Genomic DNA, 105,075 nt, shown 5'->3' with positions numbered 1-105,075 from the left:
TAGTTTAAAGGTCCTATATTACTCTATTTTCTGATCTATGTTATAATAGTGTTGTTTCCTCATCAAAAACATACTTGGCAGTAGGGCTGTGCATAAATATCGATATATAGTATCATTTAATGTGATGATACAGTATCGATATTGTGGGCTGTTGTATCGATATACCACCAAGAGTATTTTTTGTTATATTTTACAAATTATTTTGTTACAGTGCTACAGTTTTGCTGCTTGTTCAGAGAAAGGAAACTTGTTTATGCAGCACATTTGACATTTTCACAGTTTTGATGATTAAAATGTTTTTTTTTCATAATGAACTTTGCACAAGAAGCAGTTTAACAAAGACTTTTAATATCACAGTCATGATTTAGCCTTTATTTTTTATTGAAACGTATCGAATTGATTTGAAATATGTCATATTGAATCGAAAGTGCACTGTGTTTTGTTTCATTTACACATGTTTAACACACAATCCTTACCATATTTAGTTCTCTCAAAACATTCTGTTCCAATCTGTGATAATAGCTTACAGAAAGGGCTCCACAACTCCATACATCTTCACTAGAATGATTTGGATTTTCAGCCCTGAAATTTACAATCTTTACTCTCTACCCTCATTTTCAGCTTTGGAGATGTAGATAGCCTAACAATGCAGCATTACTCAAACATGTGTGAATGAAACACAGCTCCAGGGTTGTTTTTGAGGAGGTAACAACATTAAAACATGGCTTAAAACTCACAAGGTGTCATTTTTTGCTTAATATAGTACCTTTAATGCTAAAAGCCTAATATGCAGCACATCTTTAAACATAAATCAGGACATTTTTGACATGCGATGGATAGTAGACAATATAATCAGGCCCTATAGATTGAGAGTAAACAGGCTTCTCACAATGGCCGTGTTTGGGTAAATATTTCACATCAGATAACAGAGCCACATCCTGTCCATATAATCAACACTGCACCTGCAATAACACACTAACCCAACGCTCCAGCTCCAGACACTGTACTCAAATACACATACAGTATAACAGGGTTTAATATTATGTAAATGAGAGATAATAAACATATAATAGCAGTATTATTTATTGGTGTACATGTTTATATGTTTATAGATTTTTTTCTGTTTTTAGTCCGATGTGGTCTCAGAAGATCTCCGGCGATACTCTGGAATGTGATGCATGATCCAGCCAGCAGGGACCAGGATAGCCATGGAGAATACAAACAGGACAAAAGCGGTCTGCTGTAAAATAAAACCAAATATTGACATGGTAAGATTGCATTTCTATTATTTGTAGCCTTATTTCTGTCAAGAATTGTTGTTTTGTCCCAGCTATGGTATAAGGCAGGGTAAAACAGAGTAAAACTAGTAAAAACTGTACTTAGCTGTAAATTTTAGGTATCTGTAACCTACTTTACTTAAGTACATTTGGAACTGATACTTTTTACTTTTACTTCACTACATATGAAAGCACTGAGTATTTTGTTTGAGAGAATACCGAGCGTCCCCCTGGCTTGAAAGTCCCAGCTCGAACATCCCATTCTCTCAGCGGGAATGTCACCCCCCTCCCTCCGGGTGCCCCTTCTCTTTTTGCCATGAACATAATTTGTAAGCAGCGCAAAACAAGAAACTTAGTAAGCTACAGAATTTGTTAAAAAATCATTCAGACTTTCACTTTTAGGAAGGTCTTACCTATGTATTTAATTGAAATATGTAACATAAAATCCTGAAATAGTTGTGGCACTCAGAAGTGACTGAGTGATTAATGAAAATGACATAAAGTGTGTGCCTCACTTGTAAACTATTCCTGAGAAATAATTTGACACACTGTATTTACTCTATTTGTGTGTGTTTGAGACTTAATTAACTAACTTAATTTAATAAAGGGTACAATTCAGGGGGACTTTCCAGCCAAGGGGGACATTCCAGCTGGGTCCCGTTTGAGACCTGCGGAAAAATATCCAAATAAAGCAGCTAGAGAAAAAAAAAAAAAGATTCAGTTGTTTCCATTGAACAAAATTCAGCACAGATCTTTATCAAAATTAGTTCTCAAAATCTCGGGGCGAAATACTTTTACTTTTTACTCTTTAAGTACATTTTTAAATGGCTACATTAATAAATAGATATTTTATGTGATACTTTTACTTTTACTTGAGTATTTTTTTGCTTTGGTATCTGTACTTTTACTGAAGTAACAAAATTGCGTACTTCTTCCACCACTGCAGCTTTGACAGTTGGACTATTACCTGCAGATATGAACAGATATATTGACAGGTTCCAACTAATGAGTTTAAATGATATTGATATAAATCCGAACACCATTTTCTGTTATCAAATCAGCCAATCACAGCTTTCTCATCCTCTCAACCAGTCACCTCATTCCATTGCTTAAATCCTGCAGTTTTAGCAATATGCACTAGCCTTTCTTCACCTGCAGCAGAACCATCAGCCTCCCCAGCCTCTCCATCTTCTCATCTTCACTAGTACCAGTGCTCATATCTTTCCTAATATACTATTCACATATTCTTCACTGCTCTTTATCTTTTGAAGTCACTCATGGTTGAATTACATTGCCCTACTTGCTTTACGTAACTTTTCTGAATGAGGAAGTTGCACTTTCTTGTCTCTAAGAAAATTCTACAGCTTTCTCTGGAATGTTCCACAGTATAAACATACCTATCGCCATGGAAACAAGCAAGTAACACGGCCAGGGCAAGTGTTATTACAGCAGTCTGTAATTACTGGGTTTCATATGACATGACAACATTATATAGGCCAATAATATTTAATACAGATGGGTGAAGTTAAAATTAATATTGAAAGAATGCAGATTTTAGTTGTAAGACGGTGAGTTCTTGGATCTAGTCAATAATAGAAATGATCAGATTCAACATTTTTGCAGTCACCCATTGGATATTTCAAGTACAGTGTAATCAAAATGGAAATCTTCCTTTTGTCCCCATCGAATATGATCATGTGATTATCGTCACACTGTTAAAACCTGCTCAAAAATCACAGGGGTCAAAATCAAGGAGCTGCATTCTCTGTGGGAGGAGCAAGTACTGAGCAAAGTGAAGTGTCTCATGAGTCAATCCCTCCATCCTCTCGCTCTTGACTTTATCATGGATGCTTTCAGGGTGTTGGTTTTATGTTTTATGTATGAAAGACAAACCGCTTTTCAAATTCCTTCATGCGCTCTTCTAATTAAATTGCTTCATTCTGAGGGTAATGTTTTTTAAATGTTTTGCACTGCAATATGTTTATTATTCTATTGAGTTCCAGTTTCCCTTTGGGATCAATAAAGTTTTCTGAATCTGAATCTGAACAGTCTAAAATCTGAAAATTGATACTTTGCCATGACATCATGCTGGGGGTATTCTACATGTATCTCTATCAGAGGAACGTTCAGCAGTTACCATGTTGACGCAGCCCTCATTAGACATATTAGCAAACACAGAGGAATTAAGTTTGAAAAAGAGAAAGAACACAAAACAGATTTAAACAGCACATTTTCAGGAGCTTGTGATTAAAACGAGCATCCATAGTTCTGTTTAGGTGTTTGATTTTTAACAAAAAGGTGAGAGTGGCTGTGATTTTATGTGAGAGAGTGTGTAACATCCCTCAGTCCTCCAGGGAAAATCCATGGCAAAAGGAGAATTTCTATTTGTCAACTAGACTAAAGTTTATTTGGTCAAATATGTTTTGCAACTCATCCAAGCTGCTTCATCAGTTCTAGTCAAAATGCTGATGTTTTTTTTTTTTTTGTTTGTTTTTTTTTTTTGTTTGATTTAGGGTCAACTCCATCCTAAAACCTAAATCAAAACAAACAAGGAAAACAATAGGGATAGCCAGATCAGGTCCAGAGGTGTGAACGCTCCATTATGGCCCTGAATGATTCTGCTAATAAGACCCGACAGTGAGTGCAAGTTCAATAGGCCTAACTAACTAACAGAAACTGTAAACAAGTACGGTGTTAGTTTCAGAGTAGTTTCATTGTAGTTAGCTCCTCCTTTCAGACAGATATAAGGCAGTGTTCAACAGCATTTTGACCAGAACTGAAACAGCTTGGATTCTCCCTTAGAGATAGGGTGAGGAGCTCAGTCACACGGGAGGATCTCGGAGTCTGCTCTTCCACATTGAGAGGAGCCAGTTGAGATGGCTTGGGTATCTGTTCCTGATGCCTCCTGGGCACGTAACTCGGGAGGTGCTGCGGGCATGCTCCACCAGGAGAAGGCCCCGAGGAAGACCCAAGACACGCTGGAGGGACTATGTCTCTCGGCTGGCCTGGGAATGCCTCAGGGTCCCTCCGAAGGGACTGCAGGACGTGTCTGGGGTGAAGGAAGTGTGGGAGTCCCTGCTTAGACTGCTGCCCCCTCGACCCAACCCCAGATAAGCAGAAGAAAATGAATGGATGGAGGTCAGGTCCAGAGGTGTGAAAGCTCCATTATGGCCCTGAATGATTCTACTAATATAACCCCACACTCAGTGAAAGTTCAATAGGCCTAACTAACAGAAACTGTAAACAAGTATGTGTGTTAGTTTCAGAGTAGTTTGATTGTAGTTAGCTCCTTCCTTAAACCAAATATAAGACAGTGTTCAGCAGCATTTTGACCAGAACTGAAAAAGCAGCTTAGATGCTGTGAAACGTATGTGACCAAATAAACTTTTGTCCAGTTGACAAATTTCTCCTTTTGCCATTTATGTGAGAGAGACTTATTTAATCTCACCTGTTGTAATTCCAAACAAATCAGCTCTTTCTGGTCAGATTGTGTTAAAACAAAGCTCAGATTAAGTCTAACTTGAGTAATAGAGCTTTTAACAAACTAATGCTAGTACGAGGGAATGTTGATGACATCCTCCGCAATGTATCAATAGAATAACTGTTAGATAAAGACGTACTAATGCTATACCGTGTAACATTGAAGGCAAAAAATAGCATCTCCATCAGTCACGTAAATAGCGATATAATGACTTTGACATTTATAGTTTACAAAATAACATCTGTGATCTGTTTCCAGTAGTAACACATGGGATTAGCCCTCGGTGCCCATAAAACACTGTCCCAATCGCATCATTTTATCAAGTCCTCCTCTGGACCATTATATCTCCCTACCACCAGAGTCCCTGCCTCCCATTGCACTTTAGTATGTCTAACCTCCGCCTGTCTTTGTAAAAGGCCTCTGCTGTTCCCATAGGACAGATCAACAGTTTTAGTGGTATCAACACAAGCCGCAGAGCTCCCTCCCATCCCCTCATTCACTCTCTCTCACACACGCACACACGCACCCACACATAGTTGAAGCCAGGACGACTTATGGATAGAAAATGAATAAAACATGCTAGCCACTCTGCAGAATGCGGAAGACACTGTACGCTTGAGTTCCTTGTATTAGGGCCAATAAAGGGTTGATACTGATACTGGTTTAGCGTGATTTGGTGGTTATGTAAAAGTAGTGGTTAATTTAGAGGTGCACTGTGTAACTTTTGTGGTTGAGAGTCTCCGTGTTGATGTTATTGTTTTGAATGAAACAGAAAACATGCACCAAAGTTTTTGTAGAGATGAAAATGTAAGGAACAGTAAAATAAAAGTGAAAAAAAAAAAGCATAGTACACTCAGATGGCTAATGTCCAAAAGCTTTTTTTATTTTTAAATAACGGCAAAAAAAACTTTGTCAGATCATTTTTCTTGCTTTGGACCACAGTATACCAATTAAGGGTGCGCAAAAATATCAATATCGATATATCGTATCGTTTAATGTGATGATACAGTATCAATATCGTGAACTGCTGTATCAATATATCGCCAAGAGTATTTTTTGGTACATTTTGTTTTGTATATTTTGTCACATTTGACATTTTCATTTGATTAAAATGTGTGTTTCATGTTAACTTCTTATAAGACGTTTAGTATCACAGCAATGATTTAGCCTTTATTTTTTATTGAACCGTATCAAATCGATTTGAAATATATCATATCGAATTGAAAGTCCACTGTATCGAGATATGTATCGTATGGCCGCCTATGTTTCGAGGTATGTATGTATCAAATCGACAACTTCTTAATGACTCTCAGCCCTAATACCGATGTTATTGTTTTGTCCAGAATGTTTCACAGTATGGTATTTAAGGTCCTATATTAAGCAAAACTGACTCTTGTGAGCTGATGTTAGAATGCTGAAACATACCTGGAGTTTTGTTTTATTTTATTCACACATGTTTAAGTAATCCTGCATCTCCAAAGCTCAAAATGCTCTGTTCTAAACTTGTGATGCCATGAGTCTTAGAGTTTAAAAACACATCCAGTATTACCACATGACATCACAATGTGGTACACAGCGTTTTCTGAAGAACTGAGGAAACAACTATACTATAACATCAATCAGAAAATAGCGTAATATGGGCTCTTTAAACATTCATTTCATTCTATGTTTTTGTAGCTCAGCAATTCATTGGAAAACATGCATGCATTTTTACTGTGTGCAGCCTCAACCCTCCACAGATCTGACCTGTAACTTGGCTTGGAAGGAGTCAACTGCTTGTTTCCGTGGAGATAGACAAGTTTACTATATTGCAGAACATTCTAGTCAAAGCAATACATGGTACAACTTTAATTATTGGATTTGGTGTAAATAATATCTTACTCGAGTCGAAGTGGAAGTACTTCTCAAAACTGTTAGAAGAAAGTGTGAACAGTTAAATTTATTTCTGTAGCGAGGAGAATCTTGAGGGTGTGACAAGTGACAACGCGCAAACTTTACAGAGGAAGTTTAATGTAATGTCACTTAGAACCACTGACCCATTCACACATTCATACACCAGTGGGTCGAGGCAAGTTCAGTGTCTTGCCCAAGGACACAACAATAAACATCTGCAGGAGCTATAATTGAACTACTAACTTCTACATTTGGTTAGTTGTGATCTGTAGGTGACGTTTAAGTGCAGATTTTGTTAAGTTACAGTTCCGATGTGGTGAGAGAACACATCTTATAGAAATTGGTTTACATACTGACTATTGTGTCCTTGGGCAAGACGCTTTTGATAATTGTTACACACAAAATGACACAGGCTATGCATTATAATCCAGTTCATTGGCAAATTAAGCTGCATTCACACTTGCACACATTAAAATTGGGAGTAAACCCACTGGACTAGACCAGGACTAAACCAGGACTAGATCAGAATTGAACCAAGTCTACATCAGGACTAAACAAAACAAGGATCGTACCAGGACCACACTTTATGCAGCTTTAGTTGGATTTGTCTTATCTGCTTAAGCACTTTAGTTGTGATCTACTTCTCATTTCCTCTTAATTAGTCTCTTGTCTTGACAGAAAACATTAGAGTCATACCCCTGCTCCGATCTTGTCCTGAGGGGCTCTGCTGTAGATGGTTCTCTGGTTGCACAGTAAAGATCTCATGGCGGGTTTCCTTAGGATAGAGAGCATCTTCAGCCTTTAGTTGTCAGCGGCCGGTCTGTTGAGGTGGAAGGAAATGTTCTGGACATCCTGCAGTGGGACATGCATTTGTTTTATCTCAGTCCCATCTCTGTCCCGGGGAGGAGTCAGAACACTTATGTAAACAAGTTCTCATCAAAAATCTCTAACTTGGTTTATGCATGGGATCACATAAAAGAGCCCAAATGGATTTAGCCACTCCTGTAGACTGTATATGGTGACTACTAATTTTCTAAGATAAGCTTTAAAGGTGCTTTGTGTAACTTTTTTCTGTTTTTTCTCCATGGAGATGTTATAATTTGTTTTGGATGTTTCACAGTGTGGTATTAAACCTGTCTATCTTCATCCAGGCCAAGTTGCATAATGCACCTTTAAATAAAATAGCTCCAGCATTTTACAAGGTTGTGTGGCACCAGGCTAATTCCAAATAGGGACTGAAATTAGGCTGTGGCATTGCTCTGCCCGCTGCCCGGACTCAATAATATTGTGTAGTATGGCACCATCTGCTGGTACATATAAGAACTGACCTTCATGAATTGCCACTTGGTTGAGTTTCATTTTTTCCATTCACTTTCACTACACTAGGCCTACTTTGTCATAATATGTTGAATGTATAGTAAAGTACAAAGTAAAGTACATAAGGCGTAAATGAAAAAAAATTAAAGGGCACATATTGATGATGTTTTCTGATCTTATAATGTCTCCTCATCAAAAACATACCTACCTAGAGTGTTGTTTCAGTCACGCATATTAAACACACAAATCCTGTGTATTTAGGTTGAGTTCTTTTTCTTCTCAAATTGAAAACACTGTCTGCTGTCATGTGGTAATGCAGAAAGTGCTCCACTGTGTTTTTAAACTCCACACACCTTCACTTGAATCATTTGGATTATGTCAACCCCTGGAATCTACTTGAAACTTGAAAACTATTGCCTCAGGACATCACAAGGTGGAACAGAGAATTTTGAGGTTGGGAAATGTAGACAGCGCAAAAATGCAGGTACTCCAGGTGTATTTTTGAAGAGGTAACAACATTGTCACATGACATAATGCTCACAAGAGTCAATTTTGCATAACATAGAATCTTTAATGCTAAAAAATATATATAAATACAGTCTTCAAAATCACAAACACTAGACTAAAGATGGTTAAACTTATACTTATATTGGCCTAGATTTGAACAAACCATTGTAAAATCTCCAATATTTTTCGGTCATACTATTAATTGTGGTTTAACATTTAGTCTAAACGAATAAAATTGCCAATACTCTGTTCTCGCAAAGTCTTCATTTGAGTTCATTAGCCCATGCACATTAATGTTAGTACTTGTCTCTTTGTGCAGGCCATTGACTATGCAGAAAGACTAGAGCAGTTCACAAATCTCCACTGTCTACAATATGCCAATAGAGGTCGCTAGTAAACGCTTTATTGCTCAACTTTTGCTTTGGTCCTGATGGCCTCATCAAAAGATCCGAGCTCCGTCAAGCGCACGGACGCAAAGGAAATAATGCTTTTGCTTTCGAAATAAAATGTCTGTTTTCCAAATTACAGTGGATATTAGATGTATTTGGGCTACATTTATTACATTTCTGTATCACCCAAACATTCCATGATAATTACCAAACTAATAAATAATAAAGCAAGTCATGGTCAGGCTGATGAATACCAAGAAATTTAAGACAAGGAATAAATAAGCCAAAATTTTAAAAGGTTATTAACTCTAACACTTATAAAACTTGATCTGGGGTCTTGTGGTTGCATGATTATGTCTGCTGTTTCGTATTTAATTACATTTTTGGTTGCCTGTAAAAATCAAGGCTTTAATTGTGAAAGGTCCAAACCGGATGCGCGTGTGCTACTTTGTTAGCGCTGGGATAGGCCAAAACAACCACCCAACAAGGCGTTGTGCTACTATGGGGAAATACCGAGCACAAACCAGCAGAAAACGGTCTTGTTTTAGTTTGGGCTCGATGTAAATGAGACAAGTTCCCTTCAAAGTGGCGTGAACTCTGACCGATGGCACGTTGAGGATTAAATGTGGACATTGACGTCGAGCCGTGCGTAATGAGGAGAGTTGGAAAAAGAAGGTGTTGAGCTGCATTTTTTCTCTCTACCAGGGACAACTTGGGTCGGAGTATTGGCAAAGTGCGGGCTGATCCGTGGAGAAATCCTGCCCATGGAGCTCTCCTCTGTCTGGTAAATGTTTGAGCAAGCTCTTTTCAACAGTTGCATCGCGGTTTACTACGGTTCTTTTCCCAGGCGTAAAGTCAAACCAAGCGGCAGAGCGCAGATAGCTTCTTACCCTAGCCTCTTTGGGTATGCTACTAATTACTGGGCTGCGCTGACTAGGTTTCCCCTCGCTAGGTTTCGCCAATTCTGTAATCCGAAGTTCATATTTCACGCCATCAATACCATTTTTCTGTCTTCAGATCACTTTAAACTGAAGCATGTTATTTGGCCAGTGGTACCCCCATTACGCGCAACAATAGCCCCGTTTTAACCTTATGCTAACAAAGCATTTCTTCTTGCGCCAATGAAATGTAATATTCTGAAATAGCCTGCATTATTCATTTGAAGGACAACACGTATTTTTGTCTGTAATAACACATTTTTTATTAACTTCGTCTGCTGTCCTACATGTTGCTGTTGCATTTGCTTCTGTCAAAGAGATGGGTTGTGTCTTGGCACTGGTGTCAATCTAACCCGTTATCTGGCATTTAACTAGCAGGTTTGTTTTTTTTAATCGTTTTTATTAGCCATAAATTATAGCTGGCAAATTAGATAAGTGTAGTTTTTGCTGTAAATTTGCGCAATTTGCTCTACCCATTTCCATATTTGGCATAACAACTTCCAGACTCAATTATAAACTTGCATTTATAAATTATAATGTAACTTGTTTGTATTGGCAAGCACAATTTTCGCCATGTTTGCATTTTGCTTAAACTCTTTTATAGCCCAAACTAGACTAAACACTCAGATCTCAATGCAAACTGTAGTAATCCATTAATAATCCTACTTGCACCTTAAATGTGTGTTTATTCTGTATCTTTTGTTTTGGACTGTTTTAACATATCTCGTTTTACAAGGTTAAGTACATATGTCAGTGCTCCAGGGGCCAGTCAATGACATGTAATTATTTGACTTCAGAAATCTACTCCGAGTGACTTGAAAAGTGCCATGCTTGTAAGTACTTGCCACAGAGTAAAGTGAATGAGGTGGACTTTAGCCTGAAAATGTGTTTACTCTTGCCTGTTTAAATGGAGAAGGGAGCAAGGAGCCCTGACAGGACCTAAAATAAGCATAGGGGTATTGTGTCCTCAGCAGCCACTCAGTCTGCAGCGATTGACTGATGGAGCACGTTTGGATTGTCAGTCTGTTTTTCACTGAAGAGGCAAATTGTGGTCTCCAAGTATACCCACGTTGGATTGCATGATTTTGAGGCAGTATTCAGGTTTTTCAGTCTTGCGTGCTTTGCAGAATCATAACTCGCTGATAATCTCTTCTAAATATGTAGGTCTATAGACTGGCAATAATATCTATATTACTTACCGTGCATGATATGGCAGTTTTTGTTACTTTATTTTTAGGAAATGCATTGAGAAATTTGCAATTGAGCAATGGGATAGCAAAGTTAGAAAACATTTTTAGTTAAACCTATAGTTCTACCCTCAGTGATACATTTTTCATACGTTTTTTTTTCTTAAACCACAATATGTATCAGGCCAGGTTTGTGGCGATGCAAGCCCAGTTACATTTAGGACTAGGCCTGGCTGTCACGATAATTACTAAATTGATTTATTGTTGTGTGTATATGATAAGATGAACAATACTTTTCTTTTTCAGGCTCAGTAAATATTGCATGTACCTTTTCTTTGTACAAACAGGGATTGTTTTTGTAATATTATGCTTTTTTGTAACATTTGAGCTGTATTTTGTAAAAAACTAAGCATCTTAAAAGTGTTTAATTGTGCTAGTATCTATGTATTACTGTTTTTTACAACAAGGTTCACTTCGAAATCCGGTTGCTTAAGGGTTATGTCAGTGATTTTAAGCAATTTCAGTATCATTTATTGTGACATTTTTCTGTAGAAATATATCGTACTTCAAAATTTGTTACTGTGACAAGCCCAGTAAGGACTCATGTTTTTCTATGTTTGAGAAAAAGGAAAAAATACATGCTTTTAGTCTATTTTGGGGCTAAAAAGTTACATACTGTGGCGTTAAAGAAAAGCACAGATGGGCCATTCTTTTCATGTATTTATCTTTTGCAGTATGGCGTCAAAAGTGGTCATCAATATTTTTACCTTTTTGTCCATAGCCCGCTGCACGGCTCTGCACATGTAGCACATCTTTTCACCGAGGAGCCAAATGGGGTCATAAAGTGCAATAAACCCACGTCGACTCGTCATATTTCACAGGCAATAATCATGTCTCTCGTTCCTGCTTGCAGTGCAAAAGATCTCCCAACTTGCTGACTGTCTCTACCAAATGCCAGATACTCCGGCCCACCTTCAGTTCCGATCGTTGGTTGACACAAGGCTAACCCAGACCACCATGACTCATCTGCGCGGCCACCATTGTTTCCCCTGGCTGTCATTTTTCCAGCCAATTCTGATTCCTGTAGCTTCCTCCCTGTAGCTCTCCACTGGCACCGGGTCTAATCATTTGGACAGGGCTGATTGACTGTTTAGACTAATTGTTGTTCAAATGCAGCGCAGAGGTAAGCTCGCAGTCTGTTTTGATTCTAAATATCAGTATTGTCGTTTTGAACCAAATGTGTTACTGGAAAGGATGGAAATATTGAGCAGCTGTTCAATGCTGGTGCTGCCTGTTCATTTTGCTGTTCCATGTGCTGTGTAGAGTTGATTCCTTTTTGTAGAGCAGTGAGTATTTTGAATGCCATTTGAATTTAAAAGTCCTATATTACGCAAATATGACTCATGTGAACTTTAAGCTATGTTAGAATGTTGTTGCCTCCTTAAAAACAAATCTGAAGTTGTGTTTTTTCCATTCACACATGTTTGAGTAATCCTTTATTTTAGGTTTGTTTACATCTCCAAAGCTCAAAATGCTTTGTTACACCTTGAGATGCCACGAAGCTGTAGTTTTCAAGTTAACCACTACCTTTTAACCTTTTATTTAGTAGAGATTGGCAATTCCAGGGCTGAAATTATCCAGAAGATTCTAGTGAAGGTGTATGTTCAAAAACACAGTGGAGCATTCGTCTATTACCACATGACATCAGAAAGTTGAGCAGACTAAAGGGTTTTCTGTTTAAGAGAAGAGCACAGACTAAACATGCAAGGTTTGTGTGTTAAACATGTGTGAATGAAACAAAACACCACTCTGAGAATGTTTTTGATAAGGAAACAACATTATAACAGATCAGAAAATGGTGTCATGTAGACCCTTTAATACAGAGCCATTGTGACCGTTTATCCCTGTGGCATTTACAATAGCAGAGATTGAGATAGTGTGTCGTTGCACCTCATATAGTTCTATAAGTTGTCACAATGGAGATTTTAAAATGCTAAATACTAAACTTGGCGTTTATTCAAAAGCATTCTTATGCTTTAGTCAAATAAATACGTTTACCAATAGTGGCCCACAGCAGCATATTGGCCTGTTCTGTGGGTTTTTTATTCTTTTTTATATTGATTCAGCCAGTGCAGCTCTATATAAGTTTTGCACACTTGCAGCTATAGCAGATTTGGCCTCTAAACATTCAATTTATGACTTATGATCCAGCTCTCAGTCGCCCATTTAGAAATCTAGTTTATTATAATATTTCTGCCTCATGGCTTCTGCTCCCGATGTTCGGCTGTGCAAAAACTCCAGCCCCAAGAATCCACTGAAAATCCAAGGATCAGATGATGATGCTGATTTGCTTTTAATAGCTTTTGCCATAGTCCTTAATTTATGCCTACAAGTTATTACAGAATCGTTTGTTAGTCACAGTAATTAGTGTGCTGTTTAGAGTTGGCGCTCCACAGCTGAGTATATCAGTAAAACCATTGTATCATAACATTGAAGTGTTCATTTCCCACAATGGAGTTTTAAGGACCCAAATAGCCTTGATAGTAATAAAAAAACAAACACAGCTAAAATCATAAATAAACTTGTGAAGTTAAGGGAAGTACCTGCTGGTAAATGCAGGTTCCTGTTTGTGACTGTGAAATTTGGTTGAGTGCAGTAACATTTCGAAAACAACGTATATTCTATAGGCGGTAACATGGGCAATTATGTGATGAAATTGCAATGTTTTGTTGCCACACCCGAACTGACTGTCACATGGGATCGGCCAGTTTCACAAAAATGTACCATATATATATATTGAAAAATTCTCCATATAACAAAAATGTGCTAAAACATCCCATTAGGTGTCTTTTTGGGTGAGGTTTGCACAAAAATGGCTTGTAAAAAGACACAAAAAAGTCCAGAAGTGCTGAATTATCACTTTATATCCTTTGGAATAGCTACTGTTTTTGAAAGTTTTTGATACTCTTATTTCTTCAAAGTAACTATTTGGATATTCACTTGAAGTTGATGAAATTAGGGCTGCAAGATATGGCTGTTAAAAACTGTGATATCAATATTGCAGTATTTTAATATACTTTTTCAGGTATAAAAAAACAAACAAAAAACCAGAACAAACATGCTTTAATTTACAAGTGAATCCCTGTCAAAATAAAATAAAAATATAACAGAGGCAAAACCAAGACTAAACCCAGGCTAATTTTGGACGTAATAAGGGAAATCCGCTTTATTTAAGATCCTTTTTGTCAGATTCAGAATAGGGATGTAACAATAACCAAAATATCGTGATATCGTTTCATCAAAGTTCACAATATATTGAATTACAAATGTCTTTGCTTAAATTAAGAGTTATGGTGCAACAATAGCTAAAAAAAGCTATGATCCTTTGCTCCATTTCAGTGCAGACTACATGAAGAAATAACAGTTCTAAGCACTTTTAAGTCTTAGTTCTTTGGATTAAATCTTGTCAAGCATTTTAAGAGGAAAAAGTAGCATATTAGCCTCCTCAAAATATCACAATAAATATAATGTGAGATGTACATCGTGAAAATATCGTACCGAGAGATTTAGATATTGTTACATCCCTAATTATGAGCTTCCCCACAATATCGCAATAAATATCGTACCCTGAGACTTGGATATCGTTACACCCCTAATGGAGAACCTTGGTGGTGTTGCCATATCGATTATTGCGTCAATCACTATCACAGTATTGATACTTTTACGATGCATGGTGCAGCCCTAGACCAAAAAATACCCACCTCTCTCTGTTGTTACTATTACTGCATTGTAGTGCTTTGTTGTTGTATCAGGAAAGACGTGTGTTGGTGTTGAAGTGTCTCTATGTATAAACTACTATCTCTCTCTTGTCCCTTTAATGTGAGTGGAGAGCTGGCCCTGTCCTGTCATTAGCACCTGGCCGCGTGCCGGTGTCAGCAGCCCCTGTCAGGTGTGGAGCTCTGGAGCGGGGCCTGCATTCAGATGAGCCCCTGTCTGCTGCATGGAGGGGGCACTCTGTTTGCCATATGGTCCAGGCATTCGCACATAATCCCCGGGTCAAGAAGTGCTAATGTGCAGACTGCCAACATGCACTTTATTAGGTCTTCATATCAGGGATGAGACAGGGAGGTTACTGCACATGCTGCTTTATTGGTCGTAAAAATAAAAAAAAAAGAACTGGAGAGCGTAGTGTTTTGAAATGTACGCTCTAGCTAAGCCTAAGAATGAATCTTAAAGTATATATATTTTTTTTTTCTTCCAAAGCTGGTCATGTGATATTAAGAACGGTGATCTGCACAGTATGAATGAATTAAAAAGTAAGGCAACAATAACTTAAATATCGTGATATCGTATCATCCAAGTTCTCATAGTAATATCGTGGGCCATCACAATATATTGAATTACAAGTCTCTTTGCTTAAATTAAGAGTTATGGTGCAGCAATAGGTAAAAAAGACAGAGGGAACTACATAGACCATGATCCTTTGCTCCATTTCAGTGCAGACTACAAGAAGAAAAAAAACAGTTCTAAGCACTTTTAAGTCTTGTCAAGGCATTTTAAGAGGAAAAAGTAGCGTATTAACAGATTTAGCTGTTTAGCCTCCACAAAATATCACAATAAATATCATACCGTGAAATGTATATCGTGAAAATATTGTACCAAGAGATTTGGATATTGCTACATCCCTGATTATGAGCCTCCCCACGATATCATGAACTTTCACATGCTATCGCAATAAATATCGTACCGTGAGGTTCATACCGTGACGATATCATATCATGAGACTTGGAGATCGTTACACCCCTATAAAAAAGATTTCTCAGTGCTTTTTTTTTTATGACTGAACAAGTTGCGAAAAATATAGAATTGCTTTTTTCTGGACAAGCTTTCTGATTTAGATTTAGATTTGAACGTTTATATTTTTATAGGATTCTGTTCAAAGTTCTCATTTTAAATGCATCCAAGAAATTATGCAAATGGACTTTTGAACTGACAAACTATTACAAGAATCACATTTTAGAACGTGTTTGTACTTATCTTAACTGCGGTGTTAGCAGTTTGTATGCACTATGGAGAATTTTGTTGTTTGTGGAGGTAATTATTAGAGATGGACTGATACGGGGTATTTATGTACTCGATGCCAATACATTTTTACAATCCGGAGAGGCTGATCGTTGATAAGCTCTGCCGATATTTAGCGCAGATATAGGGCAGATTTTCATTATGATTTCCACAAATATACAAGTGTCATTTATTACAAACTTATTCACAACCCTTTTCACTACAAACTGAATAAAAGAGCAGTGTAGTCACATTTCGTGCAGTGCTCTATTTGATTAAAGTGTTCGCATAAAGTTTAATACATGTTTTTTTAAATAGCTGATTGGCCCAAAACTAAATATCTGCCTCTGGTGGAGATTTAAGGCCGATAGCCGATGAGCTAAAAAGTGCAAGTATCAGCTATCTCAAAAATTATGGTTCTTCAAAAATTGCTGCCTTTGTGATTTGCTAATTGCCTCCATTCAAATTATGATTTCGATTTGATTTCAGGTTGCAGCCCGACTTTTTCATTCGTGCTGTCAGAAAATGTGATAAATGTAAAAAGAAAAAAAAGAAAAACAAGTCTTTTTAACAATTAACAATTTGCTTATTAAGTTGCTTATTTGTTGGTCAGTGTGCCTGTGTTCAGAAGATTGTATTTTTGAACATCCAGTGCTTGAAAGAAATCAATTTTGTGTCACTAAGGAGCCTTCAACGGATCCTTTAGTGGGGGTATTTGAGGATAAAACATTTACCTATGCCCCTAAACGTAAACCGAGGATTTTGAACATCGCAAGATAAGGCCAGTGACTAACCTTTTCCCCTGCATCTCGTGAAGGCTCTGTTCTTGCCTTGATGAGAAAACCCCTCTAAATGATTAAGTGCCCTGGCTGTCACCTGAATAAATAATTCAACGTCATGTTCCTTTTGGCAAATATTTTTTCCCTCCTTTTTTGTGGCCATGTTTTGCGGTTTTAACACAAACCTTTTATCTCCGCGACCCTTCGACGAGTGGCTCATTTGAATGAAGCCATCAAGATAAGTGCGGTAAGGTGAGCCGTTTAAAAGAGCTGTGTGTTTGGGTGAAGGGGGTGAAGGGTGGGGGCTGGGAGAGCGCGCTGTCACCTCTCATTAGGAAAGCACAGTCCAGCCCCCCCTCCTCTCCTTGCTCTCCGTGCATGCCTGCGGAGCCCGGAAATGCTAAAAGAAATGCTGTCGTCCTCGCCAGTGTTTGGGGATGTGTCTGATCCAGCCGAGTGAGTCAGGTCTTTTTGGGAAACGCGGGCCCCCAAATGATGCTTTTAGGATTATCCACAGCTGCTCAAGTTTCATTTCACTGTGGCGGTGGTGGTGGTGGGATTGCCGTGCTAGCTGGTGGTACTGTCTGTTCAGCATAGCAAGTTTTTTACCACTAATTGAGAAGGCTAGTCTGAAAATCCCCAACTCGTCTAAAAATAAGATGAATAAAAAGAATAAAAATTGGTATTACGTAAGTTTTATTCGGTAGTTAAAGTGGAACTAAACACTAAATGAACTTTATTTGCTGAAATGGCAGTGTAATAGTGTTGTGTATTGCAGTACAAAGTAGGTGAATTTGCAGCTTTCTAGTCAAAAAAGTTTGTGCTGACTGTAGACTGTATAAAGAAGTGGACTAATGGTGTTGGGCTCCAGTCAAATGAAACTCACAATACTAACGATTGTAGGTGCAAATTTGTTGCCAAGCTCCATATTAGGAATTGGAATTGATTTATGGACAAAATAGCTAAATAAAAACACAAGGATCATGTAGAGCGTGTTAATATGAACATTTTAAGACCAAAATAACAAGGCTCAAAGCAGCAGTTACATTGGAAAAGGAGTGACAATGTTTCAAAGTGAGGTTGGTTGGAGCCAGAGTCGTTTGAGCCAGTATCACCCCCATAAACACTTGTTATTTAGAACGTGGCGGCTTGCAGGTTAGCTATGTCCATTTATATACAATCTATGGTACCGACTCTATAGTGGCATCTGCGATTTCAAGTACTACATGACATCACATAACTCGCGTGATTATAACCAGGTGTTTCTGAAATGTGGCTGTTCAGACTGCAGGCTGAAGTGACCCAAATCAGATTTTTTTTTTTTGCCCCTCAGCGACCTGTATCTAATCTTTTAATGACAGTCTGAATGACAAAGATCAGATTTTTTCAAATGCAACCCAGAACACTTGGATATGTGCTCCTAAAACCGATACATATCTGATTTTTTTTTTTTTTTACATGTGACTTCAGTCTGGACGGCCAGGTCACATTTATCCCACCTACACGTCAGGCTCGGAGTCTAGTCAATGGAGGGAAAGCGGGATTAGCGAGTTAATTAGTATTTGGGGGGATCGCTGTATTCAGGCCAAACTGAAGGGGTCTTATCGGAACCAGGCGATTTTTGAAATGATTGCCAAAGAAATGTCCGTGCGTGGCTACAGGCGGTCCTGGCTCCAATATCAATGAAAAATAAAAAGCCTGTGAGCCAAATACAAGGAGGATAAAGACTCGCTGTGGACGTGTAACCTGTCCATTTTACAAAGAACTGGACCGTATTTTGGGAGACAAGCCCAGTGTTTAGACGACTTCTGTAAACACAGAGCACGCTAGCTGTGTGTGACATCGCCGTGTCCTCCAATGTGCATGCGGGACACTTTTGGGGCGTTTAAAGTTCACACTGGAGATCACATACAAGTCACATTTAATTGGAAATGTGAACGACCTCGCTCAAAAATAGAATTTCACAAAAAAATCAGAATTGAGCATTAAGTCCTGCAGTCTGAACGTAGCCTAAGACCAGTCACAAAGTTCCTTATATGTCCAGACCCTGCCCCTCCTTCCCCTCGCCCTCCCTTTAGTCCTCCAAGTACTCCCCAAGTTAGCAGTTTTATTTGTTGTGGGAGGAGTTTAGGTGTTGCATCCAAATTTAATGCATGGATTATCCTATATGAACCATAGCTACATAAGGATGAACTAGACATTTAGACTTTGACGAGGTGTATTGATCAACAAGGGAAATTAATTGGACATAGTAGCTCAAAAATTACAAAATGAGACTTCTTATTAATAACAAAATGCTAATAGAATAGTAATGAAACCCTGTGGAAGCTGTCTGACATTTAATTACGCAGATCATGTCAATGGGAAAGTTTAATGAGTGTGAAACTATCTCATTTAGGCTGGCAGAAATACAGAGTAAGACAAAAAATGGAAAAATTGAGGGTCAAATAAGGGTACACGTATACACATTTGTACAGGCAAGCCAGAATAGAAACGATGGGTAACGCTGCATGGTATTAACAGCTTCTAATTCAATTAATTTGATTGACAAGCTATGAAGAATAATCACTTAGTTGAAGGGTGAAGGGTCTACTCCATTTTAAAGGAATACACTAGGCCTGTCACGATAATTGCTGTATTGGCTTATTGTTTAAAATATGAAAGTTGGACCAATATTTTTGAGGGATCACTATATTGTGTACATTTTGACTGCACTACTGGGACATTTTTTCTTATTTTTTGGCTATACGGTAAGATTTAAGCCGTAAAAGGTTGAATAAATAACTTCTATGACTCATTACACATTTCATTTTTACAATATTTCACATTTAGAGTAGTTTTTGTGGTTTAAATCTGCTCCTGGGTTATTGTAAACATAAATTAGTTTAAAATATCATCATACTTACTTCAGCAACATATTGAACTTCAACATTTGTTATCGTGACAGTCCTAGAATGTACAATTTTAATGTTTTTATGACAACAACTTACAAGGCAAAATGCTGACTACACCAAAAGATTTCTTGATGCCATCAGCAAAAAGAAAAACTGTTTACAGCACTATTGCCACATCTATTCACTGTAGTTATGTTATAGGTTTTGTTGCTACTAAAAATACAACAGTATCGCATATCAAAACGCATTGCTCAATACTTGGGTTATGTTTTCTTCCAACTCTACTTTGCTCTACTGCTGGGACCGACCCCGCCACCCTCTTTTTGTAAACACCATCTCAGGGGCTTCTTCCGCCTCTCCTCCATATTCAAAACCCAACTTCTAATTTCATTGCAGCGCATTGGAACCCTGTGAAGACGTGGCTCGTTCAAAGGCGTCTAATGAAATAAAGATCACCCCGGCGTTCCCATTGCAAACGGGAGCTGTGTGTTGTGACTTCTGGGTGAGGCTGCGGTTCTCCGCTCAAACCCAGGGGATGCTGTGCAGTTGTCAGACTCTCCGGGGGCAAGCACAATGATTTATTATACAGCACGGTAGGCAAGGAGAAGGAGCCGGCTGAGATTAAACAGGCCTCCATCAGACCCATTTTCACGTCTCTTTTTCTAGCATTGTAGCGGATGTTTGTAGCTGCTGTTGGTTTGGTTGTTGGTCACGTGGTGTAATATAATTGGTGGATTTTGAGCTTCCACAAAAGGTCACTGTAGGTCATGGAGTATGTTTTGGATCATTGTGAATTAAAGGGACCGTACCTGTTTTTTTTTTTTTTTTTCATGTGATATAATAAAATTAGTTTCTCATCAGTACTAGGTTTGTCAGAAGTGTCGAAAATCGGACACTAATGGGTATTGGAATTCAAACTAGACAATCATTTTAACAAGTATCAGTACTAAAATGAACCTTTTCTGAATAGCTTTAGAATGATCTTGAGCTGTATCAGAACAAGTATAAGACTACATAGACTATGCCCATGGGTCACTATCGTGGACAGCTGAACATGGTTTAATGTTGAAAATAAAAATTTTTTTATTAACATTGTGGTATTGGAAACAGTGTTGAGTATCAAGTCAAGTGTATTCATTTAGCCTGATTCATCAACCAGTTACACCTCACAGCATTAGGATTCGTTCGCTTGACGGTAGGCGGGTACTTTTTTAATTTAACCAATCGCTCCTATTTGGTCATGACGTATGTAATGCACCGGAACACTCAGTGGTGTCCAAGTAATTGCCAGCACAGCTGCAAACAAAGCAGAGAATGAACATCCTCGATCTCGGGAATTGTTGCCAACACAGAATGTATGGCTTTGTCTACATCCATCTCAACCGCTTTGTTTACTGTTGTGCTGTTCCATAAAATGAACCCAGACAGGATCTTGAGTTTGACCTCATGGATTCACAGCTCTTCACTGATTGGCCGGTGCACGGTCTACAGCTTCTGGGGTTCTTGCAAACAGTCTGGTGTATTCCTATTCCTGACCTAGTCACTGGAGACAAATAAAATTGAATGGAGCCACTAGGTGGTGCCAGCCTGGCTAGTATCCCTTCGTATCAAGTTTGAAAATTTAGGATTGCGACCACACTACCAAGTCAATGAACCAGGAAGTACCATTATTCCGATAATTATTGTTTGCAGTAGTGTGTTTGCAGTTTGCTTTGCTCCCTGAGAATTGTGAATCGCGCTTATAAACTCATTATGGTGAATAATTTTGGAGCAAGGAATGACTGAAGAGAGTAAGAGATAAAGTTGGACCTGTGCAAACTATATCTGTAAATGACAATGGACAAATTTCTCTTTGGCGACAAAATAAACATACACCTTACCTTACCTTAACTTACTAAGTAGTAGTAATTGCAGCTACAATTATATTTACAATTACAATGTTCTGCTGGGTGTAATAATGGCGAGGGATTATAGAGTAATTTAAATAATGGCTATGTTGTTTTCAGAGGCCATTGTGTTTAGATTTTTATTACATTTATCCCTGCAGCCCTACTTTCACCTAAAATTTGCGATTGCGAGATAAGGCCAAGTGATATAGAAGCCCACATGTTCCAGAATTGGCTTATTGTGACATGGGGAATATGGGAGCAGCAGAGCACCCAAAGGAAACCCACCCATATCCAGGAAGAACATGCAAACACACCACCACACCACATATCCTGATCCGGGAATCAAACCTTGCACCTTCTCGCTGTGGGGCGCTGAAACTGCTAACCCCGGCTGTCCTACTGTCTCGTCTGTTTTTCTACTGTGGTCAATACTGAGCAGATACATAAAAAAGTAATTGTTTTCCTGGAAATCCTGTCAGGACTGCATGAAAAATAGACCACAAAAGCCACTCGGAGCCCCGCTGTTATTGCTGGCCAGAACCGGCTGGGGGGGGGGGATGAGATTGTCGACGCTGGTTCTTTCCCGACACCTAATTCAACATTTCGTTTTAATCTTTGTCTAAGCCACCATGCAAACTCAATTATTTACGATCTTGTTCGGCGGTGTCAGATTCAAGCCATTTAATATGTCACACACCTTGCGTCGCCTAGATCAGAATTATGCTTTCAAAATGGCCGCATGTTGTGCCATTATAGCTGTCCTACTTTAATTTCACCTGCGCCCCAGAAAAAGACAGGCTATACGGTTGTCTTTTGTCACAGTAATGCCCTCTACTGTGTCACGTAAGATTCATTACAGAAACATAACATTGAAATCAATAACGTGGTGAAAGGTACCGCTGACATGTACGAGCTGGAGTTAGATTATCTTTTAATAAAACTGGAATACAATAGAAAGTGTAGGGTTGAAACTAGTTGACGGATACATTTATTAGCTGGGCCAAAGAATGAAATAAGAATGTTATGTTGCTTGGTTGGATTGTAAGTATTTTAGTTCTTTAAATTTAGTTGTATTTCATTCGTTCATTCGTTTTTCAAAATAAAAGAAAAGAAAATGAAAAAACAACTTTTTTTTTTTTTTTATTTGTCTCTAAAACCAAAACGTAAAAAACAGATTTTTTTTTTTTTTTTTCAGTTTTCAATTTTGTGTTTAAATGAATAATGGAAAAATCGGATAACAGCTGTTTTCTGTTTCCATGACTTAAACTGCGATGAGACCGGGGACCGAGACCGGGGACCGAGACCGGGGACCGAGACCGGGGACCGAGACCGGGGACCGAGACCGGGACCGAGACCGGGGACCGAGACCGGGGACCGAGACCGGGTTCTGTCCTGGTTTAGACCTGGTTCAGTCCATATGTGGTGCAAAAGTCCGGCATCTCTCTTTAAGTCATGGAAACGGGAAACGGTTGTTATCCGATTTTTCCATTTTTCATTTAAACACAAAATTGAAAACTGGTTTGGAGACAAATAATGAAGAAAATAGTTGTTTTTTCGTTTTGTTATTGTTGGTTTTATTTTGAAAAATGTATGAACGAATGATGTATGGATTAAATTAGTTTAATGTATATGCAAAATTCCCAGCACTTCTTGTATATTCGCATATTTTATCCACAATTTTGAATGACTTTGGGTGATTTCTTTATTAGAACCTAGTGTTGTCATGATACTGAAATTTCAAACTCCATTTCGATACTAAGGAACAGACTTACCAATACCACAATAATAATAAAAACACACTTTCATTAGACGATAGAATGTGATTTTTAACATTAAATCATAGTACTTTCTTTTATATTTCCACGTGGCCTTATATCTGTCGTCCAGGTAGGGGTCAGTGAGCGTTTAATAGTCTGTGTGCTCGGATACTTGTCCTGATACAGCTCAAGATCATTCCAAAGCTAGTCAAGAAAGCTTAATTTCTGTCCTTTTGAATGTTTGACTCTTTTTAGTATCAATACCTGCCCAAATTAGTATAATTTAGCATCTTATTTTTAATACTTTTGACAACTCTGTGGAGTGCTATTTAAGACATGATTTAGCCCTAATTGAAGCATATTATAGTCCAAATATTTATAGACCTGGTTTATATCTGGTTGTACTCAGAAAGCCAAATTTTTCTGTGTTACTTGGCGTGAAAAGTTTGAGAACCACTCACCTAGATCAAATTAAATCGTGATTATTATTTGAAAATGGCAACAGAATTTTTCCATATTTAACATAAAATGGCCTCAAAGGTTTTCAGCCACAACTCTGACTGTGAAATGATTAGAAATAAGGAAAGTGGGTCATATTTGGTCATATTTTGGATTAAACTAGGGACATGTGATGAGGTAAGACTAGTTCCATTGACTATCTGGGAGAAAGCCAGTGTACATCTGCCTTAGATTTGCTGTCCCCTGCCAGTGGGTGTTTCCTGAGGGCCAAGCAGAGGAAATCTGTGCTAACCTCGGCCACAGTCCACACACTTGAAGATTACAGATACAAGACTAAACATGCATTCTTCAGATGGAGACAGTCACTCTAAACAAAGTCCATTTTGTCTCCTAGATACATTTATCCACAAATTGATTTGACTTTTTAACTAAAATGTGTAGTTTAGTTTGCTGTTACACGTGACAGGGTGGTCGGGTGATTGAGGTTTTTTTTCTTTCTTCCTTTTCACAGATGGTCTTAGTCATTTATTAACCTCATTAACTGTCTAAGCTCATCAAAAAGTCATCGCAGTGACATGGTACTTAGCCCACAAGTATTTATTTTCCCATTTGTTTCAGTAATCTCTTTTGAGTTGCTTTCATTCATGCATTTTTTATTCGGTGAGGTAATCTTGGTTCACATTCACTAGGCTTCTTTTGGTAATTCATTTCAGCTGCTGTCGTTGCTATAAAGTTTTATTGTGTTAAAAACCTATGATTTGGCTTGTCATGTCTGCGATGGCCTTCTCTTCAGAGGATTCAAATAGAAGTGAAGTATGCTTCTCTTGCTTTTGCTTTTTTAATTAAATAAAGCACAAAGGGTTGTACTATCCTGCCAAAATGGTAATTAATATTATCTTTTGTTGCAATATGTTATATAGCAAAAGAAATGATTGTGACAGGCCTAATTAAAAATACATTTCCAGGAAATTGGTTCAGGTTTTTTCCCCCAGGGTATTTAGGTCAGTTTAGTAATAACTATGTTTTGTTATAACTTTCGGTTTCCGCTGTTTTCCGTTATAGTATTGTTATGAATATCAGAAGTAGGCCTGTCACATTTTGATGTACGATATATTGGTGGATAAAGTATAGACTATAAATGATTGAATTGTATGTCAAAAATATTCTGTATGTCAAGTATTGTTGATGAACATGAGTGGCAATAAATTAATGAAACACGTAATGAGTCATAGAAGTTATTTTTTCGACCCGCTATAGCTCAAATCTTCAGAAAAGTACCACAAAAAATAAAAAAGATAAATACTCACCCCCGAAAATAACAGTTCTATGTATCTATCATGTATTGAATGCTAAATCAATATAGTATTTTTCATGCCAGACCTGGAAAAGCTGCTTCGGTGCACTTCTAACAATAACACCCTTTCAAAGCATTTCAAAAGTGAAGCCTAAAATGTCCCCCTTTTAACCGAGCCTCCTTTGATGTTGTTGTTTTAGGGCCGTCAAGCTGCGCCCGGGCCCCTGAGCGCTGGCGTTTGACCCGCGGAAAGGAGACCTGTGTCGGAGCAGAATGATTGGGCCAGAGGGTCGACCCCCGTACAGCACATGAAGAGCAGAGAGGATGGGTGCCAATGGGTCCAGCTACCCACACTCCTGCTCCCCGCGCATAGGAGGGAGTTCACAGCCACAGCAGACCTTTATAGGCGAGTATCTGTATTACTCCAAATATTTTAATCTAGTTTCATTTCATTTTCCAGTTTCATAGGGGTTTCTGCTTGCAGTGTCATTATAATTTGAGAAATCACTGGTTTAATATTTATTTATACTATTCCTGTCTATTGGGGGGAACAAAGTTACTAACTAGCCAAAGATTACTTGATGTATGTTGTATACATATTAGTACACAACTTGTTATTTTACTCCAGAAAGCCTAGTATGATTTATCACCATAATAAGCCATACAAAGAAATAACATTAGAGGACTTAGTACTTGCTGGGAAAAGTGGACGCTTACATATTAGTTGTATACATTTTATATTTCACAAATATGAAACTTCTCATAAACTCTGCCGCCAAGCGACCTCTCCCCTGCTTGGGCCGACCTGTGCTACAAATCCGTAGTGTTAGATGAGATGAGTATGTGGGTCATGCTGATGGATGCCACAGAAGTGCAGGCTCAGAGAGAGGACCTCCTTGGCAAAGCGTACTCTGACGTCTGAGCCCCCTGTCTCCTGCCAAACACAAGTGTTCGCTGTAATTGACTGCATCCAAGGAAGTGCGTGGGCCCAGGTTCACACAAAGACAACGTCCTCTGGCTAAGAGGCTAATTGGGTTTTAGACTGCCTTGTACCGAGCTTTTGGCTCAAATATAAAAGATATGAAAGGATTGTGTCTGCTTTGAATTTTCCATTGAACTTCCTCCAAAGACTTTTGGAGCTGGGTTTAGGGTTTTGTTCTTGTCCTGAAAGAGCAGGTCACAGAGCTGCAGCCATAACACTGTTCATCTGATTGTAAATGTAGCAGAGAAGATGTTGTATCAGACTAAGGTTAAATTGGTGTGATGTGTGTTTCAGGCACGTCGTCGTACTCCCAGCAGGGCTATGGCTGGGAGTCAAAGCTGTACAGCCTGGAGCACGGCCATGAGCGGCCTGCCGACAGGAAGAAGAAGAGTCTGGGGCTGGCCACGCTCAAGCGCAGGTTCATCAAGCGCAGGAAGTCCAGCCGCTCGGCCGACCACGCTCGCCAGATGAGAGAGCTGCTGTCGGGGTGGGATGTCCGGGACACTAATGCCCTGGTGGAGGAGTACGAGGGCACTGCTGCCCTCAAGGAGCTTAGCTTCCAGGCCAGTCTGGCCCGCGCTGATGCCCCCAACCTACAGAGGGACCTGGCAGCTCTGTACCAGCACAAGTACTGCACAGACGTGGACCTCATCTTTCACGGAACGTGCTTCCCCGCACACAGGGCCATCCTGGCAGTGCGCTGCCCCTTCTTTAAGAGTCTGCTGACATCAGCCCCAGGCTATGGAGCTGAGGTGCTCATGGACGTAGACACAGCGGGCATAGATGTGCCCATGTTCTCAGCTCTGCTGCAGTACCTGTACACGGGGGAGTTTGGGGTGGGGGCAGCAGAGGACAGCCGTCTGCAGAACGTGGATGTCCTGGTGCAGCTCAGTGAAGAGTTTGGGACTCCTAACTCCCTGGAGGCTGACATGAAGGGCTTGTTCGACCACATGTGCTACTATGACGCTCTGCTCAGCTTCTCCTCAGACTCTGAGATGGTGGAGGGCTGTGGGGAGAGAGGAGCCATAGCGTGCCCCTCCACAGCAGGGTCAGTTGGGCCTGTGGCCCCAGGAACCCCAGAGGAGGACTTGAGGGCCCATAAGGCCATCCTCTCTGCACGCTCCCCTTTCTTCAGAAACCTTTTACAGAGGCGTATCCGCACAGGGGAGGAAATGACTGAGCGCACACTGCACACACCCACTCGCATCGTCCTGGATGAATCCATCATCCCGCGGAAGTACGTGCAGGTCATCCTGCACTGCATGTACACTGATGTGGTGGAGCTGGGGCTGGTGCTGAGGGGGAGCCCGTCCACAGGGAGTCTGGGGGAGGTACAGGCCTTGGTGTCAGGAGGCCGCGGGGCCAGCACCCGCACGGAGGAGGCCATGGAGCTCTACCACATCGCTCTGTTCCTGGAGTTCAGCATGTTGGCTCAAGGTAAGCTTCACTCAGCACTATGCACTGATACACACACCTTTCTCGCACTTGTGTGTGTGAGAGGGAGAGAGAGAGAAAGACAGAGAAAGAGAGAGAGAGAGAGAGAGAAAGACAGAGAAAGAGAGAGAGAGAGAGAAAGAAAGAAAGAAAGAGAGAGAGAGAGAGAGAGATACAACAAATGCCTTTTCTGACATTGTCTCAGTTTGTCGCCCTTGAGAGATAAAATAATATAATTATTGTGAGGCAGTTGAAACATTAGCAGTGTTTACTGGCTGTAATGGAGCCAGTCATAGACTTTCTGAATCCAATAGCAGATGTGACTTTCTTTTCTGACACAAGAATCGCTGCTGTTTTAGATTTTCACATAATGCTGTAAACTGAGCCCTGCATTTGAACTTGATCGTTTTGACCTTAACTGTGTGTGACAGTCGGCTTTTACAGCTGCAGAACACTGTAGCCACAACATTTATAAAAGATGAAGATTATGGGATTAGTGAGAAATTAGTCCTCACATTAACTTGTGCTGGCAGTGGCATGCGTTACACTAAATCTGAATGGCTTTCAGAGTTTATGTGCTAATGGATTTCATTCTATTTATACAGCAGCAGTCAAGTCGGGTGACAATGTGAGACTATTACATTCACATTCTACTCTCACTATGTTGTTTGAAGATTTGCGGTATTTTAAGGTCTACTGCTTTATGCTTTGCCTGGAATGTTCCATGCTATGACTTTAAACATCCATCTTGCATTTATTCATTCATTATTTCCTTCTGTGAATGGGGGTCCTCTCCACAGATCTAAACTGTAATGCAGCGTAAAACTGTAACCTGCTTGTTACCTTCGTGATAGGTTTAATCTATTCTGTGGAACATTCTAGAGTTGGACGATATCCATTTTTTAATATCGTCATACCTCCCTGTTTTATACTGCGATAGACTGTATAATTGCCTGTCCATCTAATTAAGGCAAACCTGCATTAAATTTAGATTTTTACTTAAATAGCACATAGACAGTGTGTAAAATAGAACAAAGGGAAAAGCAGTGTATTTTCAACTATCAGCCTCTAATGATAGTGAATACACATGTATTCATTAAATTAAATGCAGCTTGGGGCTGTGACTGGCCTATGACTGAATACATTGAATGGCACTACAACAGAGAAATTGTGGTAATGTTTTTTCAATGACCTGCTGTTGACGCAAGTGCAAGTGTCTCGTGTGGACGTACAGTAAACTGAGTGAAGGAAACCTTCTCTGTATTTTGGAGGTTTATGAAGTTTGTTCACTCACCTTTGTGTCCTGACCAATCGACACCACTTCTGTCCTTCACAAACATATAGAAAATAATATCCAAACAGTACATTCAAAGAGATTAGGTATCCATCACGCACAAGTTCATAAAGTCAGATTCTATCCACATCCTTATTGAGTCCAGCTCCATGCGGTCCACATCACTCCATACGTCCTGCACAGTGCTCCGAGTCCTCGTGTTAAACAGTGATCATCTTCTTTCTTATAAACAAAGCTGTTTGAGCCCCAACAGTTGTTTTGAGAGGCAGAAGGAGCCGTCCGTATGACTGGTGTGATGAGTTTAGGCATGAGATGTAACTTTTCTGCATGTTTTTAGATTTTGTGGACCAGGCTAATTGTTTATCCTAACGAAAGGAAAACAATTTAAACAGAAAAATAACGGTTTATTACCTGTCAAATGGCAGAGAATATGTATTTAATGGAATAAATTATTGGCTGGAGTGTGAAATATAAACTTTAGAGATTCCAGAGGAGATTTTTTTGTTTTACGAACGATATTGAAGGTCAGACTCTCTAGAAATGTTATGCAGTGCACCTTTAAGTTAAAATGGGATTGAACATATGGCAATAAGTTTCATAGTTTCTGCCCAACCATAAGTCATGTTGGGTACAGTTGAACCACAAGCCTTTGTCTAAAGCCTGTTATTTGTGGTGCGCAGCAGGAGTGGAGCTGACACCAGTCTGATACGGGCCGTGTGCAGTGAAACCAGGCTGCACCCTGAGGCTCTGGTATCACTGTCCGGGTCAGTGTGGCAGCTTAAGCACAGAGCAGGCAAATGGTGTCATCCCCACACGCCATCACCACCTCCTCCTCTTCCCCTCCCCCTCCAAGACCCTACACCGCCCGGGTATTTTTATCCTCCTCCTGGCTCTGTGCTGCACGCCTTTTAATCAGCTCACTAAGGAATGTAGTCGTATTCTGACCTGCTGCTGTGGCGTTGGTAAACTACCGTCTCCTATCAGTGTTTAAAGGTTAGAATGACTCCTCTAAACCACATGCCAGATTTCAGCCCTGAATAGCAGTTGTTTCATAATTCACCTCCATAAATGCTCAGAATGGGCACGAAACTGATATTTTATTATTAGACCAGGTTTTTATTATATGTAATAATCTTCACCCCATCAAACTGTGCTCGTGCTCTCTGCCTTTACAGAATTACAGCTGACTTAGGATCCATTCACCAGATGTTGCTTTCTAAAATGGAAGCTGACAATATAAAGTGTTGAGCAGACACAGCGTAGGGTGGGTAAGCTCTGAAAAATATATTCTGTGACTATCCTTATAATGCTGATGACATGTGAGATTTTTTTTTGCAATCCATCAGAAATGTGCATGTCTGGCAAATCCAGAATCATATCTCTGTGTTTTTCTTAAAGATTGATATCAGTCTAGTCCCCACGCCCTCTGTTACGCATCAAGCCCGACTAAACATGATCGTGCAATCAGATTTTTCACCCACTTTTTTCCAGTCACTCATGTCAAACAAAGAAGCTCATTGGTCACCTATGATTTACAAATAAAATCAAACTTCTTCGCTTATTGATTTAGCAGAAATCCGCCATGTGTTTCAGCCTCCTGTGATGTTTTTTTTTTTTTTCGACGGACCCATGCGTGTCCGTGATTGGTTAATCCACACCCGTTTTAAAACGGGGGAGATTCACTGTGACCAGACTTACATCTTCGTAGCGTGTGTATTCTGGAAGAGATCCAAACCAGTCTGCATGAATTATTCTGAATGGATGACATGTTAACTGCTTCTATAAAGTACGTTTTACATTCATTACTGTTCTAACATCTCTCTCCATAAAACGATTTATCATAACCGGTTCTATCATTTTCCTTATATGTCAGCTTGTCAGGTTAGAGAAGTGTTGACGATATATATCCCACACCCATCATTAGGGATGTAACAATAACCAAAATATCATGGTTTCGTATCATCAAAAGTCTTTCAATAATATCGTGTGCGGTCACAATATATTGAATTACAAGTTTCTCTACTTAAATTCTTAGTTTTTTAGCTATTGCTGAACCATAACAGAGGGAACTACATAGACCATGATCCTTTGCTCCATTTCAGTTAAGACAACATGAATAAATAACAGTTCTAAGCACTTTTAAATCTTAGTTCTTTGGATTAAGTCTCGTCAAGGCATTTTAAGAGGAAAAGCATATTCAGTTTTGTTAGTCTTCACAAAATATCGCAATAAATATCGTACCGTGAGATGAATATCGTGAAAATATCGTAGCACGTTGATTTGGGCATCAATAAGAAGTTGATATGATACATACATACCTCAATACATAGGCCACGATACGATACATATTTCGATATAGTACACTTTCGATTCAATACAATATATATCTAATATATCTAATATGGTTCAATAAAAATAAATTGCTAAATCATGGCTGTGATACTAAAAGACTTTATTAAACCACTTCTAGTTAGTATGAAAAACACCCATTTTACATAATTAAAACAGTGAAAATGTCAAATGTGTTGCATAAATGAGTTTCCTTCCTCTAAACAAGCAACTAAATTGTAGTGCTTTAAAAAAAAGAAAAGCTAAATATACCAAAAAATACTCATCACCATATTAGACGATTTGATATATAAATATTTCGATACTTTTGCACACCCCTAGTAGCGAGGGATTTGGATATCGCTACAACCGTCCCCATCAAGTAGAACTGTCTTTTCTATTTTTATATATATATATTTTTTATAGCTAAATCCGACAAAGTTAAAAGTATAGTATTGTGTATATAGCAGAGCAGTGCTGACAGTAATAGCTGGCCGCTCTCTGCTGTGTCAGGAGTCAGGACTGTGGTGTTCTCTTGGTGGGACCCCTCTCATCTGTCAGACTGGCTCACTTTCCCTGTGTGTTCTTGTAGCTCTGCCGATGCCCTCTGGCTCTGTGCACTTTTAGCTTAGGGGAGATTTGTCAAGCCGCTAGACAGGAACATCGAGCTGTCATCTTTTCCCATTAAACGTCAAGACGTGTCTGCCGTTATTACCTCATCCCACTCCTATGGCAACCAGTATTAAAAGCCCTATTCATTTTTCAAATATGCTGCGCAATGGACAGGCTGGATTATTGGGCTACTCCTGTTCTGTGTACAAGCTAGTCAAGAAATAAAAATGAGTAGCGCTGGTTAATCAATTCAGAATTTGGAACTGACAAAAGGTTGCAATTATTCAGGTAATTAAACATTCTCTAGACAGATCTTTAGTCTGACTCTGCATCGAACTGGCTTGTTTTTTGGTTGTTTGGTTGGGGTCACTGAAGAAAGAACATGACATGATACTAAAACATGATACTAATTTGTGTACTATCTAGAGATGTAACAGTAACCGAAATATTGTGATAACGTATCGTCAAAGTTCTCACAATAATATCGCGCACCATCACAATATATCGAATTACAAGTCTCTTTGCTTAATTTAAGAGCTATGGTGCAGCAATAGCTAAAAAAAAAAAAGACAGAGGGAACTACATAGACCATGATCCTTTGCTCCATTTCAGTGTAAACTACGCGAAGAAATAACAATTCTAAGCACTTTCAAGTCTTAGTTCTTTGGATTAAGTCTTGTCAAGGCATTTTAAGTGGAAAAAGTAGCATACTGACACAAAATATCGCAATAAATATCGTACCGTGAGATGTATGTCGTGAAAATATCGTACCGAGAGATTTGGATATTGTTACATCCCTAATCGATATCGCAATAAATATTGTACCGTGAGGTTCATACTGTGTCGATATCGTATCATGAGACTTGGATATTGTTACATCCCTAGTACTATCTAGTACTGATGCTGGAAAAAACATTACAAACAGGACCAAACTGAACATATACATTTAACATACTTAAATCTTTTAGATTGGTCTGTAACAATAGAGAAGTACTTAGAAACGGTGTAATTTATATGTACAAAAAAACTGACCAGTCACTCCCAAAGCTCCACCAACTCACTCCATGCCTCCTCCTTTCTACAGTAGATATAAATTCTCATATTTCCAATAAAATATTTGGTTGACCAGACGTCCCTATCTACCTGGGACAGTCCCAGTTTTGAGCCGTGTCCCCTGTCCCAGCAGATTTATCCAAAACTAGTGATTTTCCTGTCTTATACAAGAAATATCCCAGGTGTCCCTATTTTTGACCAATTTGATACCTGCCAACAGTAAACACAGGCATAAATTGTAATTTGTTTAGCTAAAATACAAAAAATTTGCTTAAAAACGACCAAAACACAAAGAAAATATGACTAATCATTCACATGTTAGTCATGAATGGTCTCAATTTTCCTTAATTACGCACTCCTTTCACAATTTTATTATGACCAACCTCCAAAAATCCAGAGTTGTCCCAGTTTATTATTTTGAAATTCTGGTCACCCTACCATTGACTAATTACCAAATCAAATTGTACCTGATCTTTACAGTCTGAAGTCAGTTATGCTTCACTGACCTTACAGATAAGATAAATATAAAATCCTGAATTTCTCCTTGGGGATAAATAAAGTATTTATCTGTCTATCTATCTTATGCTTCCGAGAATTCTTATTATTCACCACGATGAGTTTTCACTTTCACTTTGAGATAGCAGAGCAGAGTTTTGCTATCAGTGTAAGGCTATGTTTATATGATGACAGTCTGAACAGAAGACGCATAAGTGGCGTTGCGTCTTCACTTGTTATTCTACGTTCAGATGAGCGTTTTTGGGAGGAAATCTGCACGTATACGGTGACACAAAAGTGTGTGGAATTCTATTGGGTATGCATGCCAGGCGGCTCGGTGGTGATGTTTGTGACGTAAACTCATACATGACGTGAGTAGATCTGTCCAGAGTTTTGCGTCTTGGGCAGTGCAGATGGAAACGCTACGGCAGAGCGTATTCAACTTTTCCACTCTGGAGGGTGGGTTCAGATTTTTGCATTTTTAAGCCCCAAAAACGGCATTACCGTCTAAACGAAAGGCACTTCTGATAAAATATTTTGTTGATTTTACGGTTCGATTTTCAGACAATAAAATGGTTTATAATGCAGACAGAGCAGATTTATGTTGACCAGAAGAGCTGCTTATACAATCTGTCTGTACTGAGGTGAGACAATTTTTGCTGAAATACATAAAAATAAAAACCAGGGACAGGTCATTATAAGCAAGATAATGACCGAATGCTTGCTCCAGCCCTAATTTACAGCACCGTTTTTGTGAGACTTACAATATTGAAACATTTTACTGTGAAGGCTGACTCAAGCTATGAGCAAAGTCCATGTATAGTCTGCATTTTTACACCGACTGGCATTTGAAAGTACGTTATCTGAAACCTTGAGTCTTCTGTAGACACGATAGACATCCCAACACTTGTGTGCATTTAAAGTGACTACAGAGCCGCCTCACTAAACAAACCGCCGCGCTGAATTCAAATGTCATCTCAGTTAGCATCTCGCCTGGACGCTTCTGTCAGAGCAGTTCATATTCCTGTCACTCTCTCACCAGCCGCACCGAGACACGCCGTGGTGTTAGATATGAGGCAGATTCTAATCTTCTGCTCATACTGAAGGCACTGTGTTTAAGCGGAGTTATGGCTCCGTGTACTGTTTGTTCTTTTGAATTTCAATCAAGAACGAAAAACAATAAAATGGAAAAACAGTTTGTTATTTCATTATTCTGTTTTAGTGTCAAACAAAAAACAGATTTTGACCTTTATTTCCAATATTTAATTTAAAGTTTATTTCAAATAACACCAATCAAAAAACAGTCATCGTGCCAATTTCAGTTTTGATATTTTATTCTTTGTGGTTTTTATGCCCCAGAAGTTCTGCTGCTATGCTGCATCAGTCTGTGTCAGTGGATGTTATAGGCCACCATGGCTGCCATCAAGATTCATGCTAAATACATCAAAGAGTTGTTTGGAGCAGGCGAGACACATGGGGAAATTTCCGCCACGCTGAAGCAAAATGGAATTAAGATGTGCTCAGAAATGAGTATTCCAAGATTTTGTGACAAACACAAAGTAAGACACAAAAGATTGGTTACCGATGCAGAATTGGAAAGAGCTGTAATGGGTTCATTTTGTGGACAAACATTTCCTCTTCTTTTATAGCGACATGTTTATTTTTGCATCTTAGACAGTAATTGTTGAACTCCATGACGAGAAACGGGTAGCAGCGATAAACTCTCCTTTGTTCAATTGACACTGAATTCACACATGAAGCGCTATGCAGCAGAACTTCTGGGGCAAATAAACCAAAGAGAATAAAATGTCAAAACTGAAATAGGCACAATTTTTTGATTGGTTTTGTTTGAAATAAACTTTACATTAAATATTGGATATAAAGGTCAAAACTCAGTTTTTTTGTTTGACACTAAAACAGAATAATGAAATAACAAACTGTTTTTCCATTTGATTGTTTTTGTTCTTAATTGAAATTCAAAAGAACAATTGGCACACGGTCCGTTGTGACATGTTACACTCCTGAAACTATTGATACTTTGCAGCTGATGTCGTCAACATTCTCTGTGATTGTGAAGCTAACTGAAAGCACTACTCCAAGCTTTGTTTTGAACACAATCTGACCAGAATGAGCTGATTCGGTTGGAACTACAGGTGAGATGATTTGTTTGTCACACGTAAAATTAAATTACTGTCACAAGCCAGCCAGCAGTTTTTCAGTCAGTCACTTTGTTGAAAATCAAACTCCTAAACAGGACCATGAATGCTTGTATTGTGTTTAAATGTGTATTTTATCATCAGTTTTCAGACTATATTGAAACATTTTTGGCAGTTTTTGCTAATTTGTGCATTATATCACCCTGGTAATTGTTGAATACCCCCAACATGACGTCACTGTTTTGTTATCGTGTGAATGACTGAGAGATGGACCATCGGAGAGCCATTGGAATCCAAATTGAAGTTGGGTTTTTGTTGTAACTGGCACTGGGTCTGTCATAATCACTATATCAACTTATCTTTCAGTATTTGACAGACAGAACAATGGTTTTGGGCTCAGTATTATCATGTGTGTGTTTTCTTTGCTCTTGTGGGGAACTTTTTCAAATTTTTGTGTTGTACGATAATATTTGCACTGTAGTTATGGAAATTTTATGACTTCTATGACTCTGTTTTGACGCCAACTATCTGTCAGCTGTGTTTTATTGTGCTATTTATTTATATTTTATAACAATATTGTACCTTTGGAATACTTTTATTTTCTTTTAGTGGTTTTTGGCATAAAGTAGTGTTAATATTTTTATAATTTATTGGTGTTTTGCAGTGACATCACGTTGGAGGTATACTGTTTACATTAGCAAACCCTGCCGAATGTATTTTAATTTTTTTTTAATTGTCTGAAAATGCAAGAAAAAAGTAATTTGACAAAGCAGAGATGGTAACAAACAGAGCAGTGCCTACAGTTAAAATCTGACATTAGCTGCAAAGTATCAGTTGTGTTATTTTCTCTCACAATGCATCGTACTGCAAAATGTTTCACAATTTTTATCTTTGATTCTATTTATTCACATCCTGTGCTTTCACAGTCTTAAAGTAGGTCTTACATCTAGGGATGTGCAGAAATATTGAAATATTGCTTTATCGTATCGCTTAATGTGATGATACAGTATCAATATCATGGGCTGCTGTATCGATATGTATCACCAAGAGTATTTTTTGATATGTTTTACTCAATTATTTTGTTACAGCGCTAGTTTTGTTGCTTGTTTAGAGGAAGGAAACTTGTTTATGCGACATATTTGGCATTTTCGCTGTTTTGATGATTAAAATGGGTGTTTTTAATATTCACCTTGCACAAGAAGTGGCTTAACAAAGACATATAGTATCACAGCCATGATTTAGCCATTATTTTTATTGGACTGTATTGAATCGATTTGAAATATATCGTATCAAATCGAAAGTGCACTGTATCGAGGTTTGTATCGTATCGGCAACTTCTTAATTATACCCAACCGTACTTACGTCAACAGTTTGTATAAAAATGTTGTGTAGTTACCAAACAGTCCGTATTGTAAACTGTAAAATAGACTAAACTAACTAAAAGCAGTGCAGGCATCTTGCTATTAAAAATTCTCAAGATACTTTTCTGTGTTCCTGGTTCAATATTGTCCTTGACTGTTGGGCGTCCAGTTTCCCATGGATTTTTAAAGCTGGGTGTGAGCAGAGGAAATTCATTTTATAGCCCTGAAGGAAACAAGGCCGCTTAGACACACCATTCCAATATCCTTAATAATTGAATTTTGATTAATTTTGGGGGAAGGCCATTATGTACCAAGGACGCTTAGACGTGTGATGCAATATTAATAATCTTCTTAATTATTAGAATAAGTGTATTGCATAAAAATGTGGCATGTTGTGGTTTTAAGAATTAATAGTCAAAGTGTGCTTGTTTTAATGAAAAGTAACATTGTGAGTTCTCTTGAGGAATATCGACAGTTGATAGTGCACCACACTGGGGGGTTAACGCATCTATGTCTTTGGCAGAATGTTCAGCCGTTACCATTAGGGCTGGATATTAGGGATATAACAATAACCGAAATATGGTGATATCGTATCGTCAAAGTTCTCACAATAATATCGTGGACCATCACAATATATTGAATTACAAGTCTCTTTGCTTAAATTAAGAGTTATGGTGCAGCAATAGCGAAAAAAAGACAGAGGGAACTACATAGACCATGATCCTTTGCCCCATTTCAGTGCAGACTACAAGAAGAAATAACAATTCTAAGCACTTTTAAGTCTTAGTTCTTTTAGATTAAGTCTTGTCAAGGAATTTTAAGAGGAAAAAGTAACATATTAACACTTTGAGCTGTTTAGCCTCCACATAATATCGCAATAAATATCGTACTGTGAGGTGAATATCGTGAAAATATCGTACCGAGAGATTTGGATATTGTTACATCCCTAATCGTGAGCCTCCCCACCATATCGTGAGCTTTCCCACGATATTGCAATAAATACCGTACCGTGAGGTTCATACCGTGACAATATCGTATCGTGAAACTTGTGATATCCCTACTGAATATCATTAAGAAGTTACCGATACGATACATACCTCGATACATAGGCCACGATACAATACATGTCTCGAAACAGTGCACTTTCGGTTTGATACGATATATTTCAGATCGATTTGATTGTGATATGAGTTGTTGTTCTTGTGCGAAGTTCATATGAAACACACCCATTTTACTCATCAAAACTGTGAAAATGTGAAATGTGTCGCATAAATGAGTTTCCTTTCTCTAAACAAGCAACAAAACTGTAGAACTGTAACAAAATAATTTAGTAAAATATACCAAAAAATACTCTTATTACAAATTATGTTAGTGGAAGACCTGTATTTTAAGTTCAAGTTGAGAATTACTTGCCAAAATTTATGTTAAAGTTTAGCATTTACCTGAACTTTAGATTATTTGACATTCAAGGAATTAATTACAAAAAAACCTACGTAAATCTTGAGGTTTTTATTTCAGATACTTAACTCAAGACCTATAGCTCAACCAATATTATAACTTGTTGTTGTATTTAACTTTTTTTGGTTAAACAAAATATAAATAGTATAATATAACAATTCTATACTAATATAAATAAAATAAATAAAATACTATAATTAGGTATAAGAAATGACTAAAGGGAAAGAGCCGGAATCAATTTCATTCTGTGTTGCTGCACCACAGATTGATCTATGTATGGGAAACACTGACATCGATACAGCAGCCCACAATATCGATACTCTATCATCACATTAAACAATACGATATGTCGATATTTCAATATTTTTGCACACCCCTAGTTACCCTGGTGAGTCACAAAACTCACACATTAGTAAATACTGCCGAATACATTTTAAGATCTAAGTTTGAAAACTCAAGATAAAATACAAAATGGATTCAAACACATTTTCAGGAGCCTTTGATCAATACGAGCATCCACGCTCCTGTTTAGGTGTTTGATTTTCAACACAAAAGGTGAGAGTGACGAACTGAAACTCTTGTGTAATATCCGCTTGTGTAATGTTATTTGAAAGGGACTTGCTTAACTTCACAGAATCATCTCATCCGTCATAGTTCCAGCTAATTCAGTTCTTTCTGGTCAGATTGTGTTAAATTAAAGCTCATATTAAGGTCCAATTTGAGTAACTTGAGCTTCAGACAGAGCAGTGCCTCTTGTTAGTGTCAAACCACCAGGGAATGTCGATGACGTCTTCTGCAAAGTGTCAATTACACTATTGACATATCATAATATCGGTATCGCTATAACCAACGCGAATCCAAATATAACATGAGATTATGCTGCCCTAGTTCTCTCTGTATCCACGGTGTAGGTGTGTTTTTGTTTTTGTTAATTCTCCAAGCTGGTGGGCTGTTTTGCATAATTAAAAAGTATAGTTTAGAATGTTGAGCGTAGTTTTTTACCAAATGGCTTAAGTGCGGGTTTCTGTCAGGTTCCCTCGAGGCCTGTGAATGGATCGTGGAGAGTGTGTTTGCGTGTCTGTTTACTTCTCACGGTTACGAGGAGGCAGCTTGCGACTCAAACACACAGAGCTATCAAAGGCATTTCTGTGGGCTGCCGTGTTACAAAGTGAGACCACTGCCTGCTGCTCTGGTATGTGCCGCCGCTGCTGCTGTAGGAGACGCACTGAGGACCGGACAGCAGGATGTGGGGCGAGTACCAGAAGGGCCCCCCGCACAGCTAACACGGGGATAGATTCCGCAACGTGAGAAGAGGTTGAGAATGTATATATATATAAACACGTTATCACCTATTAATCACATAAGCGTATTGATATTTTGCAACTCATGTCATCAAACATTCCCTGGGGTGACTCTAATCCTGCGTTTTATTGAATGTCAGTAGTCGATAAATCCGAGTGAGTTCTCCTGACATCCGTTGTAAATGCGTTCCGATGCAACAGTCGTGGGAAATTTTATGTAATGTCAGGTAGGGGTGTGCAAAAATATCGAAATATCAGTATATTGTATCGTTTAATGTGATAATACAGTATCGATATATCGTCAAGAGTATTTTTTGGTATATTTTATGAAATTATTTTGTTACAGTGCTACAGTTTTGTTGCTTGTTTAGAGGAAGGAAACTAGTTCATGCAACACATTTGACATTTTCACTGTTTTGATGATTAAAATGGTGTGTTTCATATGAACTTTGCACAAGAAGTGGTTTAACAAAGACTTTTAGTATCAGAGCCATGATTTAGCCAATATTTTTAATTGAACTGTATCTAATCAATTTGAAATATATCATATTGAAGAGTTTTCAAGAGTTTTCAAATAATCTTAAAACATATCATGCCATGTTGTTGACTAATGCGTGCGTTGTGTCACTACGGTAACTGCTGAACATTCCCCCATAGATATACATGCAGCCACTCCCAGCACGATGATATTACTGGGTTTCAGATGACACTGGAACATTCTATAGGTCAATAATATTTAATTACGATGCGAGCAACTAAAATAAATATTGTTAAAATGCTGATTTGTTTTGTGATACAATGACTTAGACTTTGGACTTAAACTTTAGACTTAGACTTTGGACTTAGATTTAGACTTTGGACTTAGATTTAGACTTTGGACTTAGATTTAGACTTTGGACTTAGATTTAGACTTTGGACTTAGACTTTGGACTTAGACTTTGGACTTAGACTTGGACTTAGATTTAGACTCTGGGACTTAGACTTTGGACTTAGACTTTGGACTTAGACTTATTTGGACACAGTAGCTCACACATCACAAAATAATATAATAAGAAAGAATAAAAAATATAAATGGTAATAATAAATTTTAACTAAGTAGCAAAAAAGACAGCAAGAGGCAGGTGTCAAAAAAGACAAAATTATGTAAATGTAAATATACAAGTCAAAATAAAATGGAAAGATAAGTAATGAAATATAAAATCACAGCTTTATACAAGAGGTCATAGGAACACTGTGCAACAAATATGATTATTGACGGGACATAGTTTTCCATTACATAAGGGTGAGTTGTTGTGAGCTCTTGGGACTAGAAATTTCCAGGTTCAACATTTGCGCATGTACTTTTTGAATATCCCATGACAAAGCACAATGTTATCAATGGGGAAATCTCCTCTTGCCCCCATCTGGGAGAATGACGTCACTGAAAATCTCCTAGTTGATGGTTTTCATATTGCCCTATTCATTACATTGTTCTTTGCCATTCACACCTCATTGGATTTTCAGTTAGCAGAGCAGCTTTTAAATACTAAACTTGGCTTCTTTCGTCAGTATTCTCTGGTGTGATGTGTTTACCACTGTCCCAGCAGCAGCTTATCAGGTTGTTCCCACGGCTCTTTTGTTTACTTATTTTATACTGCTTTTGCAATTGTTTGGCGTAGGCACAGCGGTCAGAAGCTCAGACTTTTTGGCATTCTAATCAGTATTGCATGTAGTATTTTCACGTTCGATATCGAGCTCTAGTAGAAATGATTAGAAATTCAAAACTAAATATTTTTTCTATGTTTCAAAATATCAAAAGTCCTCAAAATGTCTGTGTTTTGTCAAGCAGCCATGGGTTTGACAGTTGTTTTCCAAATGGTAAATCAGGTACATCAGTGTTACAAATGCTGATGTTGCTAGTATAATTCTCCCCTCTTACCTCGATTACTGCCCAAAATGGATCAGCCCTGTGTCCTCTGATGATTTTTTTTTTTTTTTTTATGAACTGAAATATTAGGACAGTGTGACTTTACTCATTTCCCATAGACAAATAGTATTATATTAAAGTGATGTAACTTTTTGGAAGTGGAAGGTCGAACGCATAATTCCGTGGAAATAGAAAGTTAAAACCATACTTTGGAACATTCTCATTGAAGACAGAAATTTTATGTCCCTATTTCTATTTGTGTCTATGGAACTGAACTTAAAACTAAATTGACTAAATAAAAACTAACTGTAGAAATAAGACCTATATTACAATATATCTGTATAGCAATTTTGTCTGACGCAGTAATCATAATTGCAAGAAAACCATTTTACAGAAGTGTACTGTTTTTGGAAAGTAAAAAGGCAGAACATTCATGATTTTCCTTATTAGGGTCTACATTGGATGTGGGTTGGTCTATTAGGTTTTAATTTTGACCAAATTGCCTAGTAAATAAAGGCGTGTGCATTTTTTTGTTTTAAATTAACTTTACTTATTGTGCCAGAAAGTAAATTAAAATATCACAGTACAAAAGTTACTGATTGTCAACCTTGTCATTCCATGAAAATAGAAATTTAAAACCATACTTTGGAACATTCTCATTAATTTTATGCTATATTGTGGAATATTACAGCCTTAGCAAAAACATTTCCATGGAAACAAGCAAGCCAGCAAGAGTTTGTGGAGATCCACTTAGCCTTAAGACACATTTTGTCTTTCGTTTCATATGTACAAATCCATAATGAATAAAAAACATGCTTGTATTTTATTATATTTTCTTGGCAAAAGAAAGTGACTTCTGCAGTTGTACTTGATGAGAACCATACAAGTCTAATGTCAGTTGTCATTGTGGTATTGTGCGTCAGCATTTTATCTTCATTCCTGTGGTGTGTTCAGGCTGTGAGGACATCATCGTGGAGAGCCTGTCCCTGGATTCCCTGGTGCCCATCCTGAAGTGGAGCTCGCAGCCTTATGGGTCCAAGTGGGTCCACAGACAGGCCATGCACTTCCTCTGTGAAGAGTTCAGCCAGGTCGTCTCTTCAGATGTCCTCTACGAGCTGGGCAAGGAGCACCTTCTCTCCGCCATCCAGTCTGACTACCTGCAGGTAAGGGACTACACAGACATGAAATATACACTGTCAGAAGTTTGGACACGTTTACTACTTTAGCAACATGTATGGAATTACATGGCAAAGAACAAAAGTTAAGTATCAACATATAGATCTGCTTTTTGTTATGTTTTACCACAATATATATCTGTTCATTCATAGTTTTTGACAGTTTTTGTGAGAAAATACAATGTACCATTTTTTTTGTTTTTGAAATGTTTTAAATGTAATATTGTTTTGTTTTGATTGGCAGGCAAGTGAGCAGGACATTCTGAAGTATGTGGTGAAATGGGGCGAGCAGCAGCTTATAAAGAGGATGGCAGACAGGGGTAAGATAGTACACTGTGTAATTACCCTCACAGCAGCAGTCCCCTAATGTCTTCAAAGAGACTACCCACTTACCCGGAGTCCAAATATGAAGAGTGTGAACCAAAGAGCTCAACTTTTCGCTACAGAAGAGTTCCTAAACTTTCTCGCTATTGTAACTTTGCCTAAGCACCCAGTCCCTTCTACAGTCTAGACTTAAACTTCCTCCGTAACTTTGAACAATGTTTTACTGCACAAAAAGTGTATCCTTTTTTTCTTTAGAGAGGTTTTTCAGACGTTAATACGTCTATTAATCTGTACCATTTTAATGTAGACCTAAGAAAAAAACTGCACCCACTGATTTAGTGTGAAACCATGTGTGTCCCCTGATAAAATGGTCCCTATTTTTGTGGTTTGTGTCTATGGAACTGAACATTTCTCTAACGTCATTAACTATCTTGGCATTTTGGAAGATTTTAACCTGCTAAAGGAGGTTGAACAATGTTTTTAAAATGCTTGACTGCACAAAAATACCACTTTTCCTCTAGAGATGCTTTTCAGAGATAAATAATTAAAAAATCTCTTACCATTTCAGTGTGGACCTAAAAAAAATTATTCTGTGTAAAAAACAAAACAAAACACACGGATATTATTTAATGCATGTCCCCTGATAGGTTTGTATTTCAGAAGAACATGAGTCCCTATTTCTATTTGTGTCTCTGGAAATGAACTAAAACTATAACTGAAACTAAACTGACTAAATAAAAACTAGTTGTAGAAATAAGAACTGCACAATCTATCACAAAAATACCTGAATCGCAATATTGGCTGCAGTAATTATTATCGCAAGAAAACCATTTTACAGAAGTGTTGTTTTTGGAAAATAAAAAGGCAGATCATTCATAATTTTCCTTATTAGAGTCTATTTTCGATGTGGGTTCATTTTGGTTTTGTCTGTTAGGTTTTAATTTTGACCGAAGTTGACTAGTGAATAAAGGAATGTGCATCTTTTTGTTTTAAATTAACTAACAAAAAGTAAATGAAAATATTGCAGTACAAAAGTTATTGAATGTCATCCTTGTCTCACGTCATGTATAGATTTCTCTCAACTGTATTCAAATGCAGTTGAATATAGTTGAGTGTAGTGATCCAGTGAGCTGTACTATTGACTGTGTGTGTCTCTCCAGAGCCCAATCTGCTGAGTGGCACGGCTCACAGCGTGAACAAGCGGGGCGTGAAGAGGAGGGACCTGGACGTGGAGGAACTCCGTGAGATCCTGTCCCCCCTCCTGCCTTTCATCCGGACGGAGCACATCCTGCCCCCAAACAGCGACGTGCTCTCAGACGCGGTCAGTATCTATCGACCGCCTTCTCTCGGCCACTACCAGCTGATTAAAGTCTATCGGAGTCTTTGTGAGCGTCATAAATGGTGTATTGATCCGCATTCTTCATTCTGTTCACAGCTCAAGCGTGGTCTGATAAGCACCCCTCCCCTGGACATGCTGCCCACGGCCGAAGGGGGGAAAGCCAATGCCTGGTTGAGACAGAAGAACGCTGGTATCTATGTGCGGCCGCGCCTCTTCTCTCCCTATGTGGAAGAGGCAAAGGTAACATCCACTGACAACTGATCTGTGCCCTCTAAAAATGAAAAGCTAAGTGGTTTATGGTTTTTCTGTGGTTATAGTAAGTAAGAAATTCAAATCGAAGTATTGAATGGGGAAAAGGTCCTCGCTGGGTCCTCACTAAGTCCTGCAAATCAGGAAGGAATTGTTTGTCTGAAACCAATGAACAGGTTGTATTCACTTAACATCACAGCTGTTTAGAAGCCATACAGTATAAAACTTAGGGCGTGTTTACACAAGAACAACAAAATATTTTATCAGAAGTGCCTTTCATTTAGACCAGGGGTGGGCAAACTATCATTTCAATTGAAAGACAGATATTTTGTTGTAATGCTTTGTAATGATTTTCAATTATGGGATATTTCAGTAACATGGGGATATGTTTTCTACCTATCCCGTGTTATTTTTTTCTCTTATGAGGTGGATTACCAAAAACTCCATCTGCTCCTGGTCCCTTCCATCAAATTTTTGAACATTTTGTGGCCCACGAGTCAAAAAGTTTGCCCACCCCAGGTTTAGACGGTGACAGCGTTTTTGAAGCTTTAAAAATGCAAAAATCTGAAACCACCCTCCAGAGCTGAAAAGTTGAATACGCTCTGCCTTAGCATTTCCATCTACACTGCCCAAGACGCAAAACTCGGGTCAGATCTGCTCACGTCACGTATGCCTTTACATCACATACATCACCAACTAGTGTCACCACTGAGCCGCCTAGCATGCATACTCAGTCGAATTCCACACACTTTCGCGTCACTGTATGCACGCAGATTTCCTCCCAAAAACACTCATCTAAACGCGGAATAAAAAGTGAAGACGCAACGGAACTTTTGCACCTTCTGTTCAGACCGTCATCATATAAAAGTAGCCTGAGCTGGAGGCATAAACTGTATACATAAATGGACATAACTAACCTGCTAGCCATCGTGTTTCAAATAGGATGTGAGCATGGGCGCACTTCTAGCTCCATCGACTTTGGCTCCAATTCACTTTGTACTGAAAAAACAACTTGCCCTATTTCCGTAACTGCTGCTGTCAGGCTTGTCATTTCGGTCTTAAAATGTTTGTATTAACCTGCTCTACATGATCTGCGCGTTTTATTTGACTATTTAGTTTGAAATCAACTCCTATTCCTAATACAGAACTCAGATTGTAGATGGTTTATGGTTAATATCTCTAGAAACTGAAAGCATTTTGTCACAATTGCGTCACAAATTAGTGCCCTTATTCCACTCAAAGACATGATTGTTGTCAGTTGAAAGGGCCTTAAGTTTGGATATTTCTTTCAAAAACAGTGAATCTCACATAGAGAGGCTCCTGTCCTCCATCTGAAATTATGACATCAAATACTAGAACGTGATCGAAACCTTTTGCTTTCATCGAAGTGCCTCCGAAAAGCGCAGCCTAACCATTAATAGAATGTATTAATAGCTCCTTCTATCATCTTTGCCCCGAAATTCATTTTTTGTCAATTTTCACGCTCCCTCCAACAACTTATAGAGCTTCCCAGTTCATGAATATTAATGAACATACCAGCATACCCCACAGTGCCGTTATTAGATGAATTGTCAATCAAGCAGAACTAATTTGCCGAGCCTCCAGTTGTCCTTGGGTTCCTCCTTGGACTCTGGGACAGTTGTGAGGTCTCGTCTTTGGGCCTGTTTGCAGACCGTTCTGGACGAGATGATGGTGGAGCAGACTGACCTGGTGCGCTTGAGGCTGGTGCGCATGTCCAACGTCCCCGACACCCTCTACATGGTCAACAACGCCGTCCCCCAGTGCTGCCACATGATCAACCACCAGCAAATGACTAGCAACACAGCCTCCGCTCCCTCTGTCGTAGCGAATGAAATCCCAGGTAAGTTTCAGCTGATTTTGGTTGAATGTGCACTAAATGATTGTTCAGGTGTATTGATGGTCTCCTGTGGTTGTTGCAGTGCCTCAGCTGTCTGTGGTGAAGGAGATGATCCGCCGGCTGCAGGAGCTGAGACACACTGAGCAGGTGCAGAGAGCCTACGCCCTCAACTGTGGAGAGGGGGCCACTGTGAGCTACGAGCTTCAGCTGCGTGTGCTCCGAGAGTTTGGGCTGGCCGACGGAGCCACGGAGCTACTGCAGGTAAGACCACAACACAAGAGGATCACGCCATAAAAAATGTATCAGTAGGTCTGTTTTGTTTAGCAATGCAGTGTTCAAATTCAAACTAATATTTGTTTGCTATTTCAGAATCCGTACAAGTTCTTTCCTGATGAGCGATTTGGAGATGAGAGTCCCATTTTGGCCTTGCGGCAGGTAGGTCGCTGTCGTGTGAACAGTAGCCCGGCAATGGACAGCATGTTCGCTGACATGGAAGGAGTTGGAGGCTTCCACCCTCCGCTGCCTCCTCCACCTCCCCCCTACCATCCCCCTGCCACCCCCAGCCATGCCCAGATGAAAGGGGCCTGGCGACCCCGGGTGCCCATGCCCACCCCTACTCGCTCTTTCTCCTACCCCTGTAATCGCACCCTCATTCAGAGACATGTGTCCTCCAAACATGGCAGCTCCGAATACTCATCAGTGCCCAGGCCCCAGCCCCCAGACTGCACCAACCCACAGGCCATGGGGCGCGCTCTGCTGGACCAGCAGGTGGTGAGTGATCTGTTTACAAACCAAATGTGCCTTGTGTCTACAGCTCATGAAACCATATTTTGTGTGTTCTGACTGCAGATGAATGTGGAGCCGGTCATGAGGGAGTTCATGCCTGATATTGCCCTCGGAGTGTCTGTGCTGTCTCTGAGGGAGCAGCACATGGACATGGACAGAGAGGGGCCTCACAGTCCTATGGGCCCCTCAGGCCTGCACCTGCCTCACGGCCCCTGCCCTTCGGCTCGCCTCAGCCACAGCCACGGCCCTGGACACGGACACTCCTGTAAAAGACACGCCCCTGAGCCCAAGTTGGAAGCTCAGGCGGAGTTTCCTGACTTGTATGACTTCTCCTGTCGACCCGCCACCCCCACCTCTGCTCACCCCCGGCCCTCTTTTCCAGGGCCCGATCTCTACAGCCACAGCTGCACCTCTGGCTCTTATCAGCCCTCTTACATCTGTGACTCTCAGGGCCACTCCCACTCCCAGGGGCGGAGCGCTCCCGACCCGCTGCGGTTAGATGTCCTCGGGATGACCTCACAGAGACATGAGCCTGTCCTCTCCAGCCCTTCTGGGGCCCAGGCTAGAATGGGACATGTCCCAAGGGGAAGATCAAATGAAACTGACTTGACTCACGGCTTAGGTCATCTGCGCTCCCCTAGTGGAACTGTGGACAATTATGAGGACAGGCACACAGGAGCCAGAGAGCCAGCAGAGGAGATGATTCTGGGGGCCGAACAGTCGGGCCCCTCCCCTGTCCCACAGTCCCACAGGAACAGTGTGACCGAGGACCGCCGCTCTCCCAACAAGCCTGAATACCCTTATAAGAAATCAGCACTTTAACCCCAAGAGGAGCCGGGGTTGAGTTTGGAAAAGGGAAACCTAACGCTGTCTGTCCCGGTGGATGGCAAAGCACTAAATGTGTGTGAATGTGTGTTTGAGAGGAGCAGGGGAAGGGGGATGATAGTAGCTATTTATAGTTTGTCCTTTTGTCCTACCTCTGTCACACTGTGCTATCCATCACACACTCACTATAGAGAGAACGCTGCAGGTTAACAGTCAATGCTTCACATTGATCTCCAAAGCTCCTTGGTCTGCTGTTTGGAGACTCAGTGTAAAGCATGAAGGGGTCAGGGAGCAGAGCTCCACAAGACCTGCCTGATGCGTCACAACACTACAAGAGTTCAGTACAAATGGAATACTCCTCAGAATGCTGAGATGGCAGGATCTGTATCTGTTTACACTAGCGAACAATGGCACATGCTTTGAGACTTACAGTAGAGTAGAATATGGCTGTGATTCGCTCCCTTCATGTATAACATTTCCATTTTCTTCCCGTAGCACTCCTCTAGCTGCCCACCTGACTTAGTTCACCGCTTTGGGAGCTAGCTATGCAGTGTTGATGTGTAACAATCCGGATCCTGGCTGCACAAGGAATTGGAACTGACAGGAAGTAGGTCATCATAGCTCGTCATTGTGGGTTAATTGTGTCGGATTTGAACCGTCACAGCCGCTACGTGTCCAAATGAGACACGTTTCTGTTGCAGATTGAAGCTGATGGAGAAGAGCGGGTTGATTATAGCGGACAGTACAGGGCTTTATTGCAGATGATGTATGGTTTTTAAAATGGCTGCCTGTTTATTTTAGCATCAAAGCAGGTCTGTGAGGATATGTAGATGTTAGACAATCTCAGTACTGTACCCACCCATTTTAGCCAGGTCTGTTCGGACATATCAGAGCCCAGTGTACCGGGGTGTGCGATCGTAAGTTAAGTGTGCAAATCCTCCTTTTTATTTCAGCAGCGTTAAATATCGCAATCTAAAGCCTTAACTGGTACTTCAAATATCAGTTCTAGCAACCTTTATTCAGCTAAGTATGATGTCATTACTATCACTACAGTATAATCACTTTGACTGTTCTGATCACTATGGAGACACACACTGCAGTTTGGGCTTGTTGATACTGTTGATTATAAAGCTGCAGCAGGAGTAGCCCCCCCCCACACATACACACATGACACAACACACAGAGTTCACACAGAGCTCGTCACGTCCAGTAGCTGAGCACTTCACTCAAAAGCATTGCACTGTGGAGCCACACATGTAGTTGAAGGGAAAAAAAGAAACATTTGAACAAAAAGGAAGTGAAATTAGAGAATAGTCCAAATGCTGGCTCCTGTCTAATGAATTTGTATATAATGAGTAGAGTCCCTGAGTTGAATGGCTTGTGTCACATTTTAGTGGATGTTGAAGGTTTGTACTTTTACTGTAGTGGACAACACTGTGTACTTGTCTCGTCATGAACTCACCAAGAATGTGTGGTTTACAATGTAAAGATTATGTCCAAGAAGCTATTTTGTTCTTAAGCGTTCTGCATTTAAGGCAGTTCAATATCGTAAGTGGGGTAACTTTGTAAACATGTTTTTGTTCCTTTACTTTAAAGGGTCCATATTAGGCTATTTTCTGATCTTTTATAATGTTGTTTCCTTACAAAAAACATGTCTGCAGTTGTGTTTTGTTTCATTCACACGTGTTTAAAAATATTTAGGCTGACTTCTTCTTTTAAACTGAAAACACACTGATCCACCTTGTTATGTCATGTGGTAATACAGGAAGTAATCCAGTGTGTTTTTCCAACTCTTACACCTTTGCTAGAATCATTTTGATGATTTCAGCCCTGGAATTGCCAATCTCAAGTAAACAGCTGTTTACATAAACTACCACTACGTGACATCACAAAGTGGGACAAAGCATTTTGAGCTTTGGCAATGTAAACAGACTAATAATAATGGATTACTCAAACGTGTGAATGAGACAAAACACAATTCCAGGTCTGTTTTTGATGAGGTAACATAATGTGACTTAAATCTCACAAGAATCCATTTTGTGTAATATAGGACCTTTAAAAGTAGCAGGACTGTGTAGAGGATCTGCAGATCTAGCCTTTTGCTTTAAAGATCGCCAAGCAGAAAAATTATTTTCCATCTTGCTTCATGAGGAAAAAATGCAAAGGTTCAGATTCCTCCTCATGTTCATGTTGGTAAGTTTTATTTTCCAGGACAATGTTCCACTGAAAAGTTTTGTTTTGCTCTTTTGCTGTTAGAGAAGTCAGTGCCTTCCCTGCCTGCAGCTGGGCTTTTTTGGAGAAGTGACTTAACTGTCTATGCAAGCTCTTTTCTACCAGCTAACCAGCCTGCATCACTTTGAACTCTCATGTAGCTTGTTTGTGTACATAGTGTTATTTAGCACCTTTTCGATTTCAAATGTGGGATAATTGCTTGTGTTGAATTCTAAAACATGTTTGTAGACTGATATTAAGTTCCATTTAGTTTCACTGAATCTATTTTTCTACTGTCACCTCGAGGGGTGCATAACAGTGGTCAACTCGGCATCATAAAATAAACTGGTTTGATATGATGTAATCCTTGTGGCTTTTCACTGTCTTTACACACTTTTTAAAAATGGTTTTAATGGTTTCTCAGTTCACAGTTCACAGTATTGTACATTGCACAGAAAATCAAAATTGCCTACAGGGTGAATTAAACCTCAGGGTTTCCTTTAGTTGCATTCAGGACCCCAAGGACAAATGCCATCACACAACAGTTGTAAAATCATGATGTTAATATTTTTTCGCAAGTTTTTTGACTAATTCTAAATACATTCCTGCTCTAATTAAAAAAAAACAAAAACACAACATGTCTTTAGGGTCTTAAGTGTGACAAAAAAAATGCAATATAATTTTTTTTTGGAATTAAGAACTTACAACTTTGCACAAACTTTGGTGTCTTAAACGAACCGAATTGAAATGGTGAACAGATGAAGTTGCAAAAAATGGCTAAATGGACAAAAACATCTAAAGGGAAGCCTGACGGTTAAGGCATTATGTTACAGCTTTTATAATGAAAAGCTGTACTTGACGATGCTACAGTTCTTGCATTTTACATTCAAATGTTTCAACAAACTTTTATTGAACATTCAGGGAGCACCATATGAGCCCAGCATATGATGTAGCAGCTTTATTCTTCTTCATTGTTGGTTCGGCGGCGCTTGTACCTCTCCTTTATTTCTTCAAAGCACTGTCGGACTGCCTCTCCTGTGACTTCCTGTAAAACCACGCATGGGAAGTTTTTAGGGTTTAGTTGAAAGTAAAAAAAAAAAAACACGAAACAGAATGTTAGACAGCTACACTTTTTTTTTTTTCCCTCACCTTTCCCTCTTTGGCGCACTGCTCCTCCAAGGCAGCGATCCTCGTAGTCATCTCCTGGACACCTAATTGGAAAAAAAAAAGGCTTATTATTATTTCGTAACAATGGACAATATTAAGCGATTACAGCAGATTCTCGTCTGTGGCTTGCTTCACTGACTTCGTAGCACAATTAATTGATACTTTGGAGTGACATCTGACTGAGGGGGGACAGTATGAATGTCCATGGAGGAATGTTCTGCAGTTACCATAGTGACAATGCACAAATCAGCACACTGTCTTTTTAGATTGTCTGAAAACGCAAGGAAAAAAACTAAACAAAATGGATTTAAACCAGGGGCGTCCTACCAGTAGCTCGCCAAGGGATTTCTGCAATATACATACTGGGCTGAATAACTAAAATTTGATTGATTAAATTCCTATTTCCTTTGTAAATGTATAGTTTTTATGCCTAATTTTGTACACTGATAACTGGATAATGGGTTACGTTTTATAGGCACCTAACTCTTGTCTCATCTTCGGCGTACCATGGCTCTTAATATTTACAAAATTTCTGGCGACCCCAAAAATTAGTAGCTCTCTGGCATTTTCTTTTTTACAAAAAGTAGCTCACAGAAGGAAAAAGGTTGGAGACCCCTGATTTAAACCGATTAATGCAAGCGTTTATCCAAATCAGCTCACCTGTTGTAGTTCCGGCTAAACCTGTTCTTTATGGTCAGATTAACTAATTTGAGTAACAGAGCTGACAGAACAGTGCCTCTAGTTAGCTTTGCCCCCATCCCTCCCAGAAAATTATATCAGCTGCATAGTATTAATATTAAAGAAAGAACTCACAATTTGAATGGTTGCAATGAATAAACTTCAATTAATATATGATAATTGTTCTAAAAAGCAAGGGATTAGTAGATTAAAAATTGTGAGAAGACTAACATGTGAACTAATCTAAAGGTCGACTATGTAACTTTTGGAGTGAATGGCCTGCCACCGTTTTGTCACCGCGGAGCTGCTATTGCTTGGTTTGAAATGTTCCACACTATAGCTTGACATATCTGGAATTAATTAAATTACAGGTGTTTTTATGGCTCATAAATACTTTGCATGCATTCTTTCTGTGAGTGGGGTTGCACTTCCGCAGAGCTGATCTGTAACTTGGGCTGGTGAAGACTCTTGCTTGTCTCTGTGAAGAAAGATCAGTTAACATCAATAACTTCTCTATTGATAATGGGACAAGCAGGTGGCAGACCCCAGAAAAGTCACGCAGTTACTAGGAATGTAACGATATCCAAATCTCACGTTATGATATTTATTGCAATATTTTGAAGAAATAATTGTAGATGGGACACTTTTATGCTTTTAAAATACCTTGACAAGATTTTGGTGTGAATTATTACCGTCATAATCCCAAGAATTCAAGTCAAAAACATATTTCTTCACGCTGTCTGCACTGAAATGAATCAATGGATATGTAGTTCCCGATGTTTATAAGCTGTTGCTTCTATAAAACCATGCATTTAAGCAAAGGAACTTGTGATTCGATATATTGTGAGAGTCCACGATATTATTGTTAGACTTTTGACAATAAGATATCACGATATTTCGGTTATTGTTACATCCCTAGCAGTTACGCTTTAATGCTCATGGGCAGGTTTAAAATGTTTACAATGAACTGAATCTTTGAATACATTTATTTCCAAAACCGTGTAGCCCTACAATCTAATCTACAATCTAAAAATAAGAACTGCATTAACAAGTCACAATGAACCGAAGAGAGTAACATTTTCCTCATTCCACTCACCATAGATGAGCTCCAGCTGTACTGCGCGGTCCATTGAAACGGTGAGGGCTAGAAGGGGGTTTTGTCCGAACGGCTCCTTCAGGCCTTTGTTCTCGTAGGCCAACATTGTGTCCGACGGGTCCATGAGAAATTGTACCTGCGCAGACACATAGGCCCTCTGCCCCGACACAGTAGTCAAACGGTTAAAAACGTTACGACACTATGTTTTTGTCAATATTGCACTTTATCTCAAAGTATTTGTATCATTTGCGGATTATTTGGACAACAATAATCAGGGAAATTTGCAATCCATTGGAAATGTGCTGAAATTATTTGGGTTGAGGTTCAAAATATCCCATAATTTAGCAGCTTTGCACTTGGAGATGTTTTTGTTTAAGTATCACAGTCTGAACACATTTGTCAGTGTATTTTTGAGAATAAAGAACAGCCTTAATGAAAAATAAATGTCATAATAATAATAATAATAATATCCTATGGAATATTCCAGGCAAAGCGTTGAGCAACACAACATCTCCATGGAGACAAGCAGGTCCCCCAACACTAGAAAAGTTACATAGTTCATCTTTAATGTACTTTAATTTTTCAGAACCACAACCCTTTTAAGTGGCAGCCCCATTATTAACAACCGTAGGGATTCGTGACCCACAAACACTAAAGTAGGCTACCTGCGACGTGATAAAATAGCTTTATGTCTAATGTTTGATTTTATTTTCAGGTCATAGCCTACAATATTAATTCACTTAATGCCTAACAAATAGGAATCTACATTTACGACTACATTTGAAGGGTGTCTTGCCTTCTTTACGACCGATGTACACATTTAAAAATTTTCCCCTAATCATCTGAGGGGAAATCTTGAAATCGTTTCACAATCCAAGGTTGAGAACCACTTGTAGAGTCACGTAGTTAGGCCTGACAGTTACCTTAAAGAGTTATCGTTATTATGAGACAGATTTAACCATCTTTTTTGGAAATCGATAATTATTGTGGGTGAGTTTTGTTTATACTGTGTTATTTTTCTGTACTACAATTCCAGCTGTAGAGAGTTGGATAAATTCTATGACTCATTGTGACTCATTATTGATTAAAAACTGCTCACTAAGTGTTTCATTCTGCGGTTCGTGTTTTAACCATATTGTGCATTTAGAAAGTTATTGGGTCAGTGTCCATTTTTATCGTTTTATCCTCTATATTTTCTTCATCACTATATCATACTTCAAAATGGGTAACTGTGACAGACCTACATGTAGTAGACAATGAGTTGCCCACTTTTACTGTAGTGTTTCACAAATGGGAAATCATTTTGAGCACTACCTTGCAGCTGGTACAGGTGCAGAGGTGCCTGCGCCAGTCATGAGGCCAGAACACTGCTCCCTCCCTGGGTCTCTGCGCCGCCTGCGACGAGAGAGCCGCCAGGGCCTCCAGCAACTTCAGTCTGCAGCCCACTGTATTAACTGGCTCCTGAACCAAGCTACCGGACGTCTCCTCCTCGCGTTTCCGTTTGCAGGATGAACTCTTATTTTCTGCTACCTAAAAATCAAAAGAAAGGTGAGGTCTGGGAGTTATGACACAGAGTCTGGGCCTGTGGATCTGGTGACACGCTGGTGATGAGAGGAGACAGTTTACAGGACGCTGCCCAGTGGAGCCAGGCCAGAGCTGTCCACAGAGCAGGAGGAGCAGTGACGCATGGCTTATTTGTCCTGTAATTACCCCGAGGAGAGGAGTAGGCTGGTCTCTGAGTGTAACCCACCCATTACCCTACAGCTCCATCTAGTGGTGGAAAAGAAGTATTATCCAAACTGTTATCGCCACTAAATGGACTCATAGTTCTACAAAATATACTTTGTTCTGGTTGTCATTATTATGTCTTCATTGATACTTTGCAGTGGCATCATGCTGGGGGTGTTCTGCAAGTATGTCTATGGCAAAATGTTCAGCGGTTACCAGTAGCAAACAACCCAAAGTTTGAAAGCTCAAGGAAAAATCAAAATGGACTTAAACAACACATTTTCAGGAGCCTGTGATCAAAAAGAGACACTCCTGTTTAGGTGTTTGATTTTCAGTAACAAAGGTGAGAGGTGAGAGTGAAAGCTGTTGACTAATGCCAGCTAACTCGTGACTAATTTTATGAGCGACGTATTTGTTTAGCCGTACCTGTTGTAATTCTAACTTAGATTGGACAGATTGTGCTAAAACATAGTTAAGATTAAAGACTAATTTAAGTTTCAACAGAGCCAGAGCAGTGCCTCCAGTGTGTTAGCTGCATTTGACCCCATTGTAGGTGACCCAGCAGGGTTGTTTTGACAAACTACAGTACAGCACTTAGGTACCATTCTCTACATCAGGGGTCTCCAACCTTTTTCCTCTGGGGGAGCTACCTTCAATGAAACGAAAATGCCAGAGAGCTACTTATTTTAGCAGTTGCAAGAAATTGAAAATGTAAAAGAGCTATGGCAAGCTTTAGAGGGGGCACAGTGAGATGCCTATTAAACAAACTATTCATTTATTAGAGCACAAGTTAGGAATCAAAATGACACATTTACAGTGGAAATAAATACGATTTTAATTAAGTACATTGCATGTAACTCAGAAATCCTTTAGTGAGCTACTTGGAAGGTTAGTGGAGAGCTACCGGTTGGAGACGCCTGCTCTACATGTTTGGGGAAACAGGAATACTGTGAGAAAACCTGCCAAGAAAGGCTATATTGTTAGAGAATGCAATCACCTAATACACCTTTCAAACATTTAACTTTTTATCTGGAATCTTTTTATCTCCCTTAGTCAATTACTGTTCTCAAAAACAATTCTCATATTTTATCACCAGAGAAGCATAAAGCCATTAATTGTACCTTTTGTGTTGCGTTTGTCTCGCTGGGAGAAGGATTTTCAATTACACTTTGGCTTGGCTCTGGAGCTTCTTTCTTGTCGTCCTCTCTGTCCACCTCTTCCTCTCCATTATCAGAACTGATGTCAACCACAGGAGGCACTGAAAGGAAGGGACATTGGAACTAAGCCACCAGTCTACAATTTCCTCTTTTTTTTTTAAGTATCAATACATCTCACATTAAAAAGGGATTGCAGTGGTTTAAACAAGATACACTTGAAACACAGAAAAAGAGGTGGTATTACACTTCTATGGGGCATATTTTCACCATGTTACCTTTTATTTTTGTTATATACTGTATTTTTTGCACAAATACAAAAAAATCTGTACAATTTACAAAATACGTATTGTAATAATAAATGATAACATACAATTTAGTAGTCTCTGACATAAAACAGTGTGTGAAAAGGACATACCGGCGTAGTGTGCAGCATAAGTCCATAAGAAAGGAGCTTTGTTCATGCAACCCTCACAGACCATATCCTGTAAATCCTCGGGTTCCAACACAGTGCCACCTAAATGCTGTTAAAGACAATACATTTTACATTTTTGGGATTACTTTTACTAGTTTGTCTCGATCCTAAAATTCTCAATTTCGATACTATGGAATTGACTCAATACTACAGTTACAACATCATAATGAAGATATAACATGCAATTTTTTGTGACAGAATGTAATTTTCATAGACAAAATAATAGCAGTTTCTTTATCTTAACCATGAGATCTGATACTAGTTCTGATGAAGATCAAAATAACATTAAAACTGGAAAATCAATTCGTGTCTACATTTCAGTACTTTTGACCACCCTACACTTGACTATCCACCTTCAAAGAGAAGAAGGTGACACCACTAGGCCAAATTACAGCTCAGATCTGTGGAGAAGAGACCTCACTTGCAGAGAGAATGCATGTTTTTCAAGGTATTTTTGAGCAATACAAATACCTGTCATAGACGCATTTAATCTATAATGTTCCAAGTATATCAGTATACCAAACAAGTAGGTGGCATACCCTTTGCAATAAAAGTTACCAAGATTAAGGGTGTGCAAAAATATTGAATGATCACTATATTGTATCGTTTAATGTGGTGATACAGTGTCAGTATCGTGGGCTTCTGTATCGCTATATCACCAAGAGTATTTCTAGGTATATTTCACTAAATTATTTTGCTACAGTGCTACAGTTTTGTTGCTTGTTCAGAGGAAGGAAACTGATTTAGGCAGCAGATTTGACATTTTCACAGTTTTGATGATTAAAATGGCATTCATATTCATTTTGCACAAGAAGTGGTTTAACAAAGACTTTTAGTGTCACAGTCCTGATTGAGCAATTGTGCAAGTGTCAAATCGAATTGAAATATCATATTGAATCATATCGAATGATACCCAGCCCTACTCAAGAATTATTCTAACACTTTTGAGGAAAGGTTCACTTCTGTCCTGTGAATGTGACTTTTTTAGTACCTGCTCAAAGAGAGTATCTAGTTTCGATTCTATTAACAAACTTTCAAGACTTATGACACCCTACTCTCTGGTGACCAAAGCTCTATAAAAACTGTGTTACCGATATGCTTGTGTATTTTCTGCCAAATTGCTAATGAATCAAACTCATCTTTTAAATGTCCTTACCCTAGAGTGATACCAGTCCTCACAGATGACGCACTGAATCATCTCGTCACTATCCTGCAGTAAAAAACAAGGAAGTTAGATGATAATTAAAATGCCAAATTGTATCAAACCAGTGGATCAGGAAACATACCTGGCCATCTGGGTCTGGGTACGGTCTGTCACACGTGCAATAACTGCCATGGTAGTTGTGATTGTATTGATTTTTCACATTCTCTGCATCTTTGGTCTGTTGGTTAAAAACAACAACTACATTAAAGGTCCTGTATTACACAAAATTGACTCTTGTGAGCTTTAAGTCATGTCAGTATGCTGTTAGTTCACCAAAAATATCCTCGGGGTTGTGCTGTATTTCAATTACTATGTGGACACTATAAAGCTGTCCACATCTTCTAACCTCAAAATGCTCTGTTCCACCTTGTGATGTCATGTAGTGTTAGTTTTCAAGCTAATTTCATCTTTTGTTCAGTAGAGATTTGCAGTCCAAGACTGAAATTATCCAAATGATTCTATTGAAGGTGTGTGGATCCTAAATAGGGATGCACTGATACTGATACTGTTATCGGTGCTGATCCAGGAGAAAAATGTAGTATAGTAGTCGACAGAGGCGGGACCAAGTCGTTGTTCTGCAAGTAAGTCTCAAGTCTTTGACCTCAAGTCCGAATCAAGTCCCAAGTCAAATACACGCAAGTCCAAGTCGAGTCTCGAGTCACTGGTCCATAAATCCAAGTCAAGTCATCTGATTTAAAAGTAATCTAAAGTAAGTAAAAGTAAAATTAATCTGTGCTGAAATGGAAAGATCATGTTCTATGTAGTTCCCTCTGTTTTACTGTATTGTTCTGTATATTACTGTAGTACATTTGAGGATACCACAGTATCACAGTACTTCAGTTACATCCAAAGTAACTGTAAGCACCATTTTATAAGGTTTATTTGCATAAATAATTAACAATTCCTAATAATTCATTTATGTGTTTGATTTAAAAGAAAGAAAATTGATACATGATTTGAACATTTGGGGCGCACTAGTGCCTATCTGTATTCTCATGTAATTACATGTGAAGAAATGCTGTCCTTGTTAACAGTAAAGAAAAGAGATGGCTGGAGCAACAAGGTCGTTTTACTGTGCTACAACGACATCAAGTTGCAATCGCGTAAGACAGCCTCATTAGTCATCTTTCTTTGTAAAGAAGTTAAGTTAGTAACAAGGAGAAAACAAATCAAAGATTAGCCTCTACAGTAACAAAGTTTATAGTTTTTAGATTATAGTTTTTGGCAGAAGCATCAAGTCTTCTCAAGTCAAGGGCCTCAAGTCCGATTCAAGTATCAAGTCACTGACCTTCACGTCCAAGTCGAGTCCCAAGTTAGTTTATTTTATCAAGTCAAGTCTCAAGTCCTAAAAACAGTGACTCAAGTTTGACTCGAGTCCAAGTCACGACTTGCAAGTCCCCAGCTCTGGTTGACTTCGTTGGGCTCTTGACTGACTGATGTAGGCCCAGGATTTCTCGTGGTTTGAACTTTAATTCATACAAAGCTGTTCAGTAGTTACTTCCAAGATACATAACAGCTACATAACACAATCAGATACATTTTGTAATAAGTTAACTGTATTTTGAAAGAAAAAAAATGCCATTTTCAGTGCCTACACTGGTATCAGTTAATATCGGACATTGGCAGATACTTAAAGTCATAGTATCGATATCGGTATCAGAACTGAAAAACCTGTGTCGGTGCATCTCCAGTTCTAAAAATTTAGCCTTAATATGCAGGGTTTACGTGTTAAACATGTGTGAATCAAACAACATTATAATAGATCAGGAAATGACAAATGTTTAATTTAATAGAATGAGGAACATCAAAAAAACTCACCGGAATCAACTGGCACTTAAATTCCCCAAACTTGCTATTCCCACAATCACAGCGAAAGTTCCTGTTTGCAAATAGAAAGTAAGCATCTCATACATAACTACACACGCCCTTTTCATTTTCAGTTTAGCTCCAGGTTCAGCTCACCTCTTAGTGAACAATTCAACAATGTCGTGGTCATCGTGGCACTTGTTGACACAGGCCAGGCAAACCCCAGCTGGCTTATCGGGATTAGAAGTGCAAGTCATACATGCAAACACTGCCTGCCGCTTCACGTAGCCCTGCCAAAACAGCAAGATATACGGGGCTTGTTATTTGGGATGTCTGGCCTCCCATTGATCATCACTGTGTTTTATTGCATTAGAAAGAATGAATGAAAACATGCATAGTAGGGGTGGAACGATATCCAAATCTCTCTGTACGGTATTTTCATGATATGCATCTCATGGTACAATATTTATTTCCTCTTAAAATGCCTTGACAAGACTTTGATTCTGTCATAGTCCAAATAATTAAGATTTAATAGTGCCAAATAACAGTTATTTTTCATGTAGTCTGCACTGAAACAGAGCAAAGGATCATGGTCTGTGTAGTTCCCTCTGTTTTTTAGCTCATGCTGCACCTTTACAATGAATGGGGTCTACTCACACTTACGTCACAAAACCAGAAGACGTTTGGAAACATGCGGGTGACGACTTCCTTTGGGCTTTGTAGGCATTAGTAACAGACATCTGACAAAATGTGAAGACAAAAACTGAGAAAATGGCCAGGTTTCTTCATCTAGATGTCATTGTAGTCTTTATTTTTTCCTTTTATGAACTGCCTCTTAATTGGTGCATTATAATTTGTCTAACTTAATAAAAAATATATATGTCATTATATCATTTCGCTATTGTTAAAGAGTTTTCCAAATGCTGTATATCGCTTCTTTGTCTTATTATTATTATCAAATGGTATTTCTCACGGGAAAACCAGTTCCTCATTATCTGTTATCTTCCTCAAGGACAGTCCTCCCTATATCCACCTTGATACAAACCACTCAGCAGCTGGCAGGCACACACACACACACGCACAAGCACACGCACACGCACTCTTCTTTGTAGTACTTTTCTAAATGTAACCGCCCATTTATTCTTGTAACCTGTGTGATACATAAAATGCATGATGTTGGACAGTGGCTGTTCAGCAGTTAAGAGAGCTGTAGCAGCGCCACTGTCCCTCGCCGTGAGTAAAAACCCTGAATTCTGCCTTCTGAGTTTCTTTGTGTTAATATCTCTGCTATTTTCTGACAGTTATGTTCAGCAGATCAACAGTTATAACCAGCTGCCTGTAAGTGAAATCGACAATGCGATTTGAGTCCCGTCCCCATGGAAAGCTTTGGCAGGTTGTGAAGACGCTGCTGCTGAATCCATGGTTTCATCACATGATCAGTACTTGGACCGTATATATAAATATTCTTTATACAGTCTGTGGTCCGGTATCGGTAACTCCAACAGAAGTCGTCATCTGCATGTTTCCAAACATCTTCCATAAAGCGTGAATAGAGCTTATTAAGAGACTTGTAATTCGATATATTGTAATGGCCTACGATATTATTGAAGCTTTTGACGATACGATATCACGATATTTCGGTTATTGTTACATCCCTAATGCATAGTAGGGCTGTATGAATCGAAAATTAGTTAGTGCAATAACCAAATTGCAAAGACTGTCATTTAGAAAATACTGTAGTGTGAAAGCTCAAGGAAAATACAAAATGAATTTAAACACATTCTCTGAAGCCTGTGATCAAAACGAAGCACACCTGTGACCAACTCCTTGATGAAAACCTGCAAAGTAAAGCCATCGTAAAGCTGTACAAATAATTACAGTCAAATTAAAACTGAGTTATGTAATTTAGAAAATAGATTGACGTCAATAAGACATAAAAAATCTCGCTTTACCTGTAAGTTTACACCTCTCTACAAGCATGTTCTGAAATTCATATGGTTATTTGATTAGGTAATCAGCTCAAATTTCAGTCGACTCCCAAATGTTAATGCTCTTGGACTTAATGGTGCTCTCAGAATCCTAAAATAAATATCTGTTATATATTCTTTTAATCTTCTACAGATTATCATACATTTCAACATAATGTCTACTGGATAAAAGTCAAAGAAGGATGGAATAATTTTAGGATTGCAACTGTAAATAAATGTCTTTGTTTTTGTTTTTTGTTGTTGTTTTTTTAACAAAGACTCATTAAATGGCACATCTGTTTTTGCAAATCTTTTCCAAAATCTACAGCTCTTAAATTTTAGATGTAACATTTAACATTGCTACATCCATTCTCAGTAAAACAGCAGTGCACTGTTGAAGTGGGACCAGAGAGCTAGTTAAACAATGGTCAGACGAGCACGGATGCTTCAGGACACCCCTGCAGCAGCACTTACCTGTGGATAGGAGCAGTTTTCTGAGTCGCTGCCAGCTAAAATACAAAGCGCCTGCTCCAAAAAGGCTTCGTCTACCACCTCCAACTCGTGTCCGTTTTGGTTTGCGTTATTTTCTGCCATGATCTAATCGGGAAAAGCTACAGGCAACAAAAGATGTGCAGAGATCCGAGGAGGGCAGAGGTATTCACTGTAGTAAATAATTCCGGGCGGGAGTTTGGGTGCGCACCACGTGGGGAGGAAGTGACGTCAGAGGTCCAGGGAGCCAATCAGCGCCCGCTCCTGGTTTAGGCAAAACAAAAGGGCGGAAAGAACTCATTAGCATATTAGAAAATGGCCAAAGGAATAATGGCTGTATTAAAATAACTAAATAAATAAAATGAAATAATAATAAAATAATAAATACATAAAACAAAATAAATAATAGATAATAAGAAAATTTTAAAATGAATAAATAAAATAAATAAATAAAATAATGGGACATCGAGAGTAGAGGTCGTTGGTACAATAAAATTCAGAAAAAAGTGGGATCAGTGAGGTCTACATTGGGAAACAGGAAAAAAAAATCAGGATTAAATTATACACTACATAAAATAGAAAACCATACTAGCGGGCATTGTGACAACTGTGGAAAACGAGAAAGAGTATAGCATGTATTTATGGATTGTAGCAAATATACAAAGATAAGAAATCAAGATTAAGAACCTTAAAATGAAACTTGACTTAACAGAATTACTGCAGCAGCTAAGGAAGTAGTTTCGAAGTTTTATTTAAGTTTGTATATTATGTCTTGCCAAATTTTACATCCACAAATGTAAAATTCAGAAATGTCCCCCTAACTTTGCTTGTTTTAAAAACTAACTCAGATTATATATAAAAGCTCTGAAACATATGAATGGACCTAAACCTCAAAAAGTGTATTCCTACATGTGTGAAATACCCCTGGACTTTATGAACTCAGGCTGAATGAGCTCTACTTCCCTTGCCATTATCCTTTTCCATTCCTAAATACACTTTTTTTTTTGTATTGTATTGTATTGTTATATATATATATATATATATATATATATATATATATATATATATATATATATATATATATATATATATATATATATATATATAAATTAAGTTTGTCAGGAATTTGATTAACAGGATTTTATTTATTATTTTGCTTTAGTTATTATTTGCTCACTGTTGTTGTTATTTATTTATTCATTCATTTTATTTTATGTATTTATTTTTTTGTTGTTACGCTCCTTATCAGTATCAACAAAACTCCAGACAGTAGAAGAAGAAGAATTTGCATATTAGCCACATTAGCTCAACATAAAAAGGACTAGTATGAAGATATATTAAAACACAAAACCATGAAATATTTTTACAACTACATTAACATCTTATTTATGACTACAAACACATTTTTCTTACCTCTTCTGTAGGCCAGGCAGGAAGGCAGCCCCTCAGTAGTCTGTTGCTATGTTGACATTATGTGTAAAATGTGTTTTTGTCATGGAAACTGAAAATAATTCTCAACATTCTGTGAAAAGCTGGAGAGACAGGAAAGCTGAAACTGAAGCCCATCCACACATACTTTCCATATATTTGCCTGGTATTTGCAGGGAAATCAGTTCTGGCTTTGTTAACACATGGTAGATCAGGGTGAATGTGTGAATGGGGCTTAAAGGATCAGAGACACTACTTAACGTGCATGACTAGGGTGACCAGACGTCCCTATTTACTTGGGACAGTCCCAGTTTTGAGCCCTGTGTCCCCTGTTCCAGCAGATTTATCCAAAACCAATGATATGTCCCAGTTTTATGTAAGAAATGTCCCAGGTGTCCCTATTTTTAACCAATATGATCTAAACCAGGACTAAAACATGACAATCATAACTTATGACTAATCTGATCCATACCAACAGTAAAGATGAGCATAAATTGCCATTTGTTTAGCCAAAATACAGAAAACCATGTTTGCAAATGACCAAAAAGCAAAAAAACAAAAACAAAATTGCAGATACAGAAGTCCCTCAGATTATGAAATGAGAATGCACAATCTTACAGGCTCTTTTTCACAATTTTATTTATACCAAACATCCACACTCATGTGTGTCCCAGTTTAGAATTGCATGACAGGAAAATCAGAGAGTTAAAATGGATGTAAACCCAGGGACTACAATTGAGACGCAGTGAATCGAATCTCAAAGATCCCCAAAACACATCTGGCTGTGGTTGTGACCCCTAACTCTCAAAAGGACACTTTGAGGAAAAAAGCAAATCACATGCAAAATAAACAATTTTAGGCCTAAATCTGTGAAGTTTGAAGATTTGTGAGGGCATCGGAGAGATTGAGAACACAGAATGAGAGGATGTATAGCAAAGTGTACATTTATTTCCTGTAAGAAAGGAAGTATTAAAAATTCACAGTATGTGCAAAAGCAACGAAGATGTCCGCAACAGAATGGAATGCTTAATTAACTCGTTAACCAACAAGATGGCACCTCTTTAATACAGTTTTCATTCAATGTTTTAATCAGAATTCTAAAGGCAATCACGGCACAGCATTAAAATAGATATGTATTTTATAGCACTAAAAGACTTGAGGAGTGTTCAACAAAATCACTAAAATCCTAATGTGAAACAAATACTCAAGCGTTTCCCAATAAAACCTGTCGAAAGTAAACAATGCCCATTTACAACAAACATAACATGGTAACAGACTAGAGTGGAGAAATTTCAGAATCATTCATGATCACAGATAACTGACTTTGCTTATGACCTAATGTACTGAAGGAATAAAGTGCTGCTCAGCATGTTGTAACAAGATGTGGGCTCACTTGTAGAAATGTAGATTACTGGTCCTTAATGCTAAGAACAGGGTCCACCAGCTTGTTATGGACGTGCATCAGACCTTAAAGAAAAAAGCAATAAGATTAAGTAAGAGCAATGGAAAACTGAAACATATTTCATTGTTAAAAAAGTGAAAGACACCGTGCTAGACATTGTGTAATTAAGTAAACTGCTATTTTTAATTATTAATTCTGTATTTTGTGTATGTGTAGATCTAGATTTTGAAAGAACCTGTAGTACCTTTAAAGTATTTGACAGTTTTAACTCGTAGCTCCAGGGTGGCATCCTCATCACAGACAAAGATGGTGCGGGGGTGCTGTTGGAAAGCTGACACCGTCCACATGTGATTGACCCCTTCTTCAATGGCTTTATACAGAGCAAAGGCTTTGTGTGCTCCTGTAATCAGAATCATCACCTGAACAGACAACAGTACAAACAGTATTAACACCTCACATAGTAGTACAAGTGGGATGAATACAGTGGTGGATGAAGTACTCAATTTTGGTACTCAAGTAAAAATATAGATAAAGGGTCAAAAAAAGATTTTAAAAAAACTAAGCAGCTAGTTAATAATTCAACTACGATCCCCAAACATTTCATATTTTACTTTAAAACTAATGCAGATTCATAGATAAACGCTTTATGGTGCATTTTTTTGTATGCACATTTGCATTATTATTTGTCTAAAATGTGATTTTGTTGACTTTTGTTGCAGCATTTGTCTAATCACCTGTTCCAAGTGTGTGGTTTTGGATGGTCAGGCAACTGTAGCATGGCAAGTAGAACGTTTGGTAGTGTCAATGTTATGAAATATAAATTAAAATACCATATTGTATTCCACACAACTTGGATATTGCAACACTCTTATTTACTTACTTTCACTTTTATAATAAGGTCATGTTTTTTTTTCTACTTGCCTCTTTAGCATCCATGACAGTTCCAACACCCACAGTCAGAGCCATGGTAGGAACCTTGGAGAGGTCATGGCCGAAGAACCGTGCGTTTGCAACAATAGTATCCTTAGCAAGCGTCTTCACTCGAGTTCTGGACACTAGACTGGACCCTGGCTCATTGAATGCTATGTGACCATCAGGACCAATACCTTGAGGAAGAAAATCAAAACATGACTGAACTGTTCTGGTAGAAAAGATTATATGGTATAGAAAATGTGTACATGATAATATTACCTCCGACAAATAACTCAATACCACCAGCCTCAGCAATCTTCTTCTCAAAAGCTTGACATTCAGTATCTAAGTCGTCCACGTTCCCATCCAGAATGTGGGCGTTGGCAGGATCAATGTCAATATGCTTGAAGAAGTTGTTCCACATGTAAGAATGGTAGCTCTCTGGGTGTGCACGAGGTAGACCTGCAGAGAAAATAAGAATGTTACACTTTTTTTTAAAGACGGAGGCAACATCCAGTATTCCTGATGACTACAAAAGGAAAATCCAATACACTACCGGTTAAAAGTTTTAGAACACCACACTTTTTATAGTTTACTGTTTCCTGTAAACCAAAACATATTCTAAACTTTTGATTCATGAAAGTGTCCACCTTTGGCAGATATAACAGCTGAACACACTCGTAGCTCGTTCTTTTTACAATAGAAATCAAATATTCTTCAGAAAGTTCTCCCCAAGTCTGTTGCAGAAGTTCCCATAAATGTGTGGCACTTGTAGGTTTCTTGGCTGTCCAGTTCAGCCCAAACCAGCTCGATGAGGTTGAAGTCTGGAGACTGTGCTGGACACTCCATGTTTTCAAGTTTACCATCTTGTTCTTTTTTCCTGAGGTAGTTTTGTCAGAGCTTGGACTTGTGTTTTGTTATCTTTTATCTTTTTTAACCTCTTGCTGTTCAGTTCTTACCTTTGTACTATTTCAAGCTCTTCAATGGACTTGCATGTCTTGAATAACAATAAATAACTGGAAAAATTAGGGTGTTCTAAAACTTTTGACAAGTAGTGTATATTGAACTTCAACAAAGTATTATTCTGCTATGTTTTTGTAAGGACATCTCAAAATATGCACGCACACGACATTTCCCAAGACTACATCTAACATTACAACTACAATTATAAATTTTTTGCATTACAATTACTGTGAGAAGAAACATCACAATTACACAATTATTCATATTTACTGACACTGTGACCAAACAACAGTGATCTTAAATTTTGTCTCAATTTGCATAATATCAGACTGTCTAATAAATCACAATTCCTTATGTACGTGACCAGTTTTATGAAATTATAACATTAACATTACCATCTGAATGATAAAGTAAACAACCAGATAGATTAAATGACTTTTTTTTTTTAAAGATCTTACCATTATATTGAGACCTGAACAATAATGGATTAACAAAATAATCGTAACTATCTGCAACCCAGTAATATATTTTTGCAAGCCTGTCATTATGCATAGAGCTGATCAACACAAAAAAATAGGAACCACTAGAATAAAACTACTTACACAACCCAAAAATAATCCACAGATAGATGTATTGGATCACTGTATTGACTTATTGAGATACAAAGGTGAAAACAGCAGCTGCATTGGCTAACGAGTTATTGACTTACCTACATATTCATCCATGTTGAAGGTTTTCACATACTTAAATGAAATATCGCCATTTTTGTAGTATTCGATAAGCTTCTTGTAACAGCCAAATGGAGTGCTTCCTACAAGTGTGCAATCAGAGAAAGGAGAAAATAAAAGTTCAGTTTACTGAGAATGGATGTGGTGTGACTGACAGCTGTACAAACCTGTGGGTAATCCTAAAGTGAAGTATTTGTCAGCAGAAGGTTGAAACTGGATGATTCTGTTGCGGATATACTTAGCAGCCCACTCACTAGCCAGGTCATAGTCGTCCAAAATAACAAGTCTCATGGCTACCTGTACCAAAGAAGTAATACAGAATAATTCCAACGCAGTGGCAGAAATAATTTATGGTGCCAAACGATTGCTTTTTACAACTATCTAAGACATAAAGCATTAGAGTAAAGATTTCAGGTAAGCTCTGCAGAATAAAAAACAAAGTCGTCTGTGTCCGGTAATTTAAAGCGGTTATATTTTTTACATGATTAACTTTGGTATTACGCAGTACTTACCTAGTTTCGTGCGCGATTATTGTTGAAAGTTTGGCACTGCACAAACACCGCTGTCATGTGATTTTCGTCTGTTGACTTGCCTTTACGCACGGTTTTACGCATGCGCTTATACCGACACACATTGGACTGGAGGGGAACTGGAGATTATAAAGAAAATATTGAAGACATACGCAATGTTTTAATCAATCAGAGAAGTTTTTTATCTTTATAATATATTCACAATGCGCCACTAAATATTCCTCTATGAAATTGTAAATTAATCACCATTACGTACGAAAGGAACGTGATGCACGCTCCAGACCAGGAGGTGGCGGTAGTGCTTTAAAACCGATGGTGGCCAAACGCAGATTGTAAACAGTGAGCAGAAGAAGACAGTCAACTAGAAAGAAAAGCACGTTTTTATTCGACGGAATTTGTGCAACAAAGTAAGTTTAAAAATAATAAAAAACCGTGTGCAATAATTATCTTTTTGTATTTAGAGCGATTAGGTTAAGTTATGCCATGAACAGCAAGCACTTAAAGATCCACATCTTATTTAATCATGGGCAATGGTGTTCAAGTCTCTATTGTCCAAGTGATGTTATCCCAGTAACGTAATTTTGAAATGCTATAAATGAAATGTTGAACTTTGGATTGCTTTAATTTACAGATAAGAACATCAGATCACCAAATCGATCGTTCTGGAGAGAGAAGTTGGACCTTGTCTGTTTCTCCACGTGTGCAGAAGAGGGCGAGGTATAGTGTGTTTTTTTTTTTTTTAAGTCAGTCTATCTGGCTCTATTTTCTGAGATTCACGCAACTAACGTGAGTCTGTGATGAAAATTAGCCAAATCTGAGAGCTTGAGGTCAATCTTGAGCCAGTGATTATGCATGAGAAGCCTGATGATGTGATTGTGTGTGATTGTGTGTGACTGTGTGTGACTGTCTGATTGTGTATCACAACTGAGCTGTGATGTGAACCTCCTAAACCTGACGTGCCCTCAAGAAGAGCATTCATGAAGGTTTCTACACTTGAACTGAGCTCAGAACACATGCCTGGTTTTCACAGTGGTTTAATGTAAAGTCTATTATTGTGTTTTGTTTTGTTTTGTTCCAGGCTTAATCACTGACTCCATCTGAGCTCCGGCTGCAGGGCTAATCACTCTTCTTTGTATATGTTAAATGGTGAACTTTTAATATTGGATCACTGACAAACCAGACAATAAACACTGTTTCATAATTTTTGTGTGACTGAATTTGTTGTGGTTTTAGTGGCTCAAATCTCATGACTCTAAATTTTTCAATGCAAGTTTTATTAAGTTATTTATATTCACTCAACAGTCACCCGAGTGAAAAGTAGCTAATTATTTATACTGCTATCACTGTAATTGAGCAGATTTTTTGAGTAGTTTTAAAATCAGTACTTATAATCATGCAATCAGTAGTTGCATAGTATTCAGTATTCATGATTTTAAGTCCCAATTGCCTCAATCCATGACTGTCTCACACATCTGTTTTTCTAAACCAACAAACACACCATAACAGCATTGCATTTCTTGCTCTGATGGGGGTTCAAAGACTATGCAGATTGAATGTATGTAGTTGTTTCAAACCACAGCTTTAAACTATTCAACTTGTATAAAATACTGATCTAAAATGCAGATAAAATTTGCAGTACTTTCCCCCCCCCCACTACTGACAGTCCCCATGGCCAGTCCAAAAAATATTTAAGACTGGCCTCTTAAGTTTAAACATGAGTTTTTCTTCAGATGCATATCATGAAAGTGCAGCCTTCATTCAGCTTTAAAAACAATTGATCTATTGCAAACTTAAGAGCAATCTGAGTTACTCTGATGCTGATATGCACACCCCTGCTTCAGTTTCCTGTATAAAAGCTGTTATAAGCTTTGCTAGTGGGAAAAAAAAAACACATTTGAAGACTATAGCTCTCACAAACCTTTCAGCACATCGATAAACAAGTTCAATTTAAATATCTTTCAAATTAGCCAATTACCTTTGAAATTAGGTTCCCCAGTCATTAACATTAACACATATCAAAAATATTTCTAGATTTCTTTGACTCTAATTAATGAAAAAAAGAAAATGATACAGATGTAAGACTGCTTAGATAATTTATTTAACAAACTGCTTAAAGATGAGGTCAACAGTTTAGTGTAAGTACTGAACAAATGTAACATCGGAATTGTTTTGTGCGGATGGTAACATGAGGAATAAAAGTCCACGATCAAAGGAGTTTTGTAAAGAGGGACGTGGCTTGAGTGGTCCCAGGAACAGCGCGGTCTGAATGCACCAACATGGTTTTGGCTCAGAAAAAGTCCATTCTACTCTTTCTTCTTGTAGTCCTCCAAGTGGGCCAGAATCCACCCAGATGGTCCCAGGATGGCCAAGCTGAACAACCCAAGGCTCACGGAGGTTTCCTGGAGATAGAATAAAACACAATTTAAAAAGATGTAACCAAGTGACAAGAAGGGCATGTAGCAAGAAGCACAAGAAAACAAAAATTACAAATACTGTCTAATATAAGGCTAGTAAAATAAAAGGTATGGTAAACAGCAGACAGCAGCAGGATTCTACCACGATCTTAAGATCTGATATGGGGGCAGAGACTTTAGCAGTTTTCTATAAATTTTGTTAAAGTTTATTTGATCTACTTGAGTTTGTGTATAGTTGAATTATGTCACTTACAGTCTATATTTAATTATTTTTGACCAATGTAGTTGCTTTCATAAGTTTATGATAATATAAGGTGCAAAAATAGTCAAATTTTGTAATGTTATTATAGTCCAGATTATTTATAGACTATGTGGGAGCCTTTTAGGCAATGAGGGCCACCATAATCTCCTGTATTAAATGGAAACACTGAAATGGACTATTAAGCACATTATCACATATTTATTTAGGTAACTTAGGCGGATTCATTTTCATTAAGCATAGGGGATAAGTCTCCGACAGAGCTACATTTTAGGGTGACCAGATTTTCAAAATAAAAAACTGGGACATCTCTGGTTTGGGTTGGATTGGTTAGAACAGACATGTCAAACTCAGACCCGGGGGCCAAATTTGGCCCACGATATAATTATATTTGGCCCACAAGATCATATCAAATATGTTTTAGAGCTGGCCTGTCGGCTACAGATAGACTATAGAGACATTATTTATTTAAAATGTTGTTATTATTTTATATTATATTTGTACTGAATTCAATGTTTAAGCAAAACTATCATTAAACATTTATTTTAATAAGAAAAGGTTTAACATTACATATCTTGAAAGAAGAGAAAACATGCAGATATTGTTGAAATTTTTGAATAAGTATTTAGTTTGGTCCACGACTTACTCCCAGTTTTTAATTTTGGCCCTCTGTGAATTTGAGTTTGACAGCCCTGGGTTAGAATAAACTTATGAAACAAGGAAAAGGAAAATAGTTCTGCACTCAGCACTAATGTGAGTCAGTATAGTCACATTTCCTTTGTGTTTTGGTCATTTTTAAGCAGCTTTTCTGTATTTTTACCTAAACAAGTGACGAATGTTTGCTTCTCTTTACTATTGGCAGGGATCAGATTGGTCAAAAACAGGGACACCTGGGACATTTCTTGTACAAAACTGCGACAAATCTGCTAGGATAGGGGACACAGGGTTCAAAACAGGGACTGTCCCGGGGAAATGGGAACGCGAAGTTACTCTCCTACAGCTATTTGACCGTCTATGGGAATGCTACTTTGCTAACAGTGAAGCAGCACATGCGTGACAGTTTATAATAAAACCTGACGGATTAAAAAAATTGTCATATATTATTTAAGATTTAGGAATAACCTCTTTAAAATGTGTAAGTCAGTATTTGTCCGATGTTTTGACAGAACTCCCAACTTGACCTCCTCGCCCAAGGACAGCTAAGCGCTAACTAGCAGCTAACATTAGCCTCCGAGTTGCGCTGATCGTGATAAAACGAAAATAGTCTCACCACCGCGCCAATCTTGGCCTGGGCCGGTCTGTGGCCCAGGTTCGCCGTCTGTGTGCGGACCACCGGGGCCACACGGCGGGTCAGGACCCTCAAAATCCCAGGCATGTTGAGTTTGTGTTGGCTCGGGTTTAGCTCACGATCCGATGCGCTCTGAAGAATGAAGGAGAAATGTGAGATCTATTTGTCATAGCGGCAGAGGAGCGCCACCTGCTGGTCAGGGGCAGAACAGCTAAATGTCAACGCTAAACTTAGACTAAACTTTATTGATCCACAAGGGAAATTATTTGGACACAGTTGCTCACACATCAAAATATAATATAACAACTAAGAGTGTAAAAATAACCAAAATATCGTGATATCGTAATATCAAAAGTCTCTCAGTATCGTGGGCCATCACAGTATATCGAATCACAAGCTTAAATTCATTGTTGAGCTGCTTCAAAATGACAAAAACACAAAGAAATTGTGACTGACTCAAATTAGTGCTCAGTAGAGAACAACTTTCCTTTTCCTCGTTTCACAATTTTATTATAACCAAACCAACTGCTTAAAAAAAAACCAAAAAAACAGACCATGATTCTCTGCTCCTTTTTGGTGCAGAACAGCGGAGGAGGGGGGAGAACAGGGGAGGAGGGGGGAGTCGTATCTTTCCTCTCGCTCCTCAGATCAGAATGAGCGGAAAAGTTCCGTGGCCCAAATCAAACTCTGCGAATCCGCGCTGTGGCTCCTCTCTCGTTTAGTCAGATCATTAAAAAAAAAAAAGTCCTTCTCAGAGTCACCGCAAGCGCACAAAGTGCAGCTTAAACTTCAGGCCTGATTTAGCTTTGGTCAGATGGTTGGTCAGTTGAACTATTGGTCAGTTATCGTGCCCTGCTGCCACTCTCTCAGGTGCTCAGGGTGACAGGGTTCTACTGGATTTCAGTGGGGCTCATACCACTGTCTGGTGTCTACATGTTTTTCTGATGAATCTCAGTAGTTACCTTTAAGGAACCTTTCATTTGATTTTGTTCAGATGTCAATGCCTTGCTCACTCTTCAGTTATTTATCATAGGTTAGTAGGCCTACAGATTTTTGTAACCTGTGCTTACAGTTGAAAAAATTTACTACAATCAATTTATTTCACTTTTTCGCTGTAGGTGCTGGTTTTTAGGCAGTGACAATTCTATTCTACTGAAACAGAACATAACATAAGGCTAAGTGTTTATTTGTTGATGTTGGAAAACTTGTGATTTTAAAGCAGTCTAAGGACAATACTATTCTAATTTCAGTGTCATAGTTTTATTCACCTCTTGTTCCCCTACAGACTCAGCCTCTGCCTTCTAACAGTGCACACAAAACACTAAAAATTCTACGTTTATGATCAAGGCAAGGCAAGTTTATTTGTATAGCACAATTCGTACACAAAGTAATTCAAAGTGCTTTACAGAATAAGAAATACATTAAAATCATAATAAAAACTAATCAAAGCATAAATAATCATAAAGATTAAAATGAAAAAAGAGAGACACAAATTGGAGAGAAGAGTGCGGAATGCAAACCTTTCAGTTATATGCACAGTCAAACAGAAATGTTTTGAGCCTGGATTTAAACAGCGTCACAGAAGAGTCTGTCTCACATGTTCAGGAAGACTGTTCCAGGTTTTAGCTGCATGAACCTGAAACTCTGACTCCCTTGTTTAATCCTGACTCTGGGCACCAGCAGGAGGCCGGTCCCTGAGGTCCTCAGAGTGCGAGATGGTTCATATGGCATTAACATGTCACAGATGTACTTTGGTGCTCAGCCATAGAGAGACTTGTCAATAATAAATACATTCGAACATTCTTAATTATGCAATATCAGATCTCATTGGCAAACCCCATTGATTATAGCAGCAGTTCCACGTGAGGGCTAATCCTTTGTAGCCCCATGTAGTCTAATGCAACAGGCAACAAGGGAGCAGTCAGTCAGAGGTATGTAATAATCTGCTTGTTACTCTAATGCCTCAGCTTTTCCCCACAATACTTTTAGAAGAAACACCAGCAACTACTCATTTCTATTCCAGGGATTTTGATTTCTATTATTTTTAAGGGTGACTTCTTTTGATTTTGGACTTGAAGAGATGGGGCTGGACTTTGCTCTCAATATTTCTGATGAAGCTGTGCCTTATGGAGGAAAAAGTGCCTTTACCCAACTGGAGCATAACATAGTGGCTGCATATCTCATCACAGCAGGTAACGCCAATACTGGATGTGTTAAATGTTTGTAATTTTTCACAACAAAAAGTCAGTTTTTCTACAAGCACTACACTTTTAGTACTGTTTATGAAGCAAAATATATCTCAACACTAATAATTTACTTTGACTTAAAATCAAAAGATATCACTGTATAATAGCAAACTTGTCTTTTTTGATCTTGAAAAGACCCCAGCTCAGAACCTTGAACTAGTTTGTTTAAGAGCTGAACAAATAGTTGTAGATACTAGTTGTTTGAAGCCTTGATAATGTAATACTCATGTACATAATTATTCTACAAAAACATTCTAATACATTTAATCACTTATTTTGTTGATGCACCTACTTAATTTTCTATTTTTGCCAACTATTCTAGTACCAACTAACTCTTCAGTATTATTAAATGGGTTTATGTTTTTGTTTATGTCCACTGATACTGGGAAAGGATTATTCAGGTCATATTTATACTACACAATCTTATAGCAGCTCAAACTCTTTCTGGTTATTTAAAGACAGATTTTCCATGGTTTTGTCCTCCTTTCGGTTAGTCCTTATCCATGGTTTACTCAGCTAGACAAGTGGTTCTTATCCTTTTTTGTCTTGAGTATCCCCCAAGCGAAGTGTGGTCTCACACTCTGAGTGTCTCCTATTAGTGGTACTGGTGTTTTTGTAGTAATTATGCATTTGTTTATTCGTACATTTTCTTGCTTTAATAAAATGTGTGCCCACAATTATCCTACAAAAATATACTACAAGGAATATTTCACATTCAAATACCTTTCAATTAGCCAGGCTGGCGCCACCTTGTGCCTCCACTCAATTTCATTTCCTTCCAGCGACTAGGTCAGGAATTGAAATACACTAGACGGTTTGCAAGAACCCCAGAAGTGCAAGTCCTGGCACCAGCCAATCAGTGAAGAGCCATACATTCTGTGTTGTCAATGATTCCTGAGATTGAGGATTTAAAGCTGGAATAAAGAGAATGTTTGGTGAATTTTATCAAGGGGAAAGACGTTATTGCACTTTTTCCTACAGGATTTAGGATAATATACCATGTTATCCCATACATTATACGTTATACATACATCACAAACAAATAGCAGCGATTGGTTAAATGAAAAAAAGAACCCGCCGACCGTCGAGTGAACAAATCCTAACGATGCGAGGTCAGACGGTTTCTACGAAGTGAAACCGGCTGATGAATCAGTATCAGTTTAAGTACACACTGGCTTCTCTAGACCATGTTTAGCCTTAAGTTAGCTTTGATATAGTGTATAGTCTTCATTATAAAGCATCTATCTGTTCGCGCCATGTACTTAATACCAATGTAGCTAATTTGCCCTTATTATAATACTTTAATGTAATTAGTGAAAGTGAAACTGAAAGTGTCTGTACGTCATATGAAGTTCTAAAACATCTCAAACCAATTTATTCTCCATAAACTCTTGTATTTTATTTTATTTTTTGTTTTTCCAGGAGTGATCAGCTTGTCCAGTAACATCGTAGTCTTGATGATGTTTGTGAAGTTCAAGGAGCTCCGCACGGCCACCAACATCATCATCATAAACCTGGCCTTCACAGACATCGGGGTGGCGGGGATCGGCTACCCCATGTCCGCGGCCTCTGACCTCCATGGCAGCTGGAAGTTTGGGTACACGGGTTGCCAGGTTGGTCAAATGTCAGAGCTTTTATCATCACATACAGTCCATAACCCCATTTCAAATAGAGCTGCTAAACTGGGCAGAACCTGGAGGCGTGAAGGGAAGCGAGAGAGAAGAGGGGCGGGGTCTGGAACAGTGCGGTTCAGTTCTGTGTGATGTTACGTAGCACTGGAATTTGCAGTGGGCTTTAAAAGCAGCACATCAGCTCAGCTTTTAACATGTTTTTGCATACCAGTAGAGCTGAAAATACCTAGTTTGCGCTAAAATTGGTCAAAAATTATTAAAAATAAAACACTAAAGGTGGATTTAGTGTTTAGTTCCACTTTTTTCAGTGTTTTATTTTTGCTTTTTAGTTTGGAATATGCAATACACAAAAAACAAATGAAAAAAAAAAAAGAAAAAGAAAAGGGAGGATAATTCATTCAAGATTTCTGTAGTCCAATAGTTCAAACCGGGATGTAACGATATCCAAATCTCTCGGTACGATATTATCACGATATGCTTCTCATGGTATTGCATTTTTTATTTTTTTATTTTTTTGGAGAGGCTGATATAATTGTAAATAGGATGCTTTTTTGCTTTTAAAATACCCTGACAAGCTTTTGGTGTGAATTATTTCTGTTATAATCCCAAAAATTCAAGTAAAAAGAATACAACTTGATGTTGTCTGTAGTTCCCGATGTTTATAAGCTGTTACTACTTGTAATTCAATATATTGTGACACCTCACGGTATTATTGTGAGACTTTTGACTATACGATATCACGATATTTCAGTTATTGTTACATCCCTAGTTCAAACAGATACACAGAGGTCATTTCTGAGTATCATTGTATTCTGGGTAGGCGGGAATCAGACTTCCATGTGACTGCAAAGCATTTTCTTACCACTGCCAATGATATTTCCAAAACATTTATTTGGTGTTTGTTTAATGGTTCAGATTTCTCAAAAAGAAGGCAAAATTTGGTATCCAGAGGTATCGAAATTTGTGCGATTGTGGATTAGGCTTGGCAAAAGCCTAACCAGAAACCTTTTACTTTCACACATGACCAGATACAATGGAAGAAAGAGCCCAATTTGTGAAAATACATGGAAACACTGATCACAAAAATCTGTTTTATGAATTTTCTCTGGAGTTAGATATAACTGATGAAGGAAATGACTGCGTATAAGTCTATATCGAGCATTGATGGTGTGTTTAGTTCCACTTTAATCTCTTCCTATCATTGCAGTTATTTGCATGTGTGTGTTTTTTCAGAGGTAATTGATTTTAGATTTTTCTCTCCTTTATTTTCCATGTACACGTTTTGGTATTTCTGTATTGCAGGCCTATTACTGCAGACTATTGGACAGTATTTAATAACTATTTGTTGTAGGCATATAGAATTACTGTAAATTCCTAAAAAATATTCGCCATAGGGTGCATAAAAAACAAGTACAAAAGAGTTAAAGTTCCACTGTAACTTTTTTGTTGGGTGTACAATATCTGCATGTTTCTATGGATATGTCATTGCTCTGCCTGGAATGTTCCACAGTATGACATTAAACAGCTCTATCTTACATTTATTCAATTACAGGTGGTTTTATAACTCAAAAATGCCTAGAAAAACAGACAGACAGATCTGATTTGTAACTTGATCTTAATGAAGATAGAAAGGTATAATGCCATACTTTGGAACATTCCAGGCAGAGCAATGACATATCCACAGCGAGGAGCATTTGTTGACTCCTCCACCAGAAAAGTTACACAATGCACCTTTAAATATGCATCACTACCTGCCTGATCTAAGTTTATCAGTGAGATTAGCCTATTCATTGCATATTATTTTGTTTTGCCTGCTCCTCTGGTGGAATCGCAAATGTGACGTAATTTCATCAAGTGACTGCATTCCTTTTAGTCCACAATGAGACTTTACATCCTGCTCCTTTAAAGTCTTATGTCATTTCCACATGCTAAACAAACACACCAGCACATGGGCAAGAGGCTAAAGCTGGCCGTGAGCTGCAGCGTGTGCCCATGTGTGGACTCTGCGGCAGATTATTTGGTTCAGTTTAGTCTTTCAGAACAATGCAACGCCACGTGAGCACAAATCCACACAGGCTGTTTCGTAGATGCATACTTTTAAAATGAAGCATATTTGGGCCTTTTAATAGTGCTTTCTGGGGCCCAAATTTGAGAGATTCCTTATTTTCCAGCCATGTTTCTGCCACACTCACTCACACGAGGTTAGAATCTATCACTATTTGATTTCTCTCATTTGTGTTTTATTGATCTGAGGGCAAAGAGCAGTCAAAGGTCACATTCTCACAATAATGAATACAACTATTAATTTATGATAGTCCAATACTTTCTTTAAAAAAGCTCGAATTTCCCTGTGCTCTCAGTTTAAAAATGTATTACAATCACAACTGAACTTGTATTGCCAATGTTTAACCTGCAGATAAAGAACACATACAAATTCTCAGTTTATGGACATGCCTCATGTGAAAGCTCAGAACCTCCAGAATTCCCTCACTAAGCTGTAGAGGCCGCACTAGCACTGATTCATAACTGGCTATAGGTGCTGGGGTTTAGGTAGTGACCATTCAGATCAGAGAGAGGCATTTTAGGTTTTAATCGATTGGATTTCAACATAGAATTGTGTAAGGATAATTCTGCATTCTGATTGGATAATAATCTTGAAAAACAAAATAAATAACTTAGTCATCATGTCCAATATTTTGCACTTTTGTACTTCAGTGGTCATTCAATTTTCAATGATCCTTTAGTGCCTAATGCTGCAACTGTACTATGTAAAATGAGTCAGTTAACTTCATCGTAAACATTGTCATTTGTCAATTAGACTTTTTATTTGTCTCCGTCCAGATCTACGCAGCCCTGAACATCTTCTTTGGCATGGCGAGCATCGGCCTACTCACTGTGGTGGCCATTGACCGATACTTAACTATCTGCAGACCACATATAGGTATGGCCACACAATAATGTTATCAAGTACATATTGTGCCAGCCATTCTGTGTTATGTTTATGTTATTTCCCAGGTCAGAAAATGACCATGCGCTCGTATAACCTCCTGATCGCGGCTGCCTGGCTGAACGCAGTGTTCTGGTCGTCCATGCCTATCGTGGGCTGGGCTGGCTACGCTCCTGACCCCACCGGAGCTACATGCACCATCAACTGGAGAAACAATGATGCGTAAGTCTCCAGTCAGGAAGGAGGAGCACTTTTAAAAATGTTTAAACATGTTGTCAATTTGCATATTTTCTTTCACATTTTGTCACATATAGACAGAAATATTGTTTAAAGTGAGACTAAACACCTAAACTCCCACAACCACATTTCAAATAGAGCTGCTAAACTGGGCACTACCTGGAGAACTAAAGAAAAGAGTAGAAGGGTAGTAGTAGTAGTAGTAGGGAAGAAGAGGGGCGGGGTCTGGACATATATCCACACTTCAAACTCTGCCACTGTAATCAGAGGCTGTAATCCGAGCAGTCCTGTGTGATGTCACGTAGTACTTGAAATTCCAGTGGCCCGCAAATTAACCTAGTTTACAGTGAAATTGCCAAAGAATGACAGGGAACAGTTGACAATGACATGAAAATGCCACAGTTTAGTAGGACGTTTATTTAGTGTTTAGTTCCACTTAAATGTGTAAGTTATGCCATTATTTTCAGTCTCAACTCATTTCCCAAGAAGTTAAATTGCTCTTACTTTGAGCATCTATTTGTTATGCTGCTACTTTAACCTTCAACTTAAAATTATCCACTCCCTCATGTTGCCAGCAGAGGGTGCCAGATATTTAACCCACACTTTCAAAAGTAAAGTAAGCGATGTGAAATGCATGCCATGGATCCAGAAATATTACAGGAGTGACTGTACTTGTTTTCATAGCTCTTTCATCTCCTACACCATGGCAGTGATTGCGGTGAACTTTGTGGTGCCTCTTTCGGTCATGTTTTACTGCTACTACAATGTGTCTGTGACTGTCAAGAGGTACAAGGCTACAAACAGCCTGGACAGCGTCAATGTGGACTGGTCTGATCAGATGGATGTCACTAAGGTAGATCAAGATCAACATATAATATATCGCCTCATGTAGAAAGCATGTCCGGTCTTCACTCCTCTCCTGCAGATGTCCATAGTGATGATCATCATGTTCCTGGTGGCCTGGTCTCCTTACTCTATGGTGTGTCTGTGGGCTTCCTTTGGTGACCCTAAAACCATCCCAGCTCCCATGGCCATCATCGCTCCCCTGTTCGCCAAGTCCTCGACCTTCTACAACCCCTGTATCTATGTCATTGCCAACAAAAAGTGAGCTGGATTGGCGTGTGTTGCTGTTTAAATATTAGCCTTATGGTTAAATAATGGATTGTTTGTGCTCTTTCTGCAGGTTCAGACGAGCTATCATAGGGATGCTTCGGTGCCAGACCCGACAGAGAGTGACCATAAACACTCAGGTTCCCATGGCGATTTCCCAACAGCCGCTGACCCAGTAAACCCGTTGGGTGAATGAGTAGAGAAAGATTTGTAGAGTAGTAGATAGTAGAAGTGCATTATCTCCTTCTGACTTTATTTGAACAGTTCCTGTACTTGTCAGTGTACTTCTTATACTGTATGTGCTGTGGAATTTACTGTGTAAATCCCCGTGGCTGTGCCATGTGTTCAAGCACATAACATATATGATAAGATGCAGTACTTGTACTAGTGTGGGAATAAAATGTGAAAACACTTGTGTCATATTTGCAGCAGGGAGGATGCTTTACACAATCATTCTCTAGTCCATTAGTTCAGACAGATACACAGAGGTCACTTGAAGTGTCATTCACGTAATCCAAGTAAGGCTGCCATATTCTAACAAAGATGTCTCACAGCCTTTCTGAGTCTGTAAGTGATCTTTTCCAAAGGCTCACAGCTGTTCATTTCTGAGTATCCTCATATTATGCGTAGGGGGAAATCAGACTTCCATGTGACTGCAAAGCATTTTCTTGCCACTGCCAGTGATATTTCTAAAACTTTTATTTGGTGTTTATTTAATGGTTCTGTTTTCTCAAAATTTCCAAGTGGGCAAAATTTAGGATTCAGAGGTATCGAAATTTGTGTGGTTGTGGATAAGGCTTGGCAAAAATCCAACCAGAAACCTTTTACTTTCACACATGTCCAGGTGCAATGGAAGAAAGAGCCCAAATCTACAGAACATCGGAATCATAGATCAGAAAAATCTGGTTTTGTTTTATTTTTTCTGGAGTTAGATATAACTGATGAAGGAAATTATAGTGTGTAAGTCTGTATCGAGCATTGATGGTGTGTTTAGTTTTACTTTAATCTCTTCTTATCATTGCAGTTATTTTCATGTTGTGTGTATTTTTATTTGTAGCTCCAGCCCCAACATACACAAGACACAAGCCTGGGATTACAGTAATGTCATCATTTTAATTGTGTACTACACACAGTGGTCATCCGACATCAACTGTCTTTTGTATCATAATTCACAGAAAACAAAAAGTGCAACTTTTCACATAAATTACTTTACATTTAATATACATTACATTAAAAAGTGCCAAATAATGATTAAATCTTTCAGTCCTCAAATGTCATACAAAAAATAAAATAGACTTATATTTAATCTGATACATAATTTACTCATAACAATACAGAATCACAAGTACAACATAATATACAATACAAAGTAAATAAAATGGTGCAGATTATGAGTCCAGTGCCAGTTCAGTAAGTTGGGCCTATGCCGTGTTGTGACTATACCACATTGTTGTCCAGCCATAGTTTGATCTCGTCCTGGTTACGGCGCAGCCACTCGATGTTGTTCCGGACCGTCTCTAGGGCCTGTTTTCTGGGCATCTCCCCTGCCCCTGCGTTTGGTGTCATCTTGAAAAAGTGTTCCATCTGCAATACACAAAAACAATACAATATTTATTTGACTGGGAGCAGAGCACATGACTGTAATGCAGCCAAAACATTCTGAGTCTGACCTTCCACAGCTGCAAGTCTGTGTTGTACGAGGTGCTGATGTAGCCCAGGAGACGGCCCAAGTTCCTGTCATTGATGGTGTAACTGGGAGAAACAACAGTGTTTATATTATAAGTACAAATGCATCCAGACATAGCAAAGTTTAATTTCTTTGTGGTACATTTCCATATGTAAAAATACATGAACCTTGTCTACAGGAAATATTTTGTTACAGAAAAAATATTCCAGCCACAGGGTTTGTGTGTTTTTTGGAAAAGAATTTGCAACTTCTGGCAAGTGCATGTTGTGTTTCTCATTCCTTTTCGGCTTATTTTTAATGGAGCATGGGTTGCTATTTTTGGTATTTTTCTCTAAAGTGTGTAAGTGTGTAAAGTGTACTTTTTTGAATATCTGGCAACCCTGCTCTACAATTAACATGTTAGCAGTTAACACAGTGTTTCCCAAACTTTTTTCTAGGGACGCATATTTTAAAAGACCCAAGTCAATAGACACTATTCATAAATCACTAAATAAAGGTGGATTGACCATTAATGATCATGTCTCTCTGAACAATTAGTATTACTCAAGTTTTAAACAATGAAAAACAGTCACTGAACCAGCAATAAAAGGATCAATAAGTCGCCTATTTGGACATTAAATTTAGCCCATTTCTTTTTTCTTTTCAAAATTCAATTGAAGCAGCAATATTGGAACAAAATAGTCAATAAAATAATTCCAAAAAGATTAGAAATGACACAAAACATGTCTTAACATTTCAACATTTTTAATAAGATAGGTGGGCCTGTCTGCATTTTTGTAGCGCATTCAGAACAGGTGCAGCTTTCAGTCTGTTTCTGTGCTTTGTCTTCATTTTTGTAAGCACAGAAAATCCCAATTCACACATGTATGTAGTAGTGAAAGTAATACACATAGAAATACTGGCCCTACTTAGGACTGGATATTCACTTGCTCTCTCATGTGTCAGAAATGTAAATCGCAGACCTACATGCAGATTGTGACGAAGCGACCCTAAAAAAAAAATCTCTTGCGACCCAGTCTTAGGGAAACAATGAGTTAGTGTGAGTGTGCAGACTGACCGGTCGACCAGGTAGTCCCAGTTGAGAGTGGTCCAGTCCCAGGCCATGCTCTGTCCCAGGGGGTTGTAGGACACGTAGCGCACCAAAGTGAACAGGTCCTGACTGCGCACCACGCTCTCGTCTTTAGAGGCCTCCAGCAGCCTGCAATGCAAACGAAGAACACACTGTCATTCTGTTATCCTGTTATGTCTTCAAAGTGAATCGTGTAAAATTTTAAGTTGCATTGAGTAACTTCTGGTGGAGGTTCCATCAGATGCTTTTCTCCCTGGAGATGTTATTGCTTTATCTGGAATGTTTCACAGTATGGCCAAACCAGACCAGACCAAGTTACAGGTCAGATCTGTGGAGAGGCGACCTCACTCACAGTCAGAATTGTATTTTTGAACTATAAAACCATCTGTAATTTAATAAATGTAAGGTAGAGCTGATTAATGCCATACTGTGGAACATTCCAACCAGAGCAGTGACTTTTCCATAGAAACAAGCAGGTGACATAGTTACACAGCGCACCTTTAAATGTCTTAAGCTCCATGACAATAATTGAAAGGTTTTAAGTAAGGATGGACAACAAACTGGTGTGAATATTAGGGATGTAACAATAACTGAAATATCGTGATATCGTATCGTCAAAGTTCTCACAATAATATCGTGGACCATCACAATATATTGAATTACAACCTCCACAAAATATCGCAATAAATATCATTCCGTGAGATGTATATCATGAAAAAATCGTACAGAGAGATTAGGATATTGTTACATCCCTAATCATGAGCCTCCCTCCCCATATTGTGAACTTTCACAAGATATTGCAATGAATATCGTACCATCAGCTTCATACCGTGATATTGTATCGTGAGACTTGGATATCATTACACCCTTAGTGAATATAGATATTAAAGTTCGATGTGCAGCTTTGATTAATTTATCAGTATAAAAAATGCAGGGGAGGAACTTAATAAATGTAATTTCGTAGATTTTTGGGGTGATTGTAGTTTTTTGAGTAGATTTTTAAATATGTATTAGTCTTGTAATCAAGTATAATTCTAGCCATGTAATTGTAATTAGTTATATTTTAAATCATAGAGGTTACTGAGTACTGTGTAGTACCGAGTCTCACTTGCTCAAGAGACAGCTGGCTCCTTTCTATACCTATACCCTTCTATTTTACACTTTTTGATTGATCAAATTTAGTTTTAACTTGTGATCTAAAATGTTAAAATGCTAAAATTGCTTTAACTATTATCTAGTGCTCTAAGAAGTATTTTTCATGCATACTTTTAACTTACCTAAGTACAATTTTGGCAGCAGTACTTGTGTTTGTAGTTGAGTACATCATTAGCCATGTAACTACACTTTTACTTGAGTACACATTTTTTACTCTATTCTTTCTACTGAAAAATTTTACTAATACCACCAATATTTTCAAAGCTGCTTTAGCGTGTCACTCCCAGTTCATCCTCAGTGCAGCAGATGTGTCTTTAAAACTCATAAATTACAATGAAAAACATGTGTGTACATAATCATCAGAAGAAATACAACAAATTACATGATGACAGATTTTAAAATATGAACATCACTATGAGCAAATACCTGTTACTGACCACACAAGACAGACAAATACTGTATATCAGGAGGTCAGGCTTACATTACCTGTAGAGAAGATTGACATCCTCCACAGAGGCCAGTCCATACAGAAGTTTGTCTTTCTCCTGGGCCAGTGTGGAGGTGGTGTATCTCTGGAACATTGTCTCCCACTTTGCAGCAGTCCCAGATCTCTTCATGCCGTAACGATAGACGAGCAGCCGGAGGTTCACAGCCACGCTACTGCAAGGCAAATGTAAATCAAAATGTTAGGTTTTACGTCTGAATTTCCTTCAGGATCAACAATCTATTAATCAATCTATCAAACTTAAGAAAATTAAGACTTAACTGAGACTAAACTGGACCAAACCAGTGATTTTAAACTGTGATAAGCTTGTGTATTACTTGTACTTCCTCTGCAGTTCAAATATTTGTTGAATTTAGAGTCTATTTATCCATATATCTTTTGTGTCCCTCTTTGGGTTTACATGGAAATTGTATAATCCTACTTTAGAACAGTCCTGCTTAGACCAGAAATAGGTCAAATAGGTCAAATATTTTCATAGGTGGTACTTGGTGTGAAGAATTAAACAAGCACTGGACTAGGCTATGACTAAACCAGAACTGGAAAAGAACCAAACCAAGTCTACACCAAGCTAGGCCAGGACTAAAACCAGGACAAGTGTGACGACAGCCTTACAGAGTAGATTTAGTTTAAAGTAAATGGTGGTTTGATAAGCAGTTCCTCACATGTCTGTGTGGTATTTGACTATAAATCTTCAAGAGACCATAACTTGGGTCTCAGTTACTACTAAGAAATATAATTATTATGATACATTATGATTAGAGTCATCGCAACTTTTAATTTTTTGGACTATAACTCACACTTTTTCATAGTTTGGGTGGACTTGCAACCTATACTCCAGTGTGACTTATATGTTAAAATGTTCACAGTGACAGCCATGAGAGGCTCTAGGCTTGTGTGCTCCTGTACCACTGTCACTTCACACTCTACTGCGCATGTCGGCTGCAGAAGAAAGAGAAAGAGCCACGGTCCTGTCTGGTATCATGTCAGTCGATCGCACCATTACTTCTGTAACACTGACAATTTAGAATTGAAACAAACATAAAGACAATTGTAACCATCCTGTCAGGATTCAGAAAGGCTGGAATAATTCTATCTAGAGCTGATGCCGAGTTTGATGACAGCTACGCAGAAGTTTACCTCTGGAGGTCACGGAGTTGCTCAGAAGTGACACAGCGGATGAAGAATTCAATGGATTTAGTGATTTGGAGTGAGATGGAGAGTTTGGTAAACTTGTTCTGTTCTGTTGATTATGCTATAGTTATCTGAAGAACTGTTCATATGTGACGTTAACAGTCTGAAATCTCGGTTCCTGGTCTCTGATTTTATAAAATAAATTTCCCCCAAAAAGTGCGACTTATACGTTTTTTCTTCTTCATTAAAGATTTTTTGGCTAGTGTGACTTATACTACGGAATGACTTATAATCCGAAAAATATGGTAGATGGATTTTAAGGCCTTATTAAAGAAAATAGTTAATTCTGGTTACATTTCATTGTGATGGATTGTCTACTACACTCGTTTATCTTACCTGAGTTATGCTTTTTGTAACAAATGCAAATGTATGTGTATGAATACCTCAGTGTCCCATCGATCCACTGGTCAAACAGGCGAGAGGCTTCGTTCAGCGCCGCATCGTCTCCCATCCCACAGGCGATGCCCAGGACCGTCTCCCGTAGCAACCTGACCACAGACGGTACATACGTCACCATGGAGACAGAGTGACAGCAGTGGACTCCACAATCTCCACACACGGTACCTGGTTTTCTGGTCTCCCACATCCTCCCAGCCCAGTTTAGTAGCGATGGCTGTGACGTGATTTCGGAAGAGTTTCTGCAACAAAAATACAGCACAACTTTCAACTGTCCTATATTACACAAAATGGATCCTGGTGAGATTTAAGGCATGTTGTAACAGGTGTGGGCAATTATTTTTTTCATGGGGTCACATGAGAAACAGAAAATATTGTTAAGGCCAAAGTGCTTAACTCAATTCTGTATAATTATAATTGTATTTCTTTATAAAAAGCAGTAAATAGTAGGGGTGTGCAAAAACACTGATATATCGTATCGTTTAATGTGATGATACAGTATTGATATCGTGGCATATTTTTTGGCATATTTTATTAAATTATTTTGTTACAGCGCTACAGTTTTGTTGTTTGTTTACAGGAAAGAAATGTAACACATTTGACAATTTTGTAACACATTTACTAATTTTGATTAGTAAAAATGTGTGGTTCTCATATGAACTTTGCACAAGTGGTTTAAAAAGACTTTCAGTATCACAGCCATGATTTAGCCTTTATTTTTTATTGAACCGTATCAAATCGAAAGTGCACTTTATGTATTGTATCGTGGCCTATGTATTGAGGTATGTATCAGCAACTTCTTAATGATACCCAGTCCTAGTAAAAATCATTGTGAGGTTGCCTTACAAAAAATGTCATTAAATAAAAACACCTCGAATGTAAACACAATGCAGATTTAGTCCATGCATGAGGTAAAATGATAAAATATGTTTATTTTGTAATTTCAAATGATCTTAAACAGGCAGATCAGAGTTAACCAAAGGGTCGTATGTGGCTCAGGAGCTCTTCAATGACCAGGCCTGTGTTATAATGTTGTTACGTCATTAAAAACATACCCAGAGTTTTGTTTCATTCACATATGTTTGAGTAATCCTTTATTATTATTATTATTATTATTATTATTCTGTCTGCATCTTCAAAAACCAAAATGCTCTGTTCCACCTTCTGATGTCACATTGTTGTGGTAGTTTTCAAGTTAACATCTACCTTTAGTTCAGTAGAGATTGGCAATCCAGACCTGAAATTACCCTAATGATTCTAGTGAAAGTGTATGGAGTGTAAAAACACAGTGGAGCACTTCCTGTATTACCACGTGACATCACAAGATGGAAGAGATCACAGCCTAGAAATGCAGGGTCTGTGTGTTAAACATGTGAAACAAAACAAAAGTCCATGTACGTTTTTGATGAGGAATAAACATTACAACAAATAAAAAAAGCATAATATAGGCATATAATAAAAGCAAGCCAATAAAATAAACAGCCTACATTTGAAAAAGCTAATCACATGATCTCGGTAAGCTTATCGGACCAGAGTCATAAAGTAAATATGAACATTGAGAAATTCAACTATGTAAAAGGAATAACTTGAAAATGTTTGTACCTGAAACTTAGGATAGAGTGCATCATTATTTGACAGCATTTCCCGGACATAAGAGATAGAAGTGGCCACAGTCTTCCACACAATGTACTCCGTCTCATTGGTCAGATACTGGGTAAGGTTAAAGGCATTTCCGTAGTCTATGATGTCTCCCCTTCAGAACACAACCGCATAAAAAAGAAAAAAAACAGAAATTCAAGTGAAGTTATATGTAAAAACGATTAAACATACCTGCAAAAACAATTTACAATATTGATAAATTTAAAAGTATTTGAATTTGAAAACGGCTAACCTTGCAAGAGCAAAGACGTCATCGATAAAACTGGTTCTGTCAGCTGCATCAAATTCCTGTAGAAGCATAAAAAATGTATAACAAAGAAACAAAGGTTACACTATGTCTCTTTTCTTGTGGAGGGCCTACCACCTGTCTGTCTCCATGAAGGTGTTATCGTCTCCCTGCAATAGTCCAATGAAGTTAATTTGGTCTTCCGTGTTGTTTTCATACCTAACACTTTCGTCAGAGTAGTCACGTGATGTTGCTGTGACGTGTCTGCTCAGCTGATTTAAACAGGATTTGGCGCTGTCTTCCTATCAGTGGAGGCAGGACAACAGCGCCACCTGCATTCCGATTTCCTCAGGACAGTATCCCAGGTGTGTGAGAGTAGAAAAGCACCCCTCATCCCGGTTTATAGTCCTATGGGCCTGTTTCTGTTATCCGATTGCCTCTTTAATCCAGCGACGGTGTTCGTTTTCCTCTGTCCCGATGATGTTTGCTCCGTCCCAGTCCATAATGTGTTTCTCTCTTTTACAGTGGTCAGCGAAGGCCGATTTGGGTTGTTCCTGTACTGCTCGTGTTTCGCTTTCCCCATTTTCTTCTCGCATTCTGTTCTGTGTTCCTTTTTTCATGTACTGAACGCCCTCCCTGTTTCTCCAATGTATGTTTTATTGTAGGACATGGAGGGTATTTCGTATATGACATTACGTTCATGCTCCGGTTCTATTTTGTTCCACAGCATGGCATTAAACTTATTTATTTAGCAGCATTTATTGAATTCTGGGTGTTTTTATTGCTCAAAAATAGCTTGAAAAACAGTCACCTGCTTCCCATGGAGATCGATAAGTTCACTATATTGTCAAACACGTGAAAGACCCTCCATCAGAAAAGTTACGCAGAGTGACATTTATGATGTAAAATAGCATCAATATGTATTTTGTTCTGGAGCAGTGACATTATGTGTAAAATGTATGTAAAATGTATGCTTGTTATATTACTCAGTTATCAGGGCATTCATTTTTAAACTAAGCCCATCTTACTGTATGATCTGAGAGGAGCTGCTGGCTGATGGAGGTCCACACGTGCTCGTCGTGGTTCACTCTGTAGAAGCCAATGTGGTCGTTGTTCACCTTCAACAGCCCATCCACCGCAGAGGAGTACGGAGGCACCACGAGCTCTGAAAGATAACACGACATTTAAAGGTGCACTGTGTAACTTGTAAGTTGTTGAGGGTCTGTCAAATGCTTGTCGCCATAGGGATGTTATTGCTTTGTCTGGAATGTTTCACAGTACAGATAAAGGCTACGTTTATATGATGACGGTCTGAACAGAAGACGCAAAAGTGGTGCCGTGTCTTCACTTTTTATTCCGCGTTTAGACGAGCGTTTTCATGAGGAAATCTGCGAGCATACAGTGATGCAAATGTGTGTGGAATTTGATTGGGTATGCAAGCCATCCGTTTCGTTTGTTTCGTGACCTGAGCAGATCTGACTAGAGTTTTGTGTCTTGGGCAGTGTAGACAGAAACCCTACAGTGGAGCGTATTCAACTTTTCCACTCTGGAGGGTGGTTTCAAATATTTGCATTTTTACAGCTTCAAAAAAGCCGTCTCCATCTAAACAAAAGGCACTTCCAATAAAATCTGTCGTAAGCTTTCTTGTTCAAACAGGCCCTAAACCTTTCTGTCTTCACATAGACCAAACAAGACCACGTTACAGGTCAGATCTGTGGAGTCAGACAGAATACCTGTTTTTCTAGGTATTTTTGAACTATAAAACCACCTGTAATTGAATAAACGTAAAGTAGAACTGTTTAATGTCCTACTGTGGACAAGCAGGTGACAGACCCCTAACCAACAAGTTACATGGTGCACCTTTAAACGTATTCACAATGTCACTATTAACATTTGCAACTTGAATGAGATCCCTCACTAAACGATGCAAAACATGTTCCATTACGTAACAGTAAATATAGTACCTGATTCTGTCTTGTTAAACATTGCCATGAAGTCCCTGTTGCTCTTTATAGCATGGAATTCCACAGGCATTGTCCACTTATACCTGCAAATAAAAAGATACATCAAAATCAGTGTCCTGTAAATTTGTACTCAAGTAAAAGTACTTACATGGCTAAACAGTTGTACTAAGTAAAATAAAAATACGCTGAAATGTAAAAAACTAACTAAAAAGTAAAGTTACTTAGGGCTGGGGGATTTTTTTTCCCTGAAAACAACAGAAATCCTAACAAATTAAACACAATTAAGTACTTTTAAATCACAATCTACATATTCTCAGCGCTCTTGTCAATCAGTCTGATCAATGTGAGTAAACAGAAGAGCAGAGACAACAGTGAGAGAATGAATTTGGCTGATTTGGATAATTTTAAATGTAACTAATAAAAATTAAACTAAAATGTTGCTCAATCACAAATACAGGTTTAAAAACACAATAACAATCTACTTAATTAAAGGACCTCAAGTATTTTAATGAGTTACTTTACACCCCTGATAAAACTACAAACTAATTATTAGGTTAATTTAAGGTACTGTGGTTCTTTCTACCCTAGAGGAGTGGGGGGTTGGCTGATGTCCGCGTTGGGGTCCAGGAGGAAGCGTTTCTGGGTAAGTTTGGCCGCTGTCTCGGTGACAGACAGCATCACGACTGGGTATCCCATCTGCTGAGTCCAAGTGTCCATCACCTCCGCAACGGGAAGACCGCTCGCCTGAGAATGTGATTTTGAATGTTTAGACTGGAGATGAGACTAAAGAGGGGATATTACGCTTCTAAGGGGTATTAACTACTACCACAAAACATATTTAGATCACCATGTTGCATTTTATTGTGTTGCTCAGCGTGCATCCCGCTAATGAAACTACTGCACATCACCTTAGCTTTGTGAAGTGAAGTAGTATATCGTTTTGTATCATGCTTTTGTGTATTTATGAAGATTTGCTGTGTTGAAACGTGGATGACGTAGGCTTGTGAGCTGAGCATTGGACAGAATCTTACAGCTAAGCATCAGAAGGGTATGAATAGGGCCCTGGAGAGATCCCTAGATTACTCGAACATGCACGGATGACATCTAAAACCTCTTCAGGCATGGTTTTGATGAGGAAACAACACTGAAACATGATAGAAAGCATAATATCTAATTTTTAGTTAAAAAATAAGTTTCAAATTGCAGTAGTCCCTGAATAAAGTGTATAATGTCAGCAATATTAAGGATTTGCGTGTGACGTGGCAGTCAGGTGACTTAATGTTTTGGCAGCCATACTGGAGGTCAAGGTTAGGTTTAGTTACTACAAAATAATCATTGCTATTTTAAAGAGCGCAAACAACATAAAACTGTCCGACATTGCCAGCTTGTTAGATCAGCCATCATTAGAAAGATATAATGCTGAAGTCATCCTCCTGGGTTGTGGAATAGATCCGTAATTCTGGCGCTTGCTCTGTACCCAACCTCCAATATCCAGATATTTATAACTACTTAATTAATTCTACATCGTCCTACACCAACCAAAGAAGTGAAAAGTTACAAGGGGTTAGAGGCTATAAATATTTTGCAGCGGGATGCGTGAGATCTTTGTTGATCACCAAGATATCACATCTGTTCCTGATAACAGCCAGGGTAAGTAGAATGGAGGTCAAAATCAGAACCGTAGCTACCCCAGGCAGTGGAAATTGAGGGAGAGATTCCATGCCAGCAAAAGTGAGGACAACATAGCGCGTCCTTCTTATTTTATCGCACACAAATACTACGCATTGGTCGAGAAAGATAGTTTGACCTCTAGAATGGCGACATAAACAACAGGTCACGTGCTTTTGTGATGCAGACGCAAAACCTTAATACAAAAGACCCTGTGAAACTTCTTAAACACAAATCAATTGGGGGTTTTGTTCTCACTATGTAATATAGATCCTTTCACACGGATTAATACAGTGTTATGCTAAAATGGCAAATTGTATATTATTATAAATGTAACAATACCTTTGCAAGTGACGCCCAGAAGTTTGCAGTTTTGGCATTTGTGAAATAGTAATCCTTCAAGTATTGCTGATGGGAGAAATATTTTAGAAATATATATAGAAATAAAGACTCAACTTATTTTGTGTACTGTTAGTTAACTTACCCGACAACCATCTCTAAACATGTTTTTGCCCATCCAGTCCTCCAGCATTCGCAGCACTGAAGCACCCTGGGGAGGAAAAAAAAAATTGTTAATAGCTACCTTTTACCTTTTGGTTAGTAGAGATTGGAAAATCCAGGGCTGAAATTATCCAAATTATTTTAATGAAGGTGTATGGATCGTTTTCAGTTTGTGAGAAAAACTCAGCTGAAATATGCATGTGAATGAAAGAAAATAAAATGAAATAAATGAAAACAAAACTCCAGGTATGTTTTGGATGGATATAACAGATAAAAAACAGAGCAATATGGGCCATTTAATCATACAATTGTGTTCAAACCATCAGTCTGCATTAGTACCTTGCTGTATGAAATGGCGTCGAAGACAGAAGTGATCTCGGCCGGAGTAGAAACGTCCACGATTATGGGGTGAGAGGAGAGCAGGGCATCGTCCTCCATCACGGGCAAGACATCACTGATGATCATGATGTCTCGCTGTATAATGAAAAACCCAAAGTTTCAAGAGGGCAGTGTATGTTTGTGTGTCTTTTTCCATGAAAATACTTTATATATTTAGGGTAGATTTTTTGTATTATTTTGATCAACATAAAAACTATAGCTGAGATAATATGTAATTTCTGAGTTTTAAAGACTTCATGGTCCCTAGACCCAACTAACTCTATTTGGTTTCTGTGGAGATTTTTAGAGTACTGAAAACAATAAAAAATAATATATAAATAATATAAAATTGACTCTTATGAGGTTTAAGGCAAATCTCAAAATGCTCAGTTCCACCTTGTGATGTTATCCAGATGACTCTAGTAAAGGTGTTTGAAGTTTAAAAACACAGTGGAGCACTTTCTGTATTGCCACATGACATCACAAGGTGGAACAGAGGGTTTTCACAAGGTGGAACAGAGGGTTTTCTGTTTGAGAGCTCAAGAACTCAGCCTAAATATGCAGGTTTGTGTGTTAAACATGTGTGAATGAAACAAAACTGTGTATGTTTTGGATGAAAAAAACAACATCATAACATAGAACAGAAAATAGTGTAATTTAAGTAAAAATATTAATATGTCTCAGGGGCTTGATAAATGACAGAAGGGCAGTGACTCACCATTCCCCAGGTGGGCTCAGCCTGCTCCACGCCCACATACTCAAAGAAGCTGGCGAAGCCCTCGTTCAGCCACAGGTCGTCCCACCAGTCCATGGTCACTATGTTTCCGAACCACTGGGGAATAAACAGGCACAGTGTCAGTCTATCCAACTGTACTTATTAATACTCATAAACTATATCATTATAGTCTAGTTGGTGTGTAATAATTGCACCCATTCCAAGAACTGGAATTTTGTTTTCATTATTATGTCTGAACACTTACATTATATGCACATTGATATTTTGTGTTCGCAAACGCACGAGAATCCATCTTAGCATGTGCTCACTGTACAGGTGATTGGGTGGGCTTGACCAATCACGGTGCAGCATTGAGGTTTGTGTAGAAGCAAAAGTGCCCAAACAAACCAAAACATAGTGACACAGACAGATGTACTTCATATTCTTTGTGAAAAACATGCAGAAGGAAGAGCTTTGTGCATTTGTGAACAGGGTGTGTGTGTTTTTCTCTCAACGGGATGTAACAAAAGTTAGATTTTTTGGCTTGCTCAGCTGTTGTAATGCTTTGACCAATTAGATTAGAATAATTGTCATGACATTCTGCTTTTTCTGAATGCTTTCAGAGAGGGCTATTCCAGATTCATAATGTGTAGATCTCAATTCAGAGTCATACTCAACCACCACTAATCACACACTCAAGCTTATACATTCAAACAAACATGGAGGGTGAAGTGCCTTGCCCAAGAACACAATGATACACCAGAATACTGTTAAATGCTTTTAACAGTATTAACATTTAACAGCATACTGTTTCACATTATCAGACAATGTAGACTTGATGTCACATTGTAATAAATGTACCTGACTGATATGAGCTGTAGACATACATGAACATATTCAACAACAAAGGTGCACGGACGTAGCCACTGTGCTTTCTAAGAATCTATGTTCACCCTAAAGGTCGCATTTCTGGTGGAGGGTCCAACATCTGTTTATCTGCATGGAAATGTTATTGCTTTTCCTGGAATGTGCCAAAGTATTAAACTTTTCTATCTCCATGTATCATCCATCTATCTAACAGTAAGAATGTGTGTTTTGTGTGATTTTTTTGTGCATAAAAATAACTTAAACTGTTTCTTAAATGTCATCTCTTTGAATGACCAATCACAGCAGACTGTCCCTCCAGAGCCTACTACCACTAACCACCCTTTTGACCTTTATAGAGCACTGACACTAAATAAACCACTCACTTGTCTTGTGTAGTCATTCCTAATCGTGTTTAAAATCAGTTTCCTTGTTATAAGGTTATCTCAAGGCCCCACGCAGTAACTCACTAGCTTTTTACTGCAGCCCTGTTATCCATTTGGCTTTGAAAAGGTCCATAAACATTTAATGGACTGTCTCCTGGCTTCACATCTGTTCGTATCTGACAAAGAGCCATATCAGAGCATAAAGTTAACACACTCCCATGACTCTTAGACTCTGGACTTCGTAAGCTTTCTTGTAAATTTGAAGGTAATTTGACAGTAGTTGACTGGTAATCAACTTTTTATGCAGTGATTGTACAATATAAGTGGTTGTTTAGTTGTTTTAAAAATAAAATAGTTATAGTTAAATCCAAGTACAAGAAAAAATATGAATTTACTGCACAGGACAAGTGCCTTTATGTATTTTTTATGGTACTGAACACTGAGCTTTTCTACTCCTCCTACTCCTCCTAATACTCCTACTACTGCTACTCCTACTGCTACTTCTACTACTCCTACTCCTACTGCTACTCCTACTAGTACTTCTCCTACTCCTGCTACTCCTACTCCTCCTACTTCTTCTACTCCTACTAGTACTACTCCTACTCCTCCTACTAGTACTCTTACTCCTCCTACTCCTCCTAATACTCCTACTTCTCATACTACTACTCCTACTCCTCATAGTACTACTCCTACTGTTTGTACTACTCCTACTGTTCATACTACTCCTACTCCTCCTACTACTCCTCCTATTACTCTTACTATTCCTCCTACTCCTACTACTACTACTCCTACTACTCCTACTACTCCTGCTACTCCTACTAGTACTACTCCTACTCCTCCTACTAGTACTATTACTCCTCCTATTCCTCCTACTCCTCCTCCTACTACTCCTACCTTTTCCTACTTCTACTTCCACTCCTACTACTTATACTCCTACTACAACTTCTACTTACAACTCCTCCTACCATTCCTACTTTCTCCTCCTCCTACTAATACTTCCACTCCTACAACTTGTACATCTTCTACTCTAACTCCTACAACTTCTACTTCTACTCAGACTATTCCAGTATTGAGCACTGAGCTTTTCCCTTAGTATAAACAGTATGACATGATAGTTTGTTGACAAGAGTGTACACTGAGGGCTGGGTTTGTGTGTGTTACCTGATGCACCAGTTCATGGGCGATGACACTGGCCACTCTCTGCTTGTTGGTGGAGGACGACTCTTTCTCATCGTACAGCAGGTTGGTCTCTCTGTAGGTGATAAGGCCCCAGTTCTCCATGGCCCCAGTGCCAAAGTCAGGAATGGCTATCTTATCTGCATTGAAAGAACAGCAATGAATCAAACTTATAAATATATGATTGGTTATGGATTTCTGATAGGATTAGTATTGTCAAGATACTAAAATTCAATAATCAGTACCTCTTTCTTTAGACAATAGAATGATGTTCAGCATTAAATCACAGTACTTTCTTTTATTTTTCCCATGCAGTCTTGTTCTAGTTCTGACGCAGGCCAAGTAGACTCTAACATACGTTTTCAATAAAAATAAATTAATGTCTTGTATTGTTAGAAAGAGGATTGTTACAATGAGGTGTTAAAATTTGGTGGGTCACTACATTTTAGTTTATTTCTTTTGGACTGTCAAAACTGTCATTGTCTGATTATTGTTACTGAAATATCACCCATTACTAATGCCTAAACAAATTAAAACCAGAAATGTCAATGCAAAAACATTTTTAAAAATCCAAATCAAATCATAATATGATCCCTGTGAAGAGGGAATCCCTTTACCAAGTTTTGAGATGCTGTAGTTCATGTTGAAGTATTCCTCAAAGTAATCAAAGATGATCTTGGTAGTATCAGCAGCGTACACTGCGGTGTGCAGCTGAGAAGGCTGGGCCCAGATCTTTAACTGTACAGGATGGAAAGCAAACATTTATAGGTTTAAGTTTCATGTGTAAATACTGAAATCGTTTTAGCTGTGTAGTGAACTGACAGGTATTCCTCTAGCAGAAATCCTCTGCACAGACTCAAACTGGTGCACAGCGAAGCAGACCAGATAGGTGCTCATGGGGACCGACTTGATGAAGGAGGTCTTCAGCTTGTCTCCAGGTAAGACCTCTGATTCGCCCTGCAGCACACAGAAGTCACTGTCAGGAAGCACATTATCACACTTCCTCTGCTTTGAAGTTGAAGTAGATGATAACTTTTTTATGGTAGAAGTACAGAAGTACATGCATTTCAAGAGGAATTAGCAAAACACACTTATTATGTGAGACATCTAAGCTGTTCTTATCTGTCTGGTAAACCTTTAACTACAAAAACTGATTAATGACTGTATACTACAAAGTGTAGTTTGCAAGGAGGAGCAAGCACAACTACTACAACTACTACTTACTCTTACCTCTAACTATTCCTACTACTACACCCTGTATCTCAGTGATTAGAGCATTGACCACCAAATTGAAGGTCAGAGGTTCGATTCTTGCCTTGACCAAATTCTGTCGTTCACCCACCTTGCCTAGTATGAATGTGGCGTGTCTGTGAATGCCCCAGGGCAGCTGCGGCTACAATAGTAATTGACCACCACTGAGTTAAGCACATTACAAGAGTAAGGCATTATTACTATTACTCCAACTACCACTCCTCTTACTCCTACCACTCCTTCCACATGTAGCAGCGTACCTCCTGGGGCATGTTGGCCAGAGCCTTGTAGGCCTTGTCATGGGTGATGGACACTGTGTATGTGGCCTTCTTGTTGGGCTCGTCAAAGCAGGGGAAGGACTTGCGGGCGTCGGTGGGCTCGTGATCGGTGGCTGCGATCTTTCTGTGGATGAGAAGGATGATTTATGACACGTTTTACAGCCGGGGCAAAGTCACACAGGCTATTGTTGCCGAGAATCACATGGCGTAAGGTCACCCAGACCAACCCAACGGAACATCTAATGTGAGATGTCAGTGACTCTAGATGTCATATAATAAATCACATTTTATTGTAGTGCTCTACGTTTTGATTTAAAGCCATGCTGTGGAACATTTTAGACCTCAACTAGATGTGGTAAAGCACAGATACATAAATCTAGTAGTGATACAGAACACTCTTCAAATATTAACTACACACTCATTTTTTAAAGTGGATAATCAAAATGAGATGTAAATAAATGCTTATGTTTACTGAAATATCTACAGAATACAAACCATGATACAAATCAGGTCAGGTCTGTGGAGAGGCAAGCTCACTCACAGTAAGAACAACTTTTTTCAGAAATAAACCAATAAATCAATGGTATATTATACATATTATATATATAAAAAGTTGACTGCACTCAACTGAAAATACAATTGTAAAGTATCTAGGCAAATTAATTCCTGTTTTGAACTAATCTTAGAGATAATCTAAGAGTACCACTACAATATTTCATATAAAAGGCCAAACTCATGACTTTGAATAAATGCTGTACTGGCTAATGCACTATACGTACAGAAAAAATAAATAAAGAAAAAACATACATTGGTTCTCTTCTGATAATGGTACAATGTGTTAGAGCCATACACACTTTAAATATCAATACATTATTTCAGCAATTTTTCATCCTTTTTAATATACTACATAACATACTGTCTTGGTTTTGTTTGTACAGTTATTCATATGGTCAATCAGTGTACAAAAGTTACCTATTATGTGAGATTATGAAACAGTGACATAAGCAGTTTTTACACATATAAAATGACATGGCTATATGAATGCCTGTGAGTACAAGGTTCTGATTGGACGGTCGTAATGCTGTGGTAAGAATAAGTGTCTGTTATTATGTCGGTGGTACAAACTCTACATTTAAAATCATCACCATACTGTATATCATTTAGGTCAGCTGCTTCATGACTCATCAAAGTTTTGAACATTTTGTCACCTGAGATCATGATGATTTTGTAGCTGTGTCTTTATCTTTAGAGAAACAATAAGTGATAAGATTGTGATGGTTATTATAGTTTATCTTTAGCCTGTGATAAAAGAAATATCTATATTAGTCATGTCTACAATGGCTTGTTTAGAGGCTCTAGATTTAAGACATTTCAAGCTAAATCAACCAGTGAGATAAGAATTATATTTGAAGTGCGTAATCAAAAATGGAAAGTGTATTTGAAATAGTATATGTTTAAAGAATTTGTAAATTGTAAAAAAATTTTTTTTAAAAAGCATTAAAACCGGAAAGCATGGCCTCATAACAAGTCAAATAATCTATAGCAAATATGTAAATAAGTCTAGACAGGCAAAAACTAAAAAAAAAAAAAAAAAAAAAAAAAAAAAAAAAGGTGGGCATTTTAAATAAAGCTTCAACCAGCTAGTTTTGTTGTTGAAACCCATGAGCAAGACACTTTACCAACCTATGATTTGAAACCTATTGACTGACAAACATATTTATTTGTAGTAGTTTTATGAGCTAATTAAACTAGAAAAAAAAGTGTTTGTCTCTTTGTTTTTAACATAGTGTGAGTTATGTGGTCATCTATGTCTTCTTTTTTTTTATATAATTTTTTATTGTTTTTATTTATTTTTTGATGGTATTGTTGGTATTGGTATTTTAATTGTTTCATATATTTAGTCAAATTTTTGTCTTTAATTATTATTTATGTATTGTAATGCTTATTTGATTACTGTTTTGTTTTTTTAGTTTTTTTAAAGGTACACTATGTAACTTTCTGGCACATCACCAGCATAACTGCATAGAAATACAAAGTACAAAGTTAAAACTATACTTCGGAACATTCTCCATGGAGACTAATAAGTTTTATGCCATACTGTGGAAGATTTTAGCCAAGAGACAACATTTCCATGGAAACAAGCAGGTGAAGGCCAAATAAGAGTCAGGTTTGTGGAGATGCAAGCTTGCTCTCGATAAGAACACTAAGTGGATATGGATTATATAACTATCTAAATATGATAAATAAATGTGCTACATTTCAAACGTTTGGACACATCCTTTCATTGAATGTTTTTTTCTTTATTTTCACTATTTTCTCCATTTTATATACATACAGAATAGCGGTGTGCAAAAATACTGAAATATCGATATATCGTATTGTTTAATGTGATGATACTGTATCAATATTGTGAACTGCTGTATCGATGTATCGCCAAGAGTATTTTTTGCTATATTTTACAAAATACAGTGCTACAGTTTTGTTGTTTGTTTAGAAGAAGGAAACTCATTCATGCGACATATTTTACATTTTCACTGTTTTGATGATTAAAATGTTTGTGTTTCATATGAACTTTGCATAAGAAGTGGTTTAACAAAGATTTTAGTATCACAGCCATGATTTAGTCTTTATTTTTTATTGAACCATATCGAATCGATTTGAAATGTATCGTACTGAATAAAAAGCTCACTGTATTGAGGTATGTATTGTATCGACAACTTCTTAATGATACCCAGTGCTAATACAGAAGACATTTACCTTTTGCTACAAAATTGCAAATTTCCTACTTCATATATTTGATAAGTTTACTTCATATATTTAAAAAAATGTTTTATATTTAAATTCTCAGAGTAGCAACCCTTTTCTTTGTTGAGTTATGTTACTTTTTCTCTTTAGTACTATATATAATACAATATATCTTCTATATCTGTAGCTTCATACATTTGATGCCTGTAGTGATGAAGATGAGATGAAAGAGATGAAAGTAGTAAAAATAAAGACTAAAAAAACATGAGATGGCGTGTCCAAACTTTTACTTACTTGGTGACGCCTCCCTCGATGTACACCACCCTGTAGAACCCCACCACGGACCCGGTGAGCACCCCCTTGAAGTCCAGACTCAGTACGTAGTTCCCCGGGGCTAGGGTCGTCTCCGCCTCCACCACCACATACTCGTGCGTCTTGTACTCAAAACACCTGGTCACCCCCACACTCGCCCCATCCTCCTGGCTCGCCCCGGCCCTCAAACGGGGCAGCGCGCTCACGTATGTCTCCCTGATATGCAGCCACAAATGTTTGGTGGTCTGGGTCACCTCCACTTGAATGTCCACCGTTCCAGAGTAGGTATCATCAACCATATTTGGCTCCAGGTGCAAATCATAGTGAACTGGATTGACATAGTTAGGCAAGCGAAAGTTCTTCCAGTCTCCGGTGGAGTCTTCGGATGGCAGGCAGGGTCCCTTGGAAGGCTGAGGCGGCTGCGTGGAAGTCTGCGGCGGCTGCGTGGGAGGCTTCGTCGGCTGCGTGGGAGGCTTCCCCGTTGGGGGTAAAGTCGGAGGAGGAGAGGTCTCGCTGGAGGTCTTGGATAGTCCCACTGCAAGACCTACAACTAAGGAACAGACCGCCACTGTAGCACAGATGATGGCTACATGCTTGCCTTGAATACAGTAGCGCTTCTCCTGCTTTTCAAAATCCAAGCTGTTCATTATGGTGACCCCTGCTACCACCACAACTACAACTACTACTACTACTACTACTGTAAGTGCAAATGACAAACACAGAACAGTGGAGTAGACCAAAGGGGAGGGGGCAGAGGAGAGAGAAGGGAGGAGGACATTCAAGGATGTGTCAGATTGCACCAGTAACACCAACGCGTACATGCTAGTAAATCATCTGCTAGGAGTATGCACTGCAGAGTCAGCAGGTGTCCCGCTGTATTGCGTGAAACTAAGCATTTTTCAAGTCCCAAGCTGATACCAAGCACAAATTATCCATATATTTGGTCGCAAAGTCTGTCGAAATTCTTCACCGTCTGTTAGATTCCACTTGGATCTCATGCTGTTTTGGACAAAATCTTGGAAAGGCAAAAGTGGAAAGTCGGCGGAAACAACGAGTTCCCAGATAATAATACAACTATGCAGAAATATTTACACAGAGGTGGGTAGAGTATCAAAAAAATGTACTCAAGTAAGAGCAATGTTACTTCAAAATAGTATTAATCAAGCAGAAGTACGAAGTAGTGGTCCAAAAAATTTGTGAAGAGTAAAAAAGTGTTTGGAAAACTTCTATGAAGAGACTAACCGTCGGGATGTAACATCTGGTTTATAATTTGACGTTAATGTAATTTGAAGGACAAAACATTCAATAATGCACAAAGGCTGGTGCTTTCAAAGGTTAAGACACAAAAAATAGAAAAACAAAGTCATATCTGAAGGAACACTGAAAGAAACACAAATGTTCAAATCATTTCATATTGTCAACATAAATATTTTGTCATTTCCAGACTTACTCACAATGGGAAAAGAAACCAAAGCTTTTACTAAACTAAGAGTACTGTTACTTTAATTTTAAAAAATCAAGTAGGAGTAAAAGTATGCTGCTAGAAAAGTCCTCTACAAAATACAATTTCTAAAAAGTTACTCGAGTAAATGTAACTGAGTACTACAGCGTTCAGATTTGACAACAATCTGTGTATCATTTGTTCATCTGTTTTTCAAAATAAAACCAAAAATAAGAAAATAAAAAAAAAAACAACTATTTTCTTCATTATTTGTCTCCAAAAACCAAAATGAAAAATCAGATAATCAGATTAGTTTTTTCAGTTTTAGATTTTGTGTTTCCGTGACTAACTGCCATGTCGGACTTTTGCACCGCATACGGACTGAACCAGGACTGAACCAGGGCTAAAACAGGACTAAAACAGGTCCGGGACCAAACTGGAACCAGACCAGGACTGAGACCAGGACTGAGACCAGGACTGAGACCAGGACTGAGACCAGGACTGAGACCAAGACCAGACTGGAACTGAGACCAGGACTTAGACCAGGACCAGGACCAGACAAGAACTGAGACCAGGACTGAGGCTGGGACCAGACCAGGACCCGACCGGGACTGAGACCGGGACCAGGACCAGGACTAAGACCGGGACTGAGACCAGGACTGAGGCCGGGACCAGACCAGGACTGAGGCCGGGACCAGACCAGGACTGAGACTGGGATCAGACCAGGACTGAGACCAGGACCAGACTGTGACCAGACCAGGACCAGACTGTGACCAGACCGGGACCAGACTGTGACCAGACCGGTACCAGACTGCGACCAGACTGGGACCAGACTGCAACCAGACCGGAACCGGGACTGGGACCAGGACCGGGACTGGGACCGGAACCAGGACTGAGACCAGGACTGAGACCAAGACCAAGGCCAGGAACAGACCGGGACTGAGACCAGGAAAGGGACTGAGACCAGGACTGAGACCAGGACTGAGACCAGGACTGAGACCAGGACTGAGACCAGGACTGAGACCAGGACTGAAGGACTGAGACCAGGACTGAAACAATTTAGTCTTGTTTTAGTCCTGTTTTAGTCCTGATTCAGTCAGTTTTGTGGTGCAAAAGTCCAGCATCTCAGTTTAAGTCACGGAAACGGGAAACTGCCATTATCTGTTTTTTCCATTATTCATTTAAACAGAAAATTGAAAACTGAAGAAACAAATCATTATCTGTTTTTTCATTTTGGTTTTGGAGACAAATAATGAAGAAAATAGTTGTCTTTTCATTTTCTTATTTTTGCTTTTATTGAAAAACAAACGAACGAATGATGCTGACAACACGCACTGCAGTTCTGTTTATAGCTCCAGGGCCGTTCATTCAAATCATATGTTCCAACGGTCTCCAATATTATCAGTAAATCTCAATTAGATCAATGTGAGCTATGCAAGTTCTCAGTGAACGGAGAAAATAGATGGCATACTTGTCGTTGTGCGTTTACCTATTCTTTAGTCAGGTATTGCCAAGAATAATTACCCTATCAAGCTAAATTTGGAGTCCACATGAAAGCTGAGTGAGAGATAATGTGATGGAAAAATTGCGCTTATCAAGATGGAGATAATGGAATGCTGTTTGGGAATAAACGCTGAATGTTTGACGAAAACTAAGCCATTACTCATGCTATGTTTTCAAAATGAATTCTATGGAAAGCACTCACAGTTGAATCATCGCTCCTTGATTAAAATAGCTGTTCCTTTTCCTGTGAGGTGCTGAAAGAATTCTACTTAACGTAATTTAAAACATCTGTACATTTTGATGTGTGCAAATTGATTAAGATTTTTTAAAGTTTTGAGTTACGGCTTTTTCTCTTAGTGTAATTATACCACAAATTAAGACAAATGTGTTCACTTAAAATACACTTAGCCTGGCCTGTCTATAAATCTTATACTTTTCTAGAGCATATTCTTACTTACAGCTTATTGAGACTGGTATTTCTCTTGTTAATAATAGTAAAATGTCAAACTATTTTGATATTAAAGGGACAGTCCGAAATTTTGGACATAGGACCTCATTTCTTAGTGAGTCAGAGTGTTGGAGATGTGTGACACTTTTTTAAATATTCCATCCAGTCCTTGTATTTGCAGAGATAGCTGGTGCTAGACTAGTGCATGTCAATGGTCATAGTTATCCTGCCACTAAGGTTGGGCGGTATCCAAATTTTGATACTGTTAAACCTTCTCAGAATTTTACCAGAGTATACGTAATTACCGTATTACCAAAATGTTTTAGTACAACTTTGATAAGCTACGAAGTCGCATCACTATACGGTCTGTGTGTGTGACCTGCAGACTTATAATCTCTGAAAAGTTTCACATGAACCATCTCCAACGCGATACACAGAACAGACTCAGCATCAACCACACATCCTCTGTCACAGACAGAACATTCATATTCCACTGAGATGTGTCCTTTAGTCCGACAGAAACTGCCCACATCAATGCACAAGGAGCGAGCTGTTTTTATCAACATTTTATAGTTTATGCAAATGAGACATGTGGTTTTAAGTTTTGTTTCTGTAAAACGTAAACAAATGTGCGCCTGAAGCCAAAATGCGGCCAAATTGCAGAAGTACTAGTATTTTTTTTTGGGACCAACTCGTTTGCGGCCGGACTTGCCATCTTGTCTTGGTCTCCCTTATGAGCGTCACATGACAACGGAATGAAACTAACTGAATGTCATCCCCCCATGCAGTTAAAAGAAACATTACAGACACTATTAGTTTGAAACTGTGATCACATTAAACTGAAAATACAACCACACATTCATTTGTGCTGAGCAAACAAATTTAGGTATCAGTAAATTATAATATTATATTAGGTCCTTACACGCTGCAGATTTTAAAATTTTAAATGATGGTAATGAAACTGATACCATTGCTACTTTTTGATACCGCAGGATACCGTAATGCTGTATTATTCTTACTCACTCCACAACGCACTCAAAGCAAATCTATTATTACTCCAGATTGTCTGTGTAAATGTGTGTGTTGATAGAATAATGTTTGAAATAAAACTAACCTTGCATCGCATGAACTGTCGCATGTGGAGGGACTATTTTCTCAGCAACAGCGGAATTTTACTTTGCTGGTAAGACAGGTACTAGGTGATATCAGTCCGCCGCTCCCGAGCTTTTTATCAGGAAGTACAATTTGCTGCTGCTGCTCAGACATAAATCCTTCAAAGGTTGGTTTTACTTCTAAAATTATTCTATCAACACAGACATTCACATCGACAGTCTGGCGTAATAACAGATTTGCTTTGGGTGCTTTGTGGAGTGGGTAAGACTGTTTTTAGTGGCAGGATAACTGTGGCACTAGTCTAGCACCAGTGACC

The 105,075-nt window shown here is 38.5% G+C and overlaps 6 protein-coding genes and 1 long non-coding RNA gene across 8 annotated transcripts; 3 read left to right on the top strand and 4 right to left on the bottom strand.

Annotated features, from left to right (window-relative positions):
- Positions 1–9,328: 9,328 nt before the first annotated feature.
- Positions 9,329–50,633, top strand: btbd7 (BTB (POZ) domain containing 7). Its single transcript, XM_020919417.2, has 11 exons — positions 9,329–9,648; positions 25,323–25,528; positions 26,399–27,541; positions 42,457–42,665; positions 42,922–42,997; positions 44,162–44,322; positions 44,437–44,580; positions 46,261–46,450; positions 46,530–46,708; positions 46,817–47,218; positions 47,297–50,633. Exons 2-11 carry the CDS (start codon positions 25,447–25,449, stop codon positions 48,053–48,055), a joined length of 3,345 nt encoding a protein of 1,114 aa, XP_020775076.2. The 5' UTR covers positions 9,329–9,648; positions 25,323–25,446; the 3' UTR covers positions 48,056–50,633.
- A 27-nt stretch (positions 50,634–50,660) lies between these two features.
- LOC110155468 (ubiquitin protein ligase E3 component n-recognin 7) lies at positions 50,661–62,215 on the bottom strand. 2 transcript variants are annotated; one of them, XM_055154983.1, is made up of 12 exons: positions 62,019–62,215; positions 59,734–59,867; positions 59,590–59,650; positions 57,854–57,949; positions 57,724–57,777; positions 56,511–56,616; positions 56,060–56,196; positions 54,525–54,740; positions 53,211–53,367; positions 52,509–52,592; positions 51,419–51,480; positions 50,661–51,314 (listed from the first exon to the last, which is right to left on the bottom strand). In XM_055154983.1, exons 1-12 carry the CDS (start codon positions 62,136–62,138, stop codon positions 51,228–51,230), a joined length of 1,314 nt encoding a protein of 437 aa, XP_055010958.1. In that variant the 5' UTR covers positions 62,139–62,215; the 3' UTR covers positions 50,661–51,227. The 2 variants fall into 2 exon arrangements, with proteins under 2 accessions (XP_055010958.1, XP_020775229.1); XM_020919570.2 differs by lacking the exon at positions 52,509–52,592.
- Positions 62,216–64,389: 2,174 nt separating this feature from the next.
- Positions 64,390–68,136, bottom strand: gnpda2 (glucosamine-6-phosphate deaminase 2). Its single transcript, XM_020919663.2, has 7 exons — positions 67,979–68,136; positions 67,634–67,763; positions 67,448–67,549; positions 66,055–66,237; positions 65,785–65,969; positions 65,108–65,282; positions 64,390–64,928 (listed from the first exon to the last, which is right to left on the bottom strand). Exons 2-7 carry the CDS (start codon positions 67,755–67,757, stop codon positions 64,870–64,872), a joined length of 828 nt encoding a protein of 275 aa, XP_020775322.1. The 5' UTR covers positions 67,758–67,763; positions 67,979–68,136; the 3' UTR covers positions 64,390–64,869.
- LOC110155268 (uncharacterized) lies at positions 67,967–69,197 on the top strand. The gene is made up of 3 exons (XR_002318625.2): positions 67,967–68,403; positions 68,628–68,713; positions 69,075–69,197. It is a non-coding gene; the product is annotated as an uncharacterized LOC110155268 (long non-coding RNA).
- An 875-nt stretch (positions 69,198–70,072) lies between these two features.
- LOC110155668 (cytochrome c oxidase subunit 8A, mitochondrial) lies at positions 70,073–72,119 on the bottom strand. Its single transcript, XM_020919817.2, has 2 exons — positions 71,940–72,119; positions 70,073–70,395 (listed from the first exon to the last, which is right to left on the bottom strand). Exons 1-2 carry the CDS (start codon positions 72,042–72,044, stop codon positions 70,300–70,302), a joined length of 201 nt encoding a protein of 66 aa, XP_020775476.2. The 5' UTR covers positions 72,045–72,119; the 3' UTR covers positions 70,073–70,299.
- Positions 72,120–74,037: 1,918 nt separating this feature from the next.
- rrh (retinal pigment epithelium-derived rhodopsin homolog) lies at positions 74,038–80,307 on the top strand. The gene is made up of 7 exons (XM_020919305.2): positions 74,038–74,149; positions 75,626–75,816; positions 78,676–78,775; positions 78,850–79,003; positions 79,703–79,871; positions 79,944–80,122; positions 80,202–80,307. Exons 1-7 carry the CDS (start codon positions 74,038–74,040, stop codon positions 80,305–80,307), a joined length of 1,011 nt encoding a protein of 336 aa, XP_020774964.2.
- Positions 80,308–81,373: 1,066 nt separating this feature from the next.
- On the bottom strand, positions 81,374–100,938 carry enpep (glutamyl aminopeptidase). Its single transcript, XM_020919664.2, has 20 exons — positions 100,237–100,938; positions 97,180–97,321; positions 96,491–96,625; positions 96,286–96,406; positions 95,654–95,808; positions 93,246–93,359; positions 92,489–92,623; positions 92,133–92,198; positions 91,991–92,056; positions 90,564–90,724; positions 89,981–90,063; positions 89,045–89,181; positions 88,023–88,078; positions 87,734–87,884; positions 86,300–86,373; positions 86,119–86,223; positions 84,526–84,699; positions 82,873–83,013; positions 81,799–81,880; positions 81,374–81,712 (listed from the first exon to the last, which is right to left on the bottom strand). Exons 1-20 carry the CDS (start codon positions 100,899–100,901, stop codon positions 81,566–81,568), a joined length of 2,910 nt encoding a protein of 969 aa, XP_020775323.2. The 5' UTR covers positions 100,902–100,938; the 3' UTR covers positions 81,374–81,565.
- Between the last annotated feature and the right edge of the window lie 4,137 nt (positions 100,939–105,075).

This window comes from Boleophthalmus pectinirostris, unplaced genomic scaffold, assembly GCF_026225935.1.
Source record: "Boleophthalmus pectinirostris isolate CB_2022bp ecotype Guang Dong unplaced genomic scaffold, ASM2622593v1 HiC_scaffold_10, whole genome shotgun sequence".
Lineage (NCBI taxonomy): Eukaryota > Metazoa > Chordata > Actinopteri > Gobiiformes > Gobiidae > Boleophthalmus > Boleophthalmus pectinirostris.
The sequence above is the reverse complement of the archived record's forward strand: the minus strand, read 5'-3'. Positions and strand labels throughout refer to the sequence as shown.

Coding starts and splice junctions, on each gene's coding strand:
- btbd7 (XM_020919417.2), top strand. CDS start 25,447: ATGGGTGCCAATGGGTCCAGCTACCCACACTCCTGCTCCCCGCGCATA. Junction 25,529..26,398: donor GCCACAGCAGACCTTTATAG/GCGAGTATCTGT, acceptor TGTGTGTTTCAG/GCACGTCGTCGTACTCCCAG. Junction 42,666..42,921: donor TCCAGTCTGACTACCTGCAG/GTAAGGGACTAC, acceptor TTTGATTGGCAG/GCAAGTGAGCAGGACATTCT.
- LOC110155468 (XM_055154983.1), bottom strand. CDS start 62,138: ATGGCAGAAAATAACGCAAACCAAAACGGACACGAGTTGGAGGTGGTA. Junction 51,481..52,508: donor ACAGAAAGAATGCATGCAAA/GTATTTATGAGC, acceptor TTTTCCAATTAG/GTGTCCAGGAGATGACTACG. Junction 51,315..51,418: donor AGTGCGCCAAAGAGGGAAAG/GTGAGGGAAAAA, acceptor GTGGTTTTACAG/GAAGTCACAGGAGAGGCAGT.
- gnpda2 (XM_020919663.2), bottom strand. CDS start 67,757: ATGAGACTTGTTATTTTGGACGACTATGACCTGGCTAGTGAGTGGGCT. Junction 67,550..67,633: donor CACTTTAGGATTACCCACAG/GTTTGTACAGCT, acceptor GCACACTTGTAG/GAAGCACTCCATTTGGCTGT. Junction 66,238..67,447: donor CAACATGGATGAATATGTAG/GTAAGTCAATAA, acceptor TTTTCTCTGCAG/GTCTACCTCGTGCACACCCA.
- LOC110155668 (XM_020919817.2), bottom strand. CDS start 72,044: ATGCCTGGGATTTTGAGGGTCCTGACCCGCCGTGTGGCCCCGGTGGTC. Junction 70,396..71,939: donor AGGCCAAGATTGGCGCGGTG/GTGAGACTATTT, acceptor TTCTATCTCCAG/GAAACCTCCGTGAGCCTTGG.
- rrh (XM_020919305.2), top strand. CDS start 74,038: ATGGGGCTGGACTTTGCTCTCAATATTTCTGATGAAGCTGTGCCTTAT. Junction 74,150..75,625: donor TGCATATCTCATCACAGCAG/GTAACGCCAATA, acceptor TTGTTTTTCCAG/GAGTGATCAGCTTGTCCAGT. Junction 80,123..80,201: donor TATGTCATTGCCAACAAAAA/GTGAGCTGGATT, acceptor CTCTTTCTGCAG/GTTCAGACGAGCTATCATAG.
- enpep (XM_020919664.2), bottom strand. CDS start 100,901: ATGAACAGCTTGGATTTTGAAAAGCAGGAGAAGCGCTACTGTATTCAA. Junction 92,199..92,488: donor ACGCCATTTCATACAGCAAG/GTACTAATGCAG, acceptor TTTCCTCCCCAG/GGTGCTTCAGTGCTGCGAAT. Junction 81,881..82,872: donor TGGGACTACCTGGTCGACCG/GTCAGTCTGCAC, acceptor TGTTTCTCCCAG/TTACACCATCAATGACAGGA.